This window comes from Gymnodraco acuticeps, unplaced genomic scaffold, assembly GCF_902827175.1.
Source record: "Gymnodraco acuticeps unplaced genomic scaffold, fGymAcu1.1, whole genome shotgun sequence".
Classification (NCBI taxonomy): domain Eukaryota; kingdom Metazoa; phylum Chordata; class Actinopteri; order Perciformes; family Bathydraconidae; genus Gymnodraco; species Gymnodraco acuticeps.
In genome coordinates, this window is record NW_022991540.1 from 36,565 (window position 1) to 180,743 (window position 144,179).

At 41.6% G+C, this 144,179-nt stretch overlaps 2 protein-coding genes and 1 long non-coding RNA gene across 5 annotated transcripts in view; 2 read left to right on the plus strand and 1 right to left on the minus strand.

The window, feature by feature from the left end:
- The window catches only part of caprin2 (caprin family member 2), a 22,621-nt gene extending 13,298 nt beyond the window's left edge, over positions 1–9,323 (plus strand). The window contains 4 exon segments of the mRNA XM_034197246.1: positions 6,602–6,746; positions 6,832–6,893; positions 7,651–7,705; positions 8,193–9,323. Coding sequence (XP_034053137.1) covers positions 6,602–6,746; positions 6,832–6,893; positions 7,651–7,705; positions 8,193–8,770 — 840 coding nt within the window. The 3' untranslated portion in view covers positions 8,771–9,323.
- A 24,251-nt stretch (positions 9,324–33,574) lies between these two features.
- On the plus strand, positions 33,575–103,267 carry ipo8 (importin 8). Of its 3 annotated transcripts, none has more exons than XM_034197247.1 (25): positions 33,575–33,942; positions 56,533–56,614; positions 57,353–57,509; positions 57,753–57,911; positions 59,062–59,218; positions 60,978–61,067; positions 61,666–61,760; positions 61,856–61,940; positions 62,135–62,269; positions 68,993–69,092; positions 73,349–73,425; positions 75,376–75,492; positions 75,605–75,694; positions 77,163–77,328; positions 79,117–79,277; positions 80,266–80,391; positions 80,479–80,554; positions 83,258–83,383; positions 84,008–84,105; positions 84,200–84,295; positions 84,703–84,923; positions 96,389–96,594; positions 98,360–98,584; positions 100,620–100,743; positions 102,799–103,267. In XM_034197247.1, coding segments are annotated over exons 1-25 (3,054 nt in total). In that variant the 5' UTR covers positions 33,575–33,858; the 3' UTR covers positions 102,800–103,267. The 3 variants fall into 3 exon arrangements, with proteins under 3 accessions (XP_034053138.1, XP_034053139.1, XP_034053140.1); XM_034197248.1 differs by having other exon boundaries at positions 80,479–80,545; XM_034197249.1 differs by lacking the exon at positions 33,575–33,942 and adding an exon at positions 55,864–56,270.
- Positions 36,390–38,496, minus strand: LOC117533475. The gene is made up of 3 exons (XR_004567056.1): positions 38,221–38,496; positions 37,201–37,264; positions 36,390–36,598 (listed from the first exon to the last, which is right to left on the minus strand). It is a non-coding gene; the product is annotated as an uncharacterized LOC117533475 (long non-coding RNA).
- Positions 103,268–144,179: the final 40,912 nt, after the last annotated feature.

Consider the following 144,179-nt stretch of genomic DNA (forward strand, 5'->3'; position numbering starts at 1 on the left):
GTGCAGTTTTCACAACCCTCTGTAAAGCCTTGCGATTGAGGGCGTTGCAGCTGCCGTACCAGGCCGTGATGCAGCCAGTCAGGATACTGTAGTGCCGAGAGATAGGGAGTCAGAGGCAGTGCAAGGAAGGTGCAAAAGGGTACTTTATTGAGAAGTATCTAAGGTCATGTTGTCTGGTTGCAGTCTGGGAAGAAGAGAGAGAAGCCAGGAGGGCACACAACATATATAGACAACACATAACATGTCCGTGTGGAAACAAAACCCCAACTGTAGTTCCATGTGTGAATTATGAACCCAGTGTATAAATAGGTGGTCACCACAATACTCTCTATGGTGCACCTCAAGGGCATTTTCGCAGCGGCGGATGCCACGGAACAATGTACAAATCCCGTTTCAATAATTCCCCTCTACTCTAAAGTCGCATCTAAAACGCGATCTGATCTAGCTGTGTATATTTTGTTATTTTTTATTGTTATATTCAATCTCACTAGCTACAGGCATTTTTGAAACTCGTAAAGGGAAGATGACAGCTCGCCTCTCACTCGCCACTCTGCTGTTCCTCAGCGCCGCTTCCCCTCCCTCCGCTGAAATTATGAATGTAAGGCGTATAGTAATCATATATAACACGGCAGGGTCCGTTACAGTTTGTTTTCATCTGATTTCAAATAAACAAAGTCTTGGCTTTCAGAATATTAAACTTGTTTCGGCAAATTCAGATGATAAATACAGCTTTGAAGCTTTTAACGGCATAATTACAAGCGGAGAACGGAGTAACTTAACGTCACTGCAGGCATAACAACAGCCGGTGTTTCTCGTGAGGGTTTTCCCCGGGAAACAAACACAATACACACAAACGCAAAAATACACACACGTGTATATACACACACACACTCGCGAGCTTCCCCCAGACCAGTAATCCAAAGGAAAATATCTTCCCTCCGTACTACTTTGATCATTTGCTCCGCTAATAATCAATCAGATCGATCCAGAGAAGAGGAAACTTTAAAGGCCTTTTTCTCAAAATGATGACTCGGTGACAGTCATTATATAATGTGACATATTTTGCTTAATATTTGGAGTACAAAAACAATCCTGATATCATTAGAAAGCTAGGAATCTCCTCTTTCCAACACTGTATACAACTCAAAATGTGTCTTCGGGTCAATGCGACTGATTTCGATAGAGCAGGTCACTTTGCATTAGGTAAAATAAAGCAGGCAGACATAACAGGAAGAATATGTACATTTTCACCCAATCAAATAGGACATTGTCACACCATTCAAATGTATCCATGTAAATTACAACCAATAAAAAAAGCTTAGATTTGTTTATTTGTTACGTTGGTTACTTTATTTGTTACGTTGTTCTGTGTGTGTCAGCCGTTAACCTAGATAGAAATAATATATACACTTGTAAATATGTCAGAAGAACCAGCGCAGAACAAAACTAAATACAGTCAATCTAAACTTAAATTTAACAACTGGAAGGTCACATCCCTGACATCCACATCTCCGGAGCCTGGACCTTCATCAATCATAGAAACAGCGAAGCCTGTCAAAACCACCGCCGTCGTTGAACCGAAACAGGCTGGTTCCGACTGCATGGAAGTTTATTGTCGGGACATTGAGACGGGTAAAGCTGTACAGCTAACTGTCGAAAAAAAGGAGACCGCTAGATTATTTGGGCAAAGAGAAAGGTACTTCAACGCAGAATGGTACAAAAACAGAAAGTGGTTAATTCTTTGCAAAACCACTAAACGAGCCTTCTGTGAAATATGCAGATTTGCTGCTGTCAAACGGCTTGTAACTTTCTCAAAATGTGGAGATGACAGCTTTGTTAATACCAGAGTTAATAACTGGAAAAAGTGCCCAAGCCTCCTGGACAGCCACGAAAAGTCTAATTTCCACAGTGTATTAAAAAAAGTGAGCTTTCTTCAGTCAAACACCAGTCAACATACAGCTTGTCAAACAACAGCATATTGAGCAGGAAACGAGAAGAGAATTCTGATAAAACAATGACGTCAGCGTCAGTCGAGCTTGCCCAAATGCGGACAAAATCTAGTTTACCGAACAGACTGCGCACATTCAAATGGGTGAAACCCAACCCAGACCTAGCTTTAAAATCAGCAGGAGTAGCGACTACTACTTGTTGTACATTTCCTGACAGTAATAGCAACAAAAAAACCAGGCATCTTTTCCTCTTAATCGACACACATACATTGTCATCTAGTTTAGAATCACCGGAAAAGTCTGCGAGAGTGTGATTTGAGCTTAAGAAGCAGTCCTGAAGAACCATCATCGCAGGAAAACAAAAAAGACAAACATATTTTGTCGAGCAGATTGTCTGTGACAAGGCAACCGGTAATTGTTTGTGTAACACATCCGAACCTTTGCAGGGGATGCCCACTGCGGATGGCAGAACAGACCTGAATCCAGTAGACTTCTCAGAATGGCTAGAGATCTTCTCATAGTCCAAAACAGTTAACAGGCACAGCAGAATCCCGATATGGGCCATTTTCCCAGACCAGCACACAGTATCCACAATGTTCCTGGAGCAAATCAGCACAGCAGCAAAGGACAGGCGAAAGCAGCAGCGTGGAAGCTCTCCGGTCCCTCTGTGGTATCCCCGGGGTGAAAGGTCTCCTCAGCAAGCAGCACACGACACCGCAGCACACGACAGGTGGGAGCAGGACAGGTGGAAAGCAGGCCTCAGCCGTGGTAAAATCCTCCTCCGCACAGCAGCACATGCCCGGAGGAAGCAGGCCAAGCCCGAAGCGTGGAGCCACTCCGTCTCTCCGTGACGACTCCGGGGTAAAAACCTCCTCAGCACAGCCGTACTCTACAGGTGGGAGCAGGCCTCCGCAGATCGCAGACACCAGACAGGTGGAAAGCAGGCAGCAACAGGTGGAGCCGCTCTGTCTCTTCGCGACGTCTCCGGGGTAAAAACCTCTTCAGCACAGCCGTACTCTACAGGTGGGAGCAGGCCTCCGCAGATCGCAGACACCAGACAGGTGGAAAGCAGGCAGCAACAGCTGGAGCCGCTCCGTCTCTTTGCGACGTCTCAGACTTATAAATCGAATGTATCGGGAGTCTCTCACCACTATATTAACTGAAATTTAAAAGCAATGCAAAACACTATGCAGTTATTGTGGATGAAACTACTATTAAGGACATGTTAATGAGATGCGGCCTGGACATTGGTGACATGGAGGGCAAACCTACGATGGCGCATCTGTTCTACAGGGACAAATGTCAGGTGTGGCCAAACGTTTTAAAGAAATCAATCCCAAAGCAGTCTCAATGCATTGCACAAATCACAGTTTGAACCCAATTCTTCAGGAAGCTGCTTCAAAGTGCAACATTGTACGTGGTGCCTTCAGTTTAGTTCACGATATACATGAGATAATCAACAACTCACCAAAACAACTTGCCATCTTTAAAAACATTAGGGATGCTGCTGCTGCCTCTCCTGGTGCCAGTGCTGGCCTCACGCCGCTCTGCCCCACTCGCTGGACAGCCAGAGGCAGTGCAATACAATCCTTGCTTGCCAATTATGAAGCCGTCTACGACACTTTGGATGAAATAATCCGAATGGGAGGGAACACAGAAGCAAGCAAAAAGGCACCAGGGCTGCAGGCATTGATGACTCAGTTCAGTGGTTTTTTTGGACTGAAAGTGTCTTAAATGGTTTTCTTCTGCGGAAGAGGTGGCTTGGGTGCTCCAGTCCAAATACCTCTCAGCAGAGACAGTTAAGTCAGCAGTGCAGATGCTCCAGACACACTACACAAACCTGAGGTCCACAGAGGCATTCCACAGCATCTTTGAAGATGCCCAAAGAACGACCATGGTCCATGTCCATGACCATGGTCCAGGCACCGGCTCTTCCTCCAAGGCGGCGTGCTCCACGCCGTTATGATGATGGAGATGCACCTCATCAGTGGGAAAATCCAGAGGACTACTTCAGGAGCCAGTTCTTTGAGGTAGTTGACCTGCTCACTTCTGAGCTGACTCGCAGGTTTAACCAACCCACTCTGCTTCTGCTGATGAGCATGGAACAGGTACTCCTCACAGCAGTAAACAGTCCCCCGGGATTCGACAGCATCAACTTCCCCCAAGATCTGGTCGACATGTACACAGGTGATATTGACATGGAACGGCTGTCCACCCAGTTGTCACTGTTTCCAGCAGTTTTGCAGGCACACAACAGTTCCACCGCTGAAAGACCCATCACTCTGGTGACAAAGGTGGCCACAATCGCGGACATGCTGACGGCACAGGGACGAAGCACGCAATCCCTCTTCAGTGAAGTGGACAACCTTCTACGGCTATTTGACTGTGCCGATGTCCAATGCAACAGCTGAGCTTAAATCACCTTCTCTTCTTCCACATCCACAAAGATTTGACCGACGGCCTGGACCTCAAAAAAGTGCTCCGGAGTTTCTGCTTTACCAGTGAGCGAAGGGAGGTTTACTTTGGCAAACTGTAGGAAGATGAAGTAGATTTAGCCACGTGGAGATTTTTTTTTGCTTTACCCTATGTATTGTGGGAAACACACAATTGTTATTGGACATTTTAGTCATGTGATTTTAATTACACGACATCACAGCTTGTGTTACTGTTAACAAGCTCGTTATACGTTATTTTCACAAGAATTGTTGTTTGGTTCGGTTAAATAACAAATGTATGTCCATTTCTTGAAATAAGTTTCATGAATTTGTATTTTGTTGGTCGAACGCACTTACTAACGTAAGTCGCTTTGGATAAAAGCGTCAGCTAAATGCAATGTAATGAATTGCATTACCTATAGCCAGAGGTACCTGACCGGTCTCAACGCTGTGTGTGTCCGTCAGGAAACACGCGGTTTACAAGTAGTTCCAGGCTTCCAGCAAACATCCACTGATAAATTGCGATGTTAACAACCTCATGATAACCTCATATTTTTTTAACTTAGGATCATACCTGTGTTTAGTCTAGAAAAAGGTAAATGTGTGCATTTTATTATAAAGTTGTGTATATTTACAGACTGTTGCAAAAACTAAGAAGCTTATAAACATCAGGTTTAAAACTAAAAGAGCAACACAATGAAAGATGTTTGGAGTTTTATTTGAGTTAATAATTTACATTTTTTGTCAAAGAGATGCTGATTTGAAACCGTTGTCACATACAGTTACGGCATTTCCTGTTTCTGCCGGAGAGAGGGGAGTTTGTCCCAAAGCTTGCCGCTGTATTTACTCCCTCCATCTGACAGGAGGGAGCCTCATGTGTCACTCCACGGAGTTCACTCCGTCACGGAGCGGGAGTGTGTAGGGGTAGGGCGTGGTTTGGGATTGGGCCATACACACGCACCGTTTTGGCCCCCCCACTTCTAAAATGAATCCGGCACGCCTGGAGCACCTGTAGAAGTTGCCGAGTATCCTGGAGTCCATGTTGAACCTCCTCAGCCTGCGGAGGAAGAAGAGCCGCTGTCGAGCTTTCTTGGTGGTGGTGTGAAGAGTCCACAGTGATGTGCACACAGAGGAACCTGAAGCTGCTGACTCTCCACCGTAGTCCCATTGATGGTGATGGGGGCGTGTCCCTCTCCCTGCTGCTTCCTGTAATCCACAATCAGCTCCTTTGTTTTGCTGACGTTGAGATGGAGGTTGTTATCCTGGCACCAAGATGTCAGTTTTCCGACCTCCTCTCTGTACGCCGTCTCGTCGTCGTCGGTGATCAGGCCGATGACGGTCGTGTCGTCAGCAAACTTCACGATGGTGTTGGAGCTGTGTGTGGCCACGCAGTCGTGAGTGAACGGGGAGTAGAGGAGAGGGCTGATCACGCAGCCTTGGGGGGCACCGGTGTTGAGGATCAGGGTGGAGGATGTGATGTTTCCCACCCGCACTGCCTGGGGTCTGCCCGTCAGGAAGTTCAGGATCCAGTCACAGAGGGCGCTGTTGAGCCCGAGGTCTCTGAGCTTGATGGCCAGCTTGGAGGGCACAATGGTGTTGAAAGCTGAACTGTAATCAATGAACAGCATTCTCACATATGTGTTCCTCTGGTCCAGGTGTGAGAGGGCAGTGTGGGCGATTGCGTCGTCTGTGGACCTGTTTGCTCTGTAGGCAAACTGCAGGGGGTCCAGAGAGTCAGGGAGGGAGGAGGTGATGAAGGTTTTGACTAACCGCTCAAAGTACTTCATATATAAATCATGTTGGTGGAGCTGGCAGACTGGTTGTAGTTATGATGCAGTAGGTATTGCCACAACATGCAAGGGAGACAGTCATGGGACACCCAAAGGCCTCTCTCCAGTAGCCCCGGTCTCTGGCCTAACATTTTTTCTTTTTTTTTCAGAATAGGTGCTGTGGTAATGATTTGCCAGAATAATAAGAATGTTTCCTCAAACTCAATTTCTGTCTCTAAAACGATATGCATTTACATGTCTATTCAGATATTGGCTGTCTAAGTTACCTCAGACATTGGCTACATGTGTGTCTTGTCGGTAAAAACTATGTCTGCCAGTTACAGTTGCAGCATGACGGTTGATTTGCCTGTATGATCAAGAACGTTTAGTCATAATTATTGAATTGATTGAATCTGATTCTTTGTTGCCCATGTTATTCTCACTATAGGTCTTCAAGGTGAATGCTACCTTTTCTCAGAATGGAGAATTGAAATACAAACCAGATTCTTCAGTTTTTGCTGAACCTAGGTACAGCACTGCCAGTACCCAAACACCAGCTGAGTTTTTCCCCCCGGAAGACGAACTACAACCAGGTATGTTGATCAAATCAAAAGTTTGCTTCTAAACTCTTGACAACTATGTGGTAATTCTGAACCTCTGCTGATTTATTCTCTTCAGGAGGATCCTACATTCCCCAGACTCATCTAAGGGACTGTGGCCCCACCTTCTATGCTGCGAGAGTAAGTGAATTACCGTTTTTTATGAAATGGGCAAACTTGGCTGTTAGGAATAGTCTGACAAACAAATGCTTATCCAAAAGCTGCCAACTTAACAGCTGTGAGAATTAACAGCCATGTTCCAAGGCTTTAGGGAAAGGCAGTCAAAGCGCCAAATTGACTACTGAATACTATTATTAAGCAATCTTTGGAGCTAATGTTGCTAGCTACTTGCATTGGAAATGAGTTGGCTCAATGGGCTGGGATTGTTGGTTGAATCATTTTGAAAATATATCTTCTTGCCGTCTTCTCAAATGTTGCCTACCCAAGGCTTAAGTATTTTGTCCAATTATTGTGAAAAATTGTCCCTACATTTCGCCTTTTGGAATTGTGAATTGTTTGCTTAGTCGTCCATTGTTTTTTTTAATCTTTAAATAAATGTGTAGAGTGGATCCTTTCATCTTTACCAGGGCCCTTTTTTAAACAAAACTAAACAAACATTGCCTAGTCCCATCTGCTTAATGTATTTCCACTCACTAAATTACAAGCACATAGGACATGCATAAGGTGATGGGTCCTAGGTTAGCCAAATGTGGTGTTCATATCGGCAGAATGATCATAAAATCTATTTTGTATCTCAGACGATGTTTAAACAAGAAAAAAGCCAATGTGGGTCATCATGCTACAGACCACCAAGGAGTCACAAAACAGACTATGCCCAGCCACGCAACATTGTTAACTCTATTCTATACACTTCTAAAATTCCTCTGGTATTTTCCAGGACGCTGGATACCATCATGGCCATAGATGTGGAGGAGGGAGGCATAACTTGAGTGGTAAGATCACAAGTTCTAACGCGTATAATTTTCCTCTTGGAAAATACTTTGTATCAATACTTGCTAAAGCGATTCCCTAAAGAACGGTAATTAGAAGGAATAAATGTTTTAAATGAATTGATACGCTTACTTTAATAAGCACTGCTTATGGGGCATATCAGATCAGAGAAGTGCATACATTCTGAATTTGGAAAGCTTTTGGAGCCAGAAGACAAAATGGGATATGCTTGACACATTTTATCAGCCAATGTTTTTCGTGTGTAAAATGAGTCATGAAAGTCCTCTTTGAAAGAGTAACTGACTTTGTCCACCTCTCCAAATTCAAACGTACATGTCTCTAAGGATTGGGTGAGGTTGTTTTGGTCAGCAGCAGAATAAGATTGCTGTGTTCACATGTGATTTAACTAAGATTCAACTAGACTAAAGGAGAGTTTGAAAACCCCAGACTGTGTTATCGCTGACTATTGTTTTTGTCTGGACTCTGTAGCAGCCTGGAGTGACTCTTCCCAGGTCAGCACCCCAGACCGAGAGGGAGCATTTACAATTGTGGACTCGGGTCAGGGGGATTCTCTGTCGGTGTCCACCATGGAGGTCCCTCTCTCTCCCCACGGTGACCATCAAAACCTGCTTCCGATGCAACTCTACCCACTCTCCCAGCCATTGAGAGTGGCCTTTAATGCCTCTCGCACTGCCAATTTTGCCCCAGGCAATCTGGACCAGCCCATTGCCTTCGACCAACTGCACAGCAACCTTGGAGAGATGTTTGACACCCGCATTGGCCGCTTCACCTCCCCTGTCAATGGAACCTATGTCTTCCTTTTCCACATCCTGAAGCTTGCCATCAACGTACCTCTCTATATTAACCTCATGCGCAACGGAGAGGTGATGGTTTCTGCATACGCCAACGATGGGGCCCCAGATCACGAGACAGCCAGCAACCACGCTATCCTGCCCCTCTTTCAGGGAGACCAAGTGTGGCTCCGTTTGCATCGCGGGGCAATCTATGGAAGCACCTGGAAGTACAGCACCTTCTCTGGCTTCCTGCTCTACCAGGATTCAACCTGAACATCTATATTCTTCCAGTGTGAGGACCAGTTCCCTTTAATCATCAATAAAAAAATGGACATTTCAAGATATTGGTCAGGCTCCATGCCAATGGCCTTTTTTCAGCATGAAGCCCATTATGATCAGTGCCCACAGCCATTATCTATATATACAATTGTGACTTGACATAAACCAAATATAGTTGATGTTCCATGAATGCAGTTTACTAGTATCACAGTCGCAAGGGTGACTACCACAATGATAAATCTGTGTTCTATCACCTATACATTCACCAGGTCACTGATTTCAATCTTATGAGTTTGTGCCTTTTTGTTTTATGGAAGGCTTTGGACAACTTACTAGATGGGTTTACGTATAATGAACTTAATCATTGTCTGATTTATCTAATTAATTTCTAGTTGACTCTGCTATCTTATGTGTTCAGTGTAACTGAATGTGACGCTAAGGAAGAAAATATGATGTTGGTGGTGGGAATGGTGCTAATCCAATCAGGCTTTGGCCTAAAGAGACGTTGTGGTCCTATTGATGTGTATAAATAAAGAGGAGCAGTGCATTTTTGGTCCTTAATCTTTTCTTTTTTTATAATTTACCAATGAATGTCTGCAAGTAACATAAATTGAACATAAAGGTATTCAGCACAGTACATCTAATTTTATAATCTACTTCAGGCGCTGTAGGCCTTTTACCTGTTCCTCTGAAGTAGTTAAAGAGTTATCAAACAAAAGTTCTGAAAACTGCTAAAATGTTCATACTGCAATTGAAACCAAAGCATCCCCCCGGACCCCCCCTAGAGGAGGTGAGGTCTGCCCCCCACTCATAAAAAATAGCACTTTACCCCTGCCTATAAGCCTATTGAGCTGATTATGGAGCCTTCATTGTAACAGTAATTCAGATGCAATTAGCCTATATAAAAGGCCTCAAATTGGATGCACTGTCTGGACCGTCTTTGTCACTCAATTCTGCAATAGGTAGATCTCGCCTTTCACCTAGGCCGAGGTCGGTGATCTTGGGCTTAAAAAGGTTGGTGACCACTGGTCTACATGATGTGGCCTGCCGACATGGCCACTTCCATACCGATTATAAATCAAAGCCCTCAATTGGTCTCTGTGTGTCATTCAAGCTCGGGAGGGTGTGTGTATGTATGGCACGAGCGAGAGAGAGAGTGCGCACCAGTTACTTGTATTTTTGTTGTTAGCATCTGGTTAGCTAGCTGCTCTAAAAGACATAAGGAGCTGTTTCAACAACAAGGTGGAGGGAGAGTCCTCTGCTGTCAGACAGAGAGATCAACAGCTCAGGTGAGGTTAGGGACTCTTGAGTGTTTAGATAGTTAATTTTAGTCTAACTTAACTCAGTGGGTCTCAAACTAATATGTGTTTACAAATTATGTAAACACATATTTCCAAGGCACTCCTATATTATAATTATTAGGATAAATATAAACAGGTTTGAAATCATTCCAATGTATACTATAGGACAGTAAACCAAAAATATGGTTTAAAGTTGGAGAGATACAAAAATATGCATAAATAAATAAATGTTAACTAGGTAAAATAAGATATGAATGAACAACAAAAATAAAATAAGTTACATTTATTTGTTATTGGCTATGGTAGGTTATTGGTTATGTTCACATACTTATTTGATTATTAAAATGTAAACCGATCTTTTTCATATGGGTGTTTAGAGTTGTACCCCCTAGATCAGGTCTCTAGTAATTGTGTGCTCAAAGTGCACCAGATTGAAGCATTTTACTTTAAAATGTTCAACAAAAATCTTCCCGGGGGGACATACCCCCGGACCCCCCTAGAGGATGTGACGTCCACCCCCCAATTAAAACATGTTCATACAATACTGAATACATTTCAAGCCATTTTGACGTATATTACCTATGTCAATCAGTTTCTGTTTTTGTAGTGTATTTGTGTTTTGTAGAGATTTTTCATTTATTCTTTATATATAAAATCTCGCCTAGGGCAGCAAATTGGCTAGAACCGGCCCTGGTACTAGGCCTCAAGAGCCTTTATTTTGCTGGCAGACTCATAGAAACAAATTGGCGGGGCGCACTTCGCACGCACTAAAAAATTCCACGCTTACATTATGCTGGGCCCACGTGCCTTAGCACCGCTGCTATGACTCCATCCTAGGGGAAACACTGTAACTAGTTCAATATTCATTATGATTATGACGAATCTTCGTGTTATTATGGCTAGCACTCAGCAGGGATTCACCGATTATACCGGCCAGCCTTTCATCCATAGGGGTGAGCTCCGGTGCCCCCTTTCCCCCTCCCGTGGCACACACACTCTGCCTATGTGAGGCCAGGCATTTTTTGGCGTCCACCTTAATGTCTGACCACTTATTTTTTATTTCAGCGACAGTGCGACCCTGTGCTGATGCAGAGTTGACAGCATCTGCCACATGCTGCCACTCTGTTGCCTTTTTGGCATTCGTTACGCCTTGTCTCCACTTCTCCGACAAGGATTTCAACTTCACAGTTATTGAAGTTTATTTTCTTGCCTCTTTTTTCTGTCTTTGCCATGTTCGTTTTTTGCCTGAAATCGGTTTGATGAATATTCATTATGGGCGTATTGTAGTGATCACTTATTAATACACTGGGTTACATAATTCAATCATGGAACTACAGGTTGGGGGTATTGTTCCGCACGGACACTAATGCTTACTGTACCTCTGGGGTATTGTGTCCTCCTTCCTTTCTCTTTCTCTTCTCTACTCAGACTGCAAGCAAGCAACATGTCCTTTTCTGCTCCTCAATAAAGCTACCTTTTGCACCTTCGATGCACCGCCTCCGACTCCTATCTCTCGACACTACACTGGTGACCCTGACTTAAGTCTCGCTGAAGTTTCCGGGACTGCACCGAACATGGCTTGAGAGGCCGTTTTTCGCTAACTGCCGGAGATTTTTGGAGACGTCTGTGACTGCCACGTGCACACGGACTGAGACTCGGTGCGCCCCCCATGGAATGGCTGAGGACGTCGCTCGCCATTCCCGCATCGTCTCGGCACTGGAAGTCAGCAAGCCTTCCGACTACAAGGAGACGATACACGACCTGCTAGGTACGGAAGAACCCGACTTCTACCTCATGGAACTGTTTCTTTGGGACATGCGGCTGCATGTCCAGGCTGCGCTAGCTAACACAGCTAGTGTTGAGCCCCACGCTTTAGCCGAAGAAGCTAGCCGGTTCTTCCTGGCCGCCCCACAATTTACCCCTGAGGTGCTGGCCACTACACGCAGCGGCACCTTCCCTGGTGGGGGCACGCCGCCTAGCAGAGGCTCCGGGGCCGACGACATCGACTAACGGCTAGCGGCTTACGGCGAGCGGCCGACGACACCGGCTAACAGCTAACAGCTAACCACGACAGCTAGCAGCTACCGACGGCTAACAACGGCTAACAACGACAGCTAACGGCTAACAACGGCTAGCAGCTAACGGATAACAACGATGGCTAACGTGAATAGCTAACGGCTAGCAACTAACGGCTGACTGCATCCACGTGTTAACATTTGACTGTTACATTTTTTTTCCGGTGCCGGAGATGAGGTTCGACCAGCTGGTTGACCTCGTGTGGACACTCTCACTTTTTCACCACCTCAACGGCGGTTCCGGACGTCGCCTACGTTTTCATCGGCGTCTGGGTGGCGTACTCCTGGACCCCGTCTCGCCTCGACAGTTTCGGACGTCGCCCATGCTTTCATCGGCCCATGGGTGGCGCGCTCCGTGACCCTGTCTGGACTCTTCTCTCGCCTCGGCAGCGGCTTCGGACGTCGCCCTCGCTTTCATCGCCGCCTGGGTGGCGCACTACTGGACCCTGCCTGGCCTCTCCTCTGACCGCGGCTCACGGTTCGCCTCGACAGTTTCGGATGTCGCCCATGCATTCATCGGCCCATGGGTGGCGCGCTTCGACCTAAGAGATCTATGGATACATCTCTCAACACCCATATGAAACAGAACTGTAAACTGATATTCTTTTTCTTTATGGATATTTTACAAATCATTCCCCTTTTAAACTCTATTCTTGTTTTAGTGCCATATAGACTACAATGATCATATGAAGGTGTGCCGAGGAAATAATATTTTGAATAATTTGTGACCAAACCGTTTGAGACCCACTGAGATAACGGCGCATGCACACCAGCCTTTTATAGTCCGTTTGAATCAAACCCTGGTGCGTTTAGCCGCTTGGTGCGGTTCATTTGGGTCGGTGTGAACGCAGTCCGAGACCTCTGAAGTGAACTAAACAATCGGACTCTGGTCCGCTATAATAGGTGGTCTCGGAACGTTTGCTTGCGAACTCTGGAGTGGTTCATTGCTGGTGTGAACGCAGTCCGCACCAAAACATAGGAAGTGTATACGTGTCACAAGAACGCGGATGTCTTCAAAAATCTTTCGCGAAAGAGTCTTTCAAGACATCCGCGGTTGTTAATTTAAAGAGTGAAGCAGAATTAAGTGTTGAACAGTGTCGTGTAAAGTAAAAAGGCTCCGTCAACTACATAAAAGTAAGAACACCTGTCGTCGGTGAAACGCCCCTCCTTACTGCATAACGTCTCTCATTATATGTGTTATAATGTTTTTTAACGGACGTTGTCTGATTATATAATCATATGCACGGGCCGCTAGAGTCTGTTGATCTCCAGATTAACAGCAGCATGAGAATAACCTGCCGAAAGTGCCGATGCTCCATGGCGGAGGCTCCGGTAGAAATTGCAGGGATTTGCGTTTTTACCCCCTTAATGTCTGACCAATGGTTGAACAGCATGTCCGTGCACATGACTTGTGTTTAAAGTTTATAGTCCGTTTGAGTTTTGCCTGTGTGAACACAAACCGAACCTTCTGAAAAATGAAACAATCTAAGAAACTGTCGCCTGGTGCGCACCAGAGAAGCGGACTATTAGGTGTGAATGCAAGACTAAAATTAACTATCTAAACACTCAAGAGAGTCCTTTAGCTCACCTGAGTCTCTCAGTCTGAGAGGAGAGGACCCTCCTCCAGCTCCTTATGTCCGTTAGTGCAGCTAGCTAACCAGTTGCTAACAACACGGTTCCTGCTGGCACCTCTCTCTCTCTCTCTCTCTCTCTCTCTCTCTCTCTCTCTCTCTCTCTCTCTCTCTCTCTCTCTCTCTCTCTCTCTCTCTCTCTCTCTCTCTCTCTCTCTCTCTCTCTATCAAAGACCATATGATAAGAAAGAAACTCACTTAAATCTTGCATATATGCATACGCAGCAGAACTTGTATTGCTGGTCAAAACAACCAGGCTTTCCAATGTTTTTGTTTTTTTCAAGAAGCGTATAAACAAACAATGGATGTATTTTATAAACAGGGGTGCACATAACTTTTTTGCCCTGGTTCTCAAAGGAGCACCTGGAGATGTTGCTTGGTGCTCATCCTTAAAATGAAATAAACCGTAACTTTTGAGGGGGTCTTGACTTTATTTGCCAGACACACGGCACTGAACACACATGCAGAGGTGAACACAGAACACACATGCACAGGTGAACACAGAACACACATGCAGTGAACACTGAACAGAACACACATGCAGAGGTGAACACAAGACAATATTAGCACGACCAGTAATCCTACAAGCTATCATCACTACCCTCCTCACTGTTCTCCTCACTGTCTTCCTCTCTGTCAGACATGGTAGCTGATGATGTAGGCCTACTACTTCCTCTCTGGTTGAGTCTGCGATTAGCTGCTTGCATCCACAAGTCAACAGCTGGTTTTGGGTCGAAAGTCTCTGTTGTCATCAGTGTTGGGACTAACGCGTTACTGTAACGCCGTTATTTTTGGCAGTAACTATACTCTAACGCTTTACTTTTTAAATACAGTAACTCAGTTACCGTTACTACATGGTGCATTACTCCGTTACTGCGTTAGTTTTTTTATATAGTCAACAGCCAGGCGAACAGAGTACTTGAGTAAATGTACTTAGATACTTCCTGTGTCACATGCGGAGACGGGCTGTGGGCGTGTTTGTGTTGTTTACTAACAAGACTATCATGGCGGCGGCGGAGCTCAAGTCTAGTTTCTCCACCTGGAGATATTCTCACTATTTCACTTTTGTCGAGCACAAAGAAAAGAACGTTTTAGTTAAATGTAAGTTGTATCCTTGCGGGTCAAAGAGCCTATCTACTGCCCAAACCAGTAATTCAAATATCTTAAAACATCTGCAAAAACAACATGCTGGGACGAAGCTAGTAACTAAGACCGGCACAGACCCAGACTCATCCAACGCCACTCCACCTCCACCTAAGCAACAGCGGCTGGATTTTAACCAAGGGACTGCTAGCCAGGGAAAAGTCGATAAAGCCATTGCACGGTATGTTGTAGAACACATGCAGGCTATTGCTACAGTGGAGTCACCCGCTTTCAGGGAGCTAGTTAGAATGATACCATGTCCGGGCGGCACACGGCATATGGGACGGAAAACTTTTTCCAACTACCTGGAGAAAGAATATACAAAAATGGAAAGCCAGCTAATATCGATGCAATCCAAATTGCATATAATGCATGTCAAGTTGATCAACAGATTGTATTATTCTCCAATGTAATAACAGTACTGAAATGACGGCTATAAGGGCATTAATGGGAGCCCTTTTTTTAAGTAACTAAAAAGTTACTTTTCACAGTAACGCATTACTTTTTGGTGTGAGTAATCAGTAAAGTAGCTGAGTTACTTTTGAAATGAAGTAACTAATAATGATAACTAGTTACTGGTTTTCAGTAACTAGCACAACACTGGTTATCATCTTAGACAAGTGGATGTAATCAAATAAGTATGTGAACATAACCAATAACCTACCATAGCCAACTTATTATATTTGTGTTGTTCTTTCATATCTTATTTTCTAGTTAACATTTATTTATTTATGCATTTTTTTTTTATCACTCCAGTTGTAAAATATATTTTTGTTTACTGTCCTATAGTATACATTGGAATGATTTCAAACCTGTTTATCCCAATAATTATAAAGGAGTGCCTTGGAAATAAGTGTTTACATAAATTGTGACCAAACCGTTTGAGCTTAGACTAAAGTTAACTAAACATTCAAGAGTCCTTTACCTCACTGAGCTGTAGTTAACTATTTAAAGTATTTTACTTCTGAACAGAGTGTGAGAGCTTCGGAAGTAAACAAGGACAGAGTCAATCTTTATCTTGCACCTGAATTCACTCCTTTACTTTCCCAAGGAATATTTCACACAAACTATTCTTTCCCAGACAATCAAACATTGTACACAGATATATTGGTGCCTGAGATTATATTGGCCCCAGAAAGAACCTTGAAAATAATATGTGTGTGTGCAATACTTGCCAACCTTGAGACCTCAGACATCGGGAGCATTTCCAAAGCCACCGCGGGGGGAGGGGGGTGCTAGTGGATGGCCGGAGCTGTATTAGTTCAACATTAAGATGCATTGTAGTTGTAAGTGCACTGCCTTGCAGGAAAGGAGTGAGCAGAGGGTCGAGTTGTCGATTCTTGTTCAGTTTTCTGTGACTATCCCCCTCACCCTCTCAGACTTTCAGTTGTGCGCTACTAAAGAGACGCACTACCATGGAAACCAAACAATGGTGTAGCTGTATTAAAGTCCGAGTGGAAACAGTCCTGAGTAAATCGGATTTTGTCAGAAATCGGGAGAAATGCGGGAGAAATATGACCCCGGGAGGAAACCGGGAGAGGGCTATGAAATCGGGAGTCTCCCGCGAAAATCGGGAGGGTTGGCAAGTATGGTGTGTGCTGGTATCTGGGTCAGTGAGTGTAAGTGAGAAGGTTATATATATAGGATTACAGTAAAACAGTCCCAAATAATACCTGTTCACTTCAATACAGTTTAGAACAATATCTGTTTACTTTAATCCCCCTTTTGATCTCACCTCAAGAGATCAATTTATACACAGCATTTGAAACATAACCACTGTCATTCTTTTCTACTGTGTCCGTCCCCCAACATTATATAAATCCATCAGAAGCTGAGATTTAGAGTACTTGAAACCTTCATGGGGACAGAACACAACTTTCCATGGCAGTGAAGGAACTATTAGAGGGGGTAACCTTGCTAGAAAGCAGTATCTTTGTGTGGTGAATCATCAGGGTCCTCCTCCCCCTCAGAGGAATATGCCAACAAGGGCATCTGATAGGGAGAGGGAGACGCGGCTTTCCCTTCAATGGTGGAACTGATGAGAGGGAAGTATAGTCCTCTGCTTCCCCCAGCCCGCTGACGGCGGCTTCTGGGCTGGCGATAGGAGTGATGTCCTCTGGTTTCTTCTCCTCTGGTCCGCTGATGGCAGCTTCCGGGTCGATCTCCGGCGAGAGCCAGGTCCGTCCTGATGTCGTCCAAGGTCCTAGCAGGTGGTTTCCCCGCCGCACACTGGCTCCAGTGGTACCAGTTGTCCCCCTTTCCTCCTAGGCGGACGGCATGAGATGTCCTCTGGGTCACTCAGTAGGGGCCGGAGAACCTAGGGTTGAGCCTCTTGGGCCTGATGACCTCCAGCCAGACGAACTCCGCTGTGTTAGCCTCGTGCTTCTCGGGTCCCCCTTTGGCGTCAGCAACCTGTGTGGAGAAGTCTGATACCAGCCCCTTAAGTTGCTGGAAATATGGCTTTGAACTCATGACCTCTACTTCCTTTCCTACGCTCAGGGCTTCTGGGCCCGGGAACTGATGGCCATGTGTCAGCTCAAATGGGGAGAAACCTGTCCTATCTCCATGGAGAAAGGCCATGACCGTGAAAACAGAAAAAAGAGAATGTCGAAAAGCTGAACGCAGGTGGCGAAAAACAAATCTCCAGGTTCACTTTGAAATCTATAAAGAGAGACTTGGCCTTTATAATTTGGAATTGAAAAACGCACGCCAATCGTTCTTCTCTGACATCATTACCAAAAACAAAAACAACGCACGTGCCTTGTTTGCTACCGTCGACAGACTAACTAACCCCCCAGTGTCAGTAGCCTCTGAATTTCTATCCACCAGGGCGTGCAATTAATTTGCCTCCTTCTTCACTGACAAAATTTAGAAAATCAGACAAGCAGTCAGTGCCTCTGCATCAGGTACAGCAAATGTGTTGTCTCTGTGTCCACTTAAAATCAATTCAAACACCATGACACAGTTCAATCAGATTAATGATATAAACCTAGAGGACATTATTCAACTTCTGAAATCCTCCTCCTGCTGCCTTGATATTATTCCAACAGGATTTTTCAAAGATGTTTTTCGTTGCATGGCCTCAGATCTACTTCATATAGTAAACACATCTCTTCACTCAGGTATTTATCCACAGGCCCTGAAAACTGCAGTCACGCATAGAGGTTACTACAGTGGACAGCTATTCAAAAGGTGTTTTCTTGTATATTGTTACGTTCCCTATTAGGCTAGGGGAACTAAAGGGAAGAAACACAACCAGATTGGTATTGGTATAATTATAAGTGATTTTTTTCAAGTATCAGCGGTAAACAAAATGGAAGGCATGCAGCCTGGAACAAACAAAAGGGCCAAAAGGGCACTGGTTGACAAATAACCAAACAAAGGGAGGACTCTTAAAAAGGAGTCTGTGTATATACAAAGAAATAACACTCACACTAAATAAAGAACTAAACAAAACCTCACTTTAAAAGTGGTACAAGTAGTAGTACTCATACTGTTTCAATCACATTAGTATGCATAAAAAGTGACAGGTGGACACGCCCCCAATTATGCAAATGAGCTAAGTCCCGCCTCCCATTGTTCGCGATCCTTTGATGTGAGGGTGAGGGGTCATCACCCGTAGGGGTGAAATGCCCCCCTGTGTAGCGCCTTTGTTCGAGATCCTTTTGATGTGTGTTATATGAAAAGCCCCCGGGCTAGCGCCTTTGTTGTCTAATTCTTTGATGTGTTGATTAAGTCTCTTTGAAGTTGTATTGTATGGCCCCCCCTCAGAGCCCTTTTGTTGTCTAATCTAATGATGACGTCTAATCTAATTATGATGTCTAATCTAATTAGCCTTTGGTGTTTGCCCTTTGATGTGAAGTGTTATAACAGGCCGGTGTGACTTCACACTGGTGTGCTATAAACCTTTGATGTTAATCTAGGTGTCTCTTTGAAGTTATGTGTGAGACTGTCTACCCAGCCCCCCTCCCAGCCTCTCCCCCTTTTCTACCCCTTCCGGGGCTATGACGCAAACAAATAGTGGGGGGTGGAATTAGGTAGAAATACGCTCAAACGAAATAACAAGACAGCAATTCCATTTACCCAGTCACCTTTTCAAAAAAGAAAAATGGCAAGAGACGCCTCGAATGGGGTTTAATCAGCCTGTGACAACTTACAGCCATCCGTCCATAGCGTCAGTCAAGAAACGAATGCAGCAGCAGTGCGGGGGTCAGACGCCTATACCCTGTGCACAAACTTATCTCGTGCCCTCTTTTGGTCATGCGCACGTTCATGTGTGTTGGAGGAGGGGCTCTGTGAGGAAGTGGCAGATTTTCCCCCGGTTTGACTGCAAAAGACTCTCACTTTCTCCAAATGATCTAACCCCTACCTTTAAGAACAATTCACACACACACACACACACACACACACACACACACACACACACACACACACACACACACACACACACACACACACACACACACACACACACACACACACACACACACGTTGGAGCCCCCCCTTGATGTGGGGGGTTGAGATAAGCCTGGGGTGTAAATGACTATGTTAATTAAGACACTCTGTGAGATGAGAAGAGAGGGATGAAGTTAGTTTTTATAAAGAAACCTTACACTTTTAGTTGTCCTCTCTAAATTAGATGTAAGTTTTTTTTTAAATGATTACTGTTAATTAAGGGCTATTGTTATTTTGTTTTATAAGGGGATAGGAGTTCAACTTTTAAAAATTGCACAGGATCATTCTAAGAAGAGTGAGAGGGCTAATGAGCCAGCACCATACCTCCTCTATGCATTTTCTTGACCTGTATCTGATCTTGAAAAACTTGACTCTTTTAAAAAAAGTTATTTTTCATCTATCATTTTCAACCATGCAGCAAGAGATCAAATTTAAGAATAAGTAATAGTTTGTCACGATTTTACGGGAAATAGTCAGTGCGCGATGTAACATCTTAAAGACAGCTTGAACTGGATAAATGGTTAGTCTTTTTTTCAAACATACCGTACGTTCTGCATGTTAGTATATCTGGCCAATCGATTTAGACCAGGGGTGGCAAACTCATTTCAGTTAAGGGGCCACATACTGCCCACTTTGATCTAAAGTGGGCCGGACCAGTAAAATCATAGCATAATAACCCACAGGCCCTATAACGACAATATTTCTGTTTAAGTGCAAATAAGTAGGCTACAAGTACATTCGGAAAATGTCCACATGTAATGAGACGCAAAACGTTATGAACAAACTGACATTTATTAAGAAAAAACAAGTGCAATTTCAAGTGCTACACATATGTTCTTTACAACAGATCACAGTTTCCACCTGAACTGACTCACCACAAAATACAAATAAAAACGTGGGAGCTATTAAGTGAGGAGTTTGAGTTACCCCCCTTGCCTTGAAGATATAACATTTCTATATTTTAAAAAGAAGTTGGGCAGTGCCACATCAAATCAAACTATTGTTTGCCTAATGCAGCTGCTGATTGACATTATAATACACAATGTTCTATGACATAATAATATAACATGTTCAAATATTTCAGTAGGTTCTTATTTTCACGTCACTGATTAATTTGCTCCTGAAACTTGACATCTTTTAGCCCTCACAATGGCATCAATATCAGGCTTAAAATCCTGACTAGCAGCCAATTTAATGAGTTCATTCAGGCACTTGTGTGTGAGTCTTGAGCGCAGCTTTGTTTTAGTAATGTTCATTACAGAGAAAACCTGTTCACAAAGGTAGGTGGTCCCAAACATGCTCAAAACTTTTGCTGCCAGGGCTGTCAATTTGGGGTATCCTGGCAAAAGATACCGATAAAATGTGCCCAAGTCCGATGAGGCAAATTTGTCCTTTAAATCCTGATCACATTGTAAGTCGATTATCTCAAGTTGTATGTCGACGGGCAGATCCGCAGCCTTAACTGCAAATGGCGAGCGAAACACTGCAAACTCTGTCTCAAGCTCACCAAAGACCTGAAACCGCCGCTCAAACTCCCGCAGCAATTCCGTAATGTTGTCTTTGTACCGACTCATGTCAGCAGTAACTCCGGTCATATGCACATTTCTTAGATGAGGGAAATGAGCAGGGTCACCACTTGACAGCTGTGTCTCCCACAAAGCCAGCTTCAACTTAAATGCGCGTATGCTGTCATAATATTCTGTGACAACTTTTTTGCGACCTTGCATCGTTATATTCAGATTATTCAAGTGCTCTGAAATATCCACCATAAATGCAAGGTCCTGCAGCCATTCTGGGTTTTTTAATTCATGCACTGGCTTACCCTTTTTCTCCATGAACTGTCCAATTTCCTCGCGTAGATCAGAAAAACGCTTCAGCACGGCACCTCGGCTCAACCACCTTACTTCAGTGTGATATGGTAGGCTACAGGTGATGTCTTTATCACTGAGGAGGCTGTCGAACTGACGGTGATTCAGCCCTCTGGCTCGGATGAAATTAACAGTTTGGACAACCACTTTCATGACGTGATCCATTTTTAACGTCTTGCAACACAATGCCTCCTGGTGCAAAATACAGTGGAATGTCCAAAAACGATCTCCTCCATTTGCTGCTTGTACTTTCTCCCTGAATTTCGTGGCAACACCTGCTTTTTCCCCGATCATTGATGGTGCGCCGTCTGTAGCCAGACTGACAGCACGGGTCCAGTCCACTCCGACCCTGTCCAGTGCTTCAACGAGAGCGCTAAAAATGTCATCCGCTTTAGTGGTGTCTGTCATAGGAACCAACTCAAGGAACTCTTCGGTGACCGTCAAAGTCTCATCTACACCACGAATGAATATGGCCAGTTGAGCAACATCTGTAATGTCAGTGCTCTCATCGATTGCAACTGAAAATGCTACGAATGACTTGACTTTTATTTTTTTCTGGCTATCCAAATCTGCTGAAAGATCGGCAATCCTATCCTTCACTGTATTCCTCGTTAGACTAATGTTGGAAAAAGCCTGTCGCTTCTCAGGACACACGATTTCTGCAGCCTTCAGCATGCATGTTTTCACAAACTCACCCTCAGAGTATGGCTTTGAGGCTGATGCTATTTCGTTAGCAATGAGATAGCTGGCTTTCACGGCTGCGTCACTTATATCTCGGCTCCGGGTAAAAACGGCCTGTTGTTTCTTTAGACCTGATAGCAGGTCATTTATCTTTTCTTTTCTCCGTTGTCCTTGCAAGCAGTCGTATTTCTCTCCATGGTGAGTCTCATAATGGCGGCGAATATTATATTCTTTGGGCACAGCAACTTGCTGCGAACACACCAAGCATACAGGTTTTCCATTTACCTCTGTAAAAAAATAGGATGCGGTCCATTTTCTTGGAAAAACTCGGCACTCCGTGTCCACTTTTCTCTTTTTTGACAGAGACATTTGGGGATGAGAGTGTCAGAGGTTATTGACTGCAATCACTACTCTTACTCATCACTTTTTTTACAGTCTGGCTGCGCTCTCACTGGTACCGGTGCGGTAGTGCGCCCACTAGTGGAAGGATTCAAAATAGCAGTTTTTTTCCCCTCCTCTCATACAGTAGCCTACTTAGCAAAATCCTTCAGCTCCGTGGGCCAAGCTGGAATGCCTCCCGGGCCGGATCCGGCCCGCGGGCCGTATGTTTGCCACCCCTGATTTAGACCCTACTGCCCTAGACGCATGCCCTCATTAGGGAAGTCACGCTTTGGGAAGAGGTGTTTCATTTCACAGATCCACCTTGATTGTTGTTTGTGAGGGGTGAAGGAAGAGGGACAGGGGAGGAAAATTCAGAGGATGAAGAAGCAGAAAACATTACTTGTTTGTAAAACGGACAGCACGTCAGTTTCAAGAAAGATGACACCGTGTTTATGCATGACATGCAAAATATCTTGAAGCCCTATAAAAAAAAAGGTACAAGTATATTGTGTTGAAAATATCGCAAAAAGTCGTAATTTTGTATAATGTATTAGTTGCATGTTGTATTTTGCTAGAAATCATTATGTAGTTCTTTCAAAAAATATAATGGAAAAAGGAGAGAAAGACAAAAAACAAAATATCACAGTATGTTGAAAAAATATGAAAAAGTAATGTGTTTAAAATAACATGAAAGAAATCAAAGTAACGCTTCTAAAAAACATATATTTTAGAAAAGTAATGTTAGTCATGTCAAGTTATCAAGACTGCTGTGTTTCATCGAAACAGTGTTAAAATCACAAACTTGCCTTTTAGAGAGACATAAAGAAAACGAATTCCTTACAAATTAATGAATATTTTACCCGGTTAAAAAGGTTTGCATCCATTAAAGTGTAACTAAAAGTATCTTAGTAACACAAGAAAAGAGAATAAAGCATTGATGTCAACAAAACTGGATTGCTCCATTGAAATAGTGTTAAAATCAAAAAGTGCCTCTAAAGAAAATGTATTCAGATAAAGTATTTTATTTTCAGAAATGTTTAAGGTTTTGCATACATAAAAAGTGTATCTTACAGTTCCTTTGTGAGAGAATTACACACAAATCTGCAGAGTGTCACTAAAAAGTTTTACACTGGGACTGACATTCTGTATGGGGGTTTCACACCTGAGCTGCTGCGGGGGGAGGGCGTTGAAAAGGGGGTGAGTATGTTTGGCTCTCGGGGGATGGTGTGTTAAGAGTCACAGTCTTAAAGAAAATCTGTTCAGAAAAAGTACTTAACTTTCTACCAGTTGTAAGTTGTCATACATATAAAAAAAGTAAGAGACTTACTGTTTCCTTTGTGAGAGAATTACACATAAATCTGCAGAGTGTCTGTAAAAAGTCTTAAAATCACAAAACTTGCCTTTTAGAGTCAGAATCTTAACGAAATCTACGGACACAAAGTCTACTTCATTATCTACTTTTCAGCTTTTATACACAAAAGTGTATCTTTCAGTAACTTTTTCAGAGAATTTAAGCATAAATCTGCCAAATGTTTCAAAAAACAGCCTTGTTTCACTGAAATAGCCTCAAAATCACAAACTGCCATTAAGAGTCAGATGCTTTACGAAATCTAATTAAACAGAGTACTTTCATGGTAGTGGTCAGCTTTTAAAAAGAAAAGTGTATCCTTCAGTAAAGTATAATGGAAAAAGGAGAGAAAGACAAAAAACAAAATATCACAGTATGTTGAAAAAAATATGAAAAAGTAATGTGTTTAAAATAACATGAAAGAAATCAAAGTAACGCTTCTAAAAAACATATATTTTAGAAAAGTAATGTTAGTCATGTCAAGTTATCAAGACTGCTGTGTTTCATTGAAACAGTGTTAAAATCACAAACTTGCCTTTTAGAGAGACATAAAGAAAACGAATTCCTTACAAATTAATGAATATTTTACCCGGTTAAAAAGGTTTGCATCCATTAAACTGTAACTAAAAGTATCTTAGCAACACAAGAAAAGAGAATAAAGCATTGATGTCAACAAAACTGGATTGCTCCATTGAAATAGTGTTCAAATCAAAAAGTGCCTCTAAAGAAAATGTATTCAGATAATGTATTTTATTTTCAGAAATGTTTAAGGTTTTGCATACATAAAAAGTGTATCTTACAGTTCCTTTTGTGAGAGAATTACACACAAATCTGCAGAGTGTCACTAAAAAGTTTTACACAGGGACTGACATTCTGTATGAGGGTTTCACACCTGAGCTGCTGTGGGGGGAGGGGCGTTGAAAAGGGGGTGAGTATGTTTGGCTCTCGGGGGATGGTGTGTTTGAAAAGATCCATGCCGAGTTGGATGGAGAAGAAGAAGACTAATAACCAGCAGTTGACTGAAGCCAGGGACTTGTTCGATACATTGACTTTTTTCTTTAAAGTAAAATAAAAATGGGAAACTACTATGCAAAACGCTCTGTATATATTGATCAGAATGTAGTCAATACCCTTTTAATAAGTGTGGTGATGAGGACGATTGAAAACAGAACGAGTAGTGACCCCTGTATAAAAAGAATGGCTGAAGTTTGTAAACTGGAAGACATTTTGGCTATCGTTCGTTCTGGCAGTACTATTCCGGGTAATTGGGAAACGATTGTAAACGAAACATTTAAAGTGGTCCTGGAATCTTCATTTTCCGAAACATTCTGTACATTCTGTACAAACAAACATCGAAAGTGTATCATGTGCTCTCATTGTATGCTCTGTTTTGTAGATGTAATGCATCTTTGTGTCGAAAGCAGCATACACATGAATATTCTGACTGAAGTGAAAAAACTCCATCACGATATCTCCAGTAATATGGGGAATTCTAAGCTGGAGACGGTCCTGCGGATGTTGCAATCAGTATAACTATTTGATTTTTGTGTGTGAAAAAATAAAAAAAGTGGTTTTTTACATTTAAAAACTGTTGTCTTCATTATAGCAAGGGGGACGTGTCTGATACATGTGTATTACAGTCCTTCTTTTTTGTGTTTTTCAGTGTTTTTCTGTGTGTGACACACAAAGCACAAATCATTTAAAACAAACCCTGAATCAAATTTAGAGAGGACCATTAAGAGTCAGAATCTTAACGAAATCTACTAATACAAAGTACTTCATTATCTACTTTTCAGCTTTTATACACAAAAGTGTATCTTGCAGTAACTTTATCAGAGAATTTAAGCATAAATCTGTCAAATGTTCAAAACAGCCTTGTTTCACTGAAATAGCCTCAAAATCACAAAATGCCATTAAGAGTCAGATGCTTTACGGAATCTAATAAAACAGAGTGCTTTCATGGTAGTGGTCAGCTTTTAAACATAAAAGTGTATCTTTCAGTATATTTTTGAGAGAATTAAGCATAAATCTGTCAAATGTTCAAAACAGCCTTGTTTCACTGAAATAGCCTCAAAATCACAAAATGCCTGCACACTGGAATGTGCTATGACAGATATGGCCCTCTTGGGCACTCTGGAACAAGGTAGCGCTCCATGGAACGAGCAAACTCCCCCCATCCCTCAGCATACAAGCTCTTGGATTTAAAACAGCGGGAGGGCACTGTAAAGACAAAGGATCAAACGTGGAGGGCAAAGAAAATCTAAAAAATCGACTTAGTATCAAAGAAATCATGTTTGAGTGCAAAACGTTTCATATTTTCCTGCTAACCTTGAATTATCCTGTCCTGTCGTTTCGCTCGCAGCTGTTTCTTACACATGACATGCATTGTTTTACAATTTATTACATAAGGTGAACATGTTTATGTGTTGCACAGGATATAATGGAGCCAAGTAAGTATTCATAAAAACAAATGCTAGCTAACTGACTTGCATGAATCAAAATATATGTAAACCTCTATTATCAGTCCATCCTTTATGTTCTGTTTTTTATTCCCGCTAAAACCATCTTCTGTGTTTTTCTACCCTATTAAGCAAAATAACTCTTAACACTGGAAATGTTATAAAATGTTAAAAGGGCTTCTTGTGCTATATACACAATTGTCCTTCATTCAATTTGTCACTTAGGTTGCAAATAACCAACATACCCACTGACAATTGGGCATAAAATCAGGTTTTTCCCCTCTTTTGGTGTAAACTGAGCTTGTGTCTAATCCATTCCAGCCAAACCAAACACGAGTAAAAGGAGTACAAGACTTTTCACAGGCTGTGGAGAATGCTGCTGAATAAGTCAAACAGACCAACACAGAGCAGAAAAGGGAACATTTGTCGCCACATTAACATACCGACTCCTCTATCAGTTTTTGATTTATAAAGAACCTCTCCAAAACTTTACAGGCCAAATTATTCAAATTTAGACTGATGTTTTCTCAATTTGTGACCAAAAGCGTAATTTCACACAAAAGTCCCAGTCAGTCTATTCCAACAGACCAAGTGGAAAATCTCTCAAACTATTTAAACACAAAGCGTACATTTGGAGATTTCTTTCTTTGATAGCCATATTAAAAGATACCATTGATCTTTTTGTTCAATTTGTTGGTTTGCTCTCAAGTCCTTATGGTCAAGAAAATTACTCCTTTTGTGGTGGAGCAAAATCAATGCAAATTAATCCTTTATTCATTTCCCTGTGAATAATTCAATTCTTTGCACTTTTGTTTGGGGTCCGTGAGCTAAACAAAATCATAAAAAAGTGGAGAATGTGAAAGTTTATTGGCCAGTGGAGGAGAGAGATGACCTCGCTCATCAGTGACAAAGACTCCTTTATGGCTTTGGTGTGAACCCATGACGCAGGCCTATTCCACTCTGACTGACCAGCACCACAGGACATCCAATACGTGCAAAAATGGTGCCTCAGTAAAACCAACTATTTTTAGACGCATAATGGAGGTTAGAAAACCGAAAAAAGCCGTAATCTTTGCCCATTCTTTAGTGCACATACTGAGGGTCGGGGTGACGGACTGCAGGCTGTGTGGCAGCCTGTCGAAGACACCAACAGATTTATTATAAATGTTTCGTTTACAATACTATTACTATATATGAAAGCAAAAAATAAAACACATTTTCATTTTGTAATGGTTGTTTAATTGAAAACACAACATTCAACATTTTACCAAGTTAATGTCGTAGTGCATACAAGGTAATAGACTTAACGATTTGCACTGCTGCTTCTCTCCGCGTTTCATTGACAGTGATCGGTTTATCGTTCAATTCACATTGCCAAAGTAGATGTTTAGGGGTCTCTTGAAAGTATACGAATGCATTTTTTATATCAGATAAATGCATTAACATCACATGCAAATTCTCTATCCTTTCACCCGCAACGATTATAATCTGCTTTGCTTCTTCTTCGGTTTCACCGTTATTAGCTCTGAATGTAATCCTTTCTGGGGCTTCTTGTGCTTCTTGTGGTTTGTTGAATACCTGGCGTAGGATTTGTTTAGCTGTAAGGACAGGTACCATATAATTGTCTTCAAAAGCTTTGTCTATGTCGTCACACGTTTTGGCATATCCTTCGATGTAGTCGCCAATTTGGGCAATTCCATAGCATCGTGCTTTTTCTCTCATTATATTGAAGCAAAGCTCTGCCATTGCTTTTGTTATTTGTTCAACACATTCACAGCAGTCGGTTAGCGGTAGATGATCTATAAGATTATTATGATCCGGTAATGGCTCTACAACACCATCAGCATCCTCTAGTTTAAATTTCTTCACTTTGTTCCTTTTTCTTTTCACCTTCCTTCGTTTTGTCTTTTTGGTTTTCCGTCCTATGGTCCCTTTTCTTTTCATTCGCATTCTTCTTCGTTTTAGATGATTTGCTGATTGGAGGGTGGGGTTTATTGAGTTGAATGGGGGGAGTCATTTATAGAATTGAGAGTTTAAAAAAAAAAAAAAGTTCTTTAAGCGTTGTAGCTTTTTCATCAATCATCTCCAACCAAGCAGCAATAGGTCAACATTTAAGAATAAGTAATAGTTTGTCAAGATTTTACGGAAAAAGTCAAAAAATGTATAGTTTGTCAGAAATATGGAAAAGTCATTGTGTACAAATAGTATGTTGAAAATCAAAAGAAAGACAACTCAATTCATTACAAATTAATGAATATTTTACCCTGTTCTAAAGTTTTTGCACCCCTTAAAGAAAAACCCCTTCCTTACCAAGTACTTCATATTATACCCTTTTGTTAAGTGTTGCGTACATCAAGGTGTATCTTAAAGTATCTTGGTAGCAGAAAATAACTAAAATATGTAAGGTTATCAGAAAAGAAAAAACCTTGTTTAACTGAACAAGTGTTGCATACGCCAAAGTGTGTCTAAAAGTATCTTAGTAACACAAGAAAAGAGAAAAAAGCATTGACGTTAACAACAACTGGACTGTTCCACTGAAATAACAAATAAATAATTTCAAAAAGTGCGCTTAAAAAAGAAAAAATGTATTCAGATAAAGTATTTTGTTAGACTATTAAGTCCAAGATGGTTACATTTACCCCCTAAACCATTTGTATTATATTTTTGTTTTCCTAATAAAGACAGAGTCACCTGAATTAATTTAGTCTCCAGACCTTTTATTTTAATTTTTTACATTTTGTAACAATCCTTAAACATTTGTAGAGAACAAACACTGTGGTTAAAATGAGTGTCTTTATGACGTCTCTCACACAGTTGGTATTTTTCACAAAATTCATTTTTAAACACATCATCTTGATACAGAGATAACACATTTTCGTAAGACAACCCCCGACGCTCTTTTTACATAGGTAACACAATGCTTTTCTTTGAGGGGTCCATAGTTTTAAATGATCTGGTCAGGAGGGTGTGACTTGTTATGTTGATTGGGAGGCGGAGTCCTCTGCAAAAGTGAGAGTCTTTTTCACCAGTATAATGTCGATCGATGTCTGACTCTGTTTAAAAAGTTCTTTAAGCTTTGTAGCTTTTCCATCAATCATTTTCAGCCAAGCAGTCAGAGGCACCCGCAAGGATGTCTGAAAAACCCCGCATGTAGAGTTGAAATACTCCAAAACAAAATCATCAGAGGGGTCCTTCCCCAGCGTCACCATACGGCTTGCGCGGTAATACCATCGCCCCGATGGTCCGCTTTTAGTTTCCCAGATGGTGCTTGTCAGGACTCTTCTCACTTCTGGCGGCGGGGAAATATCTCCTTCTTCTTCCTCCACCTTGAGGGGCAGCGGTGCAAACTCTTCTTTGATCTCACATGCTGTCTGCGTTTCTTTGCTTTTCTTTGCAAATATCTTGTACACCGCTGGTTCCACGCCTGTTTCTTGATGCACTACTTCTTCCGATACAGTGGTTGCGTGGAGATCTCTGGAGGACACCAGAGCTAACACAGCCCAATCTGTTGAGGTCAGTGTCGCTTTAACACTACGGGGTCCATACGTTTCTCCAATCTTCAGATTGTAGAAATGCAGTTAATTCGCCATATAGTTGAATACATAACCCCAACATCGCCATTTTTCAGAGTCCATTCTTCATGAAGTTCTTCGGCTGGAGGCGTCTGAACCACGGCCCAGATACTGCATTCGTTTCTTATTGGCGCTCCGGACGGTGGTGGCGGTAAGTTGTCACAGGCGTCTCACTGATTAAACCCATATCGAGGCTTCTCTTGGCCATTTTTCTTTTTTTAAAGGTGTTGACTTGATGAGTGAAATGACGTGGGCTTGTATTAGTTTGAGCGTATTTATTTTTTCATCTATTTCCATCCCCTGGACTTTTAAATCTGGTGAGGAGGGCGGGACTTGTTATGTTGAGGGGAGATGGCGAGAGCCCCTCTGTAAAAAGTGAGAGTCTTTTGTACAGTCAAACCGGGGGAAAATCTGCCCCACTTCCTCACAGAGGGGACCCCTTCTCCAACACTACATGAACGTGCGGATGACCAAAAGAGGGCACGAGAATTAAGTTTGTGCACAGGCTATAGGCGTCTGACCCCCGCACTGCTGCTGCATTCGTTCTTGACTGACGCTACGGAACGGATGGCGGTAAGTTGTCACAGGCTGATTAAACCCCATTCGAGGCGTCTCTTGCCATTTTTCTTTTTTGAAAGGTGACTGGGTAAATGGAATTGCTGTCTTGTTATTTCGTTTGAGCATATTTCTACCTAATTTCACCCCCCCATTATTTGTTGCGTCATAGCCCCAGGAAGGGGGTAGAAAAGGGGGGAGAGGCTGGGAGGGGGGCTGGGTAGACAGTCTCACAACATAACTTCAAAGAGACAACCTAGATTAACATCAAAGGTTTATAGCACACCAGTGTGAAGTCACACCGGCCTGTTATAACACCTCACACTCAAAGGGCAAAACACCAAAGGCTAATTAGATTAGACATCATAATTAGATTAGACGTCATCATTAGATTAGACATCAAATAATTAGACTACAAAGGCTAATTACATTAGACAAACAAAGGGCTCTGAGGGGGGCCATACAATACAACTTCAAAGGAGACTTAATCAACACATCAAAGAATTAGACAACAAAGGCGCTAGCCAGGGGGCTTTTCACATAACACACATCAAAAGGATCTCGAACAAAGGCGCTACACAGGGGGGCATTTCACCCCTACGGGTGATGACCCCTCACCCCTCACACATCAAAGGATCTCGAACAATGGGAGGCGGGACTTAGCTCATTTGCATAATTGGGGGCGTGTCCACCTTTCACTTTGTATGCATACTAATGTGATTGAAACAGTATCATTACTACTACTACCCACACAAGGATAGGGAGTCAATGGACCTGGAATGAAACATAACAAGTGAGAGTACCCAAAATAAAACAGGGAATTGGGAGACAAGACAAAAATTACTAACCATGAAACATGACTAGACTGATCATTTTTGACGGGGACACAACAGTACTGACGCTGATGTCACTTCTTCTTCTGCTTTAGGTTTACTGGCAGGCCCGCACACAAACTTCACGGCGTATTACTGCCTCCCGGAGTCCTCCCGGAGTCCGCGACTTTGGGTGGCAGGTAAATCGCCACCCGAAGCCCCCGGGTAAATCGCCAGAAGCACCGACACCTTCTCATCACTCCACCGATCCCACGTTTTATTTTGTGTTGCCATAAGTTAGTCTCTCTCCGTTGGTTCGCTGGGCTAATGCTAATGCTAATAATGCTAATAAGCAAATACGAATGGCGGCTTCACAAAACACTTTTCAGAGTTTTACGGGGGCGTGGTTTGCAATTCGCCCAGCCAATCAGAAATTGGAACCTTTTTCTCCCCAGGAAAGTCCCTACTCTCTAGCAGGGACTAAAAAGGGGTGAAAAGGTTAGCAAAAAAAAGTTCTAGTTTCCAGATCTTTTTGGTGTGTGTGAACGCAAAATCCCAGGAACTATCGGAACTATTCCTGGGAAAAGTACTCCGGTGTGAAAGCGCCTAATGCTTCATGGGATGCATCATTAGATCTATAAACTCTATCTAACCTAGAACATCTAAATCTACTTCCAACATGGATAAATGTTCATAAAAGACATCCATTGTTTGTTTATAGCTTCTTGAAAAAAACAAACATTGGTTTTCTAGAATAGATTACAAATTGTCTGAAAATGGTACAAACAAGCGGCAAAATGTATAATGAAGGTGTGGCGCTGAGCTATATCGTGGATTTGAAAGTGAAACTTAAACTTGCTCCCTTGCAGTCTGTTTCCTGGAATCTGCAATCACAGAATCAGTGAATCGCCAAACAAAGTCTAAAGGTATGATGGAGAATGCAATAGAATTCATTCAAACAAACCGGGGAGCGGAAAGCCTGGTTGAAGACCAGCAATACAAGTTCTGCCGCGTATGCATATGTGCAAGATTAAGTGAGTTTCTTTCCTATCATATGGTCTTTGATATTCATGTCCCTTATTTTCCCTCGATTGATTCATTTTTTCTAAAGTCAAATTACATGATCAACCATGAGCCTTTTTGTTTCTGTACCATTATTGTAAAAGGTACGAATCGTATAGTAGTACTAGTAATTGGTATATATAATTTTTTGTTTTATTGTTATTCTTTAATAAAGCACCTGTTACATGTAAAATGTAGCTCATTTGAGAAGTATTTGTAAGAAGGGTATCTAGAAAGCTAAGACCACGACCAAGCAAAACAAGTATAATTTCTCATGGCCTGATGTAAAAAAGGGGCGAAATGGGAAGGGGCGAAATAGGTAAGGGGTGAATTGGGAAATGGGCGAAAGGGAAAGGTGCGAAGTGGCGAATTGGGAAGGGGCAAGAGGGGAAAGGGGCCAAATGGAGAAGGGGCCAAATGGGAATAATTTAGGGGCGAATAGGGAAGGGGCAAAACGGGAAGACACCGGCTCCTGGACCTCCGATGGCATCCCTGGCCGTGTTCTCAGGGGTGTGCAGTTCAGCTGGCAGAGGTGTTCACAGACATCTTCAACAGGTCCCTGCTGCAGTCTATAGTCCCCACATCGTTCCTGTCCCCAAAAAGAATACATCTTTCTGACAGCACTCACTTCCATCATCGTATGCATTTAGCCTTTTATATAGTTAATTTACAGATCAAGCTAATAGATGATGCATTTAAAAGGTCGTGAAAAATAAGACTAAATACACTGCTGCCTGGTGCCGCACCAGGAAAATTAATGCAATCTTACAAAACTGAGTTTTATTTCAAACAGACGACTGTACTGACTGGTGTGATGACAGAGAAGAGAAGGCGTGAGTAAATGACTTTGAATTGTGGATAAGGGTGGATAGCTCCCATTTTTCTAAACTGTCAAAATTACAGACAGCCTACAGATTAATACGGTTTTTCTTTTACAAATTGAAGGTCAACTTTTAAATAATCACATAATAAGATCGCAAAGGTTTTGCTCATTCAAAGTAGACCAATACTGGAAAGCATCCCAAAATGTTTGAACTATAATGCATGAAAAGAAAATATGCTGAAGTGTTTCAATATCTGAGTTACAAAAGAAGCTTTATTTAAGTCTTAACTGAATTGGATCGGTGTAGGAAATGATTGCAAGGGTACATCTCATTCATGATTTTAAATGGATTTATTTAACATTTTGGTGGAAGGTAACTGGTTCTCATCTCTATTATAGAATTACTTGAATATTTTTGGAAGATATGTTTTTTTTTTGTCATTACATTTAATATCTAAAAACTAATCAATGTATAAGTCAAGACGGCTTTTGTGCATTAAGCACAGAAACATTAGCATGCCTCTAACAGTCTCATATCGCCTGTTCATTCAAAATAGCCAATAACTACGCCAGCCCTCCAGGGGGCAGCAGCACTCCCAGTGTCGCCCTATGTGGACAGAGAAGAGGTGGAAACCGTAAAGCGTTTGTTTACTTTGCTTTACGTCCACCGATAGTTGACAGCCGGTACAACCGGACAGGGCCATCGTCTCCGTCAAGACAGCCAGAACTTCCCAGAGGAAAGAATAAAGCGGCTCAGAGCTCACCCGTCCGCCGGGGGTGCTGCATGTGACGCCCGGGAGCTGTGTGTGCCTCGGAGCGCCGATGCTGTCCCGGCCGCAGTGAATGCAGAACCGCATGCTAACGCTACATGTATGTGATACTAAAAATACGGAAGGAACCGTGAAATTCAGCTGAAATGGATCCTAACCGGATCATCCAGGCCCTGAAGGGAACCATCGACCCGAACCTGAGGATAGCGGCGGAGCATGAGCTCAACCAGGTGAGCTGAGAGGCGCGGGGGCTTCTTTAGGGGCTGCACGGACCCGGCTCGGTCAATATATGATGTACTGAATTTAAGTAACATTTTGAGGGACTTGTTATTTTCTCAAGTATTTCCCTGTCATGCTACTGTTATTTTCCTCACTACATGTATTTAATACCTTTAGTTACTTCACAGATCTGGATGAATGATGGTCTAATCAAGTGTTGAATCAGACTTTAGTTCCACCTGGAGTAAATCCACCAGCTACCCTGCAGTATACAAATCATTCAAACTAGCTGCACCTTCACCAGCTTTGAGAACACTTTCATGATCAATCATTATAAAACATATATTATTCTAACATGGACCAATCTGCACAATGACTACATTTACTTTTACATGTAAAATAGAATAAGATGAGCTAAAAACACTCAATAGTCAGAAAGCGAGTATGTTTACAAGCTATCTACTGTTCTGAAACTGATCCTGATTTTGATAACATTTAGCATAATGTGTATTGAAAGGAAAAACCTAGATAATTGTTCCGCTGTGTACATGAGGACATTACCAGGTATTTGAGGGTGTGCATGCAGTTGGGTCAATGACTCTACAAACTCAGCCACTCTGATACTTCTCAACAAATGAGTTACCCCAACAAGCTGAACACAGTTTGGTTCCTGCCTGTTGGGACTTTGCTGTGTTCCCCTCTCTGCTGGATGTCATTATCCTAATGGAAGACATAGATGTCAATTCAAATTGAAGCTGCAAACAGCAATGATCAGGCCTTTGCAAATCCATGCACTTCCAGGTACATCCAGGCAGGATCCTTGACGCAGCAGTGAACTGCCATAACCACTGGCTGCAAGTATGAACATCACGTATAGAGTAGTGCAGGAACGAGTCCTAAAACCCGGAAGTGAGTTAGCATTTTACCACTTCTGGTTCCCTCGTCTCAGTCAAGGGATTTATCCATAGCTGACCAATCAGAGCACAGTGGGCTCACAGGGGGGGAGGGGGGCAGGAGCTCCAACAAGCCGTTTAGGACAGAGTGAATACACATACTATATAGACATTTTTATTGATTGGGATAAACCCCTTGAGATGCACCATCTCGTTTTCAAGGGGGTCCCGACAATAGCAACAACTTACAGACAGACATAAACAAAAAGACAAAAAGACAAAACATGACACACAAGACAAACCACATACAGTCTGTTAAGTAAAATTCAAGCAATGCATACAATCATTACAATTTGAGACAGTCAAGCAAATCAGTTTCATCAATATCAGTTTCATTAATAACAAGTGCAGACCAGTTGAAAGTGAGATGATAATGCATGTTTAAACATACCCAATGATGCAAGAGATCTAATACTATACAGAGATGCTGTCTGAGAAACCAATGTGAGTTTGGAGCATTGAACAATGTAAATCTATTCTAGTAGACCTCAACAATGGAATTATGATCAGTAGAAATGGCCATGACATGGGTCCTTTAATTTGGCGTGACGTTGAAGTCGTGCGACCATGCTGTACTCGGCTGTAGTTCGTTTATCATAACGTTAGCATTTGCTTATGGTGATTAGATTTATGATTTGCAAATGATAAAAGTAGGGTAGACATGTGAAGATTATCCGGCTGAACAAAACGTGCATTTATCAAACAGGTTCGTTTCCACAGATCTTATTTTATTTTTTCAAAATCTTTGTATTAGTTTTTTTGCAGACATGGCACTTTCAGCAAGTTAAACAAAGTACAAGACAATGTGTCTGTTAAAGGAAAGAGAAATACCCAAAGACATGGGAGAACAATAAAGGATACACAGAGTATTGGTCAATATGAACAGGGCCGCCCCTCCCTACACGCAGGTAGGCAGGTCCTCATCTTGCGGAGGGAGCCTCATCCTATGCGCAAATGCGGCGCAATGAAGCGTGCCACAGTTTTGTGGACGAAGTAGAGGCGCTGCTGGGCTTTCTTGGTGATTGACGTGGTGTTGTTACTCCAGGAGAGGTCCTCGGTGATGTGCACCCCCAATCATTTGATACAGCTCACCTTCTCCACAGCAGCACCACCGATGTCAATGGGTGGGGGTGTTGGGTGTTTTCTCCACACGTTATCTTTGCACCACGTTGCCACACTGTAAAAACTGTTGCTTTGCTAAAACTTAAAAAATATGTGTCAAGTGGTTCCAAGCAATTATAGGAGTTGGGTAAACTCACTAATGTGATTTTTTCTGCATGTGAAAAGATGAGATGAGCCTACAATTAAAAGCCCAGATATGAAGTGTAACCAATGCAAATAACAATCTGCTAAGAACCACACGAGAATAAAGTAAATTATAAAACACAATTGAGTTGCCAGAACCTATATGACAAACTTTCCTGATTTCAATCCAACCCTTTCATTATTTGATAGCATTGAAACATTGCAGATTAAACAAATAAATAAAAAAAGGGAACGTTATGGACATGTTAATACATTTTATTAAAATGTGATTATTTCAAAACAGTTTTCATAAAACTGTAACAAGTTTGTTTAAAAGCACAACACATTAACATACATGGAGACACATGGTTATTACTTGATGGTTATTCCAACTGCATCTGGCTCGTGGGCAGCGTATAGCTTCATGCCGTGCATCACGAGCCTGTTGCACTTCGACCTCTGCTGTTCCCTGTATATACAAACAAAACACTGAATTGAATACAAATCAGGACACACCATGTGTTTTCCTCAACAACAAAAATCACATCCGTCTTGAAATCATAACGGCCAGTTTACATTAGCTGTTAACAGACGGTAACAGAGGTGCTATTCACATGCATTACAAGGGGTTTAAGTCATCAAAAAGGCTGTTTGCAAGAAAATGAACCACATAGTCATGATATTGATACAGTTCATAAAATGTCCAACTACTTATTTTTAACCCCACCTCATGCTCAGAGATGTATATAAAGTGGCACATGGGTCCTAGAATAAAAAGAACAGACGATTATTTCAACTTTAACTTTTTAAGTGAGAGCGCAGGCCAGTCTACATGAACGCAGGGCAAGGCACGTTTCTGTCCAAAGGTTCCATGATGGAGTCGATAATGTTTTAAAATATCACTTTGAGTGGTGACACTAGTGCTGCATAGTTCACATCTCCATCCCATCTGTGATTCAAAAAATATAAATGGGTATGTTTACCTGATGCTCATTATATTAGAATGTAAAAATAACACGTCTTGAATTAACCTGTGAAACAACAACTAGTCTGACACACTCAAGGGCTTACCTGATGTGAACCTGAAGTCCATAGCAGGAGGCAACATGTCTTCAAGAGGAGGTGGGACTGTTTTCTGGTGAGGCAAATCAAAGAACAAAAATAGTTACATGATGACAATGTAACAATCATTTCAGTAGAATTCATTAAAACATATTTAATTCAATTAATGGAATCAAACATTAAAAACACAAGTATCATTTAAAACGGTATTGTATTTATATACATTTATAAGGATGGCATTTATTAAGGATGGTATTGGTAGATACCAGTACAATTCCATGATTCTCTACACAGCAGATCCTAATTACTTCAATATACACTCCTTTATCTCGTTTGCATACTGTCTAATATCTACTTTATGTTGAATTCACCTCCGTCACTTTCTACTGAGAGCTAATGTTAACTCTCCTGCAGTTTCCAACATCTATAGCGTTTCATAAGCATGAAAAATATAGTTTGCACTTCATTTTGTGTAATAACAACAACTCGATGCTGTAACTGCTGACTATGAGTTTAAATTGGGTACACTTAAGATTGTAGAAAGATAATTAATTGCTAACAAACGACAAATACATAGAGGAATTCATATCAAATAGGCGCATTAGTAACTTACTCTTACATAACCGCTGGTTATAAAGTAGTAGGGAATAGTTTTAACGGAGGTATTTTACCGCACAACATGCACGGCAGGAGAGCCTCTGAGCCCCGCGGCCGCATCACGGTGCCCGGCCAACGTTTAGAGTGGCATAGGGGAACAGTTTGCGGAGTTGATTCTTAATACGTACTCTTAATTTAACCAATTTGAACAGAATTGCGTCGGTAAGCACTTGATGCAAACTTTGCCCAACAACTTTGCGCGAAGAAATAGACTACATGAGCACGACAGGGCTGAGTCTAACTTTAACAGCGGTAAGGGCGCTGGCATGCATTAAAATGTCGATGTTTCGTTCAAAAAAGGTTAATACAAGAAAAGTAAATAACACTTGCTAGTTAAAAAGCAGTAATTAATAACTCAGGAGGTATGCTTACTTGTTTTATGATGATTTGAAGAGGATCCAACGCAAACACGTGTCCAACTGAAGAACCGCTGCAAAGAGGACCAGGAAGTCTCACACCTCGGTATTCTCGTTTGAGGCCGTGGCGTTGACAAAAGCATTTTTATTAAGTTTTCCAAAACGTATTTTTAAAGAAAGTTCAGAAAATGTGATATTAAAGGTGGGGTAGGTAATTTTGGAGAAACCAGCTCAAGATCGCTAGAATTTGAAAATACACAGCCGGAACAAATGTGCCACTTCCTTCAGAGCCCCTCCTCCAACACACACGAACGCGCACATGACCAATGAGGGCACGAGATAAGTTTGTGCACAGATGGAAGGCTGACAGGCAGGTAGGCCATCCAGTTACTTTAGCCGGCTCAGATGATTGGTCGTGCTTTTTACAGTACTACAGGTTTCCACAATGACATTTTTTTAATGGATTTTTTGTCAAAGCACTGAAGATATTCATTGCTATCGGGATGTTAAGAGCATTCCATGGAATATAACAAAAAGTGTATCTCAAGCCGGTTTCTCAAACTTACCTACCCCACCTTTAATTTACAAATTAATGAGTTCTTAAAACATGTTCTCATTGTTGCTTAAGTGTTACTTATTTAAACGCACATTGAAAAGAAAACTAATTTAGGGCAAGTAAATTACATAAAATGTTTTAGTTTTGTTGACTTCACCATCGGAACTGTTTTTACAGTGCAGCTGGTTCACCTCCCTCCTGTAGTGGGTTTCGTCGTTGTTGCTGATGAGACCCACCACAGTTGTGTCATCCGCAAACTTGATGAAGTGGTTGGAGCTGTGGGTGGGTGTGCAGTCGTGGGTCAGCAGGGTGAAGAGCAGGGGGCTGAGCACACACCCTTGGGGGGTCCCCCGTACTGAGTGTGATGGTGCCTGATGTGTTGTTGCCGACCCGTTCAGATTGGGGTCTGGCAGTGAGGAAGTCCAGCAGCCAGTTGCAGAGAAAGGGGCCCTCTGAGTTCCAGGTTTGTTAGCTTGCAAACCAGCTGCTGGGGGATGATGGTGTTGAACGCTGAACTAAAGTCTATGAATAGCATCCTAACATAAGAGTTTGTAGTGTCCAGGGGGTGAGGGATGGGTGGAGAGCAGAGGAGATTGCATCCTCAGTGGACCACTTCACTCACGATGAAAACTGATACGGATCCATCGAGGGGGGGAGGTTTGATTTGCTTCATGACTAGCCACTCAAAGCACTTCATGATGGTGGAAGTCAGCACTACAGGGCGGTACTCATTGAAGCAGGATGGTGATGACTTCTTCGACATAGGTATGATGGTGGTTACCTTGAAGCACGAGGGAACAACAGCCTGGTTCAGGGAGATGTTGAAGATGTCTATGAGGATCTGTGAGCTCAGCTGCGCAGTCCTTTAGCACACGACCAGGAATGTTGTCAGGCCCAGAAGCTTTCCGGGTGTTAATCCTTAACAGCATAGGCGGCGCATGAGGCTCAGGTTTGGGAAGGCTAAATAACTTTGTTTTACCTGACGCTGCCCGTCTCCGGCGTCTGAGATCAACTCAATGAAAGCACCGCCTGCTGACCAATCAGAGCTCAGTGTGCGGAGTTTAAATCTATCACGTCATATTACAGGATAAAGGAAATACAGTTTAAACTGCCGTATGCAGAGAAGATGCCGACGTGTCGCACTTATCATTTATATCACATCATCAATCAGATCATCGATATAATACAGTGGTTCTCAAACTTTTTCTGTCAGGCCCCCCCTTTGGAGAAAAAAAAATGTCGGGCCCCCCCCAACACAAATAGTCAGGCTCAGTGGCGGCGCCAGAGATTTATTTTGGGGGTGCTGTGGGGTAGCTTGACCTTTCATAGAGGGTGCTCAAACATTTAGGGTTTAATGTACCGGGCGCTACAGTGGAATTTTCTACTGCAACACTCCCCACGCAAATACACAGTGTACCCGCGACTGTTACAATGAAGGCTCGATAATCAGCTCACGGCATATAGGTGTAAGCGGGGTAAAGTGCTATTTTTATAGGTGGTGCGTGGACCTCGCATAGGGGGGTCCGGGGGCAAGTTCCCCCGGGAATATTTATTTTTAAATATTGAAGTTAAAAGCATCAATCTGGTGCACTTTCAGAGCAAAATGAAGAGATCTATGGATACATCTCTCAACACCCATTTGAAACAGAACTGTAAACAGATTTACTTTTTCTTTATGGATATTTTACAAATCACCCTTTTAAACTTTATTCTTTTTACTGTCATATAGTATTTCATACCTGTTTTTCATTTATTCTCTTATTTTTGTATAACCATAATGATCATTTAAACGTGTGCCTCGGAAATAATTGTTTACATTAATGGTGACCAAAACGTTTGAGACCCACTGAGATAACACTGAGGCCTTTATCTCACTGAGTCTCTCAGTCTGACAGGAGAGGACTCTGCTCCACTTTGTTGTTGAAAAAACTCCTTATATCCGTTAGCTCTCTCTCGCTCGCGCACACAAAATGGCTCGTCACACACAACACACACACACACACACACACACACACACACACACACACACACACACACACACACACACACACACACACACACACACACACACACACACACACACACACACACACACACAGTCAGTCGAGCTTTAATGAAACACAGAGACCCAGACGTAATAGTACTGTACTGCATCATATTATTTTCGAATCAATAATTTTTCAAATTATGATTTATTTTTTTATTTTTTATTTTTTTGTAATCTTTTTTTTTTTTATAACCATTTTTCCTCCTGGTCTCTCGCGCCCCCCCTGGCATGCCTCTGCGCCCCCCAGGCGGGGCGCGCCCCCCACTTTGAGAACCACTGATATAATATCACACTATTTCCTTATCTGAGTCAGCTCCTCGAGCCGTATCTGGCCGTGCAACACTTACATTGTCACATATACTGTATGCAGACGTATTATTTTAAGCAACACATTACGTAATTAAAGTCAGATCCACTCGTGTCTTAGATGGGGCAGTGATATCGTAAAACTGTTGTACGCTTTCAAACACTCATTATTATTATTCTTTTTTAACCAGTTGTTCTGTATTCTCCTTGCAGGTGCAACTATGTGGCTTGTTGACAGTATTTTATGATTTATGGAGTGATAAAAAGAGATATCCAATATCTGTTCTGTAAAAGCCTTAGATACTAATATGACTACAAAATGAAACAAGAATTTTTAACCTGGCTTTATCCAAAGTTCAGATTTCCATTCCTGAAATGTGTTAAAATATGTGCATATATAATGGGTACATTTGCATATTTAAACATGCTATTTCAGAAAACTTGTAATACAAAAACAATTGCCTTATTGTAAGTAATTAACTGGAGAAATTTCTAGCTGATACCTTAGTTTTAAGTTAAAAAAATTACCCTATTCACCTGGGGTGTCTCGCCTTAAACAAATATAAAACTGAGGTAATGGTTTTTGGAGCAAAGGCAGAACGTATAAAAGTTAGCGCTGAGCTTCAGTCTGCAATGTTCAAAACAACAGATAAAGCCAGAAATCTAGGTGTAGTCATGGACTCTGACCTGAGTTTCAACAGTCACATTAAACAGTTACTAAATCAGCCTACTATCACCTAAAGAATATATCTAGGATTAAAAGACTAATGTCACAGCAGGATTTGGAAAAACTTGTCCATGCTTTATCTTCAGTAGACTCGACTACTGCAATGGTGTCTTCACAGGTCTCACTAAAAAATCTATTAGAAAGCTGCAGCTAATTCAGAACGCCGCTGCTCGAGTCCTCACTAACACTAAGAAAGTGGATCACATCACTCCTGTTCTGAAGTCTTTACACTGGCTTCCTGTGTGTCAAAGAATAGATTTCAAAATACTGCTGCTGGTTTATAAAGCACTGAATGGTTTAGGCCCAAAATACATTTCTGACCTCCTGCTAAATGATGAACCATCCAGATCTCTCAGGTCTTCAGGGACTGGTCAGCTTTCTGTCCCCAGAGTCAGAACTAAACATGGAGAAGCAGCGTTCAGTTATTATGCTCCAAATATCTGGAACAAACTCCCAGAAACCTGCAGGTCCGCTGCAACTCTGACTACTTTTAAATCCAGGCTGAAGACTTTTCTTTTTGTCGCTGCAGTGCATGACATTAAGGATTTTGGGAGATGGCCCTGTGGGCCATCTAAGCTAATTTACAGATGGCCCTGAGCCCAATAGAGATTGCCCTGAAAAATGCTCACGGACGAAATGACGCACGAAGGGTTTGGGGGGCCTCCCCCTAGAACATTTCGATTTTTGCAGGTCTTAGATGCTGTCTGGTGCATTCTCTAGACTGAATTATAAGATGAACCTCCACAATATTATATTGTTCAATTTCAATTTTATTCTTCATTTCACTTGTTTGTTTGTTCTTGTTTGTGTTTGCTCGCTTGCATGCCCTGCATATAAGAAATACTTAAGTTGCTGGTCAAGACACTTTCCATCTGATGCCAAATGCCTTCCCAGATGTAAAAAAGTAGAAAACATTACATTCAGTTATAACTGCCAAAACAAACATTATTTACACTATTATGGCCCCTGTTAAAAATGTTTGTAATGTTATCTACTGTAAGTTGGTTGAACAAATGCCTCCTCATCCGGAAGCTGACCGAGCAGACCCGAGCAGCAGTCGAGAGGAGCCGAGCGCATCCGCGAAGCACACAAAATGGGACGTCAGAGTTCCCGTTAGCCGGCAAATCTAAATCTCTTCGGTCAAAATGTCCGGTCAAAATAATTTCCCTTTAGCGCAATACCGCTTCAGTTGCGCCACTTATGTGACAGACAAGAAGAGTAGTGACTGACAAGAATAGTCCATTCTAATGTCTAACACTTAATGTAGAGAAAGAGATGTCCTGTATGGGTTGATTGTGCGTTGATCTGTTGGTAATGCCTCGGGGTTCCGGTGGGCATGTAAACAAATGCATAATGCTGCGCTATACTTTGTGGCCTCACCCGGTTGCATAGCGACACTTATTGTTTAGGTGTCTTTTAATAAGCAGGTAGTCCTATCATTAGCTAGAACTAGCTAGATCTGATCGATATGGTAATAAACGCGAGTAAAGTCTAATCTGAGGGAGAGAGAGATCAGCTGCTGCTGACGAGTCGACACGCAGCTCTGCATGATCAGCGGTGAGCGGACAAAACACACACTTCAGGTTAGAATATCACACGTACCTATTTTAATTACCTCTCAAACTACCTGAACTAGTTATAGATATGTTTAGTTTTACTGTCGGGTCACTCATTACTGGATCCCCGAGCTGCATGATACTGGCATAATAGATTGCCCGATCGGGCAACCAGCAGGTGAGGCTTCATTGCCCGAGCTAAATACTAGATGGCCCCGGGCCATCGGGCAGCCCTTAATGTCGAGCCCTGCGCTGCTTTTAATTGAACTATTCATATCTTAAACTGCACTGTAACTTTTATCCATGTATTTTTTCTTTTAATCTTTCTTTTATTATCTTTTCTTTTTAATGACTATTTTTAAATGCCATTTTATTAATGTCTTTCATTTTTTGTAAAGCACTTTGAATTGCCTTGTGTTGAAAGGTGCTATATAAATAAACTTGCCTTGCCTTGAAGCTGCTGACTCTCTCCACTGTAGTCCCATTGATGGCTCTCTCTGCTGCTTCCTGTAATCCACAATCAGCTCCTTGGTTTTGATGACGTTGAGATGGAGGTTGTTATCCTGGCACCAAGATGTCAGGGTTTCGGCGGTCGGTGATCAGGCCGATGACGGTCGTGTCGTCAGCAAACTTCACGATGGTGTTGGAGCTGTGTGTGGCCACGCAGTCGTGAGTGAACAGGGAGTAGAGGAGAGGGCTGAGCATGCAGCCTTGGGGGGCTCCAGTGTTGAGGATCAGGGTGGAGGATGTGGTGTTTCTCACCCGTACTGCCTGGGGTCTGCCCGTCAGGAAGTTCTGGATCCAATCACAGAGGGCGCTGTTGAACCCCAGGACTCTGAACTTGAGGACCAGCTTGGAGGGCTCAATGGTGTTGAAAGCTGAACTGTAATCAATGAGCAGCATTCTCACATATGTGTTCCTCTGGCCCGATGTGAGACCAGTAGTGCTGGGGCGAAACGATTATTTTGAAAACGATTAATCGGGCGATTATTTGATCGATTAGTCGACTAATCTAACGATTATTTTTCTGTTGTTCAATTCATAAAAAACGTAATGTAAAAAAAACATAATGTAAAAACAATTTTTTTCACGATACTGTGTCTCAGGGGATCTTAATATTTAAGAACCTATTAATGTGTTATACCAGATTAACGGAAATAATCTCAGCTAACTGACGATACAAACCATGTTTACCAAAACAAAACACAAGTCTCATAAGAAGCATCTAAATGACCCCTGAGCAAAAAATGCTAACGGACATTGGCACAGAACTCAAGATAAAAGTACCCTTATTACTTATCGTAGCTGCACATACAATATATCCGATTAAAGCTGAGACTCCACAGATTATGTAGGTATATAGTATCATCACTGAGTGATCCGGACTCGCGACAGGGGAAGCAAATACAGTCATCACAACACGTACCTTTTAAAGAGCTTCTAGGGAGATCGTCTCACCACCGTAGCTGTCAATCTGATCAAAATACGTGTTCAATGGCATTAAAATGAGAAAAAACGCGGCTGAATCGGTTAATCCATATGTTTTTTAACGTCTATGTATAAAAAAAATGATTGAATTTATAATCCATAATAACATTTTTATGTAAAAATCGGAGAGCAAATGCTAGCTGCTAATGGTAGCCACCACAGCTAGCTGCTGCTTCCGGTCCAGCAGCAGTCTCAGTGAGATATAAATATCTTTGCGTTTTGGACTAACTTTAAAATATTCCCATGCTTTTGAAGACCTAGGGCGAGATGTTTTCGTTTGGGGGCTTCGTGCGCAATCCTGTGAGGAGGAGGTGGTAGCCGTTTCAGTCTCCATTGTGTTTGAAGTGCGATTGCGAACTGCTTGTTGCTTTGGGTGACTGTTACGTTCCCACTTGGCTAGGGTACAAACGGGAAACGACACGACCAGATTGGATTTGGTATATTTGTTACCGGTGGTTTTATTGTCACTGAAACTAGGCAAAATGATGGTCACACAGATTGGCCCCACAAACGGGTCAATCTGTCACTATAATACAACACAAAGGGTCTCCAAAAGAGAGTTGCCCCCGCTATATAAAGAAAACAATCTCACTACTCAAGTGGAAAAAAGCAATAAACAAAACGGGACTGTGGAAACACACAGCTGGTGCGGGTCTACAGGTGCTAATCACCTGGCTCTACGCAATATAAACACACAGGAATGCTGGTCTACAGGTGCTAATCAACCTGGATCTAAGCAGTATACACACACACAAAAATCCCTACGCTAACACAGAACCCGACGACACACTGCTACTCAGTGTGCTCGCCTAGAACCCTACTATAGACACTGCTAATCAGTGGAGCTAATACCAAAGACACACGCTAAATCTCAGAATTCACAGAATGAAGGCTTATCACAAGGATAGGGTTGAGGCATCTGACACAAAATACAGAGCCCTCCCGACTGTTGTCCGTGCTCAGCCTTTATACTCCTCCCCGGATGACGTGGCAGAAGCGAGCAGGGGTTGGGCGACGTCTGTCCAATCCCCGCGGATGTTGAGCGGTCCGGACGGCCAATGACAGCAGAGGAACTGCACAGCTCATTTACATACACAAACAGACTTAAGCTCACAAGGTAGCAGCGGCTGTAACAGTGACCCACGTGTGTGTAGCGACGCGTCGACGCGGAAATATCTCGTCGACGATATTTTGAAGTCCGACGCGTCGCTACAGCACTAGAGACCAGAGGTGTGAGAGCTGAGAGGGCAGTGTGGATGGTGAGGGCTATGGCGTCGTCTGTGGACCTGTTTGCTCTGTAGGCAAACTGCAGGAGGTCCAGAGAGTCAGTGAGGGAGAATTGATGAGTGTTTTGACTAACCGCTCAAAGCACTTCATAATGATGGAGGTGAGTGCTACTGGGCGGTATAGTTGAGGCTAGTGATTTTTGTCTTTTTGGGGACAGGAACGATGGTGGGAGTGTTTGAAGCATGTGGGGACTACAGACTGCAGCAGGGACCTGTTGAAGATGTCTGTGAACACCTCTGCCAGCTGAACTGCACACACCCTGAGAACAGGTGCAGGAGCCTTGTGTGGATTAACCTTTTAATGGATTTGCATACATCGCCCCTGTCTAAAAACAAAAGGGCAGGGCCCCTGATCCTTCTGTGTCTCCACAGCCTGGCTGCTCTCGAATCGTGCAAAAAAAAATAACTGTTCAGCTCATCTGGGAGAGATGCGCACCGCCAGCGACGTGCAGTCAGGGGAGGCAAGGGGAGGCAGAGCCTCACCTGTCATACTCCAATGTAACGGAAAAACAACTAAAGAAAAACTAAATAAATATAAAATGTCTCCACTGATCTGTGTTGTAAAGTGTGATTTCTGTTTTGATTCCAATCGCTTTTTATAGTCAAAATCAGCAAATTGGCCGAGCTCCGCTACAACTCCTACATGGGAGCGATGAGGTGTGAGGCAGGGACGAGCTCTGCCTCACGTAAACCCACAGTAACTGGCTGGAGCGCGGGCACTAATGTAGCACGGGGCACTTATTTTGTGAGCGCGCTCAAGCCAGTTACTCTAGGGTAAGGTGAGGCACAGATGAGCTCTGCCTCACCTCAGAATGCGTCACCCCACAGAAACTGGCTGGAAAGCGGGCCCTAAGCGCATGCCTGCACCATCTCACTGTATGTCACCAATGTAATGTTTGTAGATCCCTTTATTACATTTATCCTCGCCATCCATAGTCTGTGTATCACACTACTCAGCCTCCCCAGGAAAATTGACTCTAAGGTACTCGAAAGGAGGGTCAGGCCGATTGTCGAACCGCAGATTGAGGAGGAACAATGAGGATTCCGTCCTGGTCGTGGAACAACGGATCAGCTTTTACTCCTCGCAAGGATCCTGGAGGGGGGCCTGGGAGTACGCTTATCCGGTCTACATGTGTTTTTGTAGACTTGGAGAAGGCGTATGACCGAGTTCCCAGGGAGTTACTGTGGGAGTGGCTGCGGGAGTATGGGGTGAGGGGGGTCTCTACTCAGGCCATCCAATCTCTGTACTCCCAAAGCGAGAGCTGTGTCCGGGTCCTCTGCAGTAAGTCGGACCCATTGCCGGTGAGGGTTGGCCGTCCGCCAGGCAGGGCTCGAGCCTTAAGGACGTCCCGTCGTCCCGGGGCCGAAAAAAATAGTGTCGGGGATAGGGGTGTAACGGTTCACAGAAGTCAGCGGTTCGGTTCGTAGCCTCGGTTTGGGGGATCACGGTTCGGTACGGTTCGGTACAACCAAGAAAAAGCAAAAAAAAAGTCCCAAATGCATAATTCCAGTTGTTGTTTATTTATGATTGAACAGTAGTGCAAGTTTCAGTTTAAAAAATAAAGAACTCTTTTTTGATAATGAACTGTATAAAACAGTTAAAAAAACAACCATACACAGTACACTCAGATGGCCATATATCTATAATGGCTGATGTCAAACAAAAGGTTTCATCAAGCTGTAAAGCTAAAAAGAATGTCTTGAAAATATGACATCATAAATAATAGGAGAAAGTGTTTCAAGAGCGCAAAGGTCGTTGAAAAATCATATGCCCAAAAGCTTCCGTTATTTATTTTGGTCGCACGGCTTTCATGTCTATTGGTTTATAAAAACAGCGGGATAAGCTGTTGAACTGCTGCTGTCTTTGCCGGGCTCCGGTGATTGGCAAATCTGGGTGATGCCTTCTTGACATGATTTAGCATGTTTGGCGGTGTGTTACCATTAGCATACCGCCACCACTGTAGAACAACGGCGACACACCGTCCTCGTCCGGATCCACACTCGTACACTCCATCGTTATTGTAGTCCACAGGGAACCCAAAATGTTCCCACACAGCTGATTTAAAATAAGCAGGTGGGTTCTAGCTCCCTGTGTGTTATCTGAAATCGCCATACTAACTTTTCTTCTTCTTGTATTTTGTTCGTTTTGTTGTTGTGTTCTTCTTGTTCTTCATTTGTTGTTTAAGGGCGGCTGGCAAACAGCTTTTAGGCGCAATACCGCCCCCTGGATTATATATAGTGTAGTGGATAATGCCCTGAATGACACTTTTTTCCCACTCATAAAAAAAAAGGCGTATTCGTCGTGTGACTTGCGTGTGCCGAACCGTGACGTCCGAACCGTGACGGTACGGGACGAATACGGATACCGTTACAACCCCTAGTCGGGGAGGATAAAAAATAATTTTGGGACGAGAGTTAAAATAAAAATACCCTGCTAACTCTACTACAAACGGCGATGAAATGAAACTGACTGCACGTTTGTGTAGCACACAGTTATTAAACCTCCTTGTCAACATAAACACACACGCACAAAACATTTAGCAACCCGCAAAATACACACACACGTACCCTACGTAGCTACAGCTGTGTCCGCGAATTCCTCAGGGTCTAGCTATGTACTGAGTGTGTGCAGCGCCATATTTATCTTATATGGCTCTGAGTGTGTGTATTCGCGGGTTGAGTGATGTACAATCCCGTGGAGGAATTCTGAAAATGTTTTACCGTTAATCACAAAAATGCACAGCAGAACCAGACCCTGGAGTGCCGGCCTCTTTATTTACTTACTCCTCTTCATCCCCTATGGGTAATAAGACTGAGATGAGAACCCTCCATCGTATTTAGTCCTTAGCAATATCCCGCGCCTCTCTCCATGTAGGGATGGGTACCGAGCTCCAGTATTAAACGGGCCCCGGGCCGGAATTATTAAAGACAGTGGTAACGTTAAGCTCCGACGTTATCGGACTTTTTATCGGTACGAGACATTTAAAAAATAGCCTATATGTCAGGGGTGGCCAACCAGTCAGAGGTTAAGAGCCACATTTTTCTATGTACTGCAAAGAGCCACATCAAACACACTGATACCGCTTGTTTCAGTTTTTTGTTTTCTGGAGACAAGATTCAAACCATGTCACTGATGCATTTTGTGGCATTGGGATATATATTTTTTAAATCCTCTGGAGCAGAGAGAGGAGCTGTGGATTATTGTTATTGATTAATGCATCAGTGTTTCTTAGGGTCAAAAACACTAAACTCACAACTTGAAATGAAAGCGTTTAGTTTATTTAATAAAAGAGCACATGTTCAATGTGAAAAGTGACAGTAGTTATAGATTATTTGCAATTTGGTGCTATGTATATATTTAGAAAAAATAAAATTATATATATTTTTTAAACACCTTGAATTTCAGGGGGGGCGCGGGGCTCCGTTGGCGGGGTGCAGCGCCCCTCCAAGACAATGGTAGGAGAAACACTGGATAATGTTTAATCAACGATAGGTTTTCCCCCCCTCAAAGGTGATTGGTTCACCGCATCGCAGGTATTATTGTGATTGGCTCTTGGGCCACATCAAAATTAGACGCGCTGGCATCCTCTCATACTGACACATGACACCACACATACACACGTAGAGCCGGGACGAAAGTAACACAAGACGAAAGTAACGGAGCGATTTTATCCGAGCCCAAACAACTTTGACCGGCCAAATTACGTCAGAATGATCAGCATTCGATACTTAACAGACCTACTAAATATTAGGTTTAACTCTGAGGAGTAGTGTTGTCACGGTACCAACATTTTGGTTTCGATACCAAGTCAAGAATTGCGATTCCGATTCTTTTTCGATACTTTTCTTAAAAAAGGGAAACAGTCTTAAATGTAATTATTGTGCTTTATTTCACACCAGAACATACCATAACACAAACTTTAAACAATGAGAACAATAAATAAAATAAATGACAAGAATTCGTATTAAATACAATTAATACATGTCTCACAGACAGGCCGAGGCGCAGCGGCAGTTGCACTCCCACTTGCAGCCATGCTTCTCGTTTTCTCACATGCTCTGGCAGCTAGCGCGTGCATGAGAGAGGGGAGGGACTTAGAGCGTGATTGAGAAGGGAGGGGCTGCAGGCACGGCTGCAGTGCAGGGAGTGGAAGCAGAAGCGCTGAACACACACGGCTCTTATTAAAACAGCGCTTTCTCACCGGAGTACTTTTCTCCGTCATTCTTAAAGTACCGATACTAATGAAACGGAGGAATCGTAACGTTTTTAACGGCAGGGTATTGCGGTACCTTTCAGTATTGGTACCAAAACACCGTGCAACACTAGTCAGGAGTCAGTGTCTCCTCCCCCAAACTCACACATATAAAATTCGATATGAACTGAAGAGCCGCATGAAACTAGGCAAAGAGCCGCATGCGGCTCGAGAGCCGCGGGTTGGCCACCCCTGCTATATGTCATATGTATTATTGCTACATAAACATTATATCGCAGTTTTAGTTTCGTCGCCAACTCCTTTTCTAATATGTAATATTAAGATTCAACATGCGTCTATGATGTATTTTCGAGCTTTCCAATCCAGACGAGACTCTCTCTCCCGTCTGTGTGCGAGGGGGCGGGGCAGTTTTGTATTGTATTCCGGGACGGTTCCGGGAGGATGGTGAACAAAGTTAGTCGAGAGCCCTGCCGCCAGGGCTGCGCTTGTCACCAATCCTGTTTGTAATATACATGGATCGGATTTCGAGGGTAATCATGGGGGAGGGGGTCTGCAGTTTCGGTGGACTAAGGATTGCACCACTGCTTTTGCAGATGATGGTGGTTCTAATTGGCTTCAATCGGTCTGCAACCTTCAGCACTCACTGGATCGGTTTCGCAACCGAGTTGTGAAGCGGCTGGGATGAGGATCAGCACCTCCAAATCTGAGGCCATGGTTCTCAGGCAGGAAACCGATGGACTGTCCACTCCAAGTAGGGAATGAGTCCTTACCCCAAGTGAAGGAGTTCAAGTATCTCGGGGTCTTGTTCTCGAGTGAGGGAACAATGGGAGCGTGAGATGGGCCGGAGAATCGGAGCAGCGGGAGCGGTACTGCAGTCCGCTTTAAAACCGCACCGTTGTGACGAAAAGGGAGCTGAGCCAGAAGGCAAAGCTCTCTGTCTACCGGGCCATTTTCGTTCCTACCCTCACCTATGGTCATGAAGGATGGGTCATGACCGAAAGAACGAGATCGCGGATACAAGCGGCTGAGATGGGTTTTCTCTCCGCAGGGTGGCTGGTGTCTCCCTTAGGGATAAGGTGAGAAGTTCGGTCATCCGGGAGGGACTCGGAGTTTGAGCCGCTCGGAGTTGAGCCGCTCCTCCTTCGCGTCGAAAGGAGCCAGTTGAGGTGGTTCGGGCACCTAGTTAGGATGCCACCTGGGCGCCTCCCTAGGGAGGTGTTCCAGGCACGTCCAGCTGGGAAGAGACCAAGGGGTAGACCTAGGACCAGGTGGAGGGATTATATCTCTTCGCTGGCCTGGGAGCGCCTTGGGATCCCCAAGTCAGAGCTGGTTGATGTCGCCAGGGAAAAGAAAGTTTGGGGCTCTCTGCTGGAACTGCTACCCCCCGCGAACCCGCACCACGGATAAGCGGGGAAGATGGATGGATGGATGGATGGATCCATAGTCTCTAATAACTTATTTCACGTATATATGATATTTAGGCTCGCTGGTCTCATCATACAACGGCAATGAAAAAACCACCAGGAGAGGCAGCCATAACCTCTGCCGCACTGAAGCACGTGAGCCCACAGGTTCTGGTTGCTACTGTTATTCTCTACGCAGACGCAAACAACAAGCTAGACTTTTAAACTAGAGGAAGATAAGGAGGACTTTACAAAAATGTAAGGAGATTGTTGTCCAGAAGGAATAGCATGGACTTCATCTTCAAGTCAAGGTAAGACCACAATTGGAATGAAAAATGGGATCTTACTAAGAAAGAACAATCCAATATTTAGATTTGGGTATCCTTTTGTTGAACAGTCTGTTTAAAATGAATCGAAGCATCAGACTAAAAAAGCTTTTAAAATAACCTAACATTTCGATTGAGGTCAAAATATAATATTTGTAAATCTGACTCTGAAAGAGTCAGTGCTTCACCAGCCATGAAACCTCACCGCACGTCACTGGCGCACGCAGACAGTCCCGCAGCACCCCCCTGCTGCTCTTTTGTAATCTGTCATTGTTCTTAGTCCCACCCACATGTTCCGTGTGTTACAGCCTTTGAAGTCAGACTTCTTCCAAACCACATCAAGCATTATTTCAAACGCTTTCTCTCATGCAGGTAGGGGTGGGCAATATGACGATATATATCGTCGTGACGATATTAGGTCTCCACGATATGCTTTTTCAGAGATATTGTCCTATCGTGATAAAAAAAAAAAAAAAATTGAAGAAAAAAAATAGCGGGAGGGGAAGAGGCTCTCCGTGTGCGGCGCAGGGGGCTATGACAGCGGACGGAGAGCCTCTACCCTCCCGCTCCCCCAGCCTCACCTACTGATTTTAATTTCACCATATATCAAGCCCGATCGATTTCACAATGTCAGCGCACCTCTGGCTTTCGTTCAGTCCGAGTTGTTTGACACGCTCCCCAAAGTCCCCGCCCCCTTTCTTTGCAGCGGGAAATACACTGTTGACAGTCTGCACACACAGCAATAATGGACGGAGAGTCAGATTCTGATGTAGAACAATTAGATTTAGTCCCCAAAAAGAACACTACGTCTGTGATATGGAAGTATTTTGGCTATAAGACAACAGACACGAAGCAAACAAATGTCATTTGCAAAATGTGCAAACAAGGACATTTCAAAGCGACAGATGGCAACACGTCGGGCTTACGAGACCACCTCAAACGCAAGCACCAGAAAGAGCATGCAGAGACTGTAAGAGTGCAAGGTCCCCCGCGTGTGAATGCACAATCTACCGCAGCGACTGCACCAAAACAAACTACCATAGGTCAGGCATTTCATAAAGGGGCTCCTTATGAAAAGACTAGCAAACGGTGGAAAGACATAACTGACGCGGTGGCGTTTTATGTGGCCAAAGATATGCAACCAATACAGAGCGTGGAAAACAAAGGTTTCGTGAGGCTGATGAAAACAGTTGACCCACGGTACCAGGTGCCCAGTCGAAAATATTTTTCCTAGTCAGGATTCAGACAGTTTTGCACTTTATTTATTGTCTTGTTTGATTCTGTTGGCTTATATTTGTTATATAATAATAATATGTTTATTGATGTTCATGTTTATTGATGTTCACTGCTCACTTGTTCGTTTCAGAAATAAAACCAGCTTGAAATGCTATTTTGGTCTGTTACTCCTTTTTGTTTTAGTTTCTGTTACCTTGTAGGTGCTTGTACTGTTAAGTAATTTGAAAAATAACCATAATAACCGACATGAAAAAATATCGTGATATATATCGTCTATCGTGATACTGCTTGAAAATATCGTGATAACATATTTTTCAATATCGCCCACCCCTACATGCAGGTTTACCTTTTTTATATTCGGCTTCTTTAAACATATTCTCTCCAGTACAGCATTAGCTCTGAGTGTTAGTGATGCTTGCTAATGTAAACACAGACCGGGGCGGACTGGGACTAAAATTCAGCCCTGGAAACTGACCCAGTCCGGCCACATGAAATGTCAAATGTTAGAAATCCGCTATTTATTATTTAAAGTTTTATGTCCGATTCGCTCCTTTTTTCCTCTCTGTACACAGCTCCAGTTTGGGCATTGGCCTGTCATCAGATTTCCTTTTTAGTTGCTGCTGTAGCGGAAGTTTAGTACAATTATTTTTGATGAAATACTCCAAATCTCTACCCTCCATAATTGCACTTGCTTCAGTTGCTTGCTACTTTCTAAGGGCAGTGATGACAGTTACAGTACAAACTGAATTTAATGCGATTTTATTGGATTGTGAGGCATGACGTGAGCCTCATCTGATTGGTCAATCCCTCAATCTTTTTTCACCAAGGGAAGCCAATTTCGGCTGGCCTCCTCTCGCAACAGAGAGTGCAATCTTCTGTTTCACCATAACATCTAGAGGGGCGCTGTTTCACTCTTTGTAAAATACTCAATGAGAATGGGGGAGAGATGGGCCGGCAGAATAATTACCGAAACTAAATGAAGTGTTTTTATTTATTTATTAAAATGACTACAATCCAAAAAAACAGGAGTAGCCTGGCTTCCCTTGGCCTCCAGGAGAAAACGCCACTGAGTTCAAGGGATAATTCTCACCCACCTCTTGCCCTGCACTTGTATGTGCCAGTTGAGCTGGTTCTTCCAGCAGCTCAACTCTGTCCCTCATCATGAACGCAGGAGGCTGGCTGTATATCTGAACTCGCGCCCTCATCATTCTCTTCATCATCTTGCTCTTGTTCTAAGCTGCTGCTGATAGTGCTTGTAGGCTAGCAGCGCTGCTTTCAAAAAGGTCTGTCAATTTGCGACATTGATATGCTTCACCTGCGAGTGACTTCACCTTTTTTTCTTTTGCCTTCTCGGCCCCACCTTTTTCTTTCCGTTTTCTTTGATTTGTATCCATGTTTTTGCATTCTCCCTGTCTGCCGCGGCGTCTAATCCCTTCTCTTTGCGTGGCCGCACTGGCTTCTTCGTGTGTGATTATTTGACAGATAAGAACCACACAACTGCATTAGTGGTCGCTGTTGCCCTCTGTCGGCCGTCAGCGCAACTTAAATGATGACGTTAAACAACTTTTTTTTTTTAAAGGGCCGGCCGTCAACGGCCCTTGACGACCGGCCGTTCTGTGGTTCTTGTGCGAAAATTGAAGTAACTTGAAAGTTTTAAGTGAAAGTTTGATACAGCGTATTTTTGGTATATTCATCTTAATGTCCCCTGATATATAAGAAGTGTGTTTTTATATATTCATGTGTGTACTTAATTACTTTGTATTTAATAGTAGCAGTTTATATGAACAAAAAGCTGGAGATATGAAGAGTGAAAACTTCCCTGTCATTGAGAAGTGGAGGGGACAGAGAGGAAATATCCTTATATATAGACATATGCTATAGACAGTAGAATGTGTGTGTGTAGCAGTAGCCATAGGCTGTATAAGTGCTCAATTATACTGGTGTTTGTGTTTTGTTGATTTCTTTCTGTTTTATTCTTTCAGGTTGTGAGTACTAAATGGCTACAACATTGTGGAGTAGTTAGCTTAAACATGTTTTATTACTCTGTATAAAGGGGGTGCAGTTATGCAGGACAGGAGGCATTCTTCTTAAGATCTCCAGCATGTCAGGGAAGTCTACATATCTTGAATAAGTAGATGTGTGTGTTTAATTACTTTGTATCAATAATAATAGTCTGTGTAACAAGGAAGCTGGAGATATGAGGAGTAAAACCATTGTATTTGGAGTAAGATGTGAGCAAGGGAATATTCTTTAGACACAACTCAAGTCTCTGGAATGTGCAGAAAGGGTGTGTGTGAAAGTCTATGCAAGAATGTGTGATAACGGACACCAGATGTGTTTTGCTACAAACTAAGAGACTCTTGTTTACGGGTCCTCTGCTGGCTCGCGCTGATACGCTACGTTAGCCCATCGTTTGTATATGGGCCAATAGATGACCTGTATGGGAGGACCATCCACACAGCTCCTCACGTTGTTCTTACAATATCTCCTGTTGAGTCCTTGTGTCCGGTCTCTTTTTCCTCCTGCCGTCAAGATGAGGATGTTCTCCCGGCATTAGGACCAGGGCAGGGGTGGGCCTACCCCTTTGAGAAGTGTATTGTATTCTTACCTTTTATCATTAAAACAGATTATTGTTTAACCCCTATCCTGGTTGTTTTGAGTTTTCCTTCTTTTAAAACAAACTCATATAGGATCGGCGCGGAGCAGAGATATCTGCTCCTACATTCTTCAGATTCTACAGATGGCCAGTCCGCCCCTGAACACAGACCATATTACTTCCAAAACACGTCACGCATTGTGTCTGATACAGGGATGTTTCTGATAGGGCCGTTCGTGTAAAGCCCGCCCACATTTCCAATATTACGTCATATCGGACGCAAATCTGGATCAGCTCTGTTGTTCCCCCGTTTTTAGAGATTTGGGTAAGGAGGAAAAGAGAGAGGGTTTTATTTTCTGACACTTTGTGAGTCTCCTTACACACCGGGGACACATTTATGTTTAAAATAAATCAAAAAGTGCATTTTGCATTATAGGGGACCTTTAACAGTAAACCATCTCTTTGACATTGGATTTCACAATCATCAATGTTTCACAATCTTAGATTTGAAACCTGGTGATACTTATTCATCAGAAAATTCATCCAACCAAAAATGGGTTGTTTCATGCTACTTCTCTGTTTTGCAGTCGTACAAGATCATCAACTTCGCCCCCACCCTGCTTCAGATAATCGTGTCGGAGCAGGTGGAGTTTCCTGTTCGCCAGGCAGGTAAGGCTCAGCAGTCCATAACCTCACACTGTTGTTTGGTTGCTTCGCATATCCCTGCTAAACAGTTATTCTGTCAGAATGTGTAAACACTGCCCCAAACATACTCCTTTTCCACTGAAAGTCAGTTTGGTTCATGTTTCGGAGTAAAAGTACACATTTAGTTTGCACATCACTGGTGTGGCTGCACAAAAGCATCAAATCAACGGCGAATCAAAACAAACAAAACTCTCCCTACTACAAAGTTTAGAGAGAGCACAACTTAATAAATGACTAATAAAAGTCATTAACAGAAAAATACCAAATCAATTAAGAAAGCATAAAGTTAAAATTATTACAAATCTAGCAGGAGCCACTGCAACAGGCTGTGGCACGGCTGGCACATGCTCACTTTTATACACATTTAATATCTTCCTGTTGGATCAATAGGTGTGTGTGTGTGTGTGTGTGTGTGTGTGTGTGTGTGTGTGTGTGTGTGTGTGTGTGTGTGTGTGTGTGTGTGTGTGTGTGTGTGTGTGTGTGTGTGTGTGTGTGTGTGTGTGTGTGGTGTTGTGTGTGTGTGTGTGTGTGTGTGTGTGTGTGTGTGTGTGTGTGTGTGTGTGTGTGTGTGTGTGTGTGTGTGTGTGTGTGTGTGTGTGTGTGTGTGTGTGTGTGTGTGTGTGTGTGTGTGGTGTGTGTTGTGTGTGTTGCTCTCCTAACAGTGTTAGGGTTCTGACTGTGTCTGTCTGTCTCTGTGTGTAGCGGCCATCTACCTGAAGAACATGGTGAGTCAGTACTGGCAGGACAGGGAGCCCTCTCTGGGGGAAGTGGTCTTTCCCTTCAACATCCACGAGAACGACCGGCAGCAAATCAGAGACCACCTAGTGGAGGGTATCATTCGCTGTCCTGAGTCAATACGGTAAATAGACAGAACATGGCTGCACATATATAGCACACATATTTGTCATTCATCACAGATGTCTGCATCTCTTCTGTAGTGTTTGTAATGGATAGGCCTGTTAATCTATAAAATGGTTTTAAACATTGCGATTAGTTTTATAGTTAGATAACAATGGGAACCTGAATTGTATGCATTGAAAGAATACACTTTCCTCCTGACTAATACAATAACTGACTTCATATGTTTATGCACTGTCCGCAGTTCGCAGCTGACCATGTGTCTGCGAGTTGTCATCAAACACGACTTCCCAGGCCGCTGGACAGCCATAGTGGATAAGATCGGCGCGTACCTGCAGTCTCAGAGCAGCGGCAGCTGGTACGGCAGCCTGCTGGCTCTCTACCAGCTGGTCAAAACATACGAGTGAGTAAGCTGTTCATTTTCATCTGCATCACCTCACTGCTGAGAAGGACCCTCATGGGGAGTCATTAGCCCTCACATCACAACTACAGGTTTAAAGGAGGAGGCTCCCATGCTGGGAGAATGACTCTGAACTCTGTTATTTCCAATATAAAGCAAAGATAATCAATTTGAATGAACTACCCCTTTAATAAAAATCCAGCCTCAACACCACATACAAATATCCTTCTTGAATACCTTTAGGAAGACCAGTCACATTTACCAGCACAAACAACAATACTAGATTGTCCGAGTGCTGCGGAAGCGTGCAGGGCGGACACTATTTACCCTCATTAGATCTGTTAAAAACAACAGCTGCTGCTATAGTATAACCAGCTAACTCTATACACAGGCTCGGTTATTACTTTAGTACATATTCTGATTCCTGATGATGGAGAAGTCCTCCTTCTGACTTGCAAAGGCCCCTTGTGAACCACAAATAATATTTTTCCTCTGAAACAAATACCAACAAGCACTTTGAGAAGTCTATGCAGGCAAAAAGACAGAAGAAATTAGCTCAATAAGTCTGTAGTTTACCAGAATGCTCAATCTTGTGAGTTTGCAGGTATGAAATAAAAAATATTTTATTTTGTACAAAATCATAATTTCAATATATTTTTCCATGAGTGTGTGTAAAAAAACACAATATCAGTCAAAATATTTGTTACCTTTTTCCCAAATCAAGCAGCATTAATTGGCAACACACAAGTCTCATTACGATCAGGCATTTTATTGCCATTACAATTATTAAAACATTACTTTTTGTACAATCAATCAATGAAAATACTTTATTAATCCCCGGGGACATAGGTTTCGTGACAGTTGCACCATATTCAAATCAGTAAATATGACCACCAATAATGCTAGCCGGCTTCAGACAGCCGTAGGGTTGCTGCACAACAGTGGCATGGATGCACAACAGCAGCACCCAATGGCAAACAAAACTTCAAAATCTCTCCCTACAAAACAGATTAGAGAAGGAACATCTTAATAAGTTACTAGCAGAAGTTATAAACAGGAGATGAAATGAACGCTTAAAGTAAAAAAAAAAATGTGCAGAAGAGATCCATTCTATTATTGATTGTGTGCATACTTGCATATCTACATGTTCCAGGTACAGGAAGGCAGATGAGAGGCAACCATTGTTGGCAGCAATGCAGATCTTTCTGCCGAGGATTCAGCAGCTCATCAGCCAGCTGCTGGCCGATGCCACCATCTTCTCTGTCCTCATCCAGAAACAGATCCTTAAGACCTTTCACGCTCTCGTACAGGTGTGTGTGCGTGTGCATGTGTTCATGTGTGTTTTTTTTTAGCTTGACTTGATTCAGAAGCGTAATGTCTTAAGAGCTGTTCTTGGGAATATCAAAATATTTAATCGGATTAAACACAAGTTTAAAAGGAACACATTTATTTGTAGTTTTTTGTTGGTGGAAAGACAAATGCAGGTATGGAAGAATGAGATGCTAAAAGCAGTTAGAGGTCAAGATTTTTATTATTATTAGAGAGAGAGATTGTTCTTACTCACTCAGAACCGAGTTTTGCTTCCCAACTGTGCTTGCTACACGTCCCGCCCCACCCCCGTAACAGTACAGAAAGCGGCGAGATGCATCGATAAGCAGAACCGAAACTAACATTTCTAAACGACACCGATGGAATCGAAATTTCGGATGTCGGTACCCAACCCTACTCCTCAGTCATCCTGTTAGTTTAATGTGCCTGTCTCTTAGTTAATTCCCAGGTGAAAATCCGCACTGGAAATACTGAGGGAGGTACCGTCTAAACTGGATACTATGATTAATTTGAGTTAAAAAAAAAATAGTGCGTATTAAAGTCTCGAGATTAATCACATGCGTTAACTTTGACAGCCCTAGAAGAAATACATCCGAGCAACATACAAAATAAGGTTTCTCATTCTGGATCATTCGAATAATCTAGAATAATCATTAGGTCTGCCACCCTTTCACCAATCATGCCAGTTTCTTCAGTTTTGACATCCTCTGTACATAATAATAATAATAATACATGTTATTAGGGATGCTCCGATCGACAATTTTGGGGCCGGTATCGGCCGAGACCGATCGCGGATCCGATCGAGTGGGCGGGGCCTAAATGGAAGATTTAAACATCACTTTAAATCTGCCATTTAAATAATAATAATAACACGGGCGAAATGAGCGGAAGTGCTCTCTTTTCCTCTCTCCCTCTCTCTCTCCTGAAAGCCTGTCAGTATCGTCTCATGCAGCTCACTGATCCAGTAATGAGTGAGCCGACAGTGAAGAATAAATATATTTATAACTAGTATAGCTTGTTCCAGAGGTACATAAAATGTGTGTTAGGTCTAACTCTTGTGTGTTTCGCTCCGCTTACCGGTCCCTCACAGCGGGTGGAGCTGCAGGATTTCTGCTTCACACACCTTGCTTATTCCGCTATTTTACTGTCTTTTTCGGACACCTTCAAATAATGCCAGACCGGTGAAGCCATTTTGGCGAGCTTGTTTTGCCGCACAGAGAAAAGTGTCATGTATTTTACGTCATGCGATCGGCTCTGGCGATCTGCATGTTTAGAGAGCACCGATCGATCAGTAGAGAGTGAGTATCGGCCGATCTCGATCGGTGACCGATCGATCGGAGCATCCCTACATGTTATTTATATAGCGCTTTTCCTGGTGCTCAAAGCGCTTTACACAAGTGAAGAAGAAAAATAACAACAAAAGTAAGAAGTGCTTAGCTGGGTGGAATAGGGGTGAGGGGTTAGTGTATTAGGAGTTGAAGTTATATGAGAAACTAATCAAACAACAATCCCAAATGAAACCCTTGTCTTTCCTATTGCATTGTTGGTTCCAAATCCAAGCAACACTTGCAGTATTAAGATCAACTTCATTTGTCACACTGTCAGAACTGAACAAGTGTCCCTCAAATTCATAATTGATACATTTTAAAGTCTGCACTGGGAATGCTATGGTGACCCTGATGGTCAAACAACAACATTTCTGGTGATGATGATGATGATGATGATGATGATGTCCAACAGTACTCGCTGCCTCTCCAGCTGATCAACAACACAGTGATGACTCAGTGGATGGAAATCCTTCGAGCGATAATGGACCGAGGCGTCCCAGCTGTGAGACACACACACACACACATACATACACACACACACACACACACACACACACACACACACACACACACACACACACACACACACACACACACACACACTAGGCCACTTGTACTACTAGTTTTACTTACTGTGATGGAGACTGGAGAGTGATCCGATGTCTGGCAAACTGAAAGTTTAATTGAAGCTTGATCAAGGTGGATGACACTGGTAAACACAGTGATGTGTGCATGCTGCCATCCATTCTGAAGCCCAGCAATCCTCTCAAATATGTATTTAGATAGGAAATAGCTCAACAATGACTTCACTCTCAATTACTTAAATGTGTGTGCTTCTGATCTGGCAATGGACTTTGTGACACAGGTCTACTCTGACTCTAGGATTAACCATCTAGAATTGTGGTCAAGGTAACTGTGACCTCACTAAAGATGGTTGGCTATTCCCAGACCCCTCCCGCTGCAGTGGGCAGTAGAAGCTCAATCAATCCTGTTTTAACATCAAAAGGAACTTTCTTTTACAACATGCTAACTTATCATATTATAAGGAGAAGTCTTATTTAACAATATATGCTGGATATCTAAAATGAAGTGTGTGTTAGGAGACCCTAGAGGTGGATGAGGACGACCGTCCTGATCTGGCATGGTGGAAGTGTAAGAAGTGGGCGTTACGCATCATCACCAGACTGTTTGAACGGTGGGTCCAGACCTGCTCTCACTTCACTAAAGACAGATTTTTGGTAAGCAGAGGGACAGTTACATGAACTCAAACACTTCTCGTGTCACTTACAGGTATGGAAGCCCTGGCAATGTGACAAAGGAGTATAACGAGTTTGCAGACTTTTTCTTAAAGACATACGCAATGGGCATACAGCAGGTAAGAATGTGTTCCTAAGACTTAAACATTTTAGTTTAATTCAGTTATCAATATCACAGTGTTTATTTATGTAACACATTTAAAAAAAAAAAAAAGTTAATTTAAAGTGCTTTGCAAGTGTTTGATCCAGGATTTGATGGTGTCTTTACGTTGTAGTCCATCAAACAACATTTGTGTGTGTGTTGCGTGTCTAGGTCCTGCTGAAGGTGGTGGACCAGTACAGACAGAAGCAGTATGTTACCCCTCGTGTCCTGCAGCAGTGCCTCAACTACCTCAACCTGGGCCTGTCACACTCACTGACCTGGAAACACATGAAACCACATATGCAGGTAGGATAGTCATTAACCTGTTGAACCCCATCGACCCGCGCCCCAGCGGAAAAACGCGTCATCTGCAGGAAACGGCGTCTGAGGGCTTCTTAATATTTAATAACATATGAATGTTTCATATCCATGTAACGGGAAGAAACTCAGCTTTTTTTGCAAAAAAAACCACAAAGCTAACGCTGAGCCTCTGAATTAGCCAGGAGCGAAAAAATGCTAACGGCGTTTGCACAGAAAACACGGTATAACACCCTTATTACGTAACTGCACATCCAACATATCGATTAGCATCGTGAGAATACACAGAATCGATAGGTATCTATATCATCATTCCATGATAAGAACTCATGACAATATTAACAAAAACAGACATCAAAACACGTGGCGCTAGATGGCGAACACGGCATTATGTCTTACCTTAGTCGATGTCTGATCAAAAGTTGTCTTCAATGGCATTAAAACGATACAAACGCTGCTAAAGGTTAATCCAATGTGTCTGTGTCACTTTGAAATGATTTCTGATCATCCATAAGCAATTAACCTACTTTTAAGTTTTCAGATTTCAGTTTTCAGACTTTTTTTTGGTAACGTTGGTGTGTATGTGGAAAATCCCCTTTGATTCTATGGGCTCTAACGGTTCAAAAGAGATGTCAATCATCAAAATCGACCAATGGGTTCCAGAGCAACGGCAAAAACGCCCATTTCCACCCAAATCACCCCAGAGGTGGAGTTTGTTTTGCTAAACCTCTCTAAAAAGGTCAAATGTCACTTGTTTTGCATCAATCTTGATACAGGGTACTTATTATATGTTGTACTTTGGATTCCTAAAGCTTTTAGTCTACCATGCCATCATTCAAGGTTAGTTTTCACTACAAGTAAAACATGATTTTTGGACGGACACTATAATTTACAGTTTTTTACTATGTTCAATCTGAATTTTCTTTAAAATAAAAAACATCTATATTGATTCTGACTTTTCTACATCCAACTCACAGGTTTATCATTACTTTGAGAAAAAAGATTATTAATTTTCCCCTTTTTAGAAGTGTAGTTATGGTCATTTGTTCTGGAAATGTCATTTTCGAGCCTGAGACCTGAAAACAGGCTCAGCACTTAACAGGTTAAGAATTGACATGGTTATGCTGCATAATTATATTGAAAAGTTGTTTTGCATTTCAGCATCTGCATTAACTTTATATTTTTCATTGTAAGAAGTTACTATGAGCTGCCATCACTTTACCATAAGATGTTTCCACAAGCCCTCTCCTTATTGGATGGTACCACTTATTTTTAGGTCAGCAGTTGTTGAACTCTCACAGAAACTAGAACCTTGAGCACAGAAGACCCCCAGGGCTGTGTCTGTTCCTCTTTCCTTTTTGACCTTCTACACAAACTAGTGTAGAAGATATAACCATAATGATCACATCATTCAATCTCAGTTAATCCTCTATCTTGATTTTTTTTTTTTTAAGGATAGGGACCTGACTATTATGAAGAGATGTAAAGGTTTATTCTCCCAAATGTTAAAAGCACAGAGGAGATAGTGTTCGACCCCAGGGAAGCTGGAGACCTCGTGCCTGTCACCATTCAGGATAAAATATTGGTCATGGTTGACTTTAAAAAAAGTCAGTTTTCCTCAACTTTAGTGAAAAATATCTTGGGGTTAGCTTTCAGATGTAGTTATTTATTAAGTTATTACCAAAACCGATAATAATCCAATGCAGAGGCAATAATGTAATGTAAAACATTATTTTATATATATTATATATGTATATTTATATAGTCTTAAAGTTACAACCGCCCCTTTTAGTGCAACCATAATGCTGATGTGGCCCGCCATGAAATTGAGTTGACCCCCTGATATGGACTGATCAGGGGTACACTAATGGCGCTTTTCCACTGCAGCACGTAGCACGGTTTAAGCTTTTTTGCTTTTCCACTAGGGGTAGTTCCGGCTCAGGGCTACCTTTTCACCTTTTTTCTGGCCCTCCAAAATGGAGGTTCTTACCGGGCCAACAACCGGGCTGAATATGCTAAACTAGTGACGTAAACACTCTCGACTGCCGAATGGTCAGAGAGAATCGTTGGCAAGGGGGCTACAACTACAACAAAATGAACATATTTTACCGTGATTTAAAGGTCCCATGTCATGCATACCCGCGGGTACCCGACGGGTGACCCGCAAAAAAGGTGATTCGCGGGTGGTATTTTTTCAAACGCTTTTTTCCGGGTTCGGTTCTGGGTAAAACAAAGATGATGCGGGTCGGGTCGCGGGTATTGCATAATAAATATATTAAAATAATAATAATTTAGTTTAATGTTTAAATCCTCAGACCTCTCCCCCGCGGGACCGCGCATAATCATAACCTCTGCAGCGCATCAATCTGCTGCTGAGCGCGCCACATTCGAAATGGCTGAGGTGAAGCTCTCTAGCGGAGAATACAGCATTTTCAATAACACTTCCTCAAGAGCGAAATCCAACGTCTGGGAGGCTTTTGGTGTCATCCTAGATGGAGAAAATAACCAACATCCCACGCTTTTTGAGACAAATATGCAACTGCGTGTGTTAATAATTGCACGTTTTCACTGCTCATATATAGGCTATGCGGGTTCGGGTCGGGTTGCGGATCTTGTGCCGTCGGGTCGGGTTGCCGAACTAATTGGCAATATGTGCGGGTAGCGGGGCGGGTTCGGTATTGCGGGTGCGGGGCGGGAGCGGGTCTTGAAAATCAGACCCGTGCAGGACTCTGCCTCAAAGTACACCCTGTAGCGAGTAAAACTCTAACACAGTTTTCTGTGTTAGAGTTTTACTCGCTACAGGGTGTATCTCGTTGGAGATTTCTCATTTTCCAATGTTTTCTTCCTGGGTATCGCTACGTAGGGATACCCAGTAGCTATGGCCGGGCGGGCCGCCCAGGTATATTAACGGCCGCCCAAGTATATTTCGCGACCCATTTAGGTTTTTTATTTATTTATTTAATTTATTTAGTTTTATTCGTCCGTGACCACAACGCCATCTGTGATCGATTAACTTGTGGACAATGATCCCTCGCTCTACGCCTCCTGTACCCAGTCCCGGACTGGCCATCGGGAGGACCGGGGGGTTTCCCGATGGCCTGGCCTGTTAAGTGGCCTGCCTCACACAGGGTGACTGGCTGTCTACATGATGTGGCCTGCCGACATGGCCGCTGTCATACAGATCATAAATCAAAGCCCTTGATTGGTCTCTGGTTTGGTCACCATTTATGTAAACACATATTTCCATTTGAGGGTGTCAGTGTTTTTTCATATTGGATATGTTATTGGTTATGGCCATGATTTTATGATTATTGAAGTGTATACACTTCCGTTTCATATAGGTGTTCCCATATATCTAGTCTCTTTATTTTCCTTTCAAAATGCACCAGAGTGATGCATTTAACTCCAACATTTAAAAAAAAAATCTTACCGGGGGAGCGTGCCCCCGGACCACCCCCACTTAAAATCACACGGATAGGTTCCTAAATACATTTACAATTTTTTTTTAAATAGTAACCCATGTCCATATGTTTATTTGTGGGTAGTAGATTTCAACTATAGGGCTATCACTATGGGCCCTGCCTGTACCTGTTCGCTCAGCCATCGTGTGAAGGGTCTGCTAACAAGCGACCAACAGAAAGGTTAATGTTAATGTTGTTGCACATCACCTCAACCCCCCCAAGTATATTTCAAAACTGTGGGAAACACTGAGAGCACACTGGGCTCACAGGGAGGGGGGGCAGGAGCCCCAACAAGCCGTTTAGGACCGAGTGAATACCGGTGAATACACATACTTTACAGAGATGCTGGAAAATTGCACAGTATAAATCTATTCTAGTATACCTCAACAATGGAATTATGATCAGTAGAAATGGCCATGACATGGGATCTTTAATTGTAATACACGTTTCAAAATGATGCCGAAGTAACAACATACTGATACCGGTCTGCAGACAAGACGGCAGGCGAAAAACCTTTTAAAATGCGTGTTTTCTGAATGGAGATCGGATCGATCAGGCTAAGCTAACGTTGTATATGCTCCGTCCACACTCACAACAACGGCCTACAGACATAAATAAACCAGCGACTGTATTCGCCATGACACAGACAGTCTGTGGTTTGTACTTGTTTAACTTTTGTCTAGATTCTGAACAGATATGAGGAGCTGTGAGCTCTGAGTGCTAACAGCTAACGGCGGATGTTTTGGTTTTGTGGTTCGCATTGAAGATGACGTCACGGCAGTTTTACGCAGCGTCGCTCTGCCCGCCGAACAGCCGATCACCCCGCCTACACTGAGCCATGCTGAATAAATCACCAACAGTGTCACCAGCAAAGCCCCACCACACCATCACACCTCCTCCTCCATGCTTCACGGTGAGAACCACACATGCAGAAACCATCCGCTCACCTTCTCTGCGTCTCACAAAGACACGGCGGCTGGAACCAAAAAACTCAGATTTGGACTCATCAGACCAAAGTCCAGATTCCACTGGTCTAATGTCCATTCCTTGTGTTTCTTGGCCCAAACAATTCTCTTCTTCTTGTTGTTCATCCTCAGTAGTGGATCTTTGCAGCGATTGGACCACGAAGGCCTGATTCACGCAGTCTCCTCTGAACGGTGGATGTTGAGATTGTCTGCTACTTGAGCTCTTTGATCATTTATGTGGGCTCTAATCTGAGGTGCTATAATTTGCGGTTTCTGAGTCTGGTAACTCTGATGTATTTATCCTCTGCAGCAGAGGTAACTCTTGCTCTTCCTTTCACGGGGGGTTCTCATGAGAGCCAGTTTCATCATAGCATTCGATGTTTTTTGCGACTACATTTGAGGACACATTCAAAGTTCTTGAAATATTCCGGATCGACTGGCCTTCATTTCTTAAAGTCATGATGGATGGTCGTTTCTCTTTACTGAGTTGAGTTGTTCTTGCCATAATATGGATTACAACAGTAGTCGAATAGGGCTTTCCACTGTGTACTGACTCTGCACAACACAACTGTTGCTCTCAAACACATTAAGAAGGCAAGTAATTCCACAAATGGACTCTTCACAAGGCGCACGTGTTAATGGAAAACCATTCCAGGTGACGACCTCATGAAGCTGACTGAGACCCCGTTTACACGAGGACGAAACGGGTTGTATCTGCATAGTTTCTCTTGCGTATAGCCCTTTCGTTTACACAAGGCCGTAACAAAACGATAGAAACGGACCCCGCAAACGGTAACTGGTCCCAAGGTGGATACATCTGCAAACGGAACGCTCTGGGGGGGCAAACGGCTCCGTGTGTAAGCCTCTATACGATCATTTTCTGATAACGATGAAATAGCCCCGCCTCCCTCTCCCCACGTCTCCCTCTCCCCACGTCTCCTGCTCAGAGATCAGCTGCTGGGCTGTCAGAAGAGGGGGAGGAAAAGAGAGGCTCCGATTATTATTCTATATTATTATATAGAGTCGTCATCAATTTGTTTTAAAGCTCAATAAATAACAAAGAAGACCTTTGACCGGCACTTTTCTAATTTTGTGGCGTCAGCAGCGCCAATTACAGGCCCGGCATATGTACTACAGCGTTTCCAGCGGTCTCGTGTGAACGGACACGTTAATTGAGCCCAATGCGTGTGAACGGAAGACTTTTTTGAAAACGCAAACGTTCCCGTGTAAATGGGGACTGAGAGAAGCCAAGAGTGTGCAAGGCTGTCATCAAGGCAAAAGGGGGCTACTTTGAAGAATCTAAAATATAAATCATATTCTGGATTGTTTAAAACTTTTTAGTTTACTCCATAATTGTAGCAATGTGTTATTTCATAGTTGTGATGTATTCAGTATTAATCTACAATGTAGAAAAATATTAAAATAAATAAAAACCTTTGAATGAGAAGGTACTATAGATATGGTGTACATGCATTATATGGTCCTCTCTCACATCACTTACTGTATAACAACTTCTCACAGGCCAGTACAAGTATGAAACCACTATTGTCTTTGTATAAACACCCAAAAATCTATTCATTCTCATCGCTGCCCAACACTACGTTTTTAGCATCTGTCCAGGAGCTATAGATTGAAAATAGCCTCTTGGCTAACTGGCGCATTGACTGCAATGTTTATTTATTTCCACTGTCCCTGTCGTTGCCGAGTCCAGGCGTCGTTTCGCTGTATTTTTTCATCCGCAACGAGATGGTAACGTCTGTACCTCGTCAAACGACCATGGCGTGTTTTTGTTGTTGCTGCCATTTCATTATGGATTTGTTGACGGTAGCTCGTCTGTTTTTAAAAATGGTGCTTATGCGACGCTTGGAGACTGTCTCGCCGAAGAATTGTGACGATTCTCTCTGACCAATCAGCAGTCGGGAGTGTTTACGTCATTATGAACCCATGAGCTGTTGGCCATTGACACTTGCGGGAGGGACAATCTACCTCAGCTGAGGGTTGGCATGGAAACTTTACCCGCCAGTTACCTTGACTCACGTGGGAGAGCGAGGGCCCGCTAAATGCTGCTCGCAGCTCTAATTTAAAGTTTTTCTTTTATATGCTTAAGAATCAGACCTGAACAAACCTCATAAATTCACATCTCTGTCCACGTTACATTAAAGGTGGGCATTGGAATGCAAATGTTCATCCATCTTTGTGATTGATTTGTCTCCTTGGTATTGTTTGTTGTTTTTAAGCCCATGTAATACTCCTCCTGAGCTTATGAAGATCATCCTCTCTTACAGACCATATGCCAGGAGGTCATTTTTCCACTGATGTGTTACAAAGATGAGGATGAGAAGCTTTGGCAGGAAGACCCTTATGAGTACATCCGCATGAAGTTCAGTGAGTACTGCAACATTCCGTTGTGATATTATACTATCAAAACCAGTATGCAAGAGTGGTTGGCTAACCGGCAACACCATAGCCTTTCCCAATTCCCAGTTTGCCTCCGTTCCTCTCACCACGTCAGTGCTGCCGACGGGAAATGTAAGGGAAGCATGGGAGGAGAGAGGAACAAGCATTTAATAAACCTTCATCCTTTACTATGAGCCAGCAAGTTATTTAATAGAATGTGTTGGATTGTGTTGGTTATACTAATGTATTCTATCATAGGCTTCAGATGAGTATGATAGTATGACTTGTATATTGTGGCATAAAGTCACCAGAATGCTATGTATGAAAATGTATATGTATACTCACTGGCCACTTTATTAGGTACACCTGTTCAACTGCTCGTAACGCAAATATCTAATCAGCCAATGATGAAGCAACTCAATGCATTTAGTCATGTAGACATGGTGAAGACGACCTGGTGAAGTACAAACAGAGCATCAGAGCGGGGAAGAAAGGTGATTTAAGTGACTTTGAACCAGCGACGTGCAGTCAGGGGAGGCATACTCCAATGTAACGGAAAAAAAAACTAAATAATAATAATAACAAAATGTCTCCACTGATCTGTGTTGTAAATGTGATTTCTGTATTATTCCAATCGCTTTCTATAGTCAAAATCGGCAAATTTGCCGGGACGAGCTCGGCCTCACGTAACCGTACAGAAACTGGCTGGACCGCGGGCACTAATTTAGTGCGGGCACTTATTTTGTGAGTGCGCTACAGCCAGTTTCTGTGGGGTAAGGTGAGGCACAGATGAGATCTGCCTCATCTCAGATGCGTCACCCCACAGAAACTGTCTGGAGCGCGGTAACTAAGCGCATGCCTGTTACCATCTCACTGTAGGTCACAAATGTAATGTTTGTAGATCCCTTTATTACATTCAATTCAAGTTTATTTATATAGCCCAAAATCACAAATCCCCTTTGTCTCAGAGGGCTTCACAAGTCACACAATTGGCAATGTAAAACAATGTAAAAAACAACAAACGTATCTTACAAGATCAATGTGAAAATACCAATTTAAAAAAGGAACATGACACAAATACAGTTGGAGTACAATAAATAAAATTCCATAAAACGAAGGGTCGAGGATGTATAAAAGGGGGTTTAAAACCAGTCTTAACTGTACGCTGTACTAAAAAGGAAAGTCTTTAGCCTGCTCTTAAATGTGTGGACACTGTCTGCCTCCCTAATCGTCACTGGAAGTTGATTCCAGAGGAACGGGCTTGGTAGCCGAAAGCTCTAGCACCTGACCTTTTTTTGTGGACTCTGGGAACCACCAACAGACCTGCACTCTGGGATCTTAATGTCCTAGAGAGGCAATAGGAGATTAAAAGATCCTGTAGGTAGGATGGTCCCTGACCATTTAGCGCTTTGTATGTGAGTAAAAGTATTTTAAAATCAATCCATTAACTGGTAGCCAGTGCAATGCTGCTAAAACAGGAGTGATGTGGTCCATCTTTTTCGTTCCTGTTAAAACCTGTGCTGCAGCATTTGGTATGAATTGAAGGGTCTTTAATGATGAGTTTGGACAGCCTGATAAAAGGGAATTGCAATAATCCAGCCTGGAGGTGATAAAAGCATGGATTAGTGTTTCTGCATTGTTATGATTTAGGATGTGCCTGATTTTTGCAATATTCCGTAGATAGAAGTAGGCAGTCCTTGAAATTTGCTTTATATGGGATTTAAAAGACAAATCCTCGTCAAAAATAACACCAATATTTTTTACCGTGGTGCTGGAGGTCATGGTAATACAATTCGAAGAAATTATGTTGTTGGACAGTTTGTTCCGAAGGTGCTGGGGGCCAAGTATAATCACTTCTGTTTTGTCGGAGTTTAATAATAGAAAGTTGCTGGTCATCCATGTCTTTATGTCTGTGAGGCATTCTTGCAGTTTTACTAATGGAAATTGTACATCTGGTTTAATTGATAGATACAATTGTGTATCATCTGCATAACAATGAAAATTGATGGAGTTATTCCTTATGATATTGCTCAATGGTAGCATATATATGATGAACAGGATGGGTCCAAGTACAGACCCTTGCAGTACTCCATGACTGACTGTAGTTTGTAATGAGGATTCATCGTTGACAGATACAAACTGAGACCGTTTTGATAGATAAGACCTGAACCAGCTTAGTGCAGTTCCCCTTATACCTATCAAAAACTCTAATCTTTGGAGTAGTATGTTATGGTCAATAGTGTCAAAGGCAGCACTCAGATCTAACAGAACCAGGATAGAGGCAAGTCCATTATCAGATGCACAAAGCAGGTGATTGTGACTTTAACTAGTGCTGTCTCTGTGCTATGATGTTTTCTAAAACCATACTGGAATTTCTCAAATAAACAATTTGTATTTAAAAATGCACACAATTGTGAGGCCACTGCTTTCTCAAGGATTTTTGAGAGGAAGGGAATGTTTGATATTGGCCTGTAGTTGGCCATAACCTCAGGATCAAGTTTTTTTTTTAAATAATAGGTTTAATTACAGCTACTTTAAATAACTGTGGAACATAGCCTGACAGTAAAGATATATTCATCATATTTAATACAGGTGTATTAATTAGGGGTGCAATTTCCTTGAACAGCTTAGATGGAACAGGGTTTAAGATACAGGTAGATGCTTTAGAGCAGTGGTTCCCAAACTGTTTGTGCCCAAGGCACACCAAAGGACAAGTAAAAATATCAAGGCACACCTATTGTGCAAAATAGCCCTTATAACACGTGTTATCACTCATATCATGTAAAATATCTGTAAATGTGCATAATTATTTACTAATGCCAAATAAAATGTGACAAAGACAACTATATTACTCGTGAAATATTTATTAACGAAATATTTCAGAAATTAATTTGAAACTGTATCAAATTAGGCTTCATCAAAGCAGCAACACACTCATTTAAACCAGACAGGTCACAACATTAAAAAATGAGGCAAAGGAAACTCAGCAGAAATTCAGCACAGAGAACTGTCAATGCAAGGAAGCTGCATTGTCCATGGTCCTGAACTACAAATTATAAATGTAACATTTCAGCAATCAGCATTGAAACATGTGCTATTGTAAATATTTTGCCGATTTACAAATTAGTGAGATACATGTGCCTGTCGGGGCGCGCAGAATTTTCGTATCCTTGGTGGCACTGAGGAGAGGGCCACTCGCAAGTCCTGTTCAACAGAGAGCCGTGACCTCCTGTTGTTCTTCATGTAAACCAGAGTAGAGAACGCCAACTCCAGAGATGGGGTCGTTACTAAAAAAAGTAATATATTACTTTTTTAAAAAGTAATATATTACACTACTTCGTTACTATCTACATAAAGTAACTCGTTACTTTACTTTTGGGTATCCTTTTGTTGAACGGTCTGTTTAAAATTAATCGAAACATCAGACAGACTAAAAAAGCTTTTGAAAATAACAGAATTAAGGTGAAAATATAATATTTGTAAATCTGACTCTGAAAGAGTCAGTGCCTCACCAGCCATGAACCTCACTGCACGTCACTGCTTTGAACGTAGCATGGTTGTTGGTGCCAGACGGGCTAGTCTGCGTATGTCAGAAGCTGCTGATCTGATGGGGTTTTCACATCCATCTCTACAGAGAATGGTCCGAAAGAGAGAAAATGGATCCGTCCTGCCTTGTGCCAACGGTTCAGGCTGGGGGTGGGGGTGTAATAGTGTGGGGGATATTTTCTTGGCATACTTTGGTCCCCTTTGTAACAATTGAGCATGGTTTAAACACCACAGCCTACCTGAGTTGTGTTGCTGACCATGTCCATCCCTTTATGACCACAGTGTAGATCAGCAGGACTATGTCTCCAAGCTCAAATCATTTCCAACTGGTTTATTTAACATGGCAATGAGTTCACTGTACTCAAAGGGCCACATATCTAAATCCTATAGAGCACATTTGGGATGTGGTGGAACAAGAGATTCACATCATGGATGTGTAGCTGACAAATCTGCAGCAACTGCATGATGCTATAATTTGAATATGAACCAGAATCTCTGAGGGATGTTTCCAGCACCTTGTTGTGTCTATGCCACAAATAATTAAGTGTACCTAATAAAGTGGCCGGTGAGTGATATATTTGTGTATACTTTCAGCTAATTCATTTCAGTTATATGTAATGGTGGAGGAAGGATGTCCACCATGTTTTTGAACGCATTCTTTCTTCCCATTCTTTTGTGTGTATTTGTGTCTGTTGCAGACCTCTATGATGACCATGCCCTACCAGCCACTGCTGCCCAGAGCTTCCTGTGTAAAGCTGCTCGCAAGAGAAAGGAGGTGAGGAGCTGCATTAGATCTGAACATATTGACATGCAAAACATTAACCCAACTACAACCAAACAAGACAGGTTTACAGAACATGACAGATTCAATAGATGAAACAAATGTTTACCACATTATACAAGAATGTATAGACATTAAAATAATATCATTAATAAAAAAAACAAAGACAAAACATCTATTGTCCCCATGCCAGACCACAGAGCCCTGCTGTTATAGTTTGTTGGAACTCAGGTCCTAAATAAGTGGTATATAATAAATTAATGTTAGTAACAGCTAAGCCCCCCTTCTCCAGTGGAAGCTGTAGGCGAGCAAGTTTGACCGGTTATGACAAACAGAAAAGAGGGATTTCCGCAATAACAAAGGCACATTTATTTATATAAATCAGAAATGTCACTGCAGTGGGGTTCTGTCAACACTCTTTTAACTTAAAATGGCCCAAGCTGGACGAGGGGAAGAGGATCTTGGAGAGAGCGTCATGAAGTCCTGTGACTCCGGGCAGCTGGCCTTACATAGATCCTGGGGCACTGGCCAGGTGTCCCCAGTTCCTTAGCTCCACCCCCATCACAGGACCTGCCCCAGGACGGAAAAAATAAATGCCTCACCGTTTGTTCTCCCAACTGCTCTGCAACTCACACCCCGTTCTCTCGACCCCCTGCAACCAGATCCTTGAAGCTAGTTAGAAAAAAAGAAGAGAAGAGACAACTGGAAACTAGAACGGCTACATAAACACACACCAACAGGGCATTACTCACCGGGGACAAGAGACAATAGGCGCTTTCACACCAAGTACTTTTCCCAGGAATAGTTCCCGGAACTTATTTCCCCGGAACTTTTATTTCCTGGAACTATCTAGAAAATCGCGTTCACACCGGAATAAGTCCCTGACGGAGCCGCTGACGCCACTTCTTCTTCTTCTGCTTTGGGTTTACTGGCAGGCCGCAATCAACTTCACGGCGTATACTGCCACCCGAAGTCCCTGGCCGGAAGTCCCCGGAGTTGTGTTACTGAAGCCTTCCGAGTAAATCGCCAGAAGCGCAGACACCTCCTCATCACTCCACTTTCTTTTGTGTTGCCATAAGTTAGTCTCTCTCCGTTGGTGCGATGGTCTAATGCTAATAATGCTAATGCGAGCAAATAAAATGGCGGCTTCACAAAAAATCTTTTCAGAGTTTTACGGGGCGTGGTTTGCAATTTGCCCAGCCAATCAGAAATTGGAACCTTTTTCTCCCTAGGAAAGGGGTGAAAAGGTTCGCAAAAAAAAGTTATAGTTCCAGATCTTTTTGGTGTGAACGCAAAATCCCAGGAACTATCGGAACTATTCCTGGCAAAAGTACTCCGGTGTGAAAGCACCTAATGCATCTGCCACCACATTGCTCCCCCCCTTGATATGACAAATGTCTACATTTATAATACTGGAGCATCAGGGCCCAGTGAATCAGCCTTTGGATAGGGCACTGCAAAGAACTCAGAGGAAGGTGTGACATGCTTAAGTCAGGTCAGTTGATGTCTCACATCTCTCCGTCACATGCATCCTCATTGTATAGTGAAACTTTCCTTTAGAGTCTGCCCTCATTGCTGATGTCAGTGATGTGGATTCAAGCCCACATGTCTATCCAGTGTTGGTCTTTGAGGGGGTGACTAACACACAGATGAGGCATTTTTTGTCTCTTGGAAAAAGGAAATAAGCAAAACACATTAAATGTATATTTATATTACAGTGAAACCCATCTAATATTTACATTTTAAAACATATTTGTATACATATTATATTTGTATTTTTGTATTCGGGATTGTTGGAAACGTTATTTTGATCTCTCCGTCTGTAGTGTACACACAAACTGAAAGATTGACATTAAAGTTGACTTTGACTTTGAAATGTCCAATACCGCATCAATGACTGCATCAGCCTTTCCTCCATGTGACCTTTGCACTTCCTTTTGGCAGGTTCTTCCTCAGATGATGGAGTTCTGCCACCAGATACTGAGGGACCCCTCGGCCGACCCCCGCAGGGAGGACGGGGCCCTGCACTGCATTGGAGCTCTGGCTGAGCTCTTACTGAAGGTCAGCCCTGCATCAGAGCCTTTAAGCCTTGCTAGTGATTCAAATGATCTTGTCACTTCTCGTGTTTTAATTCTGTCTTGGATGTGCTGTATGTATGCTTCTCATCCTACAGAAGCGGGGGTACAAGGAGCAGATGGAGCTGATGCTGCAGAACTATGTTTTCCCTCTGCTCAACTCTCCTATGGGTTACCTTCGAGCCAGGGTGAGTACCCCCCCATCATTCCTTCATAGGGATTATATCTCTTTGTTCACGGTATGCAAGAGAGAGACACCAGTTCTCTGGAGAATGCTTTTAACCTGGATAGTTTATATACAGAACCAGTGGCGAGCCGTCAGGGCCTAAGATATTCTAAAAAATAATATTTGAAAACATTAAAAAAACAACATTTTTTTTAAAATATTATTTTAAATATTTTTTTATTGTTACATTTTTCATTAGTTTTACCAACATAACTTGATTTAATTGTATTTAAAATAACATTTCCAAAGAAATAAATCCTTCGAATCTGCCTGTTCAGTTTCTGTTGGAATGTGAAGGGTTAAATGCCGTCTCTGCGAGTTATGTGAAGACGGGAGAGCTTGTTGGTCCCTCTCTACATTCACAGAGGGCCCGCTATAGTAACTCAACGAGAGAGTAATGTCAAATGACAGTACAATTGACCAATCATATCTTCCCTCTAAATGGTGGGCTTTATTTTCGCGGACTTTATGACAAGATCCGCCCGCTGTGAGGTCTATGCTCTATGCAAGTGGTGCAGTGACGCGTCCTAAAACACGCAAGTAAGCTGCGCTCAGGTTCTCTCGACACAAAAGCAATGGGATTTCTCCATAGGATTTTGGAAGATAGCTGGAAATAAGGTCTGTGGAAAAGGAACCTGTTAGATAAATGCACGTTGTGTTCAGTCGGATAATATCCACATGTCTATCCTACTTTTATTATTTTCGAATCATAAATCTAATCGATAGATTTATGATCGGTAGATTTAAGATTAGCATAAGTTCGTTCATGATGGCTCACTTCAGTGATAGTGATGACATCGTTGCGAAATTATTAACCGAGTCATTTTCAAGATTGAGTTACAATGATAAACTGGAGTGGCAAAGTATCAGCTGCATGACCCCGCCATCAAGTGCTTCATCCAAAAGGACAGGAGGGCCGCCGTGCCGACTTAATTCATTTGTAATTGGTACTTGGCTGTGGGTGCCCTGTCATGATAGGTGTTTATATAAATGGTGTTGTTCTGTGTGGTAGAGGGTCGCTGTCATTGATGCGTTTTGCACCCCGGGCCGCTGTTTTGATATTCCGCTGAAGTATACGCTGTGACGTAATATCTCTTCTTTTTTTCAAGGGAAGGGGGGGGGTCAGAAGGCCTGGGTATAAAAGTCACGGCTCGCCACTGTACAGAACATACAAGCACTGGGTGATTAGGTACTGTAACCAGACCATAGATCATATTCTCTGACTCTTAAGCTCTGCTCTTACACTACAACTGACATCTGTTTAATGTTTGAACTGTAGCTGACACTACAAACCCTCTCAGTGCTGTCACTTACAATTGATTTGTTTGATCTTCTTTGGTGTTAATGGTGTGCGCCTCTTAACTATTGGAATATAATATTTGAAGACTGTTTGTTGCACTAATGTTTGCTCCTTTGCTGTGTCCTGCCAGTCGTGCTGGGTGCTTCACTCCTTCAGCCCTTTGCGTTTTCAAGATGAGCTCTTACTGAGGAACGCTGTGGAATTGGTCAAACAGGATCTGATTGAGGACAAAGAGATGCCTGTCAAGGTTGAAGCCGCCATTGCTCTGCAGACCCTGGTCAGCAACCAAGAACAAGGTCATTGGAGGCATATACTTGTTTTTTTGTTTAACTAACATCAACCACCGTACCACTTTTACTGCTCTAAGATACTATAAAGAAAGAAAGGTCAAGTAATTGAAAGGATGAAGCAAACTACTGGATAAATATGGCTAATACAAAAAGTGCATGGGACCAAGAGAGATCAGTCAATATGAGTCATGAAGTGGTTAGCCTTCTATATCATAAAGGCAAAAAGCAAGGGGATGGTCAACATACAGTATATTGCTTCAGCTGCATTGCATCGCTTAAAGGGCCTGTATATGTTATAATATATATATATATAGATAGATAGATACAGTTGCAAGAAAAAGTATGTGAATCCTTTGGAATGACCTGGATTTCTGCATAAGTTGGTCATAAAATGTGTTCTGATCTTCATCTAAGTCACAACAATAGACAAACACAGTCTGCTTAAACTAATACCACACAAACAATGATATGTTTTTATGTTTTTATTGAACACACCATGTAAACATTCACAGTGCAGGGTGGAATGTGAACCCCTAGGCTAAAGACTTCTTCAAGAGCTAATTGGAGTCAGCAGTCAGCCAACCTGGAGTCCAATCAATGAGACGAGATTGGAGGTGTTGGTTAAAGCTGCCCTGCCCTATAAAAAATACACACCAGTTTTGAATTAGCTATTCTTAAGAAGCATTGCCAGATGTGAACCATGCCTCGCACCAAAGAGCTCTCAGAAGACCTACCATTAAGAATGGTTGACTTGCATAAAGCTGGAAAGGGTTACAAAAGTATCTCTAAAAGCCTTGATGTTCATCAGTCCACGGTAAGACAAAGTGTCTATACATGGAGAAAGTTCAGCACTGTTGCTACTCTCCCTAGGAGTGGCCGTCCTGTAAAGATGACTGCAAGAGCACAGCGCAGAATGCTCAATGAGGTGAAGAAGAGTCCTAGAGTGTCAGCTAGAGACTTAAAGAAATCTCTGGCACATGCTAACATCTCTGTTGACGAATCTACGATACGTAAAACACTGAACAAGAATGGAGTTCATGGGAGGACACCACGGAGGAAGCCACTGCTGTCCAGAAAAAACATTGCTGCACGTTTGAAGTTTGCAAAAGAACACCTGGATGTTCCACAGCACTACTGGCAACATGTTCTGTGGACAGATGAAACCAAAGTTGAGTTGTTTGGAAGGAACACACAACGCTATGTGTGGAGAATCCAAAGGGTTCACATACTTTTTCTTGCAACTGTAGATAGATCTATAGATCTATGTCTTAAGCAGGGATTAAATCCAATGTCCAGAGAGGAAGATCGTGTTTGCAGTTTATACTCTTTTCAACAAAAATTAAGCACAATGAACAGCAGCTTTGACCTCCTCTCTTGCCCTGGTAAAAAACACAAGCCTTCCCACTGCTCAATCCCACCTTCATCTGTGTATACCATTAAATATCAAATTACCCTGTGCCTGGACTTGATCACATAGAAAAGCCATGTGTACGGCCCCTTGTGAACCACAAATAATATTTTCCCTCTGAAACAAAGTCCGTGGTTGTTCTGGTGCTGTCGTCCTCTGTCAGTGTGCAACATAAATGATGATGTTTAAAGGAAAAAAACCATTAATTTATGGCTGCCGGTTCTGTGATGGTCCTGAACAGATGGCCAGTCCGTCCCTGCCTTAAGTACTTGAAGTTTTAGTTTACTTCTATTACTTCTACTATTTTTTCAAAATAATAATAAGCATAACTATCCTATGAGTTTAAGAGGTCCTCTTGCAACCACATGCTTTGTGTTTGTGTGCAGCCAAGATCTACATCAGAGCCCACATCAGGCCCGTCATGCAGGAGCTGCTGCACGTGGTCAAAGAGACGGAGAATGACGACCTGACCAATGTCATTCAGAAGATGATCTGCGAGTACAACCAGGAGGTGGCTGCCATTGCTGTGGACATGACACAGAACCTGGTAGGGACACACAATCACAAACACATTTCTTATCAATTTACCAATGACAAATTCATAAAGGTACTTTATATGTAATTTCGAGGATATCTATTACATTACATTACATTACATTTCATTTAGCTGACGCTTTTATCCAAAGCGACTTACAATGACCGATTACAGGGACGTCCTCCCTGGAATAACTAAGGGCTATGTGCCTTACTCAAGGGCACACTAGTGGTGGTGTTCTTGGCGGGATTTGAACTCACAACCTTCCGATGTTCACCCCACCTCACTATCCATTAGACCACCACTATCCCTATTATTGAGGTATGCTTCTACATGTCTCTTATGAGATGGATGAGTCGGCACATAGCAGGTTGCTCACACTGCTAACAATGCTAACAAAGGAACCCAACAGAACTGTTTGATGCAGGCACTGCACTGCGCCCACTCTGCTGGCAGCAAGAAGAATGAAACTGGTCTCAAACATGGGGGGAACCAGAGGGGTGGCATTCCCTCAACGCTGCATAGATAGTAGTATTACAATAGCCTTCATTTTGATCCCTGAAACTTTTGGATGCATGGTGATTGTACCATGGATGTATAAAGAACTGGATTCAGTGTTGCAGACACTATGAGAGTTGCTCTGTGGTGCATGAAGCCAAAACAGCCTGTCTCTTAAGAACACAACCTCCCTCCTTTTCCCTGGATCTTCCACATCCATGAGGCTCATAGATAGAGCATGCGCAATCATCTTTACCCTTAGGCCCGCCTCCAATCGGCACCGTCATGTCCCGTATCGGCTCAGTTCAATAAAGGGATAAAAACTGGACTCTGCTTTTTGTGCATGTTGCTACCATATTGCCACTACGAAAATTGGGTTCAATGCCTGGCTCCCTTTCTGGGGGCTTGATCTCTTTATCTGCATCCGTTACAGCTAAAGACATATTGTGAGGTGAATCTGCAGTGTGTATAACTACTGTGTGTGCATGTGTATGTTTGGCAGGCCGATATTTTCACCAGGGTCCTACAAAGTGAGGAGTATGAGGAGAACGAGGACAAGACCGTCATGGCATTGGGCATCCTCAGCACCATCGACACAATCCTCACCGTCATGGAGGACCACAAGGAGGTCTAACATGCACACACACATCGAAACTTGAACTGTTTTGCTCTTGTATGTGATATTTGATACCTTTTTATATATTTTTCATCTCAGATCACTCAGCAGCTGGAGGGGATCTGTTTGCAGGTGATCGGTCTGGTCTTGCAAAAGCCCATCATAGGTATGGCAGGTGTGTTTGCACAGGCGCCTCGGTGTTACATAAACCTACTCATTCCTACAAACATACTCTCAGTCAGGGTTCGGCCTGTTCCTTCTTGGCGTTCTGCTGCCCCCATGGCAACCTGGCATTGAAACGTTTGTTCTTGTGTCCTTTCCTCCAAAGCGCCATTGTCCATTTATAAAAGTAATGTTCCCCAACTGATCTCCTTCAAAACATAGTTCACAGAGAAATAGTGTTGTGATTTTACATTTCAAAACTTTGGATTTGGGTTGGGTTTGGGTTTACTAGTTGCAGTTTATAGCAGAGCCATGAGATCAGGCGAAACAGGGAAATGAACAGATAGAAGGGATCCAGGAGACAGAGTCCGTAGCCTCATCCCAATACCCCTCCTCGACTCCGCTCTTCCCCTCCTCCGGGACTTGACCCGGAAATCGATCAAGACACGCCATTTTGAAGGACGTCCCAATAGCTGAAATGCACACGGAGGAGTCGAGCAGGGGTGAGGCAGGAGGGGTGCGGGAGGAAACGAAAGGGAGGATACACGAGAGCAGACTACGCGGAAGTGCTTTCACTACTCGCCTATAAAAGCCCCGCCCCCACCTTCACAGCTGGTCCATTTCAACAGAGGAAAACCGACGAGTGGAAAAGCGTCTATAAGTGCTCACAGCTCCGTGGGAATTATTATGTGCAATTCATTTCTTAAGGTTATACTAACAATTTAAGTCATGTTTAATGATCTTGAACGTCACTAAAACATAGCTATTAAGAAAGCTATTTCATAAATGGCTAGATCTTGATAAATAATAATAATTTGTATTGTTTTGTGTTAAGATATTCAAAAAATATTTAAAATTCACAGTCCTGAATGTGGGTTTGTGGTGAATGTGGGGATCTACAGGACACACATGTTCAGAGTAAAGGCTTTCACATTACTATAATTGTATTTTTATTTAAATGTAGGCTACATTTTACACCAAAACGGAACACAAAAGCAGGACCAACCATCATACATTGAATTATTTGACTAACAAGAGAAAGATTCATTCATTTAAATAAATATTTAACCAGAAATGGGCCGGTTCTAAGGGTTATTCAGTTAAGCCCGATGAGAGGGGATACAGCTGTGCACATGTCATCATTAACAGACGGCGTTTAAAAGTGACGTTTGAGTGAACGAGGACGTCCCAATTAATACCTGAGGACTAATCTGTCCTCGCGTCACCTCCTCGTGTCTCTGGCTCGCATCTTACGGAGGCGGAGCTAAGACGCAAGGAAGGGACGCGAGTGAGGGAAAGGAGGAGTCGAGGAGGGGTATTGGGATGAGGCTATGGTAATGGACAGAAGGCAGCCAAGGCATTCTTAGGATGCTCTTAGCTAGCTTTCTCAGTAATCTACTCGAAACATGGTCTGTACAGATTCCAATACATGTCTAAGATCTGTCTGTTGGTTCAGATTTCATATAAATAAATAATGAGTCTGATAAATAAATGTATGATAAATAAATGTATTGTTTGATTCTGAAACCGTAGGCTTATACACCGATCAGCCAACATTATGACCACTGACAGGTGAAGTGAAGAGCATAGATCTCTGGCACCTGTCAGTGGGTGGGATATGTTAGGCTAGGTCCTCAAAGTTGATGTGTTGGAAGCAGGAACAATGGAAAAACGTTAGGATGTGAGCAACTTTGACAAAGGCCAAATTGTGATGGCTAGACGACTCGGTCAGAGCATCTCCAAAACTGCTGCTCTTGTGGGGAGTTCCCGGTCTGCAGTGGTCAGTACCTACCAAACCGACGACAGGGTCATCATGGGTGACCAAGGCTCCTTGATGGGCATGGAGAGCAGAGGCTGGCCTGTGTGGTCCGATCCAACAGAAGACCTACTGTTGCTCAAATTACTGAAACCGTTAATACTGGTTCTGTTAGAAAGGTGTCAGAAAATACAGAGCAGTTTGTTGCGTTTGTTGGCTGCGTAGCTGCAGACCTGTCAGGGCCATGCTGACCTCTTCATGGAGACTGTATTCCCTAATGGCAGTGGCCTCTTTCAGCAGGATGATGCGTCCTGCCACACTGCAAAAATGGTTTGAGGAACACAACCACGATTTCAAGGTGTTAACTTGGCCTCCAAATTCCCCAGATCTCAATGCAATCGAGCATCTATGGGGTGTGCTGGATAAACAAGTCCGACCCATGGAGGCCCCACCTCGCAACTTTCAGGACTTAAAGGACCTGCTGCTAACGTCTTGGTGCCACCACAGCACACCTTCAGAGGTCTAGTGGAGTCCATGCCTCCACGGGTCAGGGCTGTTCTGGACCCAAAAGGGGGTCCTACACAATAATAGGCAGATGGTCATAATGTTATGGCTGATCGGTGTATGTTGTTGTTATTGAGTACGTCTGAGGTCATTCCATGGCTAAATTAATTTATTATAAATAAGCACTTTACTCTTAACCATGCCTCCCATAAGCAAGACACCACCATGCTTTTCACACATTTCCCACAAGTGAACATCTCATTGTGGTTTTCAAACACGTTCCAGCTTCAGCTGTGTGTACGGCTCCATGTTCATGTCACTCAGGACATGTTGAGCACATATACAAACACCTATCATTACACTTACAGATCCCCCCTCCAGGGGAAGTTATACAGTCTATGTTGTGAATTAGTATACATACATGAGAGTGATTAACAGTATCCCTGAACTGTGCAGAGTTCTACGAGGAGATCTTGTCCCTGGCGTTCGGCCTCACCTGTCAGAGCGTCTCCCCTCAGATGTGGCAGCTACTTGGCGTACTGTATGAGGTTTTCCAGCACGACTGCTTTGACTACTTCACAGGTATGTAAACACTTCAACGCTTTCAGTAGAAGATGCCATCCTTTGGTTGGTGGTAATGTAAAGGTATGGTACAAATAGGACTAGGTTTACTGTTGTGCTGCTTTTTGCATTCTCATGTTAGTAACCACTTTGTTTTCATCTGAGTTTTTTTGGGAAAATATCTTTACTATAAATTGTGCATAAATGATGTATCATCCAATATACTCAAGTTTTACATTTGTATCCGTTCTTTATGAAAAATGTAATTATACTTTGAAACAACTTTCCCCCAGAAATCTTGAATATGCACACAGGTCCATATATAGTGTGAAAAAAACGACTCACTTCTGTAATGCACGTCATACATAAAGCTGATTTCTTTGAGTCCATCTTATTCCTGAGTTGAGGCGATATCTGAAGACGTTGTAACACCCTACATTGTAGTTGCTTTGCTCTATTACATATAGATATGTTATTTGCATTCTCCCAAATATTTGTCCTTGTAAATTCATTTCCTCTGGGTTTCAAAGTGTTATAACAAAATGAAACCGTAATACTTAATCCACGTTTTAAAATAAATGTTGCTGTTTGTCGACCCTAAAGTAATGGTGGTAATGTTAAAGGTGCTCTGTGTTTTTGTTACAGATATGATGCCTCTTTTGCACAACTATGTTACCGTGGATACAGATATGCTCCTGTCGAACCCTAAGCACTTAGAAGTCATCTACAGCATGTGCAAAAAGGTCAGGCTATAACTGTCCTTACCTGCTGTTCACTAGTCCATATCATGTGAACATGATCCTGTGTTATTCTTACTCTACAATTGTCATATTATAGGTGTTAACCATAGATACAGGGGAGGATGCAGAGTGTCACGCTGCCAAACTTTTGGAGGTCATCATCCTGCAGTGCAGAGGAAGAGGCATTGACCAGGTCTGACTGAGCGCAATACATTCCTTTCAAATCACTCACCAAACATTTGGTTTTACAAACAACTATGGTACATTCAATACAGTAGGTGTACTGGAACCAGTTGAACCAACATGCATGAGTGTTTTTACAGTCTATCATCATACCTTTCAACAAATATTCCTGCACGCAACAGTTATTGAACAAAAACATGTTCGTCCTACAATTACCATGTTAAAGCAGTGGTTCAACATTTTGGGAAATGCCCTTACTTGTTATCCTTCAGAAAGTAAGATAATACAATGAGACTGTTGCTTACCAGCTGTGTTAGCCTTACATTGTAGAATACAAGTACTCCTTATGGATTGACCCATCAAAGATTTAGCTGTAGAGTAACCCCTCCCTCATTCCTCTGTTTTCCCTGCTTGCAGTGCATCCCTCTGTTTGTGGAGGTAGTTCTGGAACGTTTGATGCGGGGGGTGAAGTCCAGTGAGCTGAGGACCATGTGCCTGCAGGTAGCCATTGCTGCTCTGTACTATAACCCAGCTCTGCTCATCCACACTCTGGACAATATGCACTTCCAGCACAACCCCCAGCCCATTACTGCCCACTTCATCAACCAGTGGATGAACGACACGGAGTTCTTTCTGGGGTGAGTGGGAGGTTTCTGTTGTTGGCAAATGGACATGTTTGAATAATTTCAGGTAAAAATACCCCAGAGAACTTCTTGGTTGAGTGATAAGCAGTGAGGACACACTCACCGGTTGCTCCAGCTGATGTTTTGCTTAAAATTCAATTTTTAAGTGTAAGCTAAGACATTTTCTAACTGTATTTTAAGCAACTGTGGAAACTAAGGCGAAGGGAAACCCGTCAAAAATTTGACCTGAGCAGCGAAGTAGTCACAAATGAAGCTTTGTGCTCAATTTCTAAAGGAAACACCAGAGCTCTCTGGTACAGTGGACAACAGAGACATACTGTTTACGATGGCAGTGCTCCATTCTGCAGTTTTCATCACGGTTATGAAGACATTATACAAAAGGAGATGTTCATTAAGGATCTGACCTTCCAAGGTCAACAGATCTTCGGTGGACAGTTTTCACCTCAGCCAGAAGTTGGACTTCACACTACGGGTCAGAGGGTTTCTTTGTGGATCCAGGGGAGGCTTGTTGGTATACAGAGCACCATTCGTATCTCCAGATATGAAATAAAGGAGGCTCACAGTGCTGGAGTCTAGGGTGCGTTCACACCTGCCTTGTATAGTCCGGTTGAATTGAACCCTGGTGCGTTTAGCTGCTTGGTGCGGTTCATTTGGGTCGGTGTGAACGCAGTCCGAGACCTCTGAAGTGAACTAAACAACAGGACTCTGGTCCGCTAAAATAGGTGGTCTCGGAGCGCTTGCTTGCGAACTCTGGAGCGGTTCATTGCTGATGTGAACGCAGTCCGCACCAAAACACAGGAAGCGTAGTATTTACGTGTCACAAGAACGCGGATATCTTCAAAATCTTTAGCGAAAGAGTCTTTCAAGACATCCGCGGTTGTTTAGTTAAAGAGTGAAGCAGAATTAAGTGTTGAACAGTGTCGTGTAAAGTAAAAATGCTCCGTCAGCTACATAAAAGTAAGAACACCTGTCGTCGGTGAAACGCCCCTCCTTACTGCAGAACGTCTCTCATTATATGTGTTATAATGTTTTTTAACGGACGTTGTCTGATTATATAATCATATGCACGGGCCGCTAGAGTCTGTTGATCTCCAGATTAACAGCCGCATGAGAATAACCTGCTGAAAGGGCCGATGCTCCATGGCGGAGGCTCCGCTAGAAATTGCCGGGATTTGCGTTTTTACCCCCTTAATGTCTGACCAATGGTTGAACAGCATTTCCGTACACAGTGCACGGAAATGCTGTTCAACCATTGGTCAGACATTAAGGGGGTAAATGACTTGTGTTTAAAGTTTATAGTCAGTTTGAGTTTTGCCGTGTGAACGCAAACCGAACCTTCTGAAAAATGAAACAATGTAACAAACTGTGGTCTGGTGTGCACCAGAGAAGCGGACTATTAGGTGTGAGTGCACCCTAAGATCATTTGAAACTTTAAACTTACACTGGTTTTTTTTTTGTTGAACTTTTTATTTATTTTTCATACATTGTTTGTTTGTTTGTTTGTAGCCTTTATTTAACCAGGTGAAAGCCCCTTGAGGGGAACCAAAGTGCTCAGTTTTAAACATGTTTGCAGACTGTTCCAATTTAGTGGAGCTGCACAACTAAAAGCTTTCTTCCCTAAGACAGTCCTAGCACTTGGCACATTTAATAAAACAACATCATGAGATCTCAGGCAATAAGTACTTTCAATTCGTCGAGAGATCAGAGAGCAGATATAAAAAGGTAGTTTACCCAACATGGCTTTGTAAATGGTTTTCTTCAATTCCTGTATGTTTTCATATCGCAATATATATCGCAGGGGGGGGGAAATCGCAATGTCAGTTTTTTCCAATATCGTGCAGCCCTAAGGGGGAGTGATAATGTCTGTAATATGTTGATAATGTTCGCACAATATGGAAATTGATAACATCAAGAAACTGTTTGTCCTTTTGGTGCCCAAGGAGGGCATGAATGATCAACCCTGATGTAGAACAGCTGCAGTTATGTAAGCATCTCCATGTATGTTCTATTGATGTTATGTGTATCCATATATATCAACAGTTTAGGTGAAAATGTGGATGAAGCTACTTTACATTTTTATGCGGATGATACCGTGATGTACTGTGCAGGTCCCTCCATTCAGGAGGCTGGTGTTAAATTACAGGCTGTCTTTAACATTATTCAGACTCAGCTTATTTTAAATGTTGATAAAACCAAGGTAATGCTATTTTCAAAAGCTAAAAAGACACCAGAGCCTGTTTTGGATATTGTTACTATGCAAGGACAAGTACTTGAAGTGGTTACCAGTTATAAATACTTAGGTATCTGGCTTGATGATTGTCTTACTTTTAAACTTCATGTCAATAACCTGCTTAAAAAGCTGAGGGTTAGACTAGGTTTCTTTTTCAGAAACAAGTCCTGTTTCTCTTTTGAAGCCAGGAAAAGGCTAGTCACTGTGACCTTTGACCTGTGCTGGACTATAGTGATTTGATCTATATGAATGCACCTGCCCATTGCCTGGAAAAGTTAGATGCTGCGTATCACAGCGCACTGAGATGTGTTACTAACTGTAAAGCACTTACTCATCACTGTGCCCTGTATGCCAAGGCAGGTCTGCCTTCACTAACTGTACGGAGGCTCAGTCATTGGTACATGTTTATCTATAAAGCCATGTTGGGTAAACTCCCAACTTATATATGCTCTTTGATCTCACAGAGAGTGGCAAAGCTATTGCCTGAGATCCCAGGATGTGTTTTTATTACATGTGCCAAGTGCTAGGACTGTTTTAGGTACTAAAGCTTTTATATGTGCTGCTCCTGTAGCTTGGAACACTATGAGCATTTTGGTTCCCCTGCATCATTTTAAAGCTCTGATAGATCATGTTATTTGATACCTGTCATTGTGAAGAGGTTTTAATTTGTACCCCTGTAATTATGTTGTATTGATGTCCTTTTTGTTTTCTGTTGTGTTTTCTGTGTAACCAACGTGCTGCAGGTCTCCCTTGAAAAAGAGATCGTTGTCCAATGGGATTTTCACCTGGTTAAATAAAGGCTACAAACAAACAGTTCCTCTAGTTTAGATGGGGCTTTGTGAATGTTTCCCCATTCCCTATGCTTCTGAAAGTAATGTCTCAGTTGCAGTTTCAGTTGTTCAAATGATTTAATGGTTTGTCCAGTAAAGAGTTGTGTAATATATATTAACCCCTTATTTCCCCATGTTTTAAATCCTGAGTCCATAATAGATGGTAAAAAGTCTGGGTTTGTAGCTATTTTAGTGGCCCTGCTAATAGAGTTTGACAGCTTTAATTCCTTTCGTACCTCTGACCATATCTGACCAGCCCTGATCCACTCATTGCAAGTCCCCAACCCTTTCCGTGCCTTTTCTGTCAAAAATGGAAGTGCTCCCACAGGTACATTATTACATGATTTTTGTTCCATATCAACCCAAATTGTTTCCGTGTCTTCAGTTATCCACATCATTATTGCTCTAATTTGTGCTGCCCAATAGTAACATTTTAAATTAGGTAGATTCAACCCTCCATTCTCTTTTGTACATAGAAGTGTATTTAATTCTCGGTTTTTTATTTTGCCACAGGAATTTTGATATTATGTTGTCCAGTAATTTAAAAATAGATTTAGGGATCACAATAGGCAATGACTGGAACAGGAATAAAAGTCTTGGCAGTATGTTCATCCTAACCGTTTCTATTCTTCCCGTTAGATTAAGAGGTAGAATTTTTTTTTTTAATCTAATTTTTCTGTTTCCCATAGTTTGCCTCAAATAGCTGAGATGTGGTAAGAGTAATATTAATACCCAAATATTTGAATCTGGACGGTCACCTGAGATTATCATAGCTACAGATTTTGCTTCATTAGTCAAATAATCTGATATCTCCCCGTATTCATTAAGATTGTTCAACAAAGCTGGAATAGATGAGGAAGGCTCACTTATATATGTTAATATATCGTCCGTGAATAATGAAATGTTGTGTTCTTCCCCCCCATTGTCTTTTATTATTTTAATTTTTTTATTTGTCTTATTCATTTGGCCAACGGTTCGATACTTGCGGCAAATAGTAACGGATTTAAACAATCTCCTTGCCTAACTCCTCTTTTAAGATTAAAAAAATCTGAGCATCAACCATTTACTCTAAAACGTGATTTTGGACAGCTGTACACAATTTGTATCCAATCTATGAAGGTCGATTGAAACCCAAAAGCATCCAGTGTGTTGTACAAAAAGCTCCACTTGACCCGATCAAAAGCTTTTTGTGCATCTAAGCTTAGTAACATGGTTGGCTGAGAATTGTTTTTAGTACATGATATGAGATGTAATGTTCTCCTAATATTATTAGCCCCTTGCCTACATGGGATAAAACCTGTTTGATAAGTTTGGTTATACATCTTTGCATTCTCGGAGCCAGTATGTTCGTCAATATTTTTAGATCGTTACAAAGCAAGCTAATTGACCTATATCCCTCACATGAAGTCGGATCTTTGCCCTCCTTATGTAGGACAGATATAATGGCTTCAGACCAAGTTTTCGGTGGATTACCTGAAGATAGAGCATCATTAAAAACTTTAAATAATATTGGTGTAATCTCTTCTTTTAGACATTTATCAAATTCAACCCGTCTGTTTTATAGTGTCAGATATTTCCTGCAATGAAATTGGCTGTATCATTTTAGATGCCTCCTCCTTTGTTAATGATGGTAAATGTAATCTATGAAGAAATTGTTGTGTTTTGGATTCTGTAAACTTAGAGTCTGAGTCATCATATAGCTTTACATAATAATCTGCAAATGCTCCTGCTATCTCTGATGGGTTTGCCAACATTTGTTTAGAATTAGGGTGTCTTATTTTAGAAATGATCCTATTTGTCTGGGCCTTTCTGAGTTGGAATGCGAGAAGGCGACTTGCTCTGTTGCCCATCTCATAGTATCTCTGTTTTGTAGAACGTAGAGCTCCTTCTGCTTTGTATGTCAGAAGTTCATCCAATTTACATCGGTTTCTTTTTAGTTCAAGTAAGGTGCTATTGTTGGATGTTCTTTTACGTTCTGCCTCCAATTCTCTAATTTTACTCTCCAAACTTTTTTGCTGTTCCAGACGAGCCTTTCTCAGCCTAGATGTTATTTCAATTATTTCCCCTCTAATAACTGCTTTTCCAGCCTCCCATAAAGTTGACGGAGATACCTCTCCATTATCATTCATTTGAAAGTATTCCGATGATTTTGTTTTATCTCCTTCACCACATTCCGTCCGATAGAATTGACACATTAAGCCGCCAATATTTGAAAAAAGATTCTCTTCCCATGTCTATAGTCAATGTTATAGGAGCATGGTCACTTATGGTTATAGTCTCTATGTCACAATTCAAGACTTTGTGTATATGTTGTTGTGACACACAACAAAAGTCTATCCTTGAATAGCTGGGTTAGAATAGAAAGTCAAATCCTTCCCTCTGGGGTTGTTGTTTCTCCATGGATCTATGAGACACAGCTCTTTAACAACATTGTTCAACACCTTAGATTTTTTGGAAGTTGGTCCTTGTTCTGGTGGCAACCTGTGTAATTTGCCGCTCTGTACAGTATTAAAATCCCCTCCAACTATTATCATGCCTTTTCCATTAGTAGTAATAATCTTAGCTATGTTTAAAAAGAAATCCTCGTTCTCTTCATTTGGGGCGTACACGTTCAGTATGGAAATAGCCATGTCTCCAATAGAGCCAATTACCATTACAAATCTTCCCATGTGATCTTTTATCACTTTCTCTGCTGAAAATGGCAAAGATCTATTAATTAGTATGGCCACGCCCCTTCTCTTGCCATATGAAGCATGAACCCACTCTTTTTAGCTTTTGGCTTTCAACCTCGACAAGATGGGTTTCTTAAAGCAACGCAATTGAACATTTTAGTTTTTTTAGTTGGCTCATTATCTTTTTCCTTTTTATGGGGTGATTTAAACCGTGGACATTATAGGATACAATATTATACTCGGGCCGTCACTGAATACACTCAGTGGTCTTGTTTCTATCTTGTCAATTTGTCAAATATTCACTTAAAAAACATACTTACTGAGTTATTTTCAGAAAGAAATCTAAAGCCTTTATATTTACTAAACAGACTTACTTCACGTTTGACCTCTCATATAGTCATATCACAAATACGTTTTGGCATTTATATGAAGATTTGTTCACCTCAAGTCCATGCACCACCTGAAGTTATGAACTCATTTATATAGGCATGTTAATTCCTTACATTTAAGCAGATTGTAGAAGGAAATGACATGGAGGAAAAAAAAAAAAAAGATGTACTCCTTAAAAGTGCTAAAAGCCCACATGGGACGTTTCCACTGCAGCACGTAGCACGATTTAAGCGTGCCGTGCCAAACCCGGCCCCCTTTTTTTTGCTTTTCCACTAGGAGTAGTTCCGGCTCAGAGCTACTTTTTCGCCTTTTTTCTGGCCCTCCAAAATCGAGGTTCTTACGGGCCAACAACCGGGCTGAATATCCTTTGTTCCTGCGTACGCCATCTTTTCACGTGAATCCTACGTAAAGTTTTATAAATGAGGCCCCTGAACATCTGGGCAAAGACCTTATCTAAAAGACTTGCTAAACCAATAAACAAACGGTCCCGAAGGACACTCATTTAATAATTTCCGACATCTTCTAAATAATATGTGCTCGTCTGTCTTGAGTTTAGATTAAGGAATGGCCTTTGATTGTGTTTAGAAAGAAGTAGAAGAAGATATACTTTATTAATCCCTTACAGCAGGGGTGCCCACACTTTTTTGGCTGGTGAGCTACTTTTGAAATGACCAGCTCACCGAGGTCTACCAACCAAAAATAAAATCCCAAATTGCAAGGGTTGCTGAATAACACGTTTTATTTATACATGGGATAACTACAATAGGGCTGCAACAAACGACTCATTTGATAATCGATGAATGAAACGATCAATCGACTATTCAGACTATTACTGTATGCCTTGCACAATTTCTCAAACGCTCTTATTTAGCCATCAACTTTTAGATTTAGCTTGAGGTTGTTTTAGGCATGTGGAAACTAACAATGAAGACAATAAAGATGAATACTTGATTCAAAAATACATATATTATTAAATTAACTTAACAAATTGTGAACAGAATTAACATTGCTTTTAATTTAAATTAAATAAATAATATTTCACATCAAAAGAAACAACAATGTTTTTAACAAATCATATTAAATAATCTGATAACAGAACTGTAAACAGAATAGCTGAAACTTTAACAAAATAAATAACTCAGTTTCCTCTAATCATTAACCCATGTTTGTATCATGAGTTAACTCCGTGTGTTGCTGCTAGCATACATAACACCTGACGTGGAAACGTTCCTCGTGGATGGGGCTACAGAGCTACTAGAAAGACAGTCGAACCCGGTGCATTCCTCCGTCTGGATGTGGAGCACTTTTGCTAAATGTTTAGACAAATTGCTCGTGTTACCGCCCTTACATGCTAAACACTCTTGGCAAAGAGCATTGTCCACCTCAAGACGGGTAACATTCAAGCCCCCAGGAAGTGCGCCGGACTCAGATGAAAATATTCTTGCTGGCCAAACGGCGGTACTACACTTCCGTTTGGTTGCCAGGCCCGGAAACACTTTTTCCCATTGACTTACATGGGGAAAGAGTGGTCTGTAACTCGTTGGATAATTTTTTTTAAACTAAATAAACTACCCAGTATGAACACTTGTATAGCCCTTATTAAAAACATTCGTTCCTCAAGTTGTAAAAATTAGCTAATAACGTTATTCTGAGAGTTATTTCCCTCTGCATTATGAACGCGCATCTAACCCACGGGACCGCGCCGCCCGGCACGTTCAAGTTACGTGTCCCGACCAATCAGAGCACACTGTGCTCACAGGGAGGGTGGGGCTGGAGCTATTGGAGCTACAACGAGCCGTTAAAGGCAGAGAGTGAAATTCAGTGAATACACGTAGTTTACAGAGATGCTGTTTGAGAAACCAATGTGAGTTGCGTTTATCTTTACCCATGGATAAGAACGGATCCATATCGTCTTACTGCCATCCCACGGAGCTGTAATAATGGATATATTGCACATGTTTGCTGTAATTCATTATCATACTACATGGCCTGTATGATTAAATATTGTACCGTAAATGTTGTATTAAATAAAGTTAATATTACCGACATTATTAACGTCCCTGTAGCTTCGTATTGCACTAAGAAGCTTATTGCACTGTAGGCCTATATATATATATATATATATATATACAGTGCAATAATTATTTCATGCTAAATGAAGCTCTGTTGGATATCACTAGATCCTGTTACAGCGTAATATAAGTACATAACGATTGATGTGTACATTAGCATCATTACTAGCTAGCCGCTAGCTGCTAACTGCCGCCTCGTTCATATCAAATCCATGATAACAACAACCCATTACCATGCTGTCATGAACGCGCGGTGCTGTTACGTGTACGCAAATTGACGTGCTTGATGTGAACGAGCATTTTGGTTAAAGTTGCGCATGCTCTATGAGCGCACATACGGGTACTTCTCAGGCATGCTGGGTAATCTGTGACGTTTCACTCTCTCAAAAGGTGGGCCATTTTATCATCATGCGCTAATGAGCAACTCTCATAGGAATGAATGAGGCCCCGCCTCCCACGCTGTATCCAGTTCTTATTATACATCCATGGTAACATTTAACCACACCTTGGAGCGCTTCTCTCCACCATCTCCTCCGTGTGTTGCTGGATGGAGCAGCCGCGTGTGTAAACTGCCCCGCCCCCTCGCACACAGACGGGGGAGAGAGATCTCGTCTCGATTGGAAAGATCGAAAATACACCGACCATAGACGCATTTGTTTGTCTTTTTGCATGTTAGAAACGAGTTGGCGACACTAAGACTGCGAGATAATGTTTGTGTAGCAATAATACATGACCTTTCTCTTTCTCAACTCGCTACTCGGAGGGAAGTCGCTGTCATATGCCTTGTGAACACTCCGATAATGCCTCTCCACGTTACCTTTCTTTGGCAGAGCGACGCTTGCTTTACAAATAAGGCAAATAACCTTTGAATGTGACATCACAAACAAATATTCTTCCTCCCATTCTGGGTGGAAGTGGTATGTCTTTAGCTTTTTGCTCGGTCCCGCACTCATTTTGTTGTTTGTCTCTTGTTTGTCTCTTTAACTTAATTTGAGTTTTCCCGGCACTTGACTGATTTTGTATCGCTTTGCATTCTGGGTTAACAGACTGGAAAGCGATAGGTCGCTTTTTCTGTCAATCAAGTAAACTCCTGAATTAAGTGGCAGGGAGGCCAAGGGAGGAGGGATCAAAACCTGTTTTGTCTATTTTAACGGAACAGGATTTTTTTTATTTATGAATGACTCGCGATCTACCAGCATTGCCCCCGCGGTCGACCGCGGTCGACGTACTGGGCACCTCTGCCTTACAGGGACATGTCTTTCCCCACTCTGTTGTGTTTACACACATTACACACAGGGGAGGATATACATGCACAAACAGAGGATGCACACACACATAACCCACATGCAGATAGGAGAGGTGGCAGAGAGGCAGAGAGGCAGAGCAGAGAAGAGAGGCCGGGCAGAGAGGCCGGGCAGAGAGGCCGAGAGGCAGAGCAGAGAGGCCCAGAGGCAGAGCAGAGAGGCCGAGAGGCAGAGCAGAGAGGCCGAGAGGCAGAGCAGAGAGGCCGAGAGGCAGAGCAGAGAGGCCGAGAGGCAGAGCAGAGAGGCCGAGAGGCAGAGCAGAGAGGCCGAGAGGCAGGGCAGAGAGGCCGAGAGGCAGGGCCGAGAGGCAGAGCAGAGAGGCAGAGCAGAGAGGCCGAGAGGCAGAGCAGAGAGGCAGAGCAGAGAGGCTGAGAGGCAGAGAGGCTGAGAGGCAGAGAGGCAGAGAGGCTGAGAGGCAGAGAGGCTGAGAGGCTGAGAGGCTGAGAGGCTGAGAGGCTGAGAGGCAGAGAGGCTGAGAGGCTGAGAGGCAGAGAGGCTGAGAGGCCGAGAGGCAGAGCTGAGAGGCAGAGAGGCAGAGCCGAGAGGCCGAGAGGCAGAGCCGAGAGGCCGAGAGGCAGAGCCGAGAGGCCGAGAGGCAGAGCCGAGAGGCCGAGAGGCAGAGCCGAGAGGCAGAGCCGAGAGGCAGAGCCGAGAGGCAGAGCCGAGAGGCAGAGCCGAGAGGCAGAGCCGAGAGGCAGAGCGAGAGCAGCGAGAGGCCGAGAGGCAGAGCCGAGAGGCAGAGCCGAGAGGCAGAGCCGAGAGGCAGAGCAGAGAGGCAGAGAGGCCGGGCAGAGAGGCAGAGAGGCCGGGCAGAGAGGCCGAGAGGCCGGGCAGAGAGGTTGAGCAGAGAGGCCGGGCAGAGAGGCAGAGAGGTAATAGTAATAGTCCTTACTCTATAAAGTTCTTGAAAAATAATTAATTTGGAGTGAGATTTATCTCATGGATTAAATCGCTATATTCCAACCATAATATGGGACTCCTTACCTAAACTGTTTAATTGGTAGGGATGTGCTCTTAGTGTTTGCTCAGACAATTTATTTTGAATATTTATATTCAGCCCACAGACTTATTTTACTCGAGACAATAGAATAGTTTTTTTGGATATAAGAAAAACTGGACTGCCTGAACCTTGCAACGACGCGCAGTAGAGATCCCCAAAAAGTCGTCCTTTGGAGTTAATGTTGGCCATTTAGGACCAAATTAAAGTTTTGGAAAACAAATCTCTTCGTTAAGTACAATCAATGCAGTTAAAATGATCTTTCTCCCTCAGTTGTCGTACTTCTTTCAAAATATACCTTTATATCTGACCAAATTATTTTTTACATAACTGGACTCAATTATTTTCCCTTTTTAACTGTAATATTTAAATCCCAAGAGATCAGAAAGGTTTGCCTGTGTGAGGATAAGGCGGGAGGGCAGCGGCCCTACCTGCGTTTTCACTGGCTGGATATGGAACAAAAGATCACTATCAAAGTGCTCAAAAAAACATAAACACACACACACACACACACAGACAGACAAGCAGGGGCTCTTGAAAGTGTACCAGGTCTGAACCCCCCCAATAAATAAATTATAATTCCAGCCAGATTGATCATAGCACAGCACATTAGACCATAATTCAAGCTCCTGTGGCCATATCGTTGAGTTATTTACCTCTCCAACCATTGATTGATGGAAAGATTTAGAGTTGTAAAGCCCTGGCAATTTATACATTCAGGGTACATTGTCATCATTTCAGCAGCTTCAGGAGAAATATGGGCTAATGCAAGTTTTGTCAGGTTTTATGTATTCAATATAAAGGGATTACAACAGCATTGAGTTGGTCAGCACTGTTAAACAATAATAAATCGACCTTGATCCTTGACAAACTCTGCTTTTTGTAGGTTTGATTGGTCAACATATTTATGTCCGTTTATATGTTGTGTATTTAATTAAACGTTGGGCTCTCTTCCACTCCCCAGGCTCCATGACCGTAAGATGTGCATCGTTGGCCTGAGCGTGCTGATGGAGCTACCCCGCCGGCCCCCAGTGCTGGAGGGGGTCTCTGCCCAGATCCTCCCCTCAGTTCTGCTTCTGTTCCTGGGCCTCAAACACCTCTACGCCTCCCGCCTCGTCAACAAACCAGACCTGCTGGCCAATGCAGGGGCACAGGACGAAGACCAGAATGGTGAGAAAATAATCAGGACGATTGGAGGACAATGAAGATGACATAAAAGAAGTGTGCAGGACAGGGTTAGAGTATGTAAACTAAGTATAATAAGACAGACAGAGAGCAGAGGGAAGAAAACTGATTGGCTCAGTGATGAAAGCTTGTCTACTAATCTTGTAGCACACTGAGCTCAGAGTTTCTGCTGCGGCCGGGTATTTGAAGTACATGGATTTCATCACATTCAACAGAAGCAAAACTACATGTTTTCCTTACAGGGAAAACAATACTTTTTTAACATGAACGAGCAGATTCAGATTAGCATTGCGTTTGACTTTGTGTGTAGGAATAAGTGTTTCAGTGAGTGAGGTGTTTGTGTGCTGTGAGATGATGTGAGGCAGAACCGCTTTGTGAACATAGTGTCGGTGGTGACTATGTCTCTCCCTCTCTCTCTCTCCCTCTCTCTTTATAAAGCGGTCTAACTTTGTTTCTCATGAGGATTTTCCCTTAATAAGATGCAGTCTTAAAGGCTCAAGTGAAATGATGTCCTTTAGCGTGTTCACACCTTTTCCCACTTTAGTTCCGATATAGTTCCGAAACTCCGGGGACTTCCGGCCGGGGACTCCGGGTGGCATTATACGCCGTGAAGTTGTTTGCGGCCTGCCAGTAAACCCGAAGCAGAAGAAGAAGAAGTGACATCAGCAGCTTCATTTGCGTAATCTTCCCTCAGGGAACTTATTCCGGTGTGAATGCGATCTGTACTTAGTTCATGAGAACTAAAGAGTTCTCATGAACTAAGTTCTGATGAACCTTTGTGGGAAAAGTACTGCGGTGTGAAAGCGCCTAAGTTGTTAGGATCACAGTCAACTGTAGTGGATGCAATTTGGCAATTTCATCACTGGAAAAAATGCACATTATCAATCAATCAATCAATCAATCAATGTTTATTTATATAGCCCAATACCACAAATGTTACATTTGTCTCAGTGGTCTTCACAGTGTGTACAGAATATCAGTATGACAATACGACACCCTCTGTCCTTAGACCCTCACATCGTACAAGGAAAAACTTCCAGAGAAAACCCACAGTTTTAAGGGAAAAATGGGAGAAACCTCAGGGAGAGCAACAGAGGAGGGATCCCTCTCCCAGGACGGACAGACGTGCAATAGATGCCGTGTGTAAATTGAAAAGATAATACATTTGCAACATAGGTAGTCCAAATGTTTGGAAATGCATGTGTGTATAATAGGAAGATGAATCCACGAGGATATCCATCCAGGACCTTTGATCCAGGACCACAGCCACGATTCAAGATCCAGGGCTCGCGCTGCAGGACACAGGACCGCAGGATCATCCATGACTCCGGATCCCGGCGTATATAGACACCAAAAAGAAAGACATTTGGGGAAGCTGGGTTAATCGGAACATGAGAGTACACAGGTATAGACAGAGAGAAGGAAGAAGTAAGATGTCCCCCGACAAACTAAGCCTATATCAGCAAAACATTATAAAATTGTACAAATATAAAAAAGCTCAACTTTAAAATAGGTAAGGACTTTAAATGTACCTTTCATTGTAAAATGGGTCTACAGTGACCTAACAGCTGCCGGGCTTTGCTGCCAGTACGGTTCCTGCTAAAAAAATGAGATAAATATTCGTATCATACAGTTCCGTGCGCTTGTTTTGTAAAGTGTCTGTCGTTCGGTTCAAGAGAGTGAAGTCTGAAGACATAGGGAATTATGAAGGCTGTGATCCAAATGATTGTATGATGTTGTGTATGGACAGAGGAGATTCCCAGTGATGAAGATGAGGTGAGCGAGAACCAGAGCGCCATGCAGCATCAGTCCAGCAGTCAGGCCGGGGAGGAGGAGGAGGACGACGATGACGATGACGAAGAGGATTACTGGGATGACGACGGGTTTGAGGGAACACCCCTGGAGGAGTACAGCACTCCGCTGGACTACGACAACGGAGAGGACGAGTATAGCTTCTTCACCTCCGCCCTGCTAAGTAAGTGAGGCTTTTTTTTTTTATTCTACTAATTCATAAAAAAAAAAAAAGTATAATTCATACACACAAAGATGAACAAAATTAGTAGAAGCGGGAGGGCTGAAGCATAGCTTATGGGAAGTAGCCCTCCCTTGAATCATCCTAATACAACATTGGCATTATTGCGTCCAAAATGTATAGAAATGAAGGAGTACAAAGAAATTAAGAAAACTGGAGAAAAAATAAATAAAAGTTAGGGCAAGAAAAAAATAAAAGCATATATATATATTAGGGATGCTCCGATCGAGATCGGCCGATACTCACTCTCTACTGATCGATCGGTGCTCTCTAAACATGCAGATCGCCAGAGCCGATCGCATGACGTAAAATACATGACACTTTTCTCTGTGCGGCAAAACAAGCTCGCCAAAATGGCTTCACCGGTCTGGCAGTATTTGAAGGTGTCCGAAAATGACAATAAAATAGTATGCAAGTTGTGTGAAGCAGAAACCCTGCAGCTCCACCCGCTGTGACGGACCGGTGAGCGGAGCAACACACAAGAGTTAGACCTACTTAGCTATTTGATCTACCTCTGGAACTAGCTAAACTAGTCATTATAAATATATGTATTCTTCACTGTCGGGTCACTCATTACTGGATCAGTGAGTTGCATGAGATACTGACAGGCTGTCAGGAGGGAGAGAGAAGGGGAGAGAGAGAGAGGGGGAGAGAGGAGAGGGAGAGAGGAAAAGAGAGCGCTTCCGCTCATTTCTACCCGTGTTATTATCCAAAGTGAATGTAAACTTGAATAATGTACATCATTTGAATGTAAATAATTAAGTTGATTGTTGTTTGCGGAAGCTCCAGTGAATGAGCCATTAACTGAGTTTAAACATCACTTTAAATGGAAGATTTAAAGTGATGTTTAAATCTTCCATTTAGGCCCCGCCCACTCGATCGGCGATCGGTATCGGCCGATACTGATTCCGGCGATCGGCCCCGAAATTGGCGATCGGAGCATCCCTTATATATATATGTATATGTATATGTAATATATATGTATATGTAATATATATATATATATGTGTATATGTATATATATATATGTATATGTGTATATATATGTATATATATATATATATATGTATATATATATATATATATGTATATATATATATATATATTTATATGTATATGTATGTATATATATATATATAGTATATGTAGTGTATCTGTATATGTATATATATAGTGTATATATATATATATATATATGTATATGTATGTATCTATATTATGTATCTATATCTGTATATGTATGTATATATCTAGTATGTATATATTTGTATATACTGTAATATATATATGTATATATGTATATATATATATATATATATATGTATGAAAACTAGATATAGGGTCAATTTCTGCACATGTCAATAGCAGTTGACTATCTTTTTTGAAAAGGAAAATACTATATATAAATATATACATATGTACACATGTACTTGGCAAATAAACAATAATAATAATAATAATATATGCATATAATAATATATGCATATAAACATTGTGAACACTTAATTTCAAGTTACTTTTTTTACATTCATATGTTCATACACACACAAAATATACATAAGCACCATATGTTCAAGTGTACAAGTACACAAATGCACTCGTATACACCAATACAAATATTGCAAGGCAATTTCCATGGTTAAATAATAATTAAACCCATAACGATGAAAATAAATAAGAAGGAAAAAATTAATAAAAAGCAATGTAGAACATATTAAATAAATAAACAAACTGATAAGGTATTATTTCTAAACAAAAAAATGATTCTGGGAATACCCAATATTTGTTAGCTGGAGTAATCTGCAAATACAATTTTAAATTTTTGTTTTAATTTAGTTTTCAGGTTCAGATACTGCTTAGGGATTTGTCTCCATGCTACATCACACGCGGGTTTGTTTTTACCACAGCTGCTTTTGTCACTGAAACACTTACTAATGATTTGATCTGACATTTCCTGATCTAAACGCACGTGTGTTAGGGATCCAGAATGCTGATGCAGCATGGTACCAGAGTCTGACTGCGCCACTCAGCGACGACCAGAAGAAACAGCTGCAGGAGATCTACAGTGTTTCTCAGCAGAGGAGGAGCAGTGCTGCCAAGTGGTGAGAGAGACACACACACACACGTGCACACACACACACACACACACACACAGAGAAGAGGGATGTAGAGTGTTAAGAATAGACTAAACATAATCACAAAAGGTGGAGACAAGCAGGATGACACAGCTGATCCGTAAAGATATATGAAGTGGAGATCGAAAGGCTGTGTCAGGCTTTTACAAAGTGTACATTGTTCTCGTCAGTCGGACAAACATGGACTATTATAAACTAAACAGTGATTTGGGAGTGAACGCGACCAGCGTCCAGATAATGGCAGAATATCCAATACATTGAAAAGTAATTGAACACAGCATGAAGCTCACTGGAATGGAAGATGTAGATGTAGGGCTGCTCGATTATGGCAAAAATCATAATCACGATTATTTTGGTCAATTTTGATATCACGATTATTAAATACGATTATTCATTGACTTTGAAAACATCCATTTATTGAACTTTAAAAACAATTTGAACAGTATCTTTTTAACAGTTGATTACCCTGAACTTTAAGTATAATTCAACTGCAAAGTATTCATTCTGTGATTCTCCAGAACACACAGATGGCCAGTCCGCCCCTGCTGCACTGTGCTTTTCTTTGTTCCACGTCGGACTCCTTAAACCCAAAGTATTTCCAAACAGCAGAATTCGTTTTGCCTTTCTTGTTCACAAGTTGCTCTTGTTCTTCCGTCTTCGCTCACGCTGAACTCACACAACTATTGTCACTCACAACCTGGCCGAGAGGGCTTTTAGGGAGGGGCGAAAGCGCACGCAGCAAAATAATGGTTTTATTTCGATTACGTTGTTTTCGTAATCGTTGCAAGCCAAAATCGTAATAGAGATTAAATACGATTAATTGCACAGGCCTATGTAGATGTATATGAAAAATATCATTAAATTGTTTCCTGCCTCAAATGATGCTTATAAAAAGCGATTCATTAAGCTTGGCAGAAGAACGTTTACTTAAAAAAAAGAACGGAACATTTTTAAAGTTTGATTCCATTTGAGACATAATAAATTGTGTTCACAAACCAATTCTGGCAACATGCGCTGTAAAGATCCATCAGGCTGCTGGAAACACGGGTGACCAAGAAATAATTCCAGCACATAAGCAACTACAATTTAAAATTGATATTTTTAGATTTCTGTTTGTATACAGTTTCAAAAAACGACATACATATTGATTAAAAACACGAGTTGAAAACTGAATATAACATCTTTGAATGTAGACATATTAGGAACTCATTAACAGTAGCAGCATCAAACACAGCATGACTCATATCTTGCGCACCTGCTGGTCTAAGGTCAGTAAGACTCAGCTTAAACCGGTTGAGATTCTTTTCAAACAAGCTTTCACATTTTTAGAATAATTAATGAAAACACCATCATTGCAATATACAATCCAAATTCAATCTCCTCCGCTTTGACGATCTCATTCTTTTCTCAAAGATGTGATTGGTTTCCAAGATCACATATCATGCCACTGCACTTTGAGAAGCTTTGTCCCCACTTGGAGCAGAACAAAAGATCTGCTCTAAATGGAGATTTACCCCGCTGAGGCGCCATCTATTCTAGTCCTTGTTCAATAAATATATAATAATAATGATTAGTGAGCTTAAGAGGTTTTGTGTATTGTGAAATTTGAAAGAACCCAGGATGGCCATGTTGACGCTAAACTGGGCTAACCATCGGGTATCTAGCTCAAGATTCATCTTGAAATAACAATTATTATCCACAATGTTGACCAATTCCTTTAAAAGTATAAGCACAAAAAAACTTAGATTAAGAAACAGAGATGTGTATTTATATTTGTTATTCAATTTGACTTTGAAGCTAAAGAATACACATGTATTTTGTTTCCATTACTTTTCTGACACCAATTAGTAATTAGGGCTTCAAGCTAGTAGGTAGCATTATTCAAATTTAAAGCAAATTATAGTACTATTAAACAATTCTAGAGTAGACATCCTTAGATCTTCCCACATTTTTGTGATGTATCTTTTGTTTACCATTTCAAACGTAGTATTTTTTGGAACTCAATCTGATGTGTGTTTTCAGATGCTGTGGAGAAAGATGGACGGCAGAATCGGGGGGGGGGGAGGTGTGGTGTGTGTGTGTGTGTGTGTGTGTGTGTGTGTGTGTGTGTGTGTGTGTGTGTGTGTGTGTGTGTGTGTGTGTGTGTGTGTGTGTGTGGTGTGTGTGTGGTGTGTGTGTGTGTGTGTGTGTGTGTGTGTGTGTGTGTGTGTGTGTTGAAATGGGAGAGGGATGGTTGGTGAAACGGTTTTCAGAGCTCATTTCATAAAATATTATGTAACATTTAAGTTGTCATTTCTTCCTGTACTCCTTCCCACCTAAACTGAACAGCTTGTTTGGTGTTTTTGCTGTGTAATGCTTTTAGTCTCAATAAACAACCCAAATGACACCTTTAACTTGTGGTAGAGCTAAATGAGAAGATCCTCAGTCATTACAATTCATCCTCTTCACCTTTGTCTTTTTGTTACAAAAACATTAAAAATAATAAAGACACCGTCTGTGTTTTTCTATTCTATGCCATCATGACGCGCAGGGTGTTATTTCTCTTTCTGATTACGGACTCCCTTCAGGCAGCTACGTTAACACAGACCGTATAAAGGTACGTTAACTACGTTTGGTATTAGTCACTGTGATCGCCGGAGTCACTCTGGCAGGAACCAGAGCACTGTGTGAGCAGGGCTCAGTGTCGGAGCGTTGGTGGTCTCGGAGCACTGTGTGAGCAGGGCTCAGTGTCGGAGCGGCAGTGATGTGCAGTGAATGTTTCGCAATATGATTTAATGAATCGTTTAGCCTGGCATCTACCATACATTGTCACAAACTCCTAACGTTAGCTTAAAGGGATAGTGGAAATGGAACCTCAAATAGTTTCGTTTTAACTTATATACAAGCATAATTACGTACCAAAACAATCACACCTGATTACAAAAATATAATAATTGCCTTACGCATGTTAGAAGCACTTTATTGCAGCTTCCCCGAAGTTTTTTAGAAACGAAATGTTCGACTCAGCCAAACCGGAAGTGACGAAAACTTAGGAACACGATACGATAACAAACCATGGCGTCTATGCAGAATGAACGTGGAAGGGCAAATATACCAGACAAAGAAGAAGGATTGTACGAGGTATCCAGTGATGATAGCGAGTCAGAAACATCCTCTCGGCTTTCCTACGAAAATGTCGTTTTAGGAACTGAATCTGAATCCGGTTCAGTAAGCGACGATGGTGACAATATTGAGCCAGACGATGGACCATTACGTCCTTATTTGTTCGAGCCCGAGCCCGAGGTGATGGTTCACGGCATGGGCAATGGCGAGGATGACCAGGACCAGGTGCCAGATGATGCACCCCTACGCACAAATAATCTTGACTGGTTGGTCCCTAAGCATAGCTCACGCATCTTAAGATCACCTGTAGCCTTTACAAATATTAATCATTGTTAACCAGTTAATCCCGAAGGTCCCCCCAGTGGACCCCTCCCACAGTTTTTTTTCTCTCACATGTCTCAGGGCTAATTAACATTTATGAAACTATTAATCTTTCATACCCTTTTAAAGGTAAGAAACGCCGCTAACTGACAATAAGAACAATTGTTAGCTAGAAAAAACACAAGAGTAATACCAAGCCTTTGAATTAGCATTGAGCGAAACAATGCTAACGCTTTTTTACACACAACACACGGTAGAAATGCCCTTATTACTATCTTAACTGCACAAACAAGATATACGATTTAAAGCTGAGACTCCACAGATTCCACACATGTAATGTCATCACTGTAAGACCTCGAATTCCTGGAGCTATCAGCCAGAAAAGAGAAAGTAAACAACATCCGGTTCCAAAAATATTACAATAATTACGTCTTACCTTTTTTGATTTGTGATCAAAAGTTGTGTTCAACGGAATAAAAACGCATCTCAAGGTTAATCCAATGTCGTTGTGTCACGTAGAATTTTTTACTGATAATCAATCATCATATTTATGGCAATATACTCGGCTATTCACATGCAAATGCTATTGAATGTCCGCCATTGTTTGTGCCCGTCTTCCTATGCTCTCGTCATCACCCGAAGATTCCCGAAGTATTTCGTTTCATTGAGAGGGCGCAGTAAAATTGAAAATAAAATGTTTATTATGCTTATTTTTAATAAAAATACATAAGTTAAACCCAAAATTCGCGGATTTCCACTATCCCTTTAAGCTTGTGTTTTCTAATTGATTTTTTTCATGGGTAGGCTACATTGTTACACACTATCACATGTCAATATTGATATGTTTTAAAACCCGCGTTAAAGCTATAAACAGGTGGGATGAGTACTCGGACTGTACTTAAGTCAAAGTAGAAGTACTCAGATCTTGTACTTGAGTAAAAGTAGAAGTACCAGAGTGTAGGATTACTCTGTTACAAGTAAAAGTCCTGCATTCAGAAAGTACCACAAGTAAAAGTAGTCATTGTGCAGATACACCATTGACCATTGACCTGTGAACTGTAGTGGAGTAGAAGTATAAAGTAGCAAAACAATTAAATACTTGGGTAAAGTACTAGACTACAGTCGAATAGTCCAAAAATCAGCTCCTATCGTCTATCCCTTTAACTCTGTGTGAAACGTCACGGGGTTAAGGGATAGTGAATAGGAGAATTCAAAAGGACTTGGGAGAAGAGACTGCGGTACTTTAGAGAATCCGAATGCACTTTCACTATCCGACGTGTATATGATGCGCCAGCGGACGTCATAAATGTGCGTCTGCTGCTGTGGGGAAACTATGGAAACTACGGCCCAATCCCTAACCACTCCCTCGACCCTACCCCTCGGTGACGGAGTGAACTCCGTCTGTAGCCACACTCGCAGCTCAACGAGGATGGAGGGAGTAAATACAGCAGCAAGCTTTGGGACGGCCTCCCCTCTCTCCGGCAGAAACAGGAAATGCCGTAACTGTATGTAACAACGGTTTCAGATCGGCATCTCTTAGACAAAAAATTTAAATTAATAACTCAAATAAAACTCCAAACATCTTTCATTGTGTTTCAAAGCTCTTTTAGTTTTAAACCTGATGTTTATAAGCTTCTTAGTTTTTGCAACTGTCTGTAAATATACACAACTTTATAATAAAATGCACACATTTACCTTTTTCTAGACTAAACACAGGTATGATCCTAAGTTAAAACATATGAGGTTATCATGAGGTTGTTAACATCGCAGTTTATCAGTGGATGTTTGCTGGAACTACTTGTTAACAGCTTGTTTCCTGACGGACACACACAGCATGGAGACCGGTCAGGTAGAGACCGGGGTTGTTTTTTTTAATTTTTATTTTTATTTTTATATAAATGTTTTATTGAACATTTTTAAAACATACAAAAGCTCAGTGAGGATATCATCAACTTATTTTATTTGGGGTATAAGTACATTGTCAGAATAAGTGAGGAATGAATTTAACTTCTGTTAGACAGCCATATTCCATACATTTTTGCACACATTCACAGTAAATATTTATTCAGTATGATGGCTGTCTAACAGAAGTTAAATTCATTCCACACTTATTCTGACAATGTACTTAACCCCAAATAAAATAACCCAATAAAAAGAGTTGTTAAATAATAGTGAAGTCACATTGTAATAAAAATAACTCATCTCTCTCGAGTTTTCTTTTTGAGCTTTGCTAAAAGCCACTGTGTCAAGTGTCCATCTTGGGTTGCCGTCCGGAGTTGTCCAATATGGCGGACCATCTCGCACATGCGCAGTACCGATCGAGCAGGGGGACGGATCGGGTAGTGACATCGGTACCATGGCCCTGTCTCAGGTCGACTATTTTCATTTCCTCGCTCCTCGGTCTCACCGGAAGTTGATTTGTCTGCGCCATCTTGAGTACCGTCCCATGGTTCTTATTTCTGCCAGAGGAGCGAGGAGCGATAATGGAGGAGCGATAACCGAGGAACCACCAGACCATCCTCCGATGAAATCCTCAGATACTCGCCCCGCCCCCTTACTGTGTATCGCTCACTGATTGGACGATGCAGCGCATGCACTGATCTCATGCTTCTTGACATGAGAGCAGTTTCCCAGCGGAGTGAAGAAAATAAATGAAACTCACGAGACTCACTCCTCAGTCTATACTGTGTTTTGTTTCAATTCATGTACCATTTAGTTACAAATATGTGATATGTCTGAACAACAAAGTGGTCAAAAATCATTTTATTCATTTGTTGGAAACATTTTCATGATCACTTTTTTCGTTTTACATTTTCCATTATTGTCATTTCCATTCAGTCAGTCATTAAGTGCTATTAAAATGTTAATGTACTACATATCCACACAAACACACAAAGTGTGCAATCCAATGAATGTTAATCTAACTGGGTTTTGATAGATAACATATCTCTTTTCTTCTCTCGATTATTTTATTTCTATTGTGCACTCTAATCAATATTAATCAAACTATTGTTCGATCTTTTTTGAGAATGAGTTCTTATTTTATTTTATTTATTGGGGTCTACAACATAGACTGTATATATAAATGGACGTAGGGTCCGTGACGTCACCCATAGGATTCTGCAGAGTTGCCGTGAAGCCCTTAGTAGGCGGAGTCGGCCACTAACGGCTCGACAGTGACACCAGAGTTCAACTCCCGCCTTCTCCAGCCTGCTCCAAATAAGGGCAAAGAGGCGGAGCCGAGGCGGGACCTACATCCATGGGCGGGACCTGCTGCCACGAGCTGGAAGTTCCAGAGCTAGCTGAAGCTACCAAGCTAAGCTAACATGCTCCCCATCTGCCGTCGCATTTTACGTTTCTAAGGTAAGCGGACATGAAACTATTCAGCAAAACTATAAATAATAATCTAAGTTATTGAGCTTTTAGCATAATACTTCAGAATCTTAAAACCCCTTAACGTTTGTATGCAATTGTGCTAAATTCAACACTGGAATCAAGCAAATATTAATATGTTTGCATGACATTAGTTATTTATATTTTGATATCACTTAACTATACGTTTAATACATTTAAGTCAAGCTAAGGTACGGTGATGGTAGCTAGTTAGTGCTCTTACCTGTGAGGCCTCCTCCAAACAGCATAATAACCAGACTATCATTAAAACTAAGTACCAGTTATAGATCCTTGACTTTAGACAAACAATTCAAAAGACAAAATGTATTTAAAGACCAATCTTTATTTGAATGTGCCTCTTAACCTGAGATATTAGTTATAAAGTAATAGTATTGACAATCTAAAAAAACTGAGCAACTCAACAGTCAACTTTATGTTTCTTATTGTCTAAAGCATTTATTATTTTCATTTTCCCAATCTCATATTCAGTGTGGACGGATTGAGACAGCATGGCGTCCAGAGAGCTGCAGAGACTTCAGGGAGAAACCTCCGTGTGATGGACGTCCTGTCTGTTGGTTTGGAGAGGACTGAGGGTCTTTCCTCTGCGAGGAGGACCAGGCCTGATGAAGGAGCCCATGCTGGGCATAGCTGATACCAACTGCACAGGCCTAGTCTGTCACTTTATTTGACTAAATGTGTTTAATACATTTAATAGGTTTACACCTTCTGTCCATATGTGCTTTTTATTTAAAACATTTGATTAACTTTTGGTTCACATTTCAATAAATTGTATTTGTATTTGCACTCCTTTTGTCCATTATTCTTACTGAAAATGTTAGATTACACATTCACATCTGACTGAAGATTGGCCCCATTTATTTGTGACGTTGCAAAACAAGGTACATGTTGTGAAGCTCATAAAGTGAGGCAAATAGAAATAATCAGCTGATGGAGTGTAGATGTGGAAATAGCTGCATTCGATCAGCTGACTGTTTTTACAATAAAAGTAGTTTCTTAGTGAATGTCCTGTACTGGTCTTAAAATCTCATAACATCAGCTTTTAATGTTCCTCTTGGATGTTCTTCTTGACCCTCAGAGAAGGAGAACATGTCCTGTCTTTCAAGCATGTCCTTTCCTAACAAAAATGACAGGAAACATAAAACATATTATTGCAGAACAAGTGTGTTATTTATGAAAGCGGTGTGTTTGTGTGTTTAGGGGCTGTAGATATAATTATTTTGTAATTGCAATGTTTTTTTTTTATTTCAACAATGAGCTACAAAGACAATCAGATTATGAATGAACAGTATGAAGTTCATCAACATTGAAATATATGTTATTATCAAAATAATATTTAACTGTTATCAAAACGTAGTGCAACTGTAGAAGCTTGCTCTGTTGTCTCACTGAAAGAATCACTTTTACCACGTTTTTTACAGACAATATTGAGAGATAAATAGTAGCAGTTCTCACTATGTGTTAAATATCTTTGCCTTCAATACATTAAATTAATAATAATAATAATATATAATATTTTTTTAGCGCCTTTCAGGAAACCCAAGGTCGCTTTACAAGTCGGGTAGGGGGGGGGTAGTAGGGGAAAAAAGGCAGACAGGTTAAGGGGGTGGGGGGGGGGGAAGTAGTGGAAAAATAAACCTATTAAACTAACTATACAGTGGCGAAAGCCTTGGTAAAAAGGTGTGTTTTGAGGGCTTTTTTGAAAATGTCCAGGGTTGGGGCGCTGCGGATTTCGGGGGGGAGAGAGTTCCAGAGGGTGGGGGATGCCACACTGAAGGCTCTGTCACCAAAAGTCCGCAACCTGGTGCGGGGGGTGGAGAGGAGATCCTGTCCAGATGATCTTAGCTTCCGGGATGGAGTGTGGTAGCGGAGAAGGTCAGACAGGTATTGGGGGGCGAGGGCATGGAGGGATTTGTAAGTCAGAAGAAGGAGTTTATAGGTGATACGGTGCTTGACTGGGAGCCAGTGGAGGTGGATCAGGGTGGGGGTGATGTGCTGCCAGGGCTTGGTGTGAGTGAGCACCCTGGCAGCCGAGTTCTGCACATACTGGAGCCTGTCCAGGGCTTTACTGGGAACCCCGAACAGGACTCCGTTGCAGTAATCCAACCGGGAGGAGACGAATGCATGAATGAGGGTCTCGGCCACGGAATCAGAGAGTGATGGTCGTAGACGGGAGATGTTCCTGAGGTGATAGAAGGCAGACTTAGTGACGGATTTGATGTGTGACTGAAATGAGAGAGTGGAGTCAAGGATGACACCCAGGTTACGGACTTCGGGAGACGGGGAGATGGAACAGCCGTCAATGTGGAGGAGAAGATAAATTAGAAAGCTGACAGTCATATTGCTTGTTATCATCTAAATGTAACTTTTTGCATGGAAAAAACCCTCAACTTAACTGATGTGTAGGTGATCTAGTATTTAGTATTGTTTAATGGAATGTATATCAGTGTATTAAAGTCAATACTTCATTCATTTAAACCAATATCTTTCTTGATTCTTTGTACAGTATGAAAAAAGAGTCTTTGTACCTATGCTGAAGTTCACTGCTGTGAGGAGTCCAGTTCTGTCTCTCACTCTCTGGTCCAGCCTGTCTGCATCACCTGGACACCTTAAACAAACAATTAACGCGTTAAAAAAATTAACGCATTTTAATCGCACTTATTTTTGCACCGCGGAACGTTTCTCACTGGATGAGTTTCAGGCGTACCGATTATACTGAAGCACCAACTAACGTTCATGACTTCAGACAACAACAAACCACAGTGAACAACAGTGGGATATGTTGTTTTAAAAAACGGACGGATGGAAGCGTCGATAAGAGCACGGTTGTGTGCAAATTATGCAAAAAGGAATTTGTATATCACCGCAGCACATCAAGCCTCAAGTATCACCTCAATGCAAAACATATAGCAGCTAGCGTGGAAGCTAGCGTGGACGTTAGCCTCTTTTATCGCGTTCACACCAAAAAGAGCCGGTACTAAAATTAGTTCATGAGAACCTTTTTACCCCCACGAAAGTCCCTGCTAGAGAGCAGAGAGCTGCTAGAGAGCAGGGACTTTCGTACGGCTCTCTTGTGAGAAAAGAGCTATATTTCTGATTGGCTGGGCGGATTGCAAACCACGCCCCGTAAAACTCCCAAAAAGTTTTGTGAATTTTATTATCCTTGCATTAGCATTATTAGCATTAGCCCAGCGCAGAAACGCAGAGAGACTAATTTATGGCAACACAAAATAAAACATGGGAGCGGTGGAGATGAGGAGGTGTCGGCGTTCTGGCGATTTACTCGGAAGGCTGCTGGGACTCCCAGCAGCTTCTACTGAAGCCAGTCCCCAACTCCGGGGACTTCCGGCCGGGGACTTTGGGCGGCAGTATACGCCGTGAAGTGGTTTGCGGCCTGCCAGTAAACCCAAAGCAGAAGAAGAAGAAGTGACGTCAGCGGCTTCATTTGCCTAATCCACCCCCAGGTTCAAAGAGTTCTCATGAACTAAATTCTCATGAACCTTTGTGGGAAAAGTACTGCGGTGGAAATGCGCCTAATGGTATACTAAAATCCATGTGAAAAAAATTGCTTCTCACTGTTCTCAGGTCAAATATTTATATGTGATTAAAAATGCGATTAATTTCGATTAATTAATTACAAAGCCTCTAATTAATTAGATTAATTTTTTTAATCGAGTCCCGGCCCTAATATATATATATATATGTAAAGTACCATGTGTACAAACAATATAACTGATTCTCTTCTGTTGAACATGTTGGATTGTGTATTGTCCGAGTCAGGGGCCTTTTTATTTTACTGTAACTTTGGAAGTTGTGTTACCAATGCTTAATGTTTATTTGATACCCATTTGGTAATACAATTAATAAAAACAATAAGGTTTGGGTTCGTTCTTCAGATGACTGTGACGTTAACGTGTAAGCTCAATAATGAACTCCAGCTCAACCAACCATATTGTAATATCTAACTAATCATCTTGAAATATGACATTAATAATTGTAATATACACACATCTTATTGTGAGGTTGATTTCACATACACTACTTCGACATTAGCTTGTCTACATACTTGAGCATAGCCAATTTAAATTAACCTTAGATGCATACAGTTCTACCTACATAATAAAATATCTCTAAGTTACAAGGATGTGACCTTATTTTATCAACCTCAAACAGAAGCCGTTTGTTCAACAGTATTATCCCACTTAACACTTGTCTATTTCGTTGTAACCTTTATATATACAGTCTATGATTTTAACTTGGAGGCTACGATTACAATCGTTAGTACCGATGTAGCTACCACTAGCTTACATGCTAACCCAAGCCTTACCATTCATTACGTAGCTGATTAAAATCATTAACACATAAATAAAGCACTAGAATTTCACTTACCGCAAAACCGCATTCATGCACCGTCTGTTTTAACCGCAGAGCGAGTCACAATAGTCCGATATATAAGCATGAAGAACAAACAACCACGGCCGGCTACAAGTTGTGTTCCCTGGATGAGCTGAGCAGGCAGAGTCCCTGTAGCTTCACGGAGCAGGTAGCAGAGAGACAAGAAGCTAGCAGCAGCAGGCACTTGACAGAGCCGTCACTCAATGTGACCACGCCCTAATTTATGCACAAACTTTAAGACCTAATATAAATAAAAGGGTCGCGTTAGAAAACAATACACTCACAGATCCATAATCATGAAGGTGGAATCCAACTATATCAATAATAAAATGTATGGAGCCAGGGGTAGAAACATGTTTTTTTCTGCTGTAAAGTTGGGCATTTTAACATGTGGGTCTATGGAAATTGCTCCTTTCTGCAGCCATCGCCTATCGGCCAATATATGAACTGCAGTGTGTGGCACTTCCGTATTGGCTTCCCGGCTCTACCCCACAGTTTGCCGCTTGGTCTACAACAGATGATACAAATGTTTGTGTCAGTAAATGTGTAATAACAGAGGCGGGGGTGTGTGTGGAAATAACGGGGACAGAGCTGGCTGCTGTCAGACGATCAGCTGTGCAGCGTCATCACAAACGGACGTCGCTTCACGTGAGGCTCCGGAGGAAAGGACGTCCCATTGCTCTTAAAACTAATTTCCCTGCTTCTCGTGGTTTCCTTGCGTCTCTCCATGCTTCCCTGGTGGGAGGGACTAGAGGCAGGGAAACGACGCAAGTGAGGGACGCAAGGAATCCATTTAACCGACCTGAGACGGGGCCCATTGTCACTACCCGATCTGCAGCTCTGCCCGATCTGCAGTGCGCATGTGCGAGATGGTCCGCCATATTGGACAACTCCGGACGGCAACCCAAGTAGGAATATATTGACACAGTGGCTTTTGGCAAAGCTCAAAAGGAAAACTCGAGAGAGATGAGTTATTGTTATTACAACGTGACTTCACTATTATTTAACAACTATTTTTATTGGGTTCTTTTATTTGGGGTTAAGTACATTGTCAGAATAAGTGAGAAATGAATGTAACTTCTGTTAGACAGCCATATGCCATACATTTTTGCACACATTCACAGTAAATATGTATTCAGTATGATAGCTGTCTAACAGAAGTTAAATCCATTTCTCACTTATTCTGACAATGTACTTAACCCCAAATAAAAGAACCCAATAAAAAGAGTTGTTAAATAATAGTGAAGTCACGTTGTAATAACAATAACTCATCTCTCTCGAGTTTTATTTTTGAGCTTTGCTAAAAGCCACTGTGTCAAGTGTCCATCTTGGGTTGCCGTCCGGAGTTGTCCAATATGGCGGACCATCTCGCACATGCGCACTGCAGATCGGGCAGAGCTGCAGATCGGGTAGTGACACCCATATCTGCTCGGGGTACCATATCTGCTCGGGTGTATTTCCTTCGCATCCGTCATGCGTCATATCCGTCATATTGTACGGCAACTCAAGAGGTCCATCATACACGGTCAAATTCCGAACATTTAAACATAGCCTACACTTCATTCTTTACTTTGTCCGTTATTATATGTAGAAGATTATACTTTTTCTCCGTCATGTTGTTTCCATAGCAACAACTTCAAACAGGCATAGCCTATACTTCATGTTACTTTGTCCGTTATTATATGTAGAAGATATTACTTTTTTCTCCCTCATGTTGTTTCCATAGCAACAACTTCAAACAGGAAGTTAACCTAAATTACATTTAAGACACTAACAAAAGTAAAGTAACAAAAACAATGTAAAATCCTTTTCCGTTTCACAGAACACAAATTGGGTTATTTACATAATTATGTTTACACTGTCGATTGTTATTTTTTAACATTCAAACCATAGATTCAAACATAAAAAATAACAACTAACCGCTAGCCGCAAAGCTAGCATCACAGCCACTGCTCCGTTTTCGGAGACTTTGCACACGGTTTTCACAAACATTTTCACACGCTATGAGTACTTCCATTCGCTTTGTCTTGATCTGTAGAGGTGATTTGATGTGTTGTGTGTCCCCCAACTCCTCTCCAAAGTTCAGATATTTAATAAAATACTCAGGGGAGTTTCCTGAATTGTCATGCCCAAAACCAAGCACTAGGCCCTGGGTAAATTAAGAGGCTGATCTCGGGCACTTTTGTCCACTTTCCCTGGTGGTAGAAACTCAAGCCAGGCATCCCTGGAATCGTCTCAGAGAGTAGATGATCAGTGGGGCCTTGTTTTTACTGAATGATGTGTTTTTTATGGGGAATTCAAATATGAGCTTATTTTTAGGATTTTCGGAGACTTTGCACACGTTTTTCACAAACATTTTCATGCTAGGAGTATGGGAGTAGTTCCATTCGCTTCGTCTTGATCTGTAGATGTGATTTGATGTGTCGTGTGTCTCCCAACTCCTCTCCAAAGTTCAGATACTATATACAAATACTAAAAGGTAAATAAAACATTAACAAAACAGTAAATGATATATACTGACAAACAAATAGCTACAGATCAAGAAATAAAAATTAGTACATAAATGTGTCATACTTAAATTAGTATTAATTTCTATTGTATTTATATGTATCACAGCACAGAAACAGCACTGGTGAAAATCACTAACGACCTCCTCATGGCAGCTGACTCCGGACTATTAACTATCCTCATCCTCCTTGATCTTAGTGCAGCTTTTGACACCATTTCCCACAGCATCCTCATTGACAGACTGACATCCATCGGGATCACTGACACATCCCTCCTCTGGTTTAAATCATATCTCTCTGGCCGCACTCAGTTCATCCAACTCAAAACCTTCAAATCACAGCCACTTCCAGTCACAACCGGTGTTCCCCAGGGCTCTGTCCTGGGGCCTCTTCTTTTTATCAAACACAACATCCACTTTCATTGTTACGCGGATGACACCCAGTTCTACTTGTCCTCCAAACCAACCACCATCCTCCCTCCATCCTCCCTGTCTGACTGCTTACAGGACATAAAATCCTGGTTTTCCTCTAACTTTCTCAAACTTAACGACAGTAAAACCGAGGTTCTCCTCATTGGCACAAAATCCACCCTAACCAAACCTGACAGTTTCTCAATTACTATAGACAACTCTTCAGTCTCCCCCTCCCCTCAGGTTAAGAGTCTGGGTGTCATCCTCGACGGCACACTTTCATTCAAATCTCACATCAGTAATATCACTTGGTCTGCCTATTTCCATCTACGCAACATCAACCGCCTCCGGCCGTCCCTTAACCCTAAGACCACCGCCATTCTTGTTCACACCCTGGTCCCTTCCCGCATCGACTACTGCAACTCCCTTCTCTTTGGTCTCCCTCTCAAATCCATCCACAGACTTCAACTGGTTCAGAACTCTGCCGCCCGCATCATCACCAGAACCCCCTCCATTAACCACATCACTCCTGTTCTTCAGCAACTTCACTGGCTCCCCGTCAAATCCCGTATCGTTTTTAAGATTCTGCTCCTCGCCTTTAAGGCCATCCATAACCTCACTCCTCTGAACCTCTCCGACCTCCTGCACATCAACACACCCATCCGCACACTCAGATCTTCTGCTTCCCTCAGCCTCACTGCACCCCCCTTCCGTTTAACCACCATGGGGTCTAGAGCCTTCAGCCGCTCTGCACCCCGCCTCTGGAACTCCCTCCCACCTGACATCCGCAACACTGACTCTCTCCCCATTTTCAAATCATGCCTCAAAACATATCTCTTCACACTCGCATATCCACCCTGATCATTATCCATCACACATCCTCTGTTTTATTTATTTGATTTGTTGCATTGTCTTGTTTATGTTTCTTATGCTGGTGTTAGGTATTGTGTATCTTGTTTTTTTATGTGTTTGTACGGCGACCTTGAGAGCCTTGAAAGGCGCCTATATAAAATAAATAAATTATTATTATTATTATTATTATTTCACTGTTCCTATTATTATTATTTATTTCTTTTAAATCTATTTCCCGTGTCAGTTTTGGGACCCCACCATAGGACCCCACACATAACAAGCTATCCTGAGCATGGATGTATAATAAGAACTGGATACAGCGTGGGAGGCGGGGCCTCATTCATTCCTATGAGAGTTGCTCAATGGCGCATGATGACAAAATGGCCCAACTTTTGAGAGAGCGAAACGTCACAGATTACCTGGCATGCCTGAGAAGTACCCGTATGTGCACTCATAGAGAATGCGCAACTTTAACCACGCCGCCCAAAAGGCTCGTTCACATTAAGCACGTGAATTTGCGTACACGTAACAGCACCGCACGTTCATGACAGCATGGTACTGGATTTATATTAACGAGGCGGCAGTTAGCAGCTAGCGGCTAGCTAGTAAATTATGCTAAGTTACACATCAATCGTTATGTACTTTTATATTACGCTGACATCAGGATCTAGTGATATCCAAGCAACAGAGCTTCATTTAGCATGATACTTGTGTGGGTTGTACATGAAACCACTTGGTAATATATACAAATGTATATGTTGAAGCCTGTTATGATCAATTGTGAGTTAAAACTTTATCTAAAAAGTAAAGCTGATGATGGATTACTGTGGTGGAGTTAAAATAACAATAGCCTATTTCTTTTTGAAATGTGATGGAGTAAAAGGATAGTAACTGTGATTATTCATGTTAAGTAGCCCACAAGTAACTAAAACAATTGCAAGTGCAATAAGAAGCTACAGGAACGTTAATCTACGTCGGTAATATTAACTTTATTTAATACAACATTTACGGTACAAGATTTACATCATACAGCTCATGTAGTATAATATTTTACAAATGATGAATTACAAAACATGTGCAATATATCCATTATTACAGCTCCGTGGGCTGGCAGTAAGGCGATATGGTCCGTTGTTATTGTGCAGAGAAACTCATGTAGTACTGAACACGTAACATGAACGTGCCGGGCAGCGCGGTCCCGTGGGTTAGCTGCGCGTTCATAATGCCGAGGGAAATAACTCTCAGAATAACGTTATTAGCACATTTTTACAACTTGAGGAACGAATGTTTTTAATAAGGGCTATACAAACGTTCATACTGGGTAGTTTATTTAATTAAAAAAAAATTATCCAACGAGTTACAGACCACTCTTTCCCCATGTAAGTCAATGGGAAAAAGTGTTTCCGGGCCCAGCAACCTAAAGGAAGTGTAGTACCGCCGTTTGACCAGCACGAATATTCTCATCAGACTCCGGCGCACTTCCTGGGGGCTTGGTCCCGAGTTCCTCCGGCTGCAGTTCCGCAGACAGCAGAGCGCTGGGAGCAGAGGGAGTTTTTTATTTATTTTTTTTATAAATGTTTTATTGAACATTTGTAAAACCTACAAAAGCTCGGTGAGGATATCATCAACTTATCAACATAAGTGCAAGACATTCATTCACAATAAGACAAAAATAATACATCCAATAAGAGCCAGGGGGAGAGAAAAAAGCATAAAGGCACAAAAACATTTGAGAGGCATTAAGCTTACTTAAAAATAATAACCATTTGGAAATGTCATTGCAAATCTTTATAGACATGTTACAAGATTGTATTTTCCAAAGGGACAGAAAAAAGGACTTGAACTCATTTATGAAACAGGGAAAGGAGGGCTTGCCTCCTCTCCATTTATTACAATGTAAATTGTATTTACCCAAAATAATAATTATATTTACCAAATCAGATATGGGAGAATCCAAATTATCAATATAATATAAAATGTGATATATTTTGAAGGCCGGAATGTTTGTTAATTTAAGTAACAACCAATCTCTCACATTCGACCAAAACAATTTAGAAAAAGGGCATGAGAAAAATAAATGTTCCAACGATTCATCAGATAAATTACAAAAGGAACATGGTTCCACTTCAAATTTAAATCTTGAATTTAAAAAAGTAGATACCGGGTAGATTTTATGAACAATTTTAAAATGAGTTTCTTTTGCTTTAGGAGAAATAGGCCATTTTATAAAATAAGATAGAGCTTTTTCCATTACAGATAAAGTGTCTAAATCGGTCCCTTGTGGAAATAAGCCTCTGTTCAAATTGTGAAAAATGTGGGATTTCAAAGAAGCATTAATAGATTTCTTATTCTTAAGAGTATCGCCAATAAATTCCAAACTAGGTAAAACTGATACAACATTTGAGTAGAGTAAAGTATTATGAATCATTTCAGTAAGTGGTACAGGAATTGCTTTACAGATTTTGTTATAATCTTTAGCAGTACACGTTATATTGTATTTCGTTGAAAAAGCCAAAACATCTAGCAGTTTACAATTGCAATCTAGTAAATCACTAACAAACAAAATACCCCTCTCATGCCAATCACTCCTAAACAAGGATTTTCTGTTTATAATAATCACTCTATTGTTCCATAAAGTAGATCCATGAAGAGAAAAATGTTGGGTAAATATCATTTTCCAATAATGAAGTATCTGCTTATGAAAATTTGACAATATGGTCGGAATCTTATTAACCTCAAAATCACATTTTAAAAGAAAATCAAACCCTCCTAGACGTTTAAATATGGCCTTTGGAATATGGAACCACATGGATTCTGGATGGGACAAAAAAGCTTTCAACCATTTTATTTTAATTGTTCCAATCATCGATTCAAAGTCTAAAGCTTTAATTCCGCCTTTATCATATTCTTTAACAAGCTGTGACTTTTTAATGTAGTGAGTTTTATTTCTCTACAAGAATTGGAAAATAATTGAGTTGTTTTTTTTTAATATTGGCCGAAGAGACAAAACATGAGTGGCATGGATAAATAAGTTTAGATATACCTTCTGCTTTAGTAAGAAGAACTCTGCCAAAAATAGTAAGATCTCTAGTTAACCAACGACTGAGAGATTTCTTCATATCTGTGATACGGTTACAAATATTAAGATCTTCTCTCCTGATATAATTTTTAGATAATGTTATTCCTAAATATTTCACTTCAGGTACCACTCTAATAGAGTCAATAATGGAATCATCACATGAATGGATAGGGAGTAATTCACATTTTGAAAGATTAAGAGATAACCCTGATGCTTTTGAAAAAATTGAAATTGTGTTAAGTTTCCTTTACCATGGATTTATTCTTTAGGAAAATGGATGTGTCATCCGCAAATTGACTAATTTTAAATTATTTGTCAAAGAGGGTAATGCCTAATATTTTGTGATTCTTTATAATAAGCGTTGTTAAAACTTGGGTGGTCAGAATAAATAATTTTGGGGAAATAGGGCAACCCTGTCGAATACCACGTAAAACCTTAAACCTAAGGTTCAAAGATACAGAACTATAGATGTCCGAATAGAGCATCATAATTATGTTGTAGAAATGTTCACCAAAACCCAGAAATGTTAGAGTTTCCATTAAAAAGGAATGTTCAACAGTATCAAAAGCCTTGTAAAAATCAGAAATAGTACGAGACCTTCAGTATCAATAAACTCCTGGTAATCGAGCATATCCAATATCAGTCTGGTATGGTTATGAATACTTCTGCCCTTAATAAAGGCTGATTGACATTCATCTACTAGTTGATTCAGACCTGAGTTTAACCTGTTAGCATAAACATGTGCTAACAGTTTGTAATCATTACATAGTAGGGTAATAGGTTTTACCCAATTATCCAACAAAAGATTATTTTTATTTGGTTTTGGAATTAAGGTAATAAGGCCATGTTTCATGGTTGGCGAAAGGTTTCCTGCTGAAATGCAATCTGTGAAAGCCTTATAAAGCATTTTTCGCACATCTGACCAAAAACATTTGTAAAACTCTATGGTTATACCGTCCAGCCCTGGTGATTTGCCACCAGACATTTGCAGTAATGCACTATCTAATTCTTCAATTTTTAGTCGATCGTCCATATACTGTTTAAAAGGATCATCTATTGTCTTTTTGAATTCTGTAATTTTACTAAAAAAGTTATCACAATTTTCTTTAGAAAACTTTGAGTTATATAAATTGCTATAAAAAAGTCTAATTTCTTCGTTTATCTGGTCTTGATTTTCAATAGTGACATCATTAACACTCAGTTTTTGGATTTTCTTTTTCACTTGTCTTTGATTTTCAAGATTGAAGAAATAAGAAGTGTTTTCTCTCCTTGCTCAATCCATCGGGCTCTCGAACGAATAAAAGCTCCCTTAGCTTTTTCCAAATACATATTGTCTAATTGAGTTTGTAAATTGTTCAGTTTAATTTGCTCATCCAATGATAACTCAGCTTTAAGGCATACATTATTAATTTCACTTGTCATCTCTTGTTATTTTTGTTTCTTTAATCTAGAAGAGTATTTACTGGAATTTATCGCAATCTGTCTCACACTAAATTTAAACCATTCCCATTTACTGAGAGATGACATATCCAAAGCCAGAATTTCTTTTATCAGTTGTTTGATCTTTTTACAAAAATCTGCATTCTACAAAAGACTATTATTGAATTTCCATTTAGGTTTAAGATTGGGACTGAAGTTGCATAGTAAAAAGGACAAAGAGATGACACAGTGATCAGTCAGAGGTGATGCTGAAATGTCACACTTTGAGACATTATTAGTTAAACTAATAGAGATTAACCAATAATCGAGCCTAGAACACTGACCATTGTTAGAAGAGTTAAACCAGGTATATTGTGACTTTGAGGGATTATTTATTCTTCAAACATCAGTTAAATTAAGTTTAGAGGCCAAGTGAATAAAATAATCATTACAATTATGACAATGACCCCTTAAAGGAAGACGATCTAACCACTCATCAGGAACTACATTAAAATCCCCTCCGATTATAATCTTATCAGTCATATAAAGTACTTTCCATTCCTCTAATTTTTGGCACAAGATTGAAAGAAAATTATTGTTTTTAATCTTTCTGTTATATCCATAAACACACACCAGTATGTAATTAGTCTCATTAACATCAGTCACAACCATTAGCCAATGACCGTTTGTATCACTCCTGTGGTCAATTATATTTCCAGGTAACCTGTTAAATAAAATCATCACTCCAGCCGAATGTGATGTTCCATGGCTGAAAAAAATGTTGTCTCCCCATTGTACTTTCCAGAACTTAGTATCTGCCTCTGCAGAATGAGTTTCTTGCAGAAAAACACAATTTGCCTTTTGTTCCTTACAAAGAAGAAAAATTGCCTTACGTTTCACATTGTTTTTTAGCCCCCTAGCATTTAAGGATATGAACGATAACATTGAAAGAGCAAAGATAGAAACCTTAAGAAAATGTGCAAAAATACTATATCGATGCGCAGGAGTGAGTAACGTAGCCCTTAACAAACATATTTAGTGCAATAGCTCACAACATTTTGAATATAACCTGAGACAAGTCCAATCCTAAAAAAATAAATAAAACACTCAAACTGAAAACTTCAGCATACCTACTGAGGACCGAAAACCTGCTCCCTGTCCCTCCAGTTAATTATGCGGTGTTTTTCACGTTATTCCGGGTCCACTCTTTTGTTGTCAATCAGCGCGAAGCCTTCCTTCAGAAAAGCTCTCTTCCCCTTTCTCCTGACTTCTTGAACCAGTGGCCACAGCTTGGAGTGAGCCTCCCGGTCCTCCTTGGAGAAATCCTCTTTGAAACGAATGTGCATCTCGCTGCAGACTCTCGCATCTTTGGACTTTTTCCAGATCTCGTCACGAACAGTCCTCATCCCGAACTGAATGATGATTAACCTCGGTGTGTTATTGGAAGTAGCTGCATTACCCTTCATACCCAGCCGATGGACACTGTCTACTGAGTCACGCAGCTTTTCCACAGACAGCGGAACAACTCTTGTGAGTATCCCGATCACAGCTTCTCTTGTGTTTTCTCCTTCTTTTTCAGGCAGACCATTCATCCTCAGATTCCACCTCCGTTTGTAGCGGGCTTGCTCCTCGCCAGACTTACGTAGTAAAGTGTTATCTTTCAGAAGATCATCAAACTTTTTCTGAAGAGCAGAAATGTCTTTCTTATTTTCTTTAGCTGCTCCAGTTTTTGCTTCAATGCGTTTTTCAAACTTTTTTAACAGCTCTGTCTGTTCATCAATTTTTCCGGATAAGACTTGTATTGCCTGGAGAATGGTGCTGCTGCTATCCTTTGCCATTTGTGTTTCGCCATGAACCTTTGATTTCTTTGGATTCGGTCCTTTAGTTGGTGTGTGGTCCCAATTTATTTTGTGTCCCTTAGAGTTGTCCGCTTCCATGTCCTTAATATCCGAGTCGTCACACGCCTCACGGAGAACTTTTAAGTTGTAATCGTGGTCGGTCATGCTAGCAAGCACTTTATGTCAAAAGTGTTGGTAACTGAAGAGTTAAAGTAAAATGTGAATATTTAAGCTTCTATAATAACTTAAAGTGTATCATGAATAAGCTATTGCCTGTCAGTTTTGCAGTCAAGGACTCAAATCTAAACTTTTTCTACGAGCCTGCAACGTTGCTGCTTCTCACTCCGCCATCTTGAAGTCTTCTGGAAGCAGAGGGAGGTGAGTTGCGGTGAGTTGTCGTACAATATGACGGATATGACGGATGACGGATGCGACGGAAATACACCCGAGCAGATATGGTACCCCGAGCAGATATGGTACCTACACCGGTCTCAAGTCAGCACCGATGCAGACTCGCTGTTTGAGGGCTTGATAGCCCACTCCCCCTCCACACCGCTCCACACTCGTTGGTTTGGAACAGCCCTCAATATGGCGGACCCTCCGCGTGAACGCGCAAACGGAGGGGTAGGGTGTAGGGGGCGGTTTGGGAATGGGCCTACAGTTTTTTATACAGCGGAGTGAGCAGACTACATGGAAGTTTAACAAGAACGGCGGACGCATCTAGAGACTCTGCACCGTGCTCTGATGCTGTTGTTTTATGCTTTATGAACGTGGACAACATAGAAACATATTCTTCATGACCAAAGTTGGAATTGAAATAAATAAGGAAAGTGAAACTTTTGCTCGTCACCCTCGTCCACATTAATACAAATGATCCCAATACGTATGATTGTATGAAAAGATCTTAAAATCAATACAAATGTATTTATTATAAACGTTAGTCCTTAACATCTATCACTGTGTATATCACCATTCAAACATCTTTTAAAAGTTGAACAACCCCCACACAGCTCAGTAAAGACTGTGAAATGTTGACTTTATTTGATCATTTCAGTAAAAACTAACGTTCATATTTCTCTTTTTGATTATAATACTGATGAACGTTTTGGCAACTTACCACATACGTTTTAAAATGCTTAATAAGCACCGTAACTTTCATGATATAATTTCTCGGTCATAATCGGTTGTTTCCGTGAACGGCCGAATATTCCATCGCCTTAAATGTTGCGGCCGCAAGGCATTGTGGGGCAGAATTGTCTCTTTTTCTTTCGTTAAGGAAGATCCAGTGTTTCCTAAGCTAAAGGAGGTTATAAAGGAAGTTTGAAACCTCCTTTCCTATCACCTAGACTAGAATTCGAACGGCTCTTATCATGGCTGCCACTGAAACTTCCGGGTCATTTCACTCCGTTAGGAAGGTTCCTAAGATAAACTGACAATTCGACTGCAGCCCTAGTATCTCAAAATTGTACTTTTACTTGAGTAAATGTACTTAGTTACTTTACACCACTGGCTATAAAGATAGACATGCAAAGAGGCTTACAAATACATTTTCAAAATGCTCAACAGTGCTGCTAAAATTGTAATGTGACTGTTGCACCTTTCAAATAAATGGCCTTGGAACCTAAGGGCTGCTGGTTCAAGTCCTGATCGGACCAAAAATATGGAGTGTGGACTTGTAGCTGGAGAGGTGCCAGTTAAATTCCTGCACTGCCAAGGTGTCCTTGAGCAAGGAACCAAACCCCGAACTGCTCCCTGGCCTCTCTAAATGCAACTAAACCTTTGTGTATTTGTACTGTGTTAAACGATTTGTATAAACAGAGTGAAAAACTGTCACTCTGAGAGGTTACCTTTTTAAAGGTAAAGGTCATCCAGGGGATAGCAACATATACCTGGGCCATGCGAGGTAATATTTACTAGCCCTTGGACAGGGGCGGTGGGTACTGTAGGCTAGGGAAGGCTAAGCCTTTCCAAATATTTGTGTCACTGCATCCTGGTCAAATATAATGTTTGCTAGCAGCCATCTGTGCCCTGTACTACGAAGCCAGTTCAACAGACCCTGGAAATGTTTGAGTTATCTTAAGGGGGACCTATCATGCAAAATGCACTCTTGTACGTCTTTTATACATGAATATGTGTCCCCGGTGTGTCAGGGAACTCACCAAGTGTCAGAAAATACAACCCTCTCTTTTTTCCTCTATACCCAAATCTAAAAAAAAAAGGGGCTGTAACGGATCTGATACAGACTGATCCAGATTTGAATTATTTTCTACGTCACAAAAGGGGTGCTCCGCTTAGTGGTCAATTCTCCACCTATCAGGGGAATGAGAGGTTAGGCCACGGCCGGCCATTGCCGCTCGAAAGCGCTGGAGACGCTGTAGTACATATGCCAGGCCTGTAAGTGGCGCTGTAGTCTGCCACAAAAGCAGCGAAGTAGACTTCCCTTGCATGGTTGCCATGGTTGCCCTTCTGTTTATTCTCCGCTGTGGCTCTTTTTCTCCCTCCCCGAGGCAAGCGTTTGCGCCTCCTGCTTTAAAACAAATGAATAATGACTCTATACAATCATATGTAATGGATAATGTGCAGCAACGCGGTCATTATGGGCAGTGCTTGAATTGGAATAAAAAAGGTGCCAGTACTCTAAATCAGCAACTGTTTCAAGTCAATTTATTTATACAGCCCAAAAACAAGTATTTGGCTCAAAGTCATAGTATATCCTATAATACTGGTGGGTTTGTCTCTTTAATGTATATTTTAGAAAGGCTCACTGTACTTAAACAAAATGACTCAGGGTGCATCTGAGATTAGAGGGGGTGCAGGGGTAAAGTGCTAGTTTTAATGGGGAGTGGATCTAACACAAGATTTTTTAAGTTAAAAGCATCAATCTGGTGCACTTTGAGAGCAAAATTAAGAGATCTATGGATAGAAGACTGCTCCGGGGGCGAGGCGGGCAAAGCGGCGGCGGCACCTCATGACGCATCTACTGAGTACTGAGTACTGCCGTACCGGCACCGTGTACGGTAACGGTACCAGATGGTTAAAAATCAGAAGTCCCGGTACTGCGTACCGGTGAGTACCGGCCCAATTCAAGCACTGATTATGGGGAAAAGAACACCGACAGGCTGATCAGGAGCCCGACGCGAAGCGGAGGGATCTAGATCGGCATGAAGGTGTTATTTTCCCCATAATGACCAAGTCGCTGCACATTATCCCGCTTATTACATGGCCACATTCTCAACAAAGTAACGACATGACTCCCAATATTAATTGAAATGCTTTTATGGATTTAGAAAATGATTTTATTGATTTAAAAAATAGTTTATTTATTTAGTTTTGATTTAAATTGACATGCATCTGCTAAGAAAAAATGTTAATGTTTGAACTAATGTAGCAACGGCAGGAACTACTTCGATAGCGTTTTAACATCAGTCACAACCATTAGCCAATGACCGTTTGTATCACTCCTGTGGTCAATTATATTTCCAGGTAACCTGTTAAATAAAATCATCACTCCAGCCGAATGTGATGTTCCATGGCTGAAAAAAATGTTGTCTCCCCATTGTACTTTCCAGAACTTAGTATCTGCCTCTGCAGAATGAGTTTCTTGCAGAAAAACACAATTTGCCTTTTGTTCCTTACAAAAAAGAAAAATTGCCTTACGTTTCACATTGTTTTTTAGCCCCCTAGCATTTAAGGATATGAACGATAACATTGAAAGAGCAAAGATAGAAACCTTAAGAAAATGTGCAAAAATACTATATCGATGCGCAGGAGTGAGTAACGTAGCCGAGTGCAGTGCATCGGAACATAAACCATGCCCAAGGCGGGCTAAACAGTTCATCGTCTCCGTCTCTACTATTTATCTCCGAGTGCAGCGATGAGGAAGCTGCCATCCGTAACCAGTGTGCCTTGCTCGTGATTTACCAGTGTTTGTGCTGCCACGCACACAATGTTTCAAAAATGGTTTCTATGTTGCCCTTTATTTGTGTATGTTTGCGATAAGTGTGCGTCTTTACTCAATGCTGTTGGCCTTGCTGTTTGATATATATTGTGCCGCAGGCCTGCAGCACATGACGGTTTTGTGTGCCCTCCCATGAAAATCATATGCCCTCCCTTTAGATTTGTTCTGGCGCCGGGTCTGTCTGGCTAGCTATAGCTACTTGCTAAAGGTTTAGCTTTCCCCCGCGATTCAAAGTAACGTCAGCGTAGCTGTAATTTCTCCTGGCTCAAGTGCTGGCTCTGGGGTTGTTGTGTGAACCACCACTTGAGAATTGTCGTCTTTTTTAAGAACAAATGTTCTGATGTCCATCTTCAAAAACTCTGAGTCTGAGACTGACAGTTTAAACATTGTCACAGCTCACAGGATAGGTACCATTCAGCGAATAAGACAGATGTTTATTTCCATTCAACTCTGGTTGGTCTGGTGTCTTGCCTCTGTTGCATTCACTGAACATGGGAAATTACAATCCTGCCGTCCTCTCTAGTGTCATGATGAGGTTCAGGTAAAGCACGGTTAATGTATTATATGAGTGACTCAATAATATAATACATGACTTTGAGAGTAGGCAATCTAGGCATATTAACAACATTAATTAAACATACTTATCACGGCGATGGTGTACTGAGATTTAAAAAAAAATGTTTTGCTAGGGGGCCCTTAGTGGCTGCGGGGCCCTAAGCGGCCGCTTATGTCGCTTAATGGGTCGAGCCGGCTCTGGTTGCACGGCCAGATACGGCTCGAGAAGCTGACTCAGATTAGGAAATATTGTGATATTATATGATTGATGATGTGATATGAATGATAAGTGTGACACATCGGCGTCTTCTCTGCATAGGCTATGGCAGTTTAAACTGTATTTCCTTTATCCTGTAATATGACTTGATAGATTTAAACTCCGCACACTGAGCTCTGATTTGGACTCATCAGACCAAAGTCCAGATTCCACTGGTCTAATGTCCATTCCTTGTGTTTCTTGGCCCAAACAATTCTCTTCTTCTTGTTGTTCATCCTCAGCAGTGGACCTTTGCAGCGATTGGACCACGAAGGCCTGATTCACGCAGTCTCCTCTGAACGGTGGATGCTGAGATTGTCTGCTACTTGAGCTCTGTGATCATTTATGTGGGCTCTAATCTGAGGTGCTATAATTTGCAGTTTCTGAGTCTGGTAACTCTGATGTATTTATCCTCTGCAGCAGAGGTAACTCTTGCTCTTCCTTTCACGGGGGGTCCTCATGAGAGCCATTTTCATCATAGCGTTCCATGGTTTTTGCGACTACACTTGAGGACACATTCAAAGTTCTTGACATTTTCCAGATCGACTGGCCTTCATTTCTTAAAGTCATGATGGACGGTCGTTTCTCTTTACTGAGTTGAGTGGTTCTTGCCATAATATGGATTACAACAGTAGTCAAATAGGGCTTTCCACTGTGCACTAACTCTGCACAACATAACTGTTGGTCTCAAACACATTAAGAAGGCAAGTCATTCCACACATTGACTCTTGACAAGGCGCACGTGTTAATGGAAAGCCATTCCAGGTGACGACCTCATGAAGCTGACTGAGAGAAGCCAAGAGTGTGCAAAGCTGTCATCAAGGCAAAAGGGGCTACTTTGAAGAATATAAAATAAAAATAATATTCTGGATTTTTTAACACTTTGTTAACTAGATAATTCCATATGTGTTCTTTCATAGTTTTGATGTCTTCAGTATTAATCTACAAAGTGGAAAACATTTTAAGATAAACAAAAACCATTGAATGAGAAGGTGTGTCCAAACTTTTGACTGGTACTCTATACTACTGCCAATAGGTGGTGCAGTGTAACTACACTGACATAAAGTACTTGTGAAGTGTATGCCCGGGAGTTGTAGCTGTTGTTGCTTGATGATAAGTTTCAGTAAAGACCTGTGTGTCCTCTGTCCCGTGCTTTCTTCATGCTTCCATCCTACTAATACACAATCAATTGGCGACAAGGATGGCCGTGGCTTCTACTCCTTTACCTCCAATCTATCTTCAGTGCCCGGGAGAACCTACAATGCCATTTGAACATGGTTAATAAATATTCGAAAACGATCTGCTAGTGATCGACGTGGAAGGCCACTTGACGTGGAAGGAGCCAAGTGGAAGGAGCCAAGTGGCCGGATACCTTTGCCCCCCTACCTCACAGACCTGCTGCACCACCACACCCCTTCCCGCTGCCTCCGCTCATCAGAAGCCAACCTCCTATCCATCCCCACCCACACCAATCACCGGACCTGGGGGACAGAGCCTTCTCCGTCGCTGCCCCCTCCCTCTGGAACTCAATCCCACAACCCATCAGAGACTGCACTGACCTCACCACCTTCAAAACACTCACAAAAACTCACCTCTTCAATCTGGCTTTTAATGTGTGATTGTTTTTGTATTATTTGACTTTAACTTTAACTATATATATGTATTTGTTGTTCCTTCCTTTTCTTTTCCCTTCACTATATCTGTAAAGCGTCTTTGAGCACCTGTAAAAGCGCTAACAAATTAAATCTATTATTATTATTATTATTAGTAAGTCTCTGCGCTCAGGAGATGCTATTTTGTGTGAATTTGGAAATGCAGAACAGGATATGCTGCGTGATCAGATTGTGGATAAATCCTACATTGAACACATTCGTGAATGATTGCTGTTAGAAGATACATTTACACTGGACTTACAAGCTATTCAGATTGCAAATCAGGTAGAAACGGTGGCGCTCAACACCAGCAAGTTCTCCAACAGTGAAGTGCCTGTGAGGGAGATCAGCGTGCCACACAAACAGGAACAAAAACGTCCCGGTGCAAGTAACCAAAGAAAAGGTGATAAACACATGGCCAATTCCACAAAATGCCTGCTATAAACAAAATATGCAAATCCTGTGGAAAACTGGGCATTTTGCTAAAGTGTGTCGTTCAAATCAAAGACGTGAAGTGAGGGAGGTCATTATTCCCGAACTGACTGTGTTATTGCTGAATAACAGGGCATCTTCCAACAAAGTTTTATGAAAAGGTACTTCAACTAGTCCCATTACAGTACATGTTTCAAAAGAAAATAAATCGGCATTTTAAAAAAAAAATCAAATGAATATACAATAAAAGAAAAATAAGCATACACGTCACATGAAATCGCAAAATCATATAAAGGCTGCTGTGGCGTGTTCCCCTTCGAGAAATGATAAAAAGCCTCTCCAAATCCTATCAAAGGTAGAATATTTACCCTTAATCTTTATTTTTATTTTATTTAACCTTTATTTAACCAGTTAAAAAGCATTGAGATAAAATCTCATTTACAATGCTGACCTGGCCAAGAAGGCAGCAACGTTACACATTCTTACACAACACAGACATATCAAATACAGAGAACACAACTAAGAAAACAAAAAGCAGTCACTACATTGTGCACATTTGGGACAGTAAGAAAGGTACTACTTATCACTGCAAGAGCAGCTGGTGGTAAGGACCTCAGACAACTTCAATTTAAAACAGGCTATAGGGACAAGTGCCCTCAGTTTGAGGCTTGATTGAAGGTCATTCTAGGACCAAGAACCCTAATGAAAAAGACTCGTTTTTCCAGCCTCAGTCCGCACAGCAGGAACCTGGACCCGTATCCAGGCACTGGATCTGAGGTTGTAAGAGTCACAAACTGGGGCAAATCTGGCACATATGTACAGTGGAAGCTTACCTAAAATGGCTTTATACATTCATAAAAACCAATGCTGCATCCTACCCATACTAAGTGAGTGAGGACCATCCATTTAGGCTATACAGTTTGCAATGATGAGTCCTATGGGGTGCATTTGATATATATCGCAGTGCAGCATGGTAGAGTGGGTCAAGTTTGGCCAAAACAGTGGGACAGGCAAATCTATAAATTGTATCACCGTAGTCAAGCTGGGACAGGAATAAGCCAGAGACCAACCTTTTACGGGAAGAAATTGAAACACAACTTTTAAGTCTATAAAGGAAGCCAAGAGTGAATTTCAATTTCTTATTTAGAACTTCAATGTGGTGTTTAAAGTTTAGATTTCTGTCCAACCAAAAGCCCAGATATTTGTATGTATCAACAAACTCAACGGAGACGCTATCAAGGGTGTCAATGGAAAGGCAAGAGAACGCTGACTTGGGAGTAAAGAGCATTGCTTTGGTTTTCTTACTATTCAATAGCAGTTTCGAATCAATAAGCGCATGCTGTAGCGTGATGAAATCAGTTTTTAAATTGGAAATGGCCATGTCCAGAGAAGGAGCACATGAGTATACAATAGTGTCATCAGCATACATGTGATAGGTCGAAAATTGCATCTGATTACAAATATTGTTTACATATAATAAAAAGAGCAAGGGCCCCAAAATAGAGCCCTGTGGAACTCCCTTCTGTGAAGATAAACTTCTGTTGTTGCAATGTTGAGGTAGAATGAAGGAGTCTGGCACGTCGTTAGCCAAAGCACTGAGAGTTTATTGAACACAGTACATACACATACGGCCGGGAGATCACTTAGTTTCCCACCGTCCTGTGGTCCACCAAAATCATCTCTGAACCCAAAAGCCCCAAAGCACGCAGCAACACGAGGAGAGGCGGGCTCACAGAAGCCCGCGTTTACCTAATCAATAGCAGATGGGAGACAATAATCTACTTGTCTCAAGCAAATGCAGACAGTCCTGAAACCCTTCCCCCACGGATATAGGAGAAGCGTTTGACCTGTGACCTCAACCTACAGAGGAGTCTTTGACTGATACTTGCAAACACATGTTTGCAGTATCACAGATTCTAAGAAACTATAAGAAACTCTATAAACAGATCAGATTAAAATATTCTCTTACAGATTCACTCTTTTTATCAATCTATTGATAACCAATTAACATTAGTCTAAGAATATTTCAGTCAATACTTAAAATCAATAAGCGTCTTCAGAGTTGGGTGGGCTCAGATACATTCATTACATCAAAAAGTAGAACAAGATTGAAAACACTTCAATCACCATGATTGAACACAGTCAATCATAATAAAAATCATCTCTCTTCAGTGCTTGGCATCTTTTGTCAAAAGGCACAATAATAAACACACACAAAATATTACAGCAAAATATATGTTTAAAAAATAAGATCTTTTATCATTTATCACTCAGTTAATCTCATTCATCAAACACAAATTCTAAATCAGTTTACATCTCAAAGATTTACTTTAAGGCAATTACTTATTAAAAACACAATTAGAATTTAGGATTATAAGAAATCAATTGAGGTATAATTTAGGATTATGAGAAAATCCAATTGAGGTATAAATCAGAATCATGAGAGATCCAGCTAAGGTTCCCAGTTAAGGTATAAATTCACAGTGATGAATCGATCAATCTGTAATCTGTAAAGTTACAGTGTCCTCAATCTTTAACATTACTTTACGTTTACTTCATTACGCTTTATTCAAGAGTAAGGCACTTAGTAATACATATATTTCATTCAAATACATTTGCTCAAAATCTGAAAAGGAATAATCAGACATTTTATTTGTATAACAACCTGAAAAGGAAAAATCAGACATTTGTCCTTTAATCCAGAGTATCAACTGTAATCAATTTCAATCGCTGAATTGGGAGTCTTATAATCTGGTTTCCTCGTTGTACATTTTACCTGGTAATGATTAAGGATAGTAACATTGTCTGTTATAATATTAGAAATATCTTATTGTTCAATACCTTATAAATCTGAAAATATCAATTAATTAATTTGTTTAGTGTGAAAGTGTAATCTGATCTGACAAAATATATTTATCACCACTATTTACCACATATCTGTTCATTGGGAATATAAAAACAATCATTAATTGTACATCTGTAATCATCTGGTCATTCAATTCAAATGTTATCTTTGTATCAGAGCTAGAAGAACATGTTTTCCTCCTCTCTTTATGACACAGAATGTCTGGTGTGTAAAGGCATCCTGATACTGTAGATTAGCACTGAGGTGCTGATTGGCTCAAAACTCTTCTTCATCAGAGCGCCATATCTCAATCCCCCCCAATTGCTCTGCTTTTGTGGCTCAATTCAGTGAGCACTGTATGATCTCCCAGTGAAACAGAGGCTCATCTGCCTGTATTCCTTCTGCTATCTGCTTGAGAGCAGTGCACCTGCCTATTCCAAGTGGCACATCCAGATGCCTCTGAAACCATCGCTCGTCCTGTAGAGTTGTCTGCCTGAGCCCACCGAGCAGAAAGATGAAGAAGCATCCCATCTCATCAGAAAGTTGAAGATTAGAATCCTCTCATCTCGAACGACCTCCTTGCCCGTGGATAAGTTGCTCTCTGCAGCCGCAGAGTGTGATTCTCTCTCTGACCCTTGGCCTTCAGAGCTGTTTAACACTTGATAGGGATGTTTTCCTGAGTGCAGACAACTCAAAGTAATGGATTAGCACATTATCATTCAATTACAAAAATAGGATAGGCCCCCTCAGAATGATTTGGGAGCCTTCCTGACACATGCACATTATAAATGTAAGGTTTGTGTTAGTCATTTAACATGCAAGAATCATATACTCATCAGTCCAAAGCAGAGAAATATTATTTTAAGTTAAATGTGAGCTAGTCCCTGTGGAATAACCCTTTCTCAATGATTCTAAATGTTATATTAATTCACCATTTACCGTTTGATCAAGGATTAGTTTATCAGAAGTACATTTCCTCTTCCATAAAACATAGGTTTGAGAAATGAGTGTTCCAATATGAAATCAATTGCTCAATTTCTCAATATAATTTGACTCTTCCCTCCCTTTTCTTACATATTGTCACATATGAAATAATAACTTAGGAGTCTATTTAAGCATGGTATTGTCTATATAAGCTATTAATCGAGAAAACTCAGAGTCAGCATGCAACTCGCAAATATCTCTCCTCCTTCCTATCCCTCTCTTCCACATCTCCCTCTTTACTCACTTCCCCATCTCTTTCTCTCTTACTTCTGTTAGATATGAAGTAAAAACATACAAGTCCATGTAAGCATCTGAGTTACCACTGAAAGCATAGCATAAATCAGTGGTTACCCAACGGTGTGCCGCGGCACACTGGTGTGCCGTGAGGCAAGTCCGGGTGTGCCGTGGGATTTTGTGACAACCATACATTATTATTGCAATATACAACTACACAAAACATTTATTTTTTTTAATTTACTATATCAGTACTTTGTAGGTTTATATGTACGTAATCTGTGCGACTTGCGCGTCCACATCTCCACGTGCAGTGCTGCATAAACATGGCTGAGTCAGCGATAACTCTCGAGGGGTGGAGGTATGCCCATTATTTTGAGTTCGTCCAAAGAATAGACAGGAATGTGACGGTGAGGTGCAAACTGTGTCCAGGCCAGAAGCTGTTATCCACTGCTGGAAACACCACGTAAAACCTCAACAAACACCTGCAAAGAACACATGCTAAGGTGAAGCTAACGCACAGCTATTAGTTGTTTGTTTATATCACGCAGTCTGTTCTTCTTCTCTGTCTTCCGGTTGTTGCCTGTTTTGAATGACAAATACACACTACCGCCATGGATGTACAATAAGAACTGGGTACAGAGTGGGAGGCGGGGCCTCATTAATTCCTATGAGAGCTGCTCATTAGCGCATGATGATAAAATTGCCCAACTTTTGAGAGAGTGAGACGTCACAGATTACCCAGCATGCCTGAGAAGTACCCGTATGTGCACTCATAGAGCATGCGCAACTTTAACCAAAATGCTCGTTCACATCAAGCACGTCAATTTGCGTACACGTAACAGCACCGCGCGTTCATGACAGCATGGTAATGGATTGTTGTTATCATGGATTCGATATGAACGAGGCGGCAGTTAGTAGCTAGCGGCTAGCTAGTAATGATGCTAATGTACATATCAATCGGTATGTACTTATATTACGCTGTAACAGGATCTAGTGATATCCAACAGAGCTTAATTTAGCATGAAATTATTACTGCACTGTATATATATATATATTTATATACAGTGCAATAAGCTTCCCAGTGCAATACGAAGCTACAGGGACGTTAATAATGTTGGTAATATTAACTCTATTTAATACAACATTTACGGTACAAGATTTAATCATACAGCCCATGTAGTATGACAATGAATTACAGCAAACATGTGCAATATATCCATTATTACAGCTCCGTGGGATGGTAGTAAGACGATATGGATCCGTTCCCATTGTGCATCCATGGGTAAAGATAAACGCAACTCACATTGGTTTCTCATACAGCATCTCTGTAAACTACGTGTATTCACTGAATTTCACTCTCTGCCTTTAACGGCTCGTTGTAGCTCCAATAGCTCCAGCCCCACCCTCCCTGTGAGCACAGTGTGCTCTGATTGGTCGGGACACGTAACATGAACGTGCCGGGCGGCGCGGTCCCGTGGATTAGATGCGCGTTCATAATGCAGAGGGAAATAACTCTCAGAATAACGTTATTAGCAATTTTTTACAACTTGAGGAACGAATGTTTTTAATAAGGGCTATACAAGTGTTCATACTGGGTAGTTTATTTAGTTTAAAAAAAATGATCCAACGAGTTACAGACCACTCTTTCCCCATGTAAGTCAATGGGAAAAAGTGTTTCCGGGCCTGGCAACCAAACGGAAGTGTAGTACCGCCGTTTGGCCAGCACGAATATTTTCATCTGAGTCCGGCGCACTTCCTGGGGGCTTGACTACCGCCGCCTGCTGGTAAGGAAAGTTATTGCCACTCACGCATGCGCAGTTTGTACGTGCTCGGCGAGTAAAGTAACGAGTAAAGTAACGAGTTACTTTATGTAGATAGTAACGAAGTAGTGTAATATATTACATTTTTAAAGTAATACATTTATAATTTGTAGTTCCGGACCATGGACAATGCAGCTTCCTTGCATTGACAGTTGTCTGTGTTGAATTTCTGCTGAGTTTCCTTTGCCTCATTTTCTATTTTGTGACCTGTCTGGTGTAAATGAGTGTGTTGCTGCTTTGATGAAGCCTAATTTGATAAAGTTTCAAATTAATTTCCGAAATATTTCGTAATATAGTTGTCTTTGTCACATTTTATTTGGCATTAGTAAATAATTATGCACATTTACAGATATTTTACATGATATGAGTGATAACACGTGTTATAAGGGCTATTTTTTTCACAATAGGTGTGCCTTGAGATTTTTTACTTGTCCTTTGGTGTGCCTTGGGCACAATACAGTTTGGGAACCACTGGCATAAATGATAGTGGGAGTCTGAGGGTGTCATTACTGAGAAATGTCAAAGAAATTCAAAACCTTACATTTTAAAACAGGTTTGCATTCCTCCACTTAAGGTGACGTTATCATTGGAAACAATACAAACGAACTATTTTGATGTAGAATCTATAAATTGAATCGTTAGAGCAGAACAAAATGGTTGTATTGTAGCCTGAGTTCCGTGCAGCCTCCAGTTTCAACAGGTGGAAACATGGTCCATATAACGTGAATACATGCAGAAGTAGACAGTAAGAGGCCCCTGACATTAGGCCTATTTTTTTAAAATACTCTGCATAGCAGTATGAATAGCCTTAAAAAACAAACAACCCACTCCATGGTAACGATAGTCATATTTCTGACCCATATGCCCTAAGTGAAGCCGTTAGTCTCATCTAACTGACCCAAGGGTTGGTGCTGGTGTGACAGTTCCAAGTGTTCAGAGCAGACGTCAAGCTTTCAGTTCATGGCTCGGTGGGGGGGAGCAGACCCACGTGAGACAGTATCAAGGCTGTAATGTTCAGTGTGAGGAGCGTCATTCTCTCTGGGTGCAGGAAATGGTGCCCATTCTCGGACCTCAGCCGGACTGTAGCAGGGTAGAACTGGGTAACTCTTAGTGAAGCTGTCCAACGCCATTAGACAAAATGGAACCATGTGCTAACAAAAAGGACACAGGGTCATCAATGTCTCTCTTTACCATTGGCCTAATCATAAACAAATTAGTGGGAAAAATGTGGAACACTAATCCATCATGTGGAATGTTGAGTTAATTTAAATAATTACTTATGGGTTGAAATCAAATTAACATTAACATTAGAACTAAAGTCAGTTAACAAATTGGACTTGCACAGATCAGTAATCAATACACCATTTTCCCAGCTCTGTGATGAAAACGATAACAAGCAGGGATGCAAACTTGTCATCTTTTGGGGAAATTTGCCGTTTTGAATCCAAAATAGGTCGTTTGTGTGATTCATGTAGATTCTGCAATAAAATATTATTGGGGTATGGACAGGGTTGCTAACTTTGGGTACCTGGCTGGAGTGAGATTTTGATATCATGGGTTTAATTACACACATGCGCACGAAGTGACTGCTATCGTGTCAGTAGCGGGACCTTAGCATATTTAGGATATATATATATATATAATATATATATACAAATACACAATATTGGACACAGACTATAAAGGGCACACAGTTTCATTCACTAATGAAAGTCAAACACATGTTTGTTTCCACTGTTTTATTGTGTGCCTGTCGCGATAAGCAACTTATTGACTTATCGGCTCCCGAGTATTTGCGATATTTGCGTTGGGTAATCTATGGTAGGGCTAACCCATACAGTGGTGGGGCTCAAATCAGCATTAGAAATGTAATTACATACACTGCCCTCTTGACAGTGAAACGCCACGCGTGAGGTTTAGATTATTTCCCTGTCTCAATCCAAATTGAACTGTATGAAATAAAAAGGCACATTTGTCTTGTAGTAAATAAAAAGGGGCGACCTGGAGGCAATCCTGCCATTTCCTCACAAGTGAAAGAGTTGACATGCTGAAAACCCAACCCCCCCAGGGGGTCTGGGGGGATTCTCCCCCAGGAGATTTTTTGAAATACTAACATAAAATACACATTCTCTCTTGAGAGGAAAAAATAAATCCATCTATTACTACACGACATATTTAAATGAAGCTGAAACTGCTGCTCCTCCCATATGGAAGAGGCTGTGTGAATTACTTTGAATTACTCCATTGTTCTGTGTGTCAAAATGGAATGTTTCTGGCTAACGTTAGCTTAGGTACTCAGATCTTGTTCTTGAGTAAAAGTAGAAGTACCAGAGTGTAGGAATACTAAGTTACAGTAAAAGTACTGCATTCAAAATGTTACTCAAGTAAAAGTATAAAAGTATTGTCATCAACATATAGTGAAAATAGCGACAGTAAAAGTAGTCACTGTGCAGATTGGTTTATTTCAGAATACTATATATGATATGTTTTATAATGATTGATCCTGAAAGTGTTCTCAAAGCTGGTAAAGGTGCAGCTAGTTTGAATGACTTTGTAGACTGCAGGGTAGCTTGTGGATTTACTCCAGGTGGAACTAAAGTCTGATTCAACACTTGATTATATTTCACATCATTCATCCACATCTGAAAGTAACCAAAAGGTATTAAATACATGTAGTGGAGTAGAAGAATAAAGTAGCAAAACATTTAAATACTCAAATAAAGTACCAGTATCTCAAAATTGTGCCCAAGTATAGTACTTGTTGAGTTTATGAACTTAGTTACTTAACACCAGTGGCTATACAGATAGAAAGACTAAGCCTTGCACAGAGGCATGAAAATACATTTTCAAAATGCTCATCAGTTCTGCAAAAAAAAAACTGACTGCTGAAATTAGATCTTCCATTGTGCTGAGGCCATAAAACCCCCAACGCACCGTGCTGTGGTCTGCTTCAGATTATCTTTTCCTTCCAGAGGTCACGCCTGTCTCTGACCCCGTGTCTTGCGTTTTTTTTTTTTTTCCTTCTGCAGCACCAAGCTAAAGAAAAGGAGGGGATTTTGACTAGAAATAATTTGAAACAGTTTAATAAAGAATGTTGAACTATATTTAAAACTGTAATTGAACTTCAATTTATATCAATTTTCCCATTCCAGTGGCCAGTTGGAAACAGATAATGAAAAAGTTTTCATTTTGCAGCAACCGTGCAAAAAGGTTCAATCACCATTATGTCTGAGTCTTGTTCTTATCTGCTTTGTTTCGGAATGTGTTCAATACATTACATTTTTTATTTTCATTATTACCATACAATACATAGATTAAGAATAATTGAAACAAATAATACAACATCGACCTATTTGAGCAGACAGATGACCCGCAGTGATGCCTCTGAGGTTCCCGGGTGTAAGACAGACGCACGACATAAAAACACTCTTTTGCTATTTATTTTGCTTTTGCGGAAATTTAGATTACAATGTATAATTTTGCTTTACATCCCTACATCATCCATTTTTTTTCTCAAGTCATTTACTTTTGGCTGTGGACTGATTCATTATTAGTTGTTACAAAGCATGCACAAGACGGCGGGTAGACAAACAAACACGAAACAATTATACAAACAAACATGAACCCGCAACAAATCAGCGCCCTGGCCAAAAATCATCCAGTTTAATTTAATCCGAAATTACGGAAACCTCAACGGGAGCACTGAAATATCTGTTTAATATGGGCTCTTCTCAGCCATATTTACTAGTAATCTGTTGATGAGCAATAAACTACCTTATTCTCAATCAAAACCACTATGCAAATTTAGTGGTAAAACTGCTCTACCGACCGAGAGCAGAGATTTTTAATTAATTCAGTACTTTTTTTTTTTTTTTCTTTTTTTAAAACAACAGCCAATTCAATAATCCGTTAGTTTATTAAACACAGTGTGAATGTAATATTCTGCTATCACCCTTCCCATTTAATAGCTAAATTTAGTTCTAAAGCTCATGGTGTGATTAACAAAAGTACAAGTCTGTGTTCTACATTCCTCGTGTGCCGTTCACCACAGGGGGGAAGGGAATTCGCCCTTCCTCCTGCAGACTGAGCAGACACCCGAAGCGGATTGGTCTGATTTAACCCGTTGAAATCTCCAGAATTCGGCGATTTTTTTTTTTTCAATTACAAATCCTCACATTGCTTTTTGAAACAGAGGTTCCACCTTGCTGATGCTTTCCTTAAGGTCTCTCCGAATATTTGCAGTGTGTGATTGTCCAGTAATTTAATTCTAGGAACCACACACAGCGGAAATCGTTAAAAGTCGATATTCCGAGGTTATTTATTAGCCCCAAATATTCTTATTGTTTTATACATGAGCTGTGCTTGCTTTTGTGGGCACTTGCCCCAGCAGCAATCACAGGAAAAACCGGCCAGGATAGAATCCCCTTGTGACACCGATTTCTCAGGTTATAATTATGCCCCAAATGTACAGAGTAGAGAGACCAAAACAAATTGCACTCGCGCAGTTTCACAGCTAATTTTGATACCGTCAATCACAGAGTCTGGTAAGGCGATGTTCAAATAGATTTGAAATAGCACTTACCAGCCTCTGAAGAAATCTCGATACTGTTCGTAGACGCCAATTGGGAAGATAAACTTCTGTTGTTGCAATGTTGAGGTAGAATGAAGGAGTCTCGCACGTCGTTAGCCAAAGCACTGAGAGTTTATTGAACACAGTATACACATACGGCCGGGAGATCACTTAGTTTTCCCACCGTCCTGTGGTCCACCAAAATCATCTCTGAACCCAAAAGCCCCAAAGCATGCAGCAACACGAGGAGAGGCGGGCTCACAGAAGCCCGCGTTTACCTAATCAATAGCAGATGGGAGATAATAATCTACTTGTCTCAAGCAAATGCAGACAGGCCTGAAACCCTTCCCCCACGGATATAGGAGAAGCGTTTGACCTGTGACCTCAACCTAGAGAGGAGTCTTTGACTGATACTTACAAACACATGTTTGCAGTATCACAGATTCTAAGAAACTATAAGAAACTCTATAAACAGATCAGATTAAAATATTCTCTTACACCTTCTCTAAGGTCAGAGACAGTACTACCTAACCTGACGCATTGAGTACGGTCGGTTAGATAACTTTGAAACCAGCAAATGGCGTTATGACCTAAACAAGAATGTGATGAATGTGGTGATCTACAGTGTCAAATGCTTTGGCTAAGTCAATAAACAATGCAACACAAACATATTTTTTATCCAAAGCAGCCTTAATATTGTCTAAGACTTTAAGACTGGCAGTCACAGTACTGTGCTTGAATCTGAATCCAGATTGCATAGGGTTAAGGATGTTGTGTGAATTTAAAAAAAGTTCAACTCAAAAATCTTTGATAACACAGAAAGATTTGAGATAGGACGATAGGTATTCAACTCCGTGGGATCACCAGCTTTCAAGAGAGGCGATACAAGAGCTGGCATTAATTAAGCATTAATTCTGTGTTTACTCCTGTCATTCAAACAAGACGCTGGAGAGGGGGCGGGCCGTATCTCCATGTAAATCCTATCGGAATCGGATCCATCAGGCTAAACTAACCTGTTGCTGCTCCGTCCACACTCACAACAACGTCATACAGACATAAATAAAGCAGCGACAGTATTCACCATGACATAGACAGTCTGTGTTTTGTATATGTTTAACTTTTGTCCAGTTTCTGAACAGATATGAGGAGCTGTGAGCTCTGAGTGTGTGCTAACAGCTGATGTGTTGGGACCATATACTGTATATATAAAGGTTGGGACATATTCCGCTCTCGGGTGTTGACCAATCACGAAGCGTCATTTCTTGACTGGCAGCAAAAACAACCAATCACAGCAGTGCTTCTCTGGCTAGCTCTGTCCAATCACAAACAAGAAGTGTTCACCCTAAAGGAATACCCTTTCCGTCCAATCTGAAATGCTGTTGTGTTTTCTGAAATGCTGTGGTGTTTTGTGAAATGCTGTTGTGTTTTGTGAAATGCTGTTGTGTTTTGTGAAATGCTGTAGTGTTTTGTGAAATGCTGTAGCGTTTTGTGAAATGCTGTGGCGTTTTCTGAAATGCTGTGGCGTTTTCTGAAATGCTGCAGCGTTTTCTGAAATGCTGTTGTGTTTTGTGAAATGCTGTAGCGTTTTCTGAAATGCTGTGGTGTTTTCTGAAATGCTGTGGTGTCTTGCACTTCAGGGCCACCGTACATAATACATCACATTTTTAACATTGAAGTCAATGGAGGACATTTTCAGACTTCAACAAATCTACTCAACTGCTAACTGTTCATTCATACTTTCACTCAGAAACCTCATTCCAACTTTAAAATGTTACAGATCTTTCTGACATTATTCGTGTAAAACAACTTTTAAATCTGATTCTTACTTATAGAGATATTAAACATTGTTCAGACCTTGTTTTAGAGGTTTTCTTCAGATTTTAACATTAACTAGAGTGCGTGATGTCACAGCTAGAAGGTAGAAAATCTTGAAATTTGCCTTCATATATTTTTTTTAAACTGCCATAATTCCCAAACCCTACATTCCTGAGACATAATTGTTCATGACAAACGTAGGAAAACATCTCGTAGCTTGAAAAATGACAAACAATTAAGCAAAAATAATTAAACAAAATGCCTTGTCTTGAGAGCATGAAGTGACAAAAACTTTCAACATGCCTCCATTAAAGCCCATTGTAATTTCAGGCTGATATTTCCTCACGGCAGCAGCTGCACACCTTTAGTTAAACTGCCAAAAAGGCCACATTATTAACCCGAAAGTACACACAAATTACACTTCAGAGACTCAACTTCCTTGACAAGCTTCACGTTTTGAAATTTCACAGATATCTGTTACGGTTCTTCCACAAAACGTTCACATGTAAGAGGTTTATCTCTCATTCAGAACAATGGAAACCTGTGATCTCTACACACCTCGTTAGTTCAAATATAAACACCTGTGTCATGGAACACGATGATGTCATCACTCCAACTGACATGCTCAGAGCAGCAGACTTCAGATAGCAGTGTGCTAACAGTCCAGCCGTACGGGACAGTTTTGAGATTTCTTCAAATGCCGTTGACACGGCTTTCTCATAACTTCAGTGAAAATACTCCAAACAGCCCAGAACTTCACAGGTTTGTTAACGATGCAGCCATCAACGCATCTAAGCGTATTGTGGAGTCTATTTTTATATAACAGTACAAGATTCTTATTATTACATTATTTGCTTATTGTGCTCATTGTATGTGCTGTGACTTAGGAATAAATGGACCCAATCACCCCCCCCCCCCAAGTGTTGATGGGGTGGACAGGAGCGAAGGGAAAAGTTACATGAGAAAGTGTTTAGCTTGCAATATTGAAAGTAGCAAGGTCGAGTGCAGAGACTGAGAGAACACAAAGAGGTAGTCAGAACAGCACATCGCACCGGCCTTCACTTTGTATGGGAGCCGCGCTCCCCTGCTAAGCTAGGAAGCAACATTATGGTTTCCCGCTATATCTGAAGAAACATTAGAGAAAACAAATTAGTATGATGGTGCCAGAGTAGGGAGGGACTTCCACAGGCCGGCCGAATGCTGATTGGAGGATCGTGTTGCCAAGAGACTCTATCTGAGTCTGCGCACCAACCAAAGAGAACCAAGTCTAAACCGCGGTATCTCTTCAGCTAGTCTAGACCAATCATAAATGTACGGGCAACGCCCTGAGTAATAAAAATGTATGCACGCACGAGGTTCGAGGATCTTGACGGATTTGGTGGTTACAGATTACAGCTTTGCTGCCTGTGATTCCTAAAGACGTGATGAGTCCTTGGCCAAGTAATATATATCTTTTGCTCTCTTTACAATAAATAGTTAAACTTAGAAGTTGTCTGTCTTTTCTGGAATTCTGAACCCAACAGTATTATGGGGTGTCATCAAATGCCGTTGCCATGGGGATAGACCACTCGCCATGAAACATGATGTCGCTGTAAGTCCAATCGACACGGTCCAATCCTCCCCCAATCTTCACTTGTATATCACCGGTCCATGCCTCAACAGCTCTACGCCAAATCTGAGATCTCACCTTATGCCGTTTCCATGGAAACGCATCCCTCGCCATAAAACATGATGTCGCTATAACTCGCTAAATGTTCAAAAAGTGCTCAAACTTCACATGTGTGCTAACAGTCCAGCCGTGAAGACATCTATGGGACAGTTTTGAGATTTCTTCAAAAGTCGTTGCCACGGCAACTAAATTGCTCGCCATGAAACACAATTTTCTCATAACTTCAGTGAAACTGAATCAACGCATCTAAGCGTATTATGGGGTGTCATCAAATGCCGTTGGCATGGCGACAGATCATTCGCCATCAAGTTAGTTCAGAAGTTTGCAGTTCAAATATTCTGCTGCTTTTTCAAGCCTTTTTACTTTCTTTTATTCTCTCATCACACATTCAAGCCCCCAGTGTTCATGTATCATTTCAATCTCAATTCTTCACTTTCTTCTTACACATTACATTTCAGCATAGCAGTTTAGCGTCAGCATAAAGCATTCCCACTAGCAATTTCTTGTGTACGCGATAATTCCCGAGTCCGAGTCCAAGTCATCCTGCACGAGAATTCACGAGTCCAAGTCCGAGTCGCGTCAATCAGTGCGCGAGTCCGAGTCGAGTCACGAGTCCCGAAAATCGGCACTCCAGTCTGACTCGAGTCCGAGTCCAGGACTCAAGTACTCCATCTCTGTCAATCAGCTTTAGCTTTTTTAACCTGTTGAACCCCATCGGCCCACCCCCAGGTGGAAAAACGCATCATCTGCAGGAAACAGCGTCTGATGGCTTCTTAAGATTTAATAAACTATGAATGTTTCATATCCATGTAACGGGAAGAAACTCAGCTAACTAATCTTTTTCTTTTGCAAAAAAAACCACAAAGCTAACGCTGAGCCTCTGAATTAGCCCCGTGCGAAAAAATGCTAACGCCGTTTGCACAGAAAACACGGTATAACACTCTTATTACTTATCGTAACTGCACATCCAACATATCGATTAGCATTGTGAGAATACACATAATCGATAGGTATCTATATCATCACTCCATGATAAGAACTCGCGACATTATAAACAAAAACAGACATCACAACGCGTGGCGCTAGGTAGCGAACACGGCAATATGTCTTACCTTCGTCGTTGTCTGATTAAAATGTATCTTCAATGGCATTACAACGATAAAAACGCTGCTAAAGGTTAATCCATAGGTTAATCCAATCCAACTCTGTGTCACTTTGAAATGATTTCTGGTAATCCATCAGCAATAAACCTACTTTTAAGTTTTCAGATTTCAGA

Coding starts and splice junctions, on each gene's coding strand:
- ipo8 (XM_034197247.1), top strand. CDS start 33,859: ATGGATCCTAACCGGATCATCCAGGCCCTGAAGGGAACCATCGACCCG. Junction 62,270..68,992: donor ACATGAAACCACATATGCAG/GTAGGATAGTCA, acceptor CCTCTCTTACAG/ACCATATGCCAGGAGGTCAT. Junction 84,106..84,199: donor TCTACAGCATGTGCAAAAAG/GTCAGGCTATAA, acceptor GTCATATTATAG/GTGTTAACCATAGATACAGG.